This window comes from Lotus japonicus, chromosome 6 (genome assembly GCF_012489685.1).
Source record: "Lotus japonicus ecotype B-129 chromosome 6, LjGifu_v1.2".
Classification (NCBI taxonomy): Eukaryota; Viridiplantae; Streptophyta; class Magnoliopsida; order Fabales; family Fabaceae; genus Lotus; species Lotus japonicus.
This window is the reverse complement of record NC_080046.1, coordinates 19871391-20013951: the sequence shown is the minus strand read 5'-3', so window position 1 is coordinate 20013951 and position 142561 is coordinate 19871391. Positions and strand designations below refer to the sequence as shown.

Sequence of the window (142561 nt, the reverse complement as noted above, 5' to 3'; positions counted from 1 at the left end):
GTTCTCATGGTAACAGAAGCAGCGCCACCAGATTGGATGGATCGAATTAAAGTGTGTTTAGAAGCAGATGGGGCTGACTTAGCGTTGTTTCCCAAGGATCAAATTCGTGAAGCCAGTCACTACACGCTGTTAGGAGATCAACTTTACAGGAGGGGCGTAGGAGTTCCTTTATTGAAATGTGTCACAAGAGATGAGGCTGACAGAATTATGTTTGAGGTTCATGAGGGCGTTTGTGCTAGTCATGTTGGTGGAAGATCTTTAGCTGCAAAAGTGCTTAGAGCAGGATTCTACTGGCCAACTCTGAAAGAGGATTGCATGGAATATGTAAAAAAATGTTAGAAGTGTCAGATTTATGCTGATTTGCACAGGGCACCTCCAGAAGTGTTAAATTCTATGAGTTCTTTGTGGCCATTTACTATGTGGGGCGTCGATATTCTGGGACCTTTGACCCCTGCAGGGGCTCAAGTCAGGTTTGTTTTGGTGGCTGTTGATTATTTCACGAAATGGATTGAAGCAGAATCTATGGCAAAAATCACAGCTGAGAAGGTCAAGAAATTTTACAAGAGAAAGATAATTTGCAGGTTTGGCGTACCAGCGACAGTTGTGTCTGATAATGGAACACAATTTACAAGCAGAGTAGTTAGAGATTTTTGTGATGAAATGGGAATTGAGATGAGGTTTGCTTCTGTTGAGCACCCACAATCTAATGGTCAGGTTGAAGCGGCGAACAAAGTCATTCTGAATGGTATCAAGAAGAGACTGGGTGAAACAAAAGGTTTGTGGGATGATGAATTGCTAACAGTGGTATGGGCTTACAATACAACACCCCAGTCCACTACAGGAGAAACACCTTTCAAGCTTGCTTATGGAGTGGATGCAATGATTTCAGTGGAAATACAAGATGTAACTTTCAGGGTTGCAACACATGACGAGGATCAAAATCATGAGAATAGGCTAATAGATTAGAATTTGGCTGAGGAATCAAAGGCAGAAGCTAGGCTGAGGCAGGCTGTTGTGAAACAAAGATCTGAAAGGCGTTACAATACTCGAATAGTTCCCAGACACATGCAAGTAGGTGATCTGGTTCTGCGTAGAAAGGCTAAGGGTTCTGATGATTCAAAATTATCGCCATACTGGGAAGGTCCTTACAGAATTTTGCGTGATTTGGGACAAGGGGCTAATCATTTGGAAGAACTATCTGGGCGAAGGATTCCGAGGGCTTGGAATGCACAGCACCTGCGTTACTACTATAGTTGATTCGCCCAACATGTGGAGCTTTGTTGTTTTAGTTTGTTTATTGTGCTAAAGACTATGTGGTGTGTTTTCTTTATGGCTTGTGTGTTTGTGTCGTAAAAACTACGTTTGTTGGTTTGTTTGTCAAGACTCAGTGTAACATGCTCTTTTTTCTCTACCCTGAAGGGAGAGTTTTTTTAACGAGGCGTTGCATATTATTATAATGAATAACAGGTATGCATTCTTTTCTCTACCCAAGGCGGGAAAGTTTTTAACGAGGCATAACCTTTAAAAATATTTTCCTTGATCAGCATAATATTTTATTTTATCACTTACAACTTAGGTCTATCAATTGGGCGATGCCAGACAATTGAGAAAGAGTAAGTGTCTTAAAACTAGAGCATTTGGCCACGAATTCATGAGCACAGCCTTAATTTGGTTTAAGCTTACCCAAATTGAGCACAAGTCTCCAAGAGAGCAAATATTTTATGTTCAGAATAATTAGTACTTCTGATAAATCATTTATTTGATTGTTAGTTGGTAAAGCGACAAGCCTTATGAATTCAAAGAATAGTTAGTTGGTAAAGCGACATCAAATTTATTTGATTGTTGCATGACAAAGTTAAGTTATCACTTTGGCCTCAAAAAATAGTTGATAAAGTCACATCAGTTATCTCTTAATGGTGGCATGATCGATGTTGAAAAATGAAGGTGAAAGGTACTCAAGCAGCGAATAATTTCATTTATCATTATAAAACTTTGGTTATATGTTTCATTTTGTTATGAAATTATGCAAGGGCTAAGGTTCTCGACCCTTGGTATATTTACAATTCTGAATAAGAGTTAGCAAACTTTTTAGGCTTAGCATTTGCATAATGAGATCTTACTATACAATTTGTGGCTTAAGGGTTTTTAACTTAGAGTCCTATGCTTATAGCATAAGTTATTCCTTGTTAGAATTAAGTTAAGGACGAAGGTTACAAATAAGTTGTTGATTTTAGGATTCTACAGCACAAGTTTTTCCCTCTTTGATAAGTTAAGTTAAGAGGGAAAATTGCAGGTAAGGATAAGAGACATGAATAACAAGTGTGATTGGAAAACATAGACATACTTGATATTACTGAGAAAGAAAGAAGACATTACAAGGGGGGAGAAACAGAAAGGGAAATGCGGAAGTATAAAAGAGACAGAAACTGAAATTGTTCAAGGGAGTTACAAACATCATTGTTCAAATTCTTCAATCTTTCTTCAGAGGCGAAGGGTCACTGGCTTTCTCCTTCGCCCTCCATAGTGTTGTTGTTGTTGCCATTGTTGTCGTTGACGTTGTTCTCATCATCTTTCTCTACTTCTTCTTCTTCACCCTCATCTTCCTCATCAAAGCTTGGAATCACAAGTTTCCCATCAACAACACTTGCATATGCATTGCTACCCTCAAAGGAAATTTGCAAGGTTGGATTCAGAAACTGGATTTGCTCTTTGGCTTTGGCAAAGCCTTTCTCAAATTGATCACAGAGGGAAGATTTTAGGGTGATGGTTTCAGCGACATAAGCAGTGTTCGATTTCTTTAGTTCTTCATTCTTGGAGGCCAAAACTTGGGCCTCCGCCTTCATCTTTGTCATTTCTCCTTTTTTCTTCTTAAGGAGGGATTTACCCTCCTCAAGGGCTTTCTTCAAATTCTAGCTCTCCTTGAGAGCCTTCTTCAAATTTTCCACCTCCAAGGCTAGATCAGCACCCTTCTTCTCACTTACTTTGTTAGATTTCTCTAATAGTTCCACATTAGACTTTAGGTTAGTATTCTCCTTCTCTTTTCCTTCAAATTTTTTGGCAACAGAAATCCCATCAAAGCCATTGGATTCTATTTCAATCATCCTGGAGATTGAAGAAATCTCTAAGCCCTTCGTCATTATAGCTTGACATGCCCCTTGAAGCCCAATCATCTTTATTTTTTCTTGGTCCGTCTTAAACACTAAATTAGTCTCCACCAAAGAGTTGAAGTTTACCTTGGAATCCCAAAGTGAAGTAACCTCCTCGGAAGTTAATTCCTCAAATTCCTTCAAGGTGTTCTTCCATGAAGGGGGCGGAGCACTTGAGGATCCATACTGGTTTCCGCTGCCAGGACCTCTTTTGACAATAAATTTCATCATAGTCGATTGTACAGGGATTTTCTCAGCAGGAGTCTCAGTGGCCTTCTTTTGTCTTTTCCTTTTCAGGGGCCCCTTGGATTTAGTGCCCGAGTGACTGGGTTCGGGCTCTGTCAACAACTTTGTGGGCGTTGGGTTTTTCTTCAAAGCCTCATGTTCAAGGCGGAAGCGAATGAGATCGGATTCGGATATGCGAGCCATTTCAGCTACAAGATAAACAGGGATAAGCGTGGGTTAGAAAATCATCAATAGGCATCAAAAGAAAAGCGAACTCTTCCTTCCTTAAGCAGTGTTATGCTTCATCCTCAAGGTCAACGGGGAACCTTGGTCGATCAGTCGTTCAATCCTTTCCTCTTGATCAAATGCATTTCTAAAGATTCTCACAAACATGAGTACAAGAAAGATCCTTACCAACAAATTCACCCAGTTTTCTTTCATTGTATGCAAAATAGAAATCTGTCAAGTTTAACCGGATCGTTGATAGAAAATCAACATCCAATTTTTCAGAGGTTGTTAGGGCTTAATCAGGGAGTTTGTGAATCATTTCAGGTTTATTAGTCCAATAGAAAGGGAATCTAGGGCTTTGGTCATCAAAGTAGAAAATGTCCTTACACCTTTCCGTCTCTTTCACTTTGAAGAATTTTCCTTTCCAGTGCTTATAATTGCTCCTAAAGAGGGAAAACAGATAACTTCCTCTAGCAGTTAACAGACAAATATGTTCACCCCTCACCTTCATGCCAGCAGTCTCAAAGAAGTAAAAGAACTTGTTGCAAGTGGGTTCAATGCCTAACCATACACATAAAAGTTTAAAGGCTCTAAGGTAAGCCCAACCATTAGCGGCAAGTTGGGTGGGGGCGATGTTCATCAAAGTTAGGGCGGAACAAGTAAAATCAGGTAAAGGGAGTTTGTATCCTAAATCGACGAAGATAGTCTCGAAGAAATAGGTGTGGTTTTTTCCTTTAGAATCAGGCCCTCCATAACAACATGGCTCATCGGGGGCGCAAGGGACTAAATCTAAGTATTTGTCATCGCCATCAGCCTTAAAGTTATTTTCATTTAGTAGCTCTTACACTTTCATAGGGGTGCAAAATTTAGAGAATTTTGTGGTGATTTTGGAAGAAACATATATAGGGTCAGCAAGGTTAGGATTTCTACGGGCTCTAGGTGCCCTACGGGTGCTTTGGACAACCATTTTGGGGAGAATATCTTTGTGCCTGAAAGCGAAATACAAGGTGGATTATTTAGTGCTAGAGTTCTTTATTTTGTAAAATGTTCTTAGCAGGCAAACGGGGGTAAAATAAGAAGGATATAAGGAGAAGGATTTTAATCATAACATTTTCGTCAAAGTAAAAGATAAGAAAATAGAGAAGAAATTTGATATTAGCATAATTCTAGATTCTTTTAATGGTTTCTTTTAAGATTGTGGAAAATGTCCATGCGAAGATAAAGAAGAAAACAGAAGGAAAATGGAGAGGATGAAAGATAAAAAGAACTCACCGGAGTTGATGAGAAAGAAAGATAGGGACCGGAGAGTGAATTGGCCGAGAGCGTTTCGCAATTTGGTAAAGTTGCAGAGAGTTTTAGTTTGGGTGTCTTAGTGAAGAAAATGAGAAGTGGTTGCAATAGAAGACAAAGTGTTACTTATATAGGAAGGTGGCAAGTGAAGCGGGACAAACACAAAGAGGGACTAACGCGTGACTCCACACATTAAGGCATTAAGTTCAAATTGCTTCATTTCAAAGATAGACGCGTCTTTTCAATCGAAGCGTTTAATGGGGGAAATTGGTCAGTTTTTAGGTAGGTTTGAATTTTGATTTTTGTGCGTCGAAAGCATGCACCGGTTCATAGTCTTAGTGGGTTTTAATGACAGACGCAACGTATGGCTTTGGTTCGCCACACATTGGAATTAATCTTATTTTACGTTTTTACAAGTTTCAAAATACTTTCATATCTGGTTTATGTGACAGCAACACAGGTAATGATGGCCTTGAGCAATGAGCCAAATCTCAGAAATGACAGGCGAAGATCTTGACAAAGATTCCACAAATTAAGACAAGCTGAACAGCTTCAGCCCGGGCGCACATATAGAGTAATAAAGACATGGGCGCCATCATTTCACATTAATATTTTTGCACTTTTGCCAGAGCCTGCGAGCTCATTGTAACCTTTGTAACTTATAGGGCGTTTATATTACCTTGTGGGCTTTACTATAAGACACACCGCATCTTAAAGCGTACTTTAAGATTAGGTGTCTTGTGGGCTTGTGTACTGATATGGGCTGAACAGTTTCATGTCTTAGTGGGCTTAGGCATTTCTGTAATCATTGGGTCAGGCGACCCATGACCCGAACGGGTCAAAACCCAACCGTATATATAAAGGACACCGCCCAAGCGGTGGGGGATCCAACACATTTTTTACCAATTACTTTGTCTTGTCTTATTTTCGCTCTCGAATTTCTTAGCCTTGATCTGGTGGTTCAATACCGGAACAGGGTCGTATAGGAAAAAGGTTTTTTTTTTTTTTAATTCAGCCCGGCAAAAAACACAAGACATTCATTTTTTTGTTAAGTCTGACCATCCCTCAACTAGAAACAAAAAACGTGGCCAATCTTTCTCTTCTCTCTCACTTTCTTACATACATCCATCCCTCCTCTCTCATGACCGCAGCCCCGCACTCTAACTTTAGCCGACGTCGTTTGGACTCCGCAGCCTTCTTCGCCATCGTTCTCACGTCAATTTTTCTTAAGGTAAGCTTCTTATTGACCCATACCATTCTCCATCCCTATTTTCTCTCTCACTTTCTCAGTCACCTCCCTCCATCCTCCTCTCTCACTCTATCTCTTGACCATCTGATCTGATTCTATTCATTTTGCAAAAAAGAGGGAGGTGAGGGTGAGAATTGAAGAGGTGAGTGTTTGTGATACCTTGAGGTTGAGAATGTTGAACAATGGTGAAAGTGTGAACTTTGAGGTTGAAAGGTTGAATTGAGTTGCTGCAATGTTTTGTTCTATTTATATAATGCTCCAGAGTCCTTTCCACCGTGTTGAAAAATGCTTGTTCCCATTGTTACATCTGTTATGCTCTTGAGTTCCCAATTTCCTTGCTTCTTTAGTCGCAAGGGCGGATTTATGGCCCGACCTTCTAGAGCACTTGCCTTGTCTCCGTGGCAAAAAAATATTGATTTGGGCACTAGAGGAAGACGAAGGTTGTTGTTTGTTCAGCCTGGGCAAAATATACAAGACATTCATTTTTCTGTTAAGCCTGGTTCATCCCTCAACAAAACTAACGTGGCCCATAACCTCTATTCTCCTTCACTTTCTCACTAACCTCCCTCCCTCCCCTCTCACGGTTGCAACCCCGCACTCTGACTCTGACCCACACCGTTTGGATGTCGCAGCCTCCTTCGTCGCCGTTGTCACATCATTTTCCCGCTAGGTAAGCTTCTGATTGACAAATTTCATTCTCCATCCCTCTCTTCTCTCTGAATTTTTCGCTCACCTCCTTGCCTCCTCAGCCGCACGCCCGCAGGCTGCACCATACCTCCATCCTCTCTCACTCTGTCTCCTGATGACCTGACCCACCAGGTCACCATTGATTTTCCTTGCTTCTATGGTTGTCGCAGCCTCCTTCGTCACTGTTTCTTCGCCATCATGCCTTGATTCCGAATTTAAAAGCTTTGATTCCATTGATTGCATTGAAAAATTTCCGATTTATGATTTCATTCATTTTGCAAAAAAACGTAGAAAGGTGGAGATGAAAGGAAGGGCGAGATTTGAAGAGGTGAGTGTTTGTGAAACCTTGAGGTAGAGAAGGGTGAACAATGATGAAAGTGTGAAACCTTGAGGTTGAAAGGTTGAATTTGTGTTGCTGAAATGTTTTGTTCCATTTACAGAATGCTCCTGAGTCCTTTCCACCGTGTTAAAAAATGTTTGATCCCATTGTTATGTCTGTTATGCTCTTGAGTTCCCAATGTTTTGAATTTTTAATTGTTCGAATATTTTTGTCTGATACAAAAATGTTGCTACAGTGTTTTAAATTTTGAAATGTTTTGTCATTTTTCTACTTTCTTTCCATGAGTTTTCTCTATCTAATTCCATTGGATTTTGTTCCAAATTTCTATTGTAATTTTCACACCTATAAACTGTTTGCTGAAATGCCAAGCTGAATTTTCTCTTTCTCTTCATGTCTCTGTTGAATTTAAGATGGATATGGAGAAGCTTCTGGTGTTTGAAGAACACTTTGAAACTGGAATCGAGATGACACTCCAGATGCATGTAGAGTGGATCAAGGGAGGATGCCTCTTCCTGGGCACATGCCCAAACTCCGTGCAAAAAATAAACATTTCATTTGGGCCGCAGAGGCAAAATAAGGTCTTTTTTAGTTCAGCCTGGACAAAAAACACAACTCTTTCATTTTTTTGTTAAGCCTGGTCCATCCCTCAAACAAAAACAAAAAAAGGTGGCCCATCCCTCTCTTCTCTCTCACTTTCTCACTAACCTCCCTCCCTCCTCTCTCACAACTGCAGCCCCACACAGTGAGTCTGACCCACCCTTTTTGGTCGCGTGCAGCCTACTTCATCGCCGATGTCACGCAGCTTTGCAGCCAGATAAGCTTTTAATTGATTGATTTCATTCTCCATCCCTCTCTTCTCTCTCACTTTTTTAACTAAACTCCCTCCTTCCTCAGTTGCACGCCCCACATGCCGCACCTTAACTCCATCCTCTCTCACTCTGTCTCTTAACGATCTGACCCATGACACCACCGATTCTCCTTGCTTCTTTGGTTGCATGGGCGGATTTTTGGCCCAGATTTCTTGGGGACTTGCCCAGGCAACGTGAAAAAAAAAATTGAATTGGACCACAGAGGAAAACAAAGGTATTCTTTTAGATCAGCCTGAGAAAAAAACATAAGACATTCATTTTTTTGTTTAGCTTGGTTTATCCCTGAACCAAAAACAAAAAAGTGTGACCCATCCCTCTCTTCTATCTAACTTTCTCACTAACCTCCATCCGTCCTCTCTGACAACCGCATCCCCACACTCAGACTCTGACCCACGCAATTTGGTCACTGCAGTCTCCTTCGTTGCGTTATCACGTCGTTTTGCCGCCAGATAAACTTCTGAATGACTTATTCCTTTCCTAATCTCTTTCTTATCTCTCACTTTATCACTCACCTCCCTCCCTCATGCCGGACCATACCTTCAGGCTCTCTCACTCTGCCTCCTGACGACCTGATGACCCACCACGACCCTAATGATTTTCCTTGCTTCTTTGGACGCATGGGCAGATTTATGGCTCGACGTTCCTGGGCAATTTCTTAGGCTCCGTGGCAAAAAAAAAAATTTGATCTTAGAGGAAAACAAAGGTATTTTTAGTTCAGCCTGGGCAAAGCGCACAAGACATTCAATTTTTTTGTTAAGTCTGGTCTATCCCTCAACTTAAAACCAACAGAGTGTGGCCCATCCCTCTTTTCTCTCAAACTTTCTCACTAACCTCCCCCCTCCTCTCTCACGACCACATCCCCACACTCTAACTCTATCTCACGCAGTTTGATCACCTCAGTCTTGTTGGTAAATCCGCAAGTGTACGAATCCACCCGGTTTTAAATATCGAACCACAAGGATTGTGAGTGAAAAGATTCGGTTCAAGCTTTGAGTTTGAAGGTTTGTTTTATTGAGGCAAACATATGACGAAGTAGTAATAAGGAAAAAGAAAATATAAATTCAGAAATGAAACAGAGAATGAAAAGAAAGAGTGATTTACTTTGGGTTCTTGCTCAACTAATCAATTCAAGCACATCATTCTAAGCACATGTTCTCATGAATCTCTCCTTGATGTTATAGCCTAAGCAACTACCTATCGATGCCTCGCATAGATAATTCTTTCAAACCAAAAGATAAGTTCAATTCCTTGCGTACTTAAACATTTGTTTGAAGCATAAAGATTATAAAGTTCAGGCCAACAAACCCCAACCCTTCCTCTATTCCTAGTAGCAAGTATAGAAGAGGTAATCCCATAACAAGTCCCTAATCTATAACAAACTTCCGTTCTATTATAGAAAAGCATAAAGCTAGCACATGTTCTAACTTGAAACATAAAGCATGGATATGGGATTCAAGGGAAGAAGAAGAACATGTGGGAAAGAACTTAAGATTATAACTCAAATACAAAAAGTCTTACAAAGAAATCCAAAGCAAAAGAAGAGAGATTAGCCAAGCAGAGCCATGCTTGGCTAAGAACCTGAATTACAAGCTTGGAAGCCTTCTCTCACTCTCCTAGATGTTCCTCTCCTTCTAAACTTATGTAAAAATGGAATATATATCAAAGATTACAAAAGAAAATGACTAAAATCCTATTTATAGGCAAAAATCACGAGTTTGGGCTGTTCTGGGCGCTCAGGCGCCAATTCAGAGTGCCTGAGCGCCAATTCCATGCTGAAAATATGGCCCCTAGAGGTAATTGGCGCCTAGGCGCCAATTCAGAGCGCCGAGGCGCTCAGACTCGCTGGAAAGTCCCTTGATCTTCATTTTAACTCCTCTTTATGCCTCTTTAAGCCTCCCTTCAATTCACCAAGCTTCTTGACCTTCCTTCTTCTTCAGTTTCAGACCTGATTACTCTCATCAAAGCTCAAGGAAAAATATCAAGAATACCAACCATTTAATTGCACAAGGGACTCAAAACTAATGACAATTAACAAAAGACTCAAACTATACTAAAATGCAACTAAAGCCCTTATAAAACTACAAAATTACTAAACTAATGCAAATGCACAAATAAAAGTTAAAATGCATGAGAATGCATGAAACACTACATGAGACATAAGAAAAAGACTCAAAACTAACAAAGAAAAACCCTAAAAACATCATATAAACCCGGGTCATCAAGTCTCCTTCATCGCGTTGTCACGCCGTTTTGCCGCTAGATAAACTTCTGCATGATTGATTCATTTCTTAATCTGTCTCCTCTCTCTCACTTTCTCATTCACCATCCTTCCTTCCTCAGTTGCACGCCCGCAGGCTAGACCATACTTACATCCTCTCACACTCTGGACCAGACTCCAAAACGGTACTACTAATTTCATTTCTTCTTTAGCCGCAAAGGTGGATTTATGGCCCGGCCTTCTAGAGCACTTGCCTTGACTCCGTGGAAAAAAAAATTTATTTGGGCACTAGAGGAAGACGAAGGTTGTTGTTAGTTCAGCATGGGCAAAAAATACAAGACATTCATTTTTTTGTTAAGCCCGGTTCATCCCTTAACAAAACTAACGTGGCCCATCCCTCTATTATCCTTCACTTTCTCACTAACCTCCCTCCCTCCCCTCTCACTACTGCAACCCCGCACTCTGACTCTGACTCTGACCCACACTGTTTGGTTGTCGCAGCCTCCTTCGTCGCCGCTGTCACGTCGTTTTCCTGCTAAGACTGCTAAGTAAGCTTCTGATTGACTGATTTCATTCTCTATCCCTCTCTTCTATCAGACTTTCTCACTCACCTCCCTGCCTCCTCAGTCGCACGCCCGCAAGCCGCACCATACCTCCATCCTCTCTCACTCTATCTCCCGACGACCTGACCTACTAGGGCACCATTGACTTTCCTTTGCTTCTATGGTTGTCGCAGCATCCTTCGTCATCGTTTTTCCGCCATCACGCCTTGATTTCCAATTTAAAAGCTTTGATTCCATTGATTGCACTGAAAATACTTCTGATTTATGATTCCATTCATTTTGCAAAAAAAGGTAGAAAGGTGGAGATGAAAGGAAAGGCGAGATTTGAAGAGGTGAGTGTTTGTGAAACCATGAGGTTGAGAAGGGTGAACAATGATGAAAGTGTGAAACCTTGAGGTTGAGAAGGGTGCACAATGATGAAAGTGTGAAACCTTGAGGTTGAAAGGTTGAATTGTGTTACTGAAATGTTTTGTTCCATTTATAGAATGCTCCTGAGTCCTTTCCACCGTGTCAAAAAATGCTTGTTTCCATTATTATGTCAGTTATGCTCTTGAGTTCCCAATGTTTTGAATTTTTATTTGTTTAAATTGTTTTGTCTGTTACAAAAATGTTGATACACTGTTTTAAATTTTGAAATGTTTTGTCATATTTCTACTTTCGTTCCATGAGTTTTCTCTATCTAATTCCATTGCATTTTGTTCCAAATTTCTATTGTAATTTTCACACCTACAAACTGTTTGATGAAATGCCAAGCTAAATTTTCTCTTTCTCTTCATGTCTCTGTTGAATTTAAGATGGATATGGAGAAGCTTCTGGTGTTTGAAGAACACTTTGAAACTGGAATCGAGATGACACTCCAGATTCATGTAGAGTGGATCAAGGGAGGATGCCTCTTCCTGGGCACATGCCCAAACTCCGTGCAAAAAATAAACATTTCATTTGGGCCACAAAGGCAAAATAAGGTGTTTTTTAGTTCAGCCTGGGCAAAAAACACAACTCTTTCATTTTTTTGTTAAGCCTGGTCCATCCCTCAAACAAAAACAAAAAAAGGTGGCCCATCCCTCTCTTCTCTCTCACTTTCTCACTAACCTCCCTCCCTCCTCTCTCACAACCGCAACCCCGCACTCTAACTCTAACCCACAACATTTGGTCTCCGTAGTCTTCTTTGTGGCATTGTCACATCGTTTTTCCGCTAGGTAAACTTCTGACTGACTGATTCCTTTCTCTATCACTTTCTCACTCACCTCCCTCCCTCCTTGACCACACGCCTGCTGGCCGTACCATACCTCCATCTTCTCTCACTCTGTCTCCTAACAACTGACCCACCACGACACCACCGATTTCCTTGCTTCTTTGGTCGCAAGCGTGAATTTATTGCCCGGCCTGCCTGGGCACTTGCCTTGGCTCCATGAATTTTTTTTATTTGGACCGTAGAGGAAAATGAAGGTTTTTTTAGTTCTGCCTGGGTCAAAAATACAAGACATTCATTTTTTTTGGTAAGGGTGGTCCATCCCTCACCAAAAAACAACGTGGCCCATCCCTCTCTTCTCTTTCACTTTCTCACTAACCTCCCTCCCTCCTCTCCCATGACCGCAGCCCTGCACTCTGACTCTGACCCACGTCGTTTGGTCACTACAGCCTCCTTCATAAGCTTCTGATTGACTCTGACCCTGACCCCGTAAGCTTCTGATTGACTGATTTCATTTTCATCCCTCTCTTTTCTCGTACTTTCTCACTCACCTCCCTCCCTCCTCAGCCGCACGCTCGCAGGCCGCACCATACATCCATCCTCTCTCACTTTGTCTCCTAACGACCTGACCCACCACGACACCACCGATTTTCCTTGCTTTTATGGTCGCTGCAGCCTCCTTCGTCTCTGTTTTGCCGCCATCACGCCATAAGTTGTTTATTGGGTTGTAGAATTAGAAGGAAAAGGTGAGGAACTTGAGATTCTTCAAATCGGGTATGAACGACGGTGAATCGCAGTAAACACCGGAGAAATTGCAAGGATCGGTGGTGAAATCCCAAGAGCCTCACGAACGCTCAAAGTGCAACCACCATTGTGTTCTTTGTTGGAGAAAACTGAAAGAATAACAGACTAACAGAATCAGAGAGTAAAAAAGAGCACACTGGAATTGCACTGAAATTTTTTTGTATTGATATATTGTTCAAATCACTATCTGTTATTAGAGGCTTCTAGCCTTTTATACACAGTGCTTAAAACGCACTCAACAAACTAATCAAATGTAAACCACTAGTAAGCTGACACATCAGCAATTCTTATTTAACAAAACTAACTCTTGAATTATCATTTAACATTCCCTCCTAATTCAAGAGTCCTAAAGCTTTACAATACTCAGATAGTTTCTCAGATTCTTATATCTTTCACCCTTCAATGCCTTGGTCATGATGTCAGCTACTTGAACTTCAGTGCTGCAGTGAACAAGTTTGATCTTTTCTTTATTGACTTGATCACGCAGAAAGTGAAACTTGGTCTCAATGTGTTTGCTGCGCCCATGTGACACTGGATTTCTGGCTAAATCAATTGCAGCTTTATTATCAATCAACAAGGTTACTGCTTCATCTTTAAGAACTTCCAGTTCAGCCAGCAAAGACAAAATCCAAAGTGCTTGGCAAGCAGCACTACATGCTGAAATATATTCAGCTTCACAGGTAGATAGAGCAACTACACTTTGCTTTTTAGAACACCAGGATACTGGGGCACCACAGAGTAGAAACACATAACCCATGGTACTTCTTCTTTCAACTTGATCACCACACCAATCAGAGTCGGTATAGGCTACAAGGTGTGGCCTACTTTTCTCTTTTTGATGTGGAAACAAGATGCCAAGATCAGATGTCCCCTTCAAGAACCTTAGAATTCTTTTTGCAGCAGTGAGATGAGATTGTCTCGGATCAGCCATGAACCTGCTTATGAGACCAACACCAAAACTTATCTCTGGTCTGCTGTGACAGAGAAATCTCAAACATCCAGTGAGTTGCCTATAGAGAGTAGCATCTACCTTGGGCTCTAACTCACAATTACCAAGCTTGAGGTTTGCTTCAACTGGGATATCTGCAGAGTTGCAGTTCATCATGTTAAATCTTTTAAGCACCTCCAGAATATACTTTCTCTGGTGCATTAGAATTCCCTCCTTTGTTTCAGCAAACTCAATCCCCAAGAAGTAGGTGAGATGACCTAAATCAGTCATCTCAAACTCAACCTTCAGCATACTTTTTACCTTTTCAATCTCCTCTGAACTACTCCCAGTTATGAGGAGATCATCAACATACAAGCACAAGAGTAAAATGTTGCCAGAATTCCCTGTTTTAACATAAACTCCATGCTCAACACTGCATTTCTGAAAACCTGAACTAGTCAAGAAGGAATCAATTCTTCTGTTCCAGGCTCTTGGAGCCTGTTTCAGTCCATATAATGCTTTCTTTAGCCTGAGAACTTTGCTTTCACTTCCTTTGACTTCAAAACCAGGAGGTTGATCAATGTACACTTCTTCATCTAAAGGGCCATTTAAGAAGGCAAATTTGACATCTAGCTGCCAAAGACTCCAATTCCTCCAGCTAGCTATGGCCACAATCATTCGTATTGTTTCAAATCTGGCTACAGGAGCAAAAACCTCAGAATAATCAACTCCGGCTCTTTGCATAAACCTTTTAGATGAAGAAGTGTACATTGATCAACCTCCTGGTTTTGAAGTCAAAGGAAGTGAAAGCAAAGTTCTCAGGCTAAAGAAAGCATTATATGGACTGAAACAGGCTCCAAGAGCCTGGAACAGAAGAATTGATTCCTTCTTGACTAAAAGAGAGTAAAAGAGAGCACACTGGAATTGTACTGAAAATTTTTTGTATTGATATATTGTTCAAATCACTATCTGTTATTAGAGGCTTCTAGACTTTTATACACAGTGCTTAAAACGCACTCAACAAACTAATCAAATGTAAACCACTAGTAAGCTGACACATCAACAATTCTTATTTAACAAAACTAACTCTTGAATTATCATTTAACATTCTTCCTCGCCCCTCACGAACGCTTGAAGTGCGACTACCACCTTCCTCTTCTTCGTCCCAAACCCTGTTGTTCGGTGTGGGTATTTCTCTTCCTCTCCACTGCTCTCATTTTATCTATGATATGATGTGTTCTACTATTTTTTCCCTATTTTTATTATCATTTTCATGATTGTTTCTGCTTGTTTGGAGCTTCATGGGTATTTCTCTTCATGATTATTTCCCTTTACTGAGGTGTACATGCGAATTGAAGGAGTGTCTGTTGATATTGGGAAGATATTTTTGCATAAAGGTATCTACTTTGTCATTGGTTGCAGTGGCGGATCTAAGGCCTGGCTAGCTTGGGCACTTCCCCGGGCCCAAATTTTGTTTTAACTTGGGCCGCAAGGTCCTTTTTGGACCTATCATGCCTGGAAAGAAAAAAACTGCTCCTTTCTCTCTCTTCCTCTCTCGTTCTCTCAGTCTCTCGTTGCTCTTTCTCTCTCGGTGCCAATCAGTCCGCCCCTCAACACCGCTCCTCCTGCTTTCATGGCAGAAATCAGGCAGCTTGGTCTTCTCTCCAAGGATGTTTTCTTGAAGCAACCCAACCTCTTGGATCTTGAAGCACCAATTAAGATCCGTGGTATGTTTTCCTCAACCCTATGATTGTATTTCTTAGTCAATTTGATTATATTTCTTGATCATGTTAGTTTTGTGATGAACTAGAGATAAAGTTTGCAACTTGGGAAGCTTTGGTTTGTTTTCTTTTTGTTGTCGGTATGATTGTGTATATCTAACTCTCTACCCTCCAGAATTTGTGTTTGTTCAATTTAGAATTTTTAGTTTCTGAGATAGGCTTTAGAAGTATGAGATTTTGATTAGATTTGTTAAAATTCATTGTATTATCATGTCAAAGTAAAAGAAGCCCTTCCCCTTGAAAGAGAAGAACTCCTGTTAAATTTATTTTTGTGAGTGTTAAATTGTCTCTTCTTATATTATCCTACATTTGTTTTTGTCATAAAAGCATGGTTCATTCATTCAACTTGAGGTTTCCTCAACTTTATCTTAGTCTGGGCTCTAGATTATTTACAGCATGAGTAAGACAAATTTTAGAAACTTATTCTGAAATCTGAATGGACTTTCATGACACAAAATGAAGTATAACATTGTGGAAGTGAAATTTTCTCTGTCATCACATATTTTAACTTGTAATGGCACATGAATTTCTTCACTCAGCAATTCAAGTTCCTTAATTTACTATGATTGACAAGCCACTTCCGTTGGTATATGCTTTATGATACTACGATTTACCCATTCCACAATTTTCTATTGTCCTGAATGTTTTCATGCAGCTTCAACTGAAAACCTAGTGTGGTATACCTGATTTATGTGTGTGTCGTTACTTGTATTTTAAACTTAATTTTTATCTCAATTGCTGCTGGTTATATTCATAGAAATCTAAATTATGGGACTAGCAAGTTCATGATAAGACATTTAAGTTGTAAACAAGGCTGAATCTCTATTTTATCAATATATTACAATGAATTACACTTATTATATGACTGTTTGCAAGGTTCTTAAAAAAAAAAACTATTGCAGGGCATAAGTGCCCTTCTTGTGATTTGAGTCATTCTTGCTCTGCTTCCCATTTTCATTTTTGTTAGCTCTTTGGTATAATATGGCGAAGTTTGTTTGTATTTTTAATGATAACTCTTCCAACTTTTCATATGTTGGTAGGGTTTGCATTGATAAATTGTAATAAAGTTGGTGGATCCTAGAATGTTCTTTATTGCCATGATCCCCTTCCCTATGCTTGGGGAAATCAAAGAATTAATGTTTCCATGTCTTTTATAACTGTCGGAAGGATGAGATTTCCGTGCTTTATATGTTCAGTAAAGGTTTAAAATGATCAATGACTTGGAAGTCTAATTGCTTGAAATAGTGATTCTTTCCTTTTGGGGTTTAATGCCTAAACAAAGGTAAATCATTGTCGTTTTTTGCTAGGTTTATTGTTTCTGTATGTTAAAAAACTTACCTAGTTTAAATGGCTGTTAAATTACTGAAAGAAAATCTGGAAGCTGATAAAGTTGTTGTAACAATTCAATGAAATAGTATGCTTTTATAGCTTTTGTGAATGAAACTTCTTTTATCATTTTTCTGACATTGTTTGCTAGATTTTCTATATATTCCATGCTTCATTCCTGCTTCAAATTTCTATTGTTATATTTCTGGTTGAATTAAGTTTGAGTGTGTGTGAGGTCTCATTCTTGCGGTTCTCAAATTTGGTGCCATTATACATGATGTGTATCCGAATACCCGATTATGGTTTTCAAATTAGACACTTAGCTTAGCCTTGCCCAGGCTCCACAAAAATCCTAGCTCCGCCACTGGTTGATTGGGTGTAAGAGACGAAAAATATCACTATGAGATTTCTATTTTTGTGTACAAAAAAGTAAATGAAACGGGTATTCTCAGTTGACACCATTGCTCACTGAGGTATGTGAGTGAGTGAGTGAGTGTGTGTGTGTGAACAGTGATAATTTCTTGCTTCTTCTGTTCATTCATGTGCTAGTTTAGCCTCTCTTGAGCTTCTACTTGCATATATGGAAGATGGGGTAATTCTGCATTTTAATAATTCTTGCTGTTTAAATCGACATCTATTCCTCCAATTCTCAGTGTTACTACTAGGTTTTCCCTCTTTCTGGTATGTCATGTTATTAATAACTCTATTACTAGATTCAGAAGTCTAGGATTTTCTCAAATTATTGCTGTAGGTGTCTGTTTTGGTTGAGTGTGAGATTCTTTGGAATATAACTTGACAATGGCCAAAGTATTGGAATATTGCATCATGTTTTCTCATTCTGTTAAGTAATTTGATTTGATAGAGAGCTCAAAATAATCTCAGTTGTCTTTCCATTCAGCAAATTTTCAATGGTTTTTTTTTTTTTGAATTCTGTCTCACATTGATTTTTTCAGCATTTGCTTTGTAGTAGTTCTCGATTATTTTGAACCTTTAAGCTGTACTGAAATAGCGTATATTGTTGATTCTAATAATGGTGCTTGTAGTGAAGAAATTCTTTGTGATTTGTACAGGATGCCAGGGATACCGCACCCAGTACCAAACTATGCCGCCGCCTGTTTGATAAAATGCTTCAGTAACACCCACACCACACCAGTTAACAAACTATGTCTGAGTTATTCTTGCTGCTTTTGCGCCGGACCTGGAACAAACTCACTTCTCATTCTCCTCGTAACATCTTCTTCAATACCTCTACAACTGCGACGAGGGGTTTTAGCAGCAGCAAATACAAGCCCCTAGATTTGGATTTCACTCAACTTCCAATTTCTCGCCTCCCCACCATCATCATTATCGGCCGACCTAACGTTGGCAAGTCCGCCTTGTTCAACCGCCTTATTCAGAGGAGGGAAGCTCTCGTCTATAACACGCCAGAAGATCATGTCACCCGTGACATTCGTGAAGGTGTTGCCAAGTTGGGTAACTTGCGATTCAGAGTGCTGGACTCTGCTGGCTTGGAAACCGAATCTACCTCAGCCTCTTCCATCCTTCACCAAACCGCTTCCATCACTGCTAATCTCTTGCCAACCTCACACGTCGCTCTCTTCCTCACTGATGTAAGGCAAGTAGCACTGAAGCACGCAACCAACCAACCAACCTTATATATTCTCAATTCAAACTAGTAATGTCATGTGATTTCGTTTGTTCCTTTGCAGAGCTGGACTTCATCCTCTGGATCAGGAGGTTGGAAAATGGCTGCGGAAGAACACACCTCAGCTCAAACCTATTGTTGCCATGAATAAATCCGAGTCACTCTTCAATGCCGATGCTTCTCTGGCCGCGGCTGGTAATGAAATGTGCCGGTTAGGATTTGGGGATCCTATTGCTATTTCTGCTAAGACTGGACTGGGCATGCATGACTTGTATCTCTCTCTCAAGCCCCTCCTTGAGGACTACATGCTTCGCATATTAAATGTTAATGGTAACTGAACTCAACCCCCAATTGTTATTTGATGAGGTAATTAAAGACTAACAGGAACTATAGATGAATAAAGAGACAGAAACGAAGTTTGTATTGATGAAGAAAAGGAAAATACAGATTAGGATAGTAGTGTATTGCTAGAAAACTCTAACAACCCAAAGAGAAGCTCGAATGGCTTTCTCTCCCTAAAGAGATTCCTCTTTCTCTCTCTATAATAGAAATGCAATCCTCCATGCCCCTGTCAACCACACCTCATCATTCCTTATACTCACTCCCTAACTAACTCATTCTTCTCTCCTGGCCTTTGGACAGCTCAGCAGCTTTCCCTTTCTTTCTCGTGTAGACTTTCCATATTGTGGGCTTACCAAGGCCCAAGTTCCCTTGAATATTTGAGTTTCTATCAACTCCTGCCTCCTTAGGAACAGCCTTGTCCTCAAGGCAGAATTCAGGAAACTGTCCTGCAAGAACCTCATCATCTTCCCAGGTTACATCATCTAAGGACTTGTGCTTCCACTTGAATAAACTTTGATGGACCTCTCTGTCTCCTTGCCTAATAGTCCTGGAGCCCAGTATTGACTCAGGATACACATCAGCAACTTCATCAATGCCTAAATCTCTAGGCAATTCTCCTTGCACCTGATAGTTTCCCACTGCTCGTTTCAGGAGGGACACATGGAAAACAGGGTGGATTCTGGAGTCTTCTAGTAATTTGAGTTTGTAAGCCACAGCCCCTATTTGAGCTTCAATCTGAAATGGGCCATAGAACCTAGCAGCCAGCTTCTGGTTAATTCTCTTAACTACTGAATGTTGCCTGTGGGGTCTGAGCTTAAGAAACACCCATTCCCCTACTCCAAAACTTAAGTCCCTTCTCTTCTTGTTAGCATAACTGGCCATTTGTTCCTGAGCTTTCTTCAAGTGTGCCCTGAGTTTCCTTAGAGCTTCATCTCTTTCACTTAGTTCTAAAGCAACAGCTGCCACTTTAGTTTCATTTGAGAGAAACCTTACCAAGGGGGGAGCTTTCCTTCCATAGACCACTTCAAATGGAGTCAAACCCATAGAGCTATGGAAGGTAGAATTGTACCAAAATTCAGCGCAAGGGACCCAATAGGACCATGACTTAGGATGATCTGAAGCAAAGCACCTGAGGTAACTCTCCAAACATCTATTGATGACCTCAGTCTGACCATCAGTCTCAGGATGATAGGCTGAGCTCATTTTCAATTTGGTCCCTTGCAGTTTGAATAGCTCTGCCCAGAAGTGACTAACAAAAATGGGATCTCTATCACTGATGACAGTGCTTGGCACCCCATGTAGCCTTACAATCTCTCTGGTAAACACCTCAGCAATAGATTTGGCAGTGTAAGGATGCTTGAGTAAGATGAAGTGACTGTATTTGGATAATCTATCCACCACTACCAGAATTGCTTTATAACCCTTTGATTTAGGAAGCCCTGTAATGAAGTCTAGTGAGAGATCCTCCCATACTGCATTAGGAATCGGAAGAGGTTGTAGTAGACCCCCAGGAGATGTGGAACTGTATTTTTGCCTTTGGCAGACATCACAAGATCTCACAAAGTCTCTAACTGTCTTCTGCATGCCTACCCAATAGAGTGAATCTGCCAGTCGTCTATAGGTTCTAAAAAACCCTGAATGCCCCCCAGAAGGAGAACTATGGTATTCTTGCAACAGCCAAGGAATTGAGGGAGATGTGGGGGAGAGTACCAATCTGCCATGATACAAGAGAACCCCTTGCTGAACAAAAACCCAGGTTTGGACTGAGGGTTACTCTGAACTTCTTGAAGGAACTTCTGAATGTAAGGATCATGGGCTATCTCCTCCAAAAGTTTCTTCCTATCATCCCACACAGGAAAAGACAACAGAGTTTTGAGCTCCTCCTCATCAAAGCACCTTGAAAGAGCATCAGCTGCCTTGTTTTCTTGCCCTGGCTTGTATTTTACCTCAAACTGGTAACCCAGAAGCTTTGCCAACCAACACTGCTGATCTGGAGAAGTTATCTTCTGCTGCAAAAAGTGTTTCAAACTCCTGTGATCAGTATACACCACAAAAGCCTTCCCCAACAAGTAGTGCCTCCAGTGTTGGATGCACAAAACCAGTGCCATCAGCTCCTTTTCATACTCAGATTTTGCCAAATTCCCCATAGACAGGGCCTTACTGAAAAAAGCTATGGGCTGTCTTTTTTGCATTAACACAACTCCAATGCCCCTCCCTGCTGCATCACATTCCACCTCAAAAGGCTCATCAAAGTTGGGCAAAGCTAGCACAGGAGAGCTTGTCATGACCACTTTCAATTGTTGGAAAGCCTTCTGTGCCTCAAGTCCCCAAGAAAAATTGTCTTTCTTGGTCAGCTCAGTGAGTGGTCTTGCCATTTTGCCATAGTCTTTGATAAACTTCCTATAGTAGCCAGTTAAGCCCAAGAACCCTCTCACTCCTTTGACATTTTTGGGTGTTGGCCAATCCACAATACACTGGATCTTCTCTGGATCCACTGCAACTCCAGCTCCTGAAATGATGTGGCCCAAGTAGTCTATTTGTGCACATCCAAATTTACACTTAGTCTGGTTTGCTACAAAACAATTATCCAGTAACACTGTCAAAACAGTTCTAAGGTGATCTTGATGCTCTAACATAGTCTTACTATAGATTAGAATATCATCAAAGAAGACCAAGACAAATTTTCTCAAGTAGGGCCTAAAAATGTCATTCATTATAGCTTGAAAAGTTGCTGGTGCATTCATCAACCCAAATGGCATTACCAAGTATTCATAATGACCATTATGAGTCTTAAAAGCAGTTTTAGGAATGTCCTCTTCATGGACTCTAATTTGATGGTAACCAGACTTTAAGTCAATTTTGGAAAAAATAGCAGCACCATTTAATTCATCTAAAAGCTCATCTACAATGGGAATAGGATACTTATCTGGGATTGTAGCTTTGTTCAAAGCTCGATAATCCACACACATTCTCCAGCTTTTGTCTTTCTTCTTCACTAGGATTACAGGACTTGAATAGGCACTCATACTTGGCCTAATGATTCCAGCTTCCATCAGTTCTGCCACTTGTCTCTCAATTTCCTCCTTTTGATGGTGTGGGTATCTATAGGGCCTAACATTGATAGTTCCATGACCTGGAATCAAATTGATTTGGTGCACCTTGGTTCTGACAGGAGGCAATTGAATTTTCTTGGAGAAAACTGCTTGGAATTCCTCCAGCACATTCTTGATCATCAAAGGTACTTCGAGTACTGCTTTGGCCATCTCTGAGGTTTGCAGTTGAGGTCCCCAATACTCTAATTGTATTCTGCCCTGAGTGTTGCTGAGAAATGCGTGAAGGTTGCTTTGCTTGCTATCCTTGATCCTCATACCCTGCAATTTCACCACTTCATTCCCATACACAAACTGCATAGTCAAGAACTTTGTCAAATAACCACTTAATCCCAAAAGCTTAAGCTGTTGGGTAAGGGCAACTTTAATGGTTTTATATTATATTCTAACACGCCCCCTCACGCAAGAGCCCTTTGGGCTTGAAGCGTGGACAAATGCACAGGCCCACCTACCAAGTGCTTAATTAAATTCCACTTTTTAATTAGAAAGTGAGGGGAGCGAGGATCGAACTCTAGACCTCTCGGTCATAAAGGCTCTGATACCATGTCAAATAACCACTTAATCCCAAAAGCTTAAGCTGTTGGGTAAGGACAACTTTAATGGTTTTATATTATATTCTAACAAACTTCCAATCCATTATCACCTCTCCCAAAGTGCTAAGCCAAGCCACACCTAGCACCATGTCCAGTCCCCCAGCTCCAAAACCAGTGCATCAATAACAATCTCAATCTTTCCCAGTCGTGCTTTGATTCCCTTGCAGATCCCTATTGACATCACCCTATGCCCATCTCCGAGCTTGATGCTCTTTGACAAAGGAGTGATTATCAAACCCAGTGCAGCGACGACCTTGGGTGAAATGAAATTGTGGCTTGCTCCACTATCCACTAAGATCAGCAATTCCACACTACCTACTTGACCTAATATTTTCATGGTTTGATGCTCACCCAAACACCCCAATACTCCCATGAGTTTACACTCCACAGTTTCCTCTTCTTCGCACACTTCAGGTTCACCCTCCTCAAGCATTACGATTTCACCATCTTCATCAATGGTTTCTCCCTCACCAAGAATCAAGACTCGCAGGGATCGTTCTGGGCATTTATGCAAGGTGGGGTGATATTTCCCTCCACACTTGAAGCACAACCCCTTGGCTCGCCTCTCGGCGATTTCGTCCACCTGGAAACTTCTGACCCCCTTCCATCGCTCCGACGACCCTGAGCGGTGGTCGCCGTCGCTCTTGCGCGCTGTCAAGCCCGGCAGCGAGGAAACACTCGCGTTGGACCCAGCGGAACTGAAAGATCGGTCTGGTTTGACCCACCGGGTTTAGAGAAGCGGGCCACATCTTTACTTCCCAGCCCACTCTTGTTAGCAAACGACCCGGCCCAATTTCCCTGACCCGAACGCTCGTACCCAAGTCGTTTTACAACCCGTTTACCTTCATCCTCATCTCCTTCCTTGAGTTCATCCTCTACGTCCTTTGCGATGCGCATCATCTCCATGCGAGTGCTTGGATTTAGAGTTCGCACGCGTCGACGAATCGTCGGTTTCAACCCGCTCATGAAGTAACCCAGGTATTGGTCCTCCGGTAACCTTCCCACCTGAGATGAGAGAAGCTCGAATGCCTCCACGAACTCCTCCACGCTTCCGCGTTGTCGAAGCGTCGACAGCTCCTCAAATGGGTTTTCCAATCGACGTCCTCCGTAACGAGCGATCAATGCTCGTTTGAGCTTTTCCCAAGATAACTCATCTTCTGTTTCCATCAACAAATTGAACCAATGGATCGTCGATCCTTCCATGCTCAAACGTGCCAGCTTCACTCGTAACTCATCTGGTGTGCCCTGCACATCAAAATAGATCTCCGCTCGCGTAATCCAGGCCACTGGGTCATCTCCTTCGAACATGGGTAGCTTCACCTTCTTCCCGGCAAGGCGCGACTCACCCAGATTGGAGTCCCCTGTCGAGGCTTCCCTTTCGTAGACCACCTTTTTCCCCACTTGCTTACTGAGCTCAGTAAGCACTAGACTCTGCTGCTGCATCTGGAGTGCAAGTTCCTGCTGCGTCGCAGTCACTGTACCCATCTGACTTTCCAGAGCTTCCATTCGATCAGTCATTTTGGGTGGCATCTACCAACACTGGTTCCAGAGATGGTGTTGATTGATCCGGCAGGTCGGAGCAATTGATGAGGTAATTAAAGACTAACAGGAACTATAGATGAATAAAGAGACTGAAACGAAGTTTGTATTGATGAAGAAAAGGAAAATACAGATTAGGATAGTAGTGTATTGCTAGAAAACTCTAACAACCCAAAGAGAAGCTCGAATGGCTTTCTCTACCTAAAGAGATTCCTCTTTCTCTCTCTATAACAGAAATGCAATCCTCCATGCCCCTGTCAACCACACCTCATCATTCCTTATACTCACTCCCTAACTAACTCATTCTTCTCTCCTGGCCTTTGGACAGCTCAGCAGCTTTCTCTTTCTTTCTCGTGTAGACTTTCCATATTGTGGGCTTACCAAGGCCCAAGTTCCCTTAGCTCTTATTTGGGCTCTTATACACTATTCCGCACTATTTATGTGTCACATCAGATTTAAGAGTCTGCTAAGAGCCTGAAGTAGATTTTGTTCCAATGTATGGGCTCTTAAATTACTATTACAAGGGTCTCACCCGTGTCCCACCATACAGCATTAAATTATAATATATATTTTCACCCAATTTAGATTTAAAATTTAATACTAAATCAATACTATAATTAAATTTAATTATTTCCTTTTAATTTCCTTAATACTATAATTAAATATTAATGTTTGGGTTGAAAGTAAAAAAAAAAAATATTGGGCTGATCAAGGAGTCCAAAGATGATTTAAAAAAAATAGTCCAAAGATAAAAAACTGTCCAGGCCGGTCAAACCAGCCTAAACGGGCAAAAAACCGGCTCTAGCCGGTCAAAACCGGTCTGGAACCGGTCCACAACGGCTGGATGACCTGCTCAGCAGGTCACCCCCTATATAATGTTTTTTTCCTCTCTTCCTCACCCAAAACCCTAGCCGCTCCTACTCTCTCCTTCTCTCTGAAAACACGTCTTCTTCCTCCTCTCTTCATTTCTTCTTCTCTCTTCCTCTAAACCTCTCCCTTTCTTCCTCCTTTCTTCTCCCCTCTTCTTCACCGCTACCAAAACCTACCAAATCGAGTGACCACCACCAAACACCCACCACTGCAACCTAACCGCCACCAAACACCCACCACCGCAACCAAAAACCCACCTCACCGCCACTGACCCACCACAAAACAACCCTCACCGCCACCAATTTTTCGCACATGCAAAGCAATAGCAGTCCAGATCAATGTTTCAAGCTCTAGATCGGTAGTTCCAGTAGCAGATCGGTGACATGCAAGAACAGATCTCAGATCGGAGCTATATTGTTTTTTTTTTTCATTGTAAAAATTTAATCTTTGAGAAATTTTCTTCCTTTATCTAATGAAAATGAAATGTTGATTTTTTGTTGTTAATTGATGAATTTCTGGTAAAACTTGTGTCTATGTTCATCTTCTTTTCTCATTCTGTTATTGTTCCCTCGTTTTCTTGTTGATGGATGTGAGAGAAGATAATAATTTTTTAATGTAAGAGCCCATAAAGCAAGAGCTCTTGCAGAAGAGCCTTTGCACTGTAGCTAAGAGCTTGAAGGCTCTCTCCAACGCACAGAAAAAATAAGAGCCGGCTCTTAAGCCCTCCAGTCGGGCTAAGAGGCCAGCGTTGGAGATGCTCTTAGAGTATGTTAAATGCTTACAGTAATTTTATTATTTATCAGTTCACAAGCTTGATTCTAGATTCTTGAACTGTGTGAAGTCATGATTAGCTGCTCAGTAACCATTGTTGCCTTGTCATCTAGAGAGGTAACCGGTCACCAGACCCCCACAGAGATTAGAGAAGAATGACACTCCAATCCATAGACCCATGTATAAGGGCTGCCACCCCACGTTTTTTATCAAACGAAAAAGATGAGATAGTAATGTGACTTACACTGCGCAGGTCCAGTCAAATCGATGTTAACCACCACCTAATTAGTTCAACAATATTAAGAACTATAGTTAAAAAAAAACAAAACTCAAAAGGTGTTGAGATCTGCTAGATGTTGAGGTATCGATAGATATAAATGCTGACAACTCTTTGTCATATAAATGATAAGGAAATATAATTCTGTTAAGTAAACATAAAGTGACAAACCTATCAGATTTTACACATGCGAGAAAGGGGTTTAAAAACCAATAAGGAATAGGAAGTTAACAATTACATTGGTATGGTCCGTCTAATAGACTTCCCCCCAACTTTAGAAATAGAGCTAGCTGCTTGAATAATTAGTAGAAGCTTTTTTTTGTGGTACAAATAATTTGTAGAAGCTGATCCAGATACTTCAAATTAGTTTTTATTTATTTAAAAAAATCTATACCTTTGATTAGATAAAAAAATTGGTGAATTTTTTTTTATTATAGGTTACAGGTTCGAACCCCCGCTAACCCTCTGAGATGATGCTCTTTAAGCTGGATAACTTTCCCTGCCTTGGACTAGAGCACCGTCCCCTCACCATATCTTTTTTACAGCCACATAATAAATTTGTTTGGTCTATACCTTTGTTTAGATATTTAGTGTTTAAAGTTTTCGCTCTCTAATTGTTTGGATTGTTTTCCTTGTGTACTCAAAAAAGGGCTAGCTCTTAGTTTATTTTCTGGTCTCTAGCCCATTGTTCACAAAAAACTCAAATTTTATTATGATATTTAGTTGAAATCATTATTTGACCAGAAACCATTATTTGACCAGAAACAAGTTGAGATCATCAATTTTAAACTTACCAATCAAAAACCAAACCTTTTTTTACATTATTTAAATTCCCCTTACACAAATTAATCCCTAGACCTACTCTTTCCATCCTTAGCTCTTATCACTTAATCTATCATTCGATGACATTTTGATTACCATTGTCTTTAGATCTAATACAAAAAATACTTCTTTTGTGCTTTGAAAAGTTAACAACAAAACAAACCAAAAGAAAACAAACTAGGAAACGACTATAGAGTCTTTCAAGAGTAGTAACTCTAGGGGGGGGGGGGGATTATCCACAATCCTAACACCTCAAGGGGTAAAAAGGGCATCCCATCTGGTAAGTAAATCAAGCGAAGAATTTCCATCATGATGGATTCAGGACAAACTAATTCTCCAATTTCTAATAAGGAGCTTGCTAATTTCTCTGGCACCTAAGCATGCACATGGAATCTAACTCTTCCCGGATCCACAAGAACCGCGACGGGGCATGTACTAGTTCGGGTTCGACTCCTCTAAAATGAGTTCATTAACTTTAGAGGCAAAGTAAGTCATCTAACCATTGATTAAGTTGTTTTTATTGACTTTTCATATTAACGTGTCACTATTAATGGTATGTGTTGGCGTCAAAAAATCTATAACCGCTACTAGGGAAGCTGAAGAGACTCTCCAGCGGATGAATCAAACTAGCTGTTGGAATGACTAGCCCCAGGTCTAGGTTTAGCTGATACCACACTGAGGTGAAACAACTAAGTAATAGAATGGTGAAACTATGACTATGTTTGGCATGTCATTTAAGCTAGCTTATAGCTTATTTGACTAGCTTAAAAGCTCTATAAAAGTGTTTGGTGAAGGAGCTTATTTCAGTAGCTTAAAGTTTTAAGCTATAAGCTATCTCAGGTAGCTTAAAGCTTATAGCTTATAGCTTATTAAATATATTCTCATTTTTATCCTTATTATTTTATTGGAATTCCACTTTTAGTCTTCTATATTTTTTACTAAACCTATTTATTTATCAGTTATCACACTTGTCTCATATGCACACTGTTTCCGCACACAAATAATTACTACTTTTGAATAAAACAAATGATTTTATATTACAAATTTCAAATTATTTGTTTTATTCTATTTAATTCAATAAAAATATAGAAAATTAAATAAGTAAAGATTAATATTATATTTTTTAAGATGATAAATAACTTGTGTGAAATTAAAATATTTAGCTAACATGGGTTGGCACAACTGGCTTCAGGTTCCAGGTTTAGCTCTCACCTCCCAAAGGTCGAGGGTTCGAGTCCCCCTAGGATCAGTTAAATCTCAATTGGTGGGCAACCCTCCTCGGGGAGATCCCCCAGCGCTCCTTCTAGGAGTTAGCTTCTGCTTGCCTCCCCAGCATGCTACTAGCGCCCTGCCCGGTAGTCTGGAGGTGCTTTCTCTCCGTTCTACCATTTTTTGTAACAAACAAAAATTAAAATATTCATAATAATTTTAATAGTAATATCATATAGGTATTAATGTGAAAATAAGGTAATGTAAAATATAAAAAGAATTATACTAGTATGTTCTTTTATGTCATTTTACAATTTCAGCTTGTTCAACAGCTAGTTTTACCAAACACTTTTATTTCAATTACGTAGCTTTTCAGCTTTCAGCTAGCTTATCAGCTAGGCGTGCCAAACATAGCTTATATATATGATATAACAAATAAGCTATCCTTAGTACACCAGACGTTTTCATATTTCATCTATCGTTTTTCTTCTTTTAAGTACGTATATCACCTATTTAAGTTTTTTTTTCCTAATCCTAGTTACATTCTAATTCTCCTTTTTTTTTCGAATTTGTTATGCTTGGAATCAAACCATTCTAATCTTCCAGATGTATGTACTTAAATTTCCTAATACATTCCCAGCCTAGATCGTGAGACATACTCATCGAGACTGCTTCTTTCATTGCTTCCATATCCGCCAATCCACTTTGTCCCCATGATCGACGATGTTGTTGCCTGAATTCGGGCGAAAAAAGTGTCAAATAACCAACTACACCAAAAGCTTAAGTTGTTGGGTAAGAGTCACATGAATAATTTTATATTATATTATAACAGAAAGAATCAACCAATATGTCTTGAACCACCTACACCGTTGAAGTCTCAAGCCATCATTACCCACTCATTACTAAACCGATAGGCCACGGTCCTTACGAAGCGGTTGACCTTTTCTTTATTTAATTGTTTTTGCAATTTTAAATTGGATAAAAATATTATGAGCGGCAAAACTCTTTCTAGTTTCTACTATATCAATTAGTCTTTATTTTTATTTCTTAAAAAATCTTATTAGCATCTATCTTTATTGGCTGGAAGGAGCATTAACAAAGACAAGAAAAGGAGGTTCAAGTGAAACTTTAGCACAAAATTAAGACACCCATAAAGTAAGATTTCAGGTCTGTAACAAACTCTGTACAAAGTTTATCAAACTCCCATGTACACAATCAATATTGCTGACGCCAGTAACCCATATGTGAAACCCAAGCATTCCCATTGTTGACCATTCAGACACAATATCAGCAATAAGCCAATAATTTACATAAAAAAAACCAAAAACAAAAAGAAGAGGGGCAATTTCCATTTTACAACTCAAAATTAGGATTCTGATTTCTAAGGGTTGAAGAAGTGGCCACCACAATGGCATTTCCAACTCAACGGCTTGTAATTGGAGTACCTGTTGTTAGCTTGAAGAAATAGACCTTCCATGGAAGCGATTCGGGGCACACCCGGCCCGACAACCCGGTCATGGCTAGGCAAGTTTGGAACTTGCACTGCCATGCATGGATGACACTGGTTGCATTTGTTGTGGCATGTAGGAGGCATTGAACCTAGCCTGTTTTTCTCATCCAAAAATTGGTCCTGCATATACAGTACTTCGGATCAGCTACTCTTTACTCAGAATCAATTCTATAAACCCAGAAGCCACTCAGCTTCCCTCAAAATTGATTCTTGCTTTTAAATCAAAGTAGAAGGATTTTGAAACATGCACATTCTACTCATACCCAACTGAATTAATCCTTTTCAAACCAACACAACAACTCACACAGATAAATCAGATGCATGTGGAAAAAAAGAGAAGGAAAAAAATAACCATATATATAATATATGGCTTAAATAAAAGCCTACCCTTGGAGGAATTGCAGGTTGAGGTTGATTTATACAAGAAACTGGACAGAGCAGATGGTGCAGCAGGAAGACCATGACAAGCAAAATGGTGATGATGGTGTTGGTGGAGTTCTGATATGAATTAAGTGAAGCCATGAATGCCTATCATGTCACTTCTTGAAAATCATTCCCCATCTAACTAACCAAGAGACAACTAAGTTGCAAAATTAAATGATGAGTTAACTTGAGATAGATAGATAGATATATCCCCTAATGCCAGTTGTACCCTCTAGAGAAACTACTATCTCAAGTTTGTGGTTTGAAACAAACTTAATTTTCAGAGAGAAAGAAAAATAAAATGGCTTAATTTTCAGTTTTGTGTCATAAATTAGAAGTGTGTTTTTGGAAGGGTGCAAGTATATAGAGAGATAGTGGAGGGTGAGGGAGGGTGGCAGAGAGTGGCAGAAAAAGTGAAAGGAACAGTTCAATAGAGGTATGCAAATTGGGAGAATCCACATCAGTATCAAGGACACATTGCCCAGTATTCTATTAATAGTTGGAGACTCGTTAAAGGTAGCTGGGTCGAAAGCGAAAGGAATTTTTTTATCTCTTGAGTGGGTAAAAGTAAAAAAACACACACACTCCAAACAGGTACTAGTTAAATTTGACATTTATCATGCAACTCATTATCATGCTATCTAACTTTCGTCTTACTGGGAGATTCATGGGTTTGACTGAAATAATTTACCTTTTACAATTATGGCTGCTGGTGCCAGTGACGGACGCAGGCTAAACGTTAGTGAGGCAGATGCCTCCACAAAATTTGTAAACATGAGATAACATAAACTATGTATTGTAAATTTGTAATATTGCCCCCTCACCAAAATTGCTAGTGCCCCACATCCCACACTTTGAGAGATCATGTATGTGGGTTGCTATCTACTTTTTTGTTTTACTAAGCTCTAATTGCAATATATATTGGATCATCCTACTTTTTTTGTGTAACGGTGACGATAGGCTTACCAAACACTTGGAGCATTTTGTAGTACTTTATATGGGTGGTTTTAATGTGCACCACCTAATTAGGTGGTGTACGCGTACTCCATCTAAGTGACCTGGTGCAGGTTTTATATGGGTTTTTAATATTTGCAAGGGTAGGTCCGGTAAGTAATTGTTTTTGGGTACCTGGTATAATTTATAATTTGATTATGGTACCTGTATCGAGAACTTGATTTAGGTTTTAAAAGGGGCTTTTTACTTTTTGGGTAAAGTTCTCGTACACATAGAGAAAGAGTGTTGTTGGAGTGTGTTTGAGCAAGCGAAAATCGTAGCCGATCTTCGTGTTGTATCAGTGCGAGGCGGCTGTACATCATGATGTGTGGGTCATTACGTCGCGTTGTGGAGTTCATTACCTACGATGTCTGATTTAAATGTTGGAGTACTACATTAACTCTACATCTGTTCCACCAAGCTTGCAGAAGAACTTCTTCAACCAAATTGAGGGGGGAAGAAATGGTGGTAGATTGTGGGAAGTGATGGTGAGAAAGAAAGTATGGGGAATTGATGGTAGAGAGTGAGTGAGGAAAACTGGTGAGCAATAACTATGAAGGGAGAGAGGGGATATCAGGTAAAAAAACATGTTATGTGCTTGCTCATTCCCAAAATTCGATTAACAAACTCTTGCGATTTAAGGTTAATACTTAATACTAACTCCCAAATAAGGGTGCCCCCAAATAAGCTGTCATTCCCATACGGTGTATTTCAAACATACTCTTGTTCCTCTGTTACAGTTCAAATTGCTTGTTAAGTAACCTGGTTGTAAATACAGAAACCTTATCATCTTTGTATATCAGATGGATTCTTTACACGAGACAAATTAACAATGCTTCATTCATCACCAAGTTAGCATGTCCGGTTATAATATCTTACACTGCTAGGTACCATACCGTGAACAAATGGAATTGACTAACGTGTCAACAAAGTGTATAAATGAAATATTATAATTTGGACGGACTTGGTAGCAATTTTTAATAAACCTTCACTCACCGGTTTTCTCTGTACAGTAACCAGCTGCATCTCCTGCGTCCAATATAATATTGTTATATCCAATGATTATTTCAGGTGGAGTACGCGTACACCACCTAATTAGGTGGTGCACATTAAACGCACCTACTTTATATGCCTTTTTTGAAACAATCTCTGGTTTTATTTCATTTTAGAGAGTTATGATATATACACACCTTTTCACTTCTTTTCCATCTTCATTTTCTATTATTTCTCTTATCGCTATCAATCAAATCACATATCACATCTTTACTTTATCTCTCATTTCTTCCTATCTCAAACTTCCTCCATCTCTCCACACCTAAAAAATGAGGTGTGAAGATATAATTATTCTTTCATTTTGTATGTTTTCTCACACCTCACTTTCTCTTCCACTTCTTTTCCACTCATTTTTCTTTCTATCTCTCTCTGCATTTCATGTCACATCATATCACTTATTTCTCTCACTTCTCTTCACATTTTAAAGAGGTTGAGGTGGAAATGGATGGGGAACTAAACATTATTCTAAATAGTGTTATAGAAATAGTAAAGAGAGTGAAAATGAAATGTGAACATATCATAACTCAATTTTTACCTTGAAAAATTACATGAACTAGCTCAACTTCCTCCCTTTTTCTAAAGTTCCCTCATTGGCTTGTTTATCTCTGCTTATTTCATAAAGTAATCTCATATTTTTTGAAAAAATCACTTGGTATTTTTTGAAAATTTTTGTATATGCTTTTGATAAACAAATCTGATTATTCCTTTAAATTATTTATAGTAGTTTTTGAAATAATTAATTGTCTCAAGTACACAAACTCACCCTCTACATTTTGATCAAGCCAAGAGTCATAAGGTTTTACGGTCCCTACAAACACTCATTATAGTTCAAAGCTTTCGGACTCTCACTATTCATCCCATAATTCAACTCCTCATCATCCTTTCCAACTTCTTCACTCTGAATTGGGCGTTAGAGTCTCTTCGCAGGTAACCCCCGACACTGCTCATGACAGAATCCTACCCAACCATCATCGGGAGATTCTCATCTTGATGGAAACTTTCCGTTCTTCCCTCAATAAACACTTTTTTGAGTGATTTGACCTAGTTTGAACGATCAAATTAGTTCATGGATTTTTTTACATAGTTTTGGTCCCTAAAAAATTCTATTTATTTGGAATAAGGGCGCATGACCACATAATAGACATATGGCTTGTTTTTTCTCAATCATCAGCCCACGCGGTAGTCCTAGCTAGTTGCAACTTTCCCACATAGACTTTTTGCATCAGTTTTGGTCTTTGCATAAATTTTTGAATCATTTTTTGTCTTTCTCTTTCTCTTCCTCTTCCTCAAACACTACCACCACATTCGGCAGCAATGTCGACCATGGCTCAACTATTTTCCGGTAGAATCTTTGTAACACCCTGATTTCCGGGTGTCACTTTAGTAACCAAAAATAAACTTTACGCGGAAAACAGGTAATTTTTTTTCGTTTGATTCCTTTGAATTAAAGCAGTAGAAAATAAAGACATAACCCAACCACTAAACTAACCAATATACAAATATATACACATGTACAACCTCAGCTGCACTCCCACGTCACACGCACTCGCAGTGACTCCAAAGTAGTGTGCCCGTAGGCAAATATGTACAGTCATCCAATAAGAAAGTCGGCCCCAAAATGGCCTCAACACAAGACACCTATAGTCCGACAGACTCTCTGTGATCCTCAGCAAGAGAACCACACAAAAAGCCATGCATCGGGAACCTACTCTGTCCCAAAAGTAAGACGAATCAGAGCTCTACACAAAATATGACGCTTGCCTAAACCTACCCTCCCATTACTGCTCACATAACCGAGTCCACAGCGAACTGAAGACGGCAAGTTGAAGCTCAGCTCCATGCGTCGTAAAACTCCTTTCGTTAGACGTCCACGCTCGTCAGTCCGGTCCTCCAACTCAAACCTGATCCCCCCCGAGAGAGAGACCATCGAAACCCAATCCACCGTCGACATCTGGCAGCAGGCCGACCGCCCAAACACAAACATGAAACCAAAGCCAAGGCGCTAGGGTCAACTCACGGAATAAAGTAGATATACACTCAACATGTGATATGGGGTATAGATATATATGTTGTTATATAAACATATAGATAATCCTAGCATGTTATGGCTCTAACAATGCTTCAATAAATCAAACAGCACACAATCCCAGTCAGAATGAATGTATGCGTGAAATGCAATCAATATGATCCGGATTGTGACGCGTCCCGTTCACCACAAGTGAAGCATTCCCGTTCTTCACTATGGATGAACCATTCCCGTTATTCATCCTTGGTGAACCATTCCCGTTATTCACCGTATGATGAACCATTCCCGTTATTCATCATTAATGCATTGGTGAACCATTCCCGTTATTCACCAAAAGATGCACAGGTGAACCATTCCCGTTATTCACCCGATTGATGCAATATGGTTAGCCAAACATCGAATCGTCTTCACCACACAAGCGTTTAGCTCAAACCCAATCTCAAAACAAACCCAAGAGTTAGTGTCGGTCAATACAACACAACTCAGAGTTTAGTGTCGGTCAATACAACACAACTCCAACAACAAGAGAACCCAAGGGTTTAGTGTCGGTCAATACAACACAACCCCAACAATAAGAGTACTAAAGTACTCGGTGACTTTCAATCATCACCATAGCTCACCTTGGTGACTTTCCCAAATTCCCAGTAACTTCAAGACTTGACGACTTTTCCCCGTCTTTCGCAATTATTTTCCCCCTTTAGTTCCCATATGATTATTCGTTAATAAAAATTATTTCGAATTGAATTAGTCAAGTTATGAGTTTATTTCTCAAAGTCTAGGTTTCCCAAAGTCTCTAGTTTTCAAAATTTTATTCATTCTAGGTTTTCCAAAAACCCTCCAAAAGAAGTTTCCCGGGGAAAGTCTAAGCATTCCAACGAATACCAACGAATGGCTAAGTCTCAAAACTCAAGTTTGAACTTGCCTAGGGTTGTTCATCCAACCCGAAATATCAAAGATCACCAGATCAATGAATCCCCACTCCAAAGTCGCGTCAGAACGCACCATTCAACAACATCTCAACATCATAAGTTATAGACAACATCATAACATCAGTTCATCATCATAATCAATATCAACACAAAGCATAAGTCGAATTTCTCGACGCCTATCATGCAGTCATAGCTAATAAGTAAGTTGCCCTAACCTCGAGCTGCTCCAGCCTCGTGGTTTAAATCTCCTTCACACAAATGCTCTACAAAACCCAAAGTTCCTTCAACTGAACCTCGGAGAAAACAAAGCAGAATCCAAACAAAATCGATTAGTTCGATCACATTACAACTCATAAACGATAGACAAAGCATTAAAGCTTCAGAATACATCAATCGGATACGAAAAGACAAGTTTTCGAAAACGAAAAACTTCCCCCCTCACTACATAGCTCTCGGCCATAAAGGAAAAAGGGCTCCGGCTCTTTTTCTTCGATCAAATCAGTTCACAAGGTAGTTTTAGGGTAAAACTAAGGCAAAGAAACTGTCGGAAAAATTTTCGGACAATCGGATCGAAATACGGCTGTTCAGGGGCGTTTTGGTCCAAAACAAAAGCTCAAAACCTCAAAGTTATCACTTCGGAAAACAAATTTGACAGCAATGATCCTAACGACATTCGTAACAACAAATCCTAAAGGCACGAAGTCAATTACGACCTTTCGACAATAAAGTTTCGAAATGTGCGCAAAAAGGGTTTTGAATCAGTTTTTCAGATCCTTGACAACTCGATCCATATCGGCGAATACCGACGAAGGTTCTAGCCTCTTGGGCACGTAGAGAACATACCCCAACAGAGAAATCAGGAAAAACTGACAGTTTTACAAAAAGCTCGAAACTTTGAGCACAGAAATGACTACAGAAAAGCAGTAGAAACGATGATCAGAGGTAAGAATCAAGCTAGTTACCTCGGTACCTTGAAGTAGGAACGAACTGCGCGAAGATCGGTCAAGTTTCGGCGAAAAATTCTTCTCCCTTTCCTCCCCTAAACTCGCGGCCCCAAGATGGAAGAAATGAAGATATTTTGAATTTTTGAGCTATTTATAGGCGGGTGAAATCGCGGAAAAATGAAAATTTCGCGATTCCGATTTTTGCAGCACGTTCACCGATGAATTCTAAGAGAAATTCTGGCGTCAGAATTCCATAACTCAAAACAAACCTCTGACATTTGGGAAAAACGATATCTAAAATCCCAAAAGCGGTGTAAATTCACCTGTCCCGAAAAACTACTTTTTGCTGTGATTGTCGGACGACAAAACTTTGTTCTGGAGAAAGGTTGGAAATGTCGAAACAAATCTGGCAACGTGGACGGAAACTTCGTTAGAAGTCCCGAATAGGAAAAAGTCTTCATCCAGCGCTTGAATCTAGGGTTTCGAAGCAAAGAAATTAGCGTCGTCGGACTTCCGAAAAGTGAATACTATCGTGCGTACAGTCCAGGGTTCCGAAATGAAACGCTGGTCGAAGGAAAAATAAAGAGAACCTTTAAATTTCCCAAGGATTTGAAATCTCACTTAAGACGTTGCTTTAAAAGCGAAATTAGCCTATTCTGGACACTCTCGCCATAAGGCAGGTGTGCAGACGACTCGCACTAATTCCTAAAACGACTACGCAACATTCCTCAAGAAATTCCTGAACTTTCTTCTTCATTAATCTTTCTCAAACATCAAACTTCTGTCACGCTTACACTGATTCTACGCGTGAGTCGGAAATTAACTTGCTCTGAAAATCCAGGTCTTACAATCTTCAACCCCTCCCCCCATCCTCCCCTTTCCCCACCTCCTCCCCATCTCCCTCGAACGTCCACCCCTCATGCTAAACTATTGCCCATCGACTCCACATCGTAGCCAAACCAACAAACCATCTAACTTTGTTCCAAACAGTGCGCTTGAACCTCACCACAGCCCTTAACAAAACCCTCATGGCACCACAACTGTTGTGCTACAAAATTTCTAAGTTTAAAATACACACACAAAGAATAAGTGCACTCTGTCACATATTAATGTGGCAATTAAGTGAAACCTCAGCCATCATCTCACTTGAATAGGAGAAATTGTATTATTATTTCTTAATCATAATACAAAGTGTAATTACATTATATAACTAATTATGTACATAATCTCCTAATAAGAGAATAAATCTCCTAATACGGAATATAATCTTCTAATAATAATTCTTATATTAATTCCTTATTTACAACACCCCCCCCCCTCAAGCTGGTGAATGGATATCTATCATTCCCAGCTTGCAAGTAAGCTCTCGAAACCGCTCCAAGGGAAGTCCTTTAGTGAGCACATCAGCCAACTGAAGTCCTGAGGGGACGTACTGTGTAGATATAAGACCACTATCCAATTTCTCTTTGATGAAGTGTCGGTCTATCTCTATGTGCTTTGTTCTGTCGTGTTGGACTGGATTGTGAGCAATACTAATGACAGATTTATTATCACAAAAGAGTCTCATGGGAGCTTCATACTTTATTTTCAAATCATCCAGTATGATCTTCATCCACAACAGTTCACAAACTCCTTGAGCCATGGCTCTGAATTCTGCCTCTGCGCTTGATCTGGCAACTACATTCTGCTTCTTGCTCCTCCATGTAACTAAATTTCCACCCAAGAACATACAATATCCTGTAGTGGATCTCCTGTCAACAATTGACCCTGCATAATCTGCATCAGTATAAACCTCCATAGACAACTGCTCACTCTTCTTGAGCAGCAGACCTCTCCCTGTACTTTCCTACAGATACTGCAAGATTCTTTCCACAGCCTATAAGTGTCTCTCCTGTGGGTCATGCATGAATTGACTGACAACACTAACAAGATAAGCTATGTCAGGCCTAGTGTGAGATAGATAAATGAGCTTCCCCACAAGTCTCTGATATTGAGCCTTATCAACCCTAAGGTCCTCCTCATTACTTCCAATCTTGTGGTTTTGCTCTATAGGCACTTCAATGGGCTTACAACCCAATTTGTCAATCTCTTTGAGAAGATCAAAGACATACTTTCTTTGAGATATGAAAATCCCTTGCTTCGAGTATGCCACCTCAATACCTAAGAAATATTTCAACTTTCCAAGGTCCTTCATTTCAAACTGGGCTGCCAACTCTTTCCTCAGATTCTGCTTCTCAAGTTCATCATTACCTGCAATGATCATATCGTCTACATAGACTAACAGAATAGTGAGTTTACCATTTCGAGTATGTTTGATAAAGAGGGTATGATCACCTTAGCTTTGTTTATAACCCAAGGACACCATAGCATTAGTGAATCTCCCAAACCAAGCTCGGGGTGACTGTTTGAGCCCATATAGGGCCTTCTTCAGTTTGCACACCCTATTTCTTCCTGAAGTAGGGTCATACCCTGGTGGAATCTCCATATACACCTCTTCCTCCAAATCTCCATGCAAGAAAGCATTTTTAACATCAAATTGTTGCAACTCCCAATCAAAGTGAGTTGCTAAGGAAAGAATGATCCTTACAGTGTTCATTTTGCTACCGGAGCAAATGTCTCTTCATAATCAATTCCATAGGTCTGGGTGTATCCCTTTGCAACTAGTCTCGCCTTATACCTGTCAAGTGCGCCATCAGATCGGTACTTCACGGTATATATCCACCTGCAACCTACTGTTCTCTTGTCATTTGGCTTCTCAACAATCTCCCAAGTGCCATTTTTGTCCAATGCATGCATCTCTTCATTCATGGCTTGAATTCAATTCTTATCTTTTAATGCTTCTTGTACTGATGTAGGGACTCTAATAGAGTCAATAGCTGAAATAAAACTCTGATGCTGCACAGAAAGATTTTGAGTAGACACAAACTGGGATATAGGGTACTTGGCACAAGAACGTTTTCCTTTTCGTAAGGCAATAGGTAAGTCATCAAGGTTATGCTCATAGAAATTACTAGGCTCAGGGTTAGGAACACTTACCTCAGGATCAGACGATTGGACTTGTTGTTGGATCAGGACGGGTTTTACTTTCCGCTAGTACTTTATCCTGAACTTGTCAACATTATTCTGATCTGGTACTAGTTCAGGACCATTGTCATCATACTGATCTGGTATTAGTTTAGGACCATTGTCATCATTCTGATTTGGTACTAGTTCAGGACCATTGTCATCATCATCACTGTCCTCAGTGATAGGAATGGAGGAAGGCATGAAGGGCTCATGTAGAAGAGGAATAACAGACAATTCTGGAGACTCAGCTTCCTGAGTATTCCCCCCCTGAAGCTGAGGATTGGGATAAAAAGACTATGATTCTTGAAAAGTAACATCCATGGATATATAGACACGACGACTAGGAGGATGATAACACTTGTATCCCTTTTTATCTGAGGCATATCCTATAAAGATGCACTTTATAGCCCGAGGATCTAACTTACCCCGATGATGACCATGAACATGGACAAAGGCGGAACAGCCAAATACACGACTTTGAATACCTGACTTAATGGGCACAGACGGAAAGAAGCTAGTCATAACCTGCACGGGACTAACATTAGATAAGACCCTAGAAGGTAACCTATTAATTAAATAAGCAGCAGTCAAGACAGCTTCCCCCAATAAAACTTAGAAACATTCATTTGAAAGAGTAAAGCTCGAGTGATTTCAAGAAGATGACGATTTTTCCTTTCAGCAACCCCATTTTGTTGTGGGGTGTCAACACAAGTCAACTCATGAACAACACCATTTTTTGTAAGAAATTCAGAAAAATTCTTGTTAACATACTCTTTCCCATTGTCTGACCTTAACCTCTTAATAGGCTTTCCAAACTGTGTTCTAATCATGTGGAAAAAGTTAACAAATAATTGAAACACCTCAGACTTATCTTTCATAAGAAAAACCCATGTAATCCGAGTACAATCATCAATAAAAGTAACAAACCATTTTGCACCAGAAACATTAGAAATGGACGAAGGTCCCCACACATCAGAGTGAACAAGATCAAAAGGTTGAGCACATTTATTATTACTAGGAAGAAAAGTTGAACGATGATGCTTAGAAAACTGACAAACATCAATGAAAAGATTCGACTGACACTTTTGAAAATAAATGGGGAAACATGGTCCTAAGAATACTAAAAGGAGGATGCCCAAGACGCTTGTGCCGCAACCATATTTGAGAAGTATTCCAGGACTTTGAACTTGTCTGATGACACTTGTTTTCCTCGTGTTGCAGACAATATAACCCGTCCTGTTCCTTAGCAATCCCAATTATCTGTCCCGTGGCAAGATCCTGAAAAACACCATGAGCATGGAAAAAGGTTACTGCACAGTTCAAGTCTCGAGTGAGTTTATGGATGGACAAAAGATTGTTAGAAAGCATTGGGACATGAAGCACACGCTTTAAGGGAAGAGATGGACTAAGGTGAATGTTACCACATCCCGTAATATGGTTTTGGGATCCATTAGCAACAGTGATATAGTGTTTTCCAGGGTAAGTGGAATAAGAAGATAAATGTGAGGGGTGAGGTGTCATATGATCTGTTGCACCAGAGTCAATAATCCAGTCATTTTCAGTACTCAAAGCATTAAGAGATAAGAAGGTAGAACTCTTACCAGTCATTGTGAGAGAACAAGAACCAGAGGACTTACTCAATGAGTCCATAAAAGCTCGCAGACGCTCCAATTCTGCTTTGCTAAGGCTAGGGACATCTTCCGCTGGTGGTACCGGTAGGACTTCACCATCATTCTCCATGTCAGAAGTTGTGTGATTTGCGTGCCTCTGCGGAGCACCTTTGGACCCGCTCATACGTCCAAGGACATTTTCCCTTCCATAAAGTTTGAAACAATACTCTTTGGTGTGATTAGGCCTCTTACAGTAAGTGCAACGATCATCACGGTTGAAGCGATCATCACGGTTGGGGCGATCATCACGGTTAGGGCGTCCGGAAGAGGTGGGTCCTTTTATGGGACCCTTTCCAGAGGCTAAGGCTGAATCATCAACTGATTTGTCTTCCACCATCATTGTCCTCCGAGTTTCTTCACCACGAACTATAGAGAACACTTCTAAGAGAGAAGGGAGTTGCTCTTTACCCAAAATTTGGACCCGAATCGGATCAAATTCAGAGTTAAGCCCAGAGAGAAACTTAAAGACTCGCGTTTTTTCAATAAATTGATTCAATGTTGTGGAGTCAGCATCACACTTCATCTTCAGATTTTGATACTAATCTAATTCAATCCAGAGACCATTCAAGGTCCCATACTAATCTGTGACGGAGAGAGTTCCTTGCTTAGAATTGAAAACTTTATTTTCCAATTCATAACAAGCTGAGAGATCTTGTTTCTTGGAATATGTTTGTGCCAGATTATTCCAAATCTCCTTAGCAGTAGGGAAAAACATATAATTCCGACTAATTTCCGGAATCATGGAGTACCAAAACCAGGTCATAATAAGGGAATTCTCTTCACGCCATGTGTCATATTGTGGATCAGTTTTAGCAGGGGCTTTTTCTTCAATATAACTGATTTTCTTGCAACTTATGAGAGTGTGACGGACGAGCTCGAACCATTGGAGGTAGTTGCGCCCATCCAAGCGAAAGGAACCTTGTAATATCGGGAGATCTTTATGGGTCAAAGGTGAAAGAGATACCACTTTCACTCCTGAAGTAGGTTTCTCCTTAGGTATAGGAATCTCTATCTCGTCTCCAGACATACTGAGAGATGTTACTGTAGAAGGGAAACAAGAGGAAAAAATAACAGAAACAGAGAAGATTGCACTCTCCTTGAATGGAAGAACCAAAGGCTTCTCAAGAAAAAAAAAACACCAACAAAGTGAGGAAACGACCCTCAGAACAGGACCAGAAGGCACGGGGAAGCCTCTCTGTGCAATCGCAGTCACGAACAGAGGTTGGCAGGCCGGTGATGAAGAGCACATGCCTCCAAACCGTATAAGCCAACAGTGGCAAAAACAAGGAACGTTACCAGATAAAAGGGTCGTAATAAGACGGCTAGGGTTTTTTTCGCAGAAGCAGAACTCCCAAGATCGGGAGCTCTGATACCAACTTGAATAGGAGAAATTGTATTGTTATTTCTTAATCAGAATACAAAGGGTAATTACATTATATAGAAGAAGACTAATCCTAAATAAGGAAATAACTAATTATGTACATAATCTCATAATAAGAGAATAAATCTCCTAATACTGAATATAATCTTCTAATAATAATTCTTATATTAATTCCTTATTTACAACAATCTCAAATCTCATTAAACTTGTTAAATAATTAACTAATTAAAAACAAAGGACATTTAATTTTAAGTTATACCAATCTCATCACTACACCTTCCTCAACCACAACCACCACCCACCTCGAAAACTCACTAGGTAAACGTCAGGGCAACCGTTAGAAAAATAGTCAATTTGGAATGAAAATTGAACCACCTTACAAATACAATGATTACAATCTTATTTAGCCCAATAAAATAAAGAGAAAAATGAAAGCTTCGAAAAATGTTAATTTTTTTATTTCTGTAATTTAACATAAAGAAGGAGGAGCATTTAGAACTCTAGCAAAATCTCATATATAAATACAAAATCATGTTATATATTGTATAGGAGATTTACACAAAATAAGGTTAAAGGTAAGTGGGACTATTTTTGTTTTCAGTTTCCTTTTCGAGCTTTCGGGATTCCTCCGCAGCTTACAGTTTGCAAAGCTGCCATTAGATAATTGACACCGCATGCACTGAGAAGCTGAGACTGATTGCGACAGTGAGTGACCAGACATAACATGTACCAAAGTGATGCATATGCCAAAAATGTTAAACATTTCCATTTTGGTGAAGAATAGTGTCTTTCTTCTTAATTCTTACAGCCCCCAAAGAATGCTATTGTTTGTTCATCAAAAAATTTCAGTCAGTAATTCAATTATTTACCATCACCTGACCAAAATGCAGCGAACGACTAGGAGAATCATGCTGCCTCTGCACCTTCCGTATTTTATCTACAAAAGAAAAATATTCACTATATGTTTTTTTGGAAGACATATATATTATGTCACTTTTTAGGTGTGTTTGTTTTTCCTGTTGAAACCATATTCAACAGATATATTTAGCTTTTCAAGACAGTTTTTACAACTGAACAAAATAGTTGGGATGAGAAAAAACATATTCACATTCAATCTAATTGATAAGCAATTTGACTACTAAATTAGGATGGAGTAAGTCAAGACAACTGTTGATTGATAAATAGATAGTTGAGATTTAAAACATAGTGAATTCTGCATTATCCGCATTTTTTGTGTGTGATACCCATATTAGGTGGTTCAATAGATTAATGACATTAGTAATTGAAATTATAATTCTCAAAGATATAATTATGGTGTAATAGGTATTTCGTTCACTAGGCAACTCAACTATCCTTCAGCCACGACCTTGAAGTGGTTACAGCAAATCTCAATCCTAGCATTGGGCTTGAGCAACATGGTTTTGATCAAGGAAAATGTCTAACACCGATCAAATCGACGCAATTAATCGTAGGGTACGTTAGAAAATGCAATTGCTCACTCATGCGGTATATGGATTTTTATTACGTGAACTCATTTTAAGTATCATACATTGACCTGACTTAAGGTACCACAACGAGCACCTTAAAATATGTCCTAGTTCGGTATGGTATATAAATATACTATCACATCTTCAGCTATTATTTCTCAATGAATAATTTTAACAACTCACTTTAGAAAAAATAAATCCCCCAATTTGATATGGCCAATCTTTGAAAACTATTTGAAGTTTACTCAAGCAAATCATGACATGACATACATGATACAACCCGGTTCACAGAGCAAGTTGCGGATTTATGGTTTTGTGCTCTACTTAGACCAATAATGCTCTCTTTCTATCTCACTTATCACACTTGCTACTAGGTCTTAAGTTTTAGCCTGCTCATTTGCTAACAGGAGAAGAACTAGCCTGGTTTTAGCTTGCTTAGTTGCTTCTCGGGAGTGACGATATTTCTCAATATGCAATCTTGAATCTTATTAACAAAGTCACCGCACAGAGAAAAAAATGCCATTAAATAATTTTTTGTTCTGAATTCAACTCGAGATCTTTGAGTCCGATGATCATCTAGGTGGACATGAAGAGGACATTTTTAAGCCACTAGAATTGGTTAGCATGATCATCACGGTAGATGCAGGGACAGAACCAGAAAAAATAAGGGGAGTGAAAATTCACATTAAGCAAAGTTAATTGTCCCGAGTTAGAAGAGAAAATAAAAAATTTGTGGGAGCGGCTAAAACAACATTTAAATACAATTCTAATCAGGAAAAAATTTATCTTGGGAGAAGAAACTGCCCCATTTTAACCCAACCTGGGTCTGGTCCTCCGTGGATGTTTGGTTTTACGATTTGCATAGAATTCAAGGCATGGTCATTCTGAAGTTAAGAGATTTGATGCATGTTTGGATACACGATGAAAAATCATGGTGAGCCAAAATCAAGGTGGATAGAAACAACTTTTTTTAGCTTTTGTGGCTGTCCACCATGATTTTAACTTCATCGTGGTTTTCCGCAGTGTATCAAAACATGTACTTAACTTCTAACCAGAAGTAATTCTAGACTATTCACCATGGAACCAAACAAGTCATCATTGACACGGTTCAGGTCACATTTAGGAAGTATGTGATTTCAACATGGATCTGTATAATTCTTCATCTTGAATCACGGCTGGAATACTCCACGTGCCTAGAGGATTTTCTGATACCCTTCCACCTAAAAAAATTGGTTGCCCATAAATAATGGTGGGGTACAGTTAGGGTCTAGTTATACTACCAGAAATGCATTGACAGATTCCAATAAAATACCTTCTTTGGTGGCTTCTGCACATCTTTTCTGGTAGTTCATAGACAGCTGCGGATCCAGTAATTCCAGCAAACTTTCATACTTATTTTCAGCCTCACTAATGCATTTAGCCTGGAGTATTATACAATAATGAGTGTATTACACCACATTTAAACCCCTTGTAAAATGTGAGTGTGAAGTGAACGGAAATGAGAAATGAGATAGAAAAAAGAGAGGTCCAAAGTCATATATTATAAGGAAATGTGAAAAACACATAAGGAATAAATGTGTTTGTAATTACATTCAAGTTGATGAAAAACACATTTAGTTCAATGATACAAGAGACATGGATGTCAAAGGCAAATTCAAACTAACTTAGAGCATGTTTGTTTAAAAGTTGTCCCACTTTCGCATGCACATTTTGTTTTCACGTTGGAAATAAAGTTAATACAAACACACCCTTAGAATTTGCGCTGACAAAAATACAAATACACCCTAAAACAATCGGATTCCAACATGCAAATAAACAAGTTATAATAACTATATATTGATAGTGCATATAAGTTTACAGACATCAAAGTATATTTCACCATTTTAGAATAATATAAGAATTAAAATTAAAATTGATAAAAAAAAGGTAAAATGAGCAAATATAATTCTAGGTCTATGTAAAACAGTTTACGCTGGATATGGTTTTACGAGAGATGCTATGAACGATTGAGATCTCAGGATGGTCCCGGTAAATAACTAGACCCACCATATTAGTGAAACTAAGACCATGTGATTACATAGATAATAATAAGTGTGTTGAGATAAGAACTAAAGACAATATTATTAGCATTTCTCTTGTTTTACTAAAGGCTTAATTGTATTTTTCGTTGCTCATCTATCGCGATTGTGCGATTCCGGTCCCTGATATTTTTGGTCTCAAAAAATTTTATTTGTGAAAATTGAGTCATTCTGTTAAGTGACGTCCAAACGTATGTCATATGTGTCCAGCTGGATTTTTAAATCAAGTATAATTAGTTACTATATTTATATGATTAGGAAAATGTAATTGCAATGTAATTAGTTGGTCTTCATTGTCCTCTTCACTATAACTGCATTTTTGCTCCTCCATGCCTCAGCCATCGCCTCTATGAACCACCCTCACTTCTTCATCCACAACAGAAACAATAATCAAAGTGTTGATGATTTCTTCAACAACTATAACTAGAAACCACCCACTTCAAATTAAAGCAACATTAAATCAGATAAACATCAACCAAACCAGCCCAGCAACCTCTCCAACGTCCCTTTCCCTCATCAACCACTCAAACCCTCACAATAACCTCCGCCACTGCCCTTTGCCACGGAGCCACCACACCGATCTAGTGACCACCACGACCAGCACTGGCCAAAACCCAAAACCATCATTGCTCCACCGGCAGCAACCCAACCAACACCGCAACCAACAAATAAACAAACCCCCTCCAAAACCCAATCCAAACACTGCAAACCCTTGTGCCACCTTGAGATGCCTTAGCAACCACCGTGGCCTCACCCCCCATAACCCAGCCAAGCTGGATGTTTCCGTTACCTCTGAACCGTGTATAAACCACAGGTCCAACATCCAGCTGCCGCGAGCTCCCTGGTGGCCACCAATCATGTCGATCCACAGACTCCAAGGCCAGCAGGCTCCTTTGTTCCCTATTTCAAAATCTCATCCCTTTCTTTCTCTTGAATCTGATTAAGTTGATGAGGTTGGAAGTCGCAGCTTTAACGCCATGGTCATGGTGGTTCGCGAAGTTGGCTCTGACAGTGGCGTAGTGTGGCAACTCCAACTGTGGGGCTTTGAAAAGTCTCCATTGAGTAGCTGAGAGGGAAGAAGAGTGGAGGTGGGGCGGCTGGGTTCTGGTGGGCAAGCGAAATACTAAGTTTCAGGTGAGAAGAGGGATGGGAGAAGATGAAGTAGAGAAGGGGTGGGGTGATGTGCTTCATGTATTAGGTTTAGATTTGGAAAATTTTAACTTTTAGGGTTATGCTTAGTTTTAAGGCTTAATTGCAACTTTAGCCCCTGACGTTTACCAATTCCATAATGTTAGTCCCCCACTTAATTTAATTACACGGATGGTCTCTGACTTTGCTGCTCGTCTGCAATGTTGGTCCTGTCATTTATTTGTTAACGGAGGAGGCTTACGTGGATGTCCAATTGGAGAGAGAAAGAAGGACTGAAGTGAGAGGGAAGCACGTGAGTTGCACGTGAGACATCTTCTACCCTCTTCCTCCTTAAAAAACAGAGCACCGTGAGGAAGATGTTTCGAAGCTTGAGATTGAGCGAAAAGGGAAGAGATAAAAAACGAATGAGTCCCTAGAGGCGAGGAAGAAGGTTGAATCAGTTGCTGGTCTCTTTCTCTCTCCAATTCAACTTCCACATCAACTAAGTGACCATCCAAGTAAACCTCCTCCATTAACATACAAACGGTAGGACCAACGTTGCAGACTGCCAGCAAAGTCAGGGACCATCTGTGTAATTAAATTAGGTGGGAGACTAAAATCGTAGAATTAGTAAACGTCAGGGGCCAAAGTTGCAATTAAGCCTAGTTAAAATTAAGTTTTTTATTTAAATTTATTATACTTTAAAATAGGAGAAATTATAATATTATTGCTTAATAAGAATACAACAGGTGATTACATTATATAGTGACTAAACCTAAACAAGGAAATAAATAAATTTGTACACAAACAAATCTCCTAATAATAAAACAAATATTCTCATATTAATTCAAATATTACGGCAGTTTTCAAGTGAATCATATGCTGACATGTCATCTACGTAGCACCTAAGTTGGTATCTATGTCAATAGATGAGCGCCACATAAGCAGGCTGCGCTAAATTTTGGATGTCTCTCTAACAGAAGAACCCAATTTTAAAAAATAAAAAAAATCACAGGACCAAAATTTAAAAATCACGGGACCATAATAATTAGCGTAGTTAAATCAACACATTTGAAACAATTACAAGAAAGATATCAGCTGACCAACAAATTTCGAGAGAGCATACTGGCATTCTATGAGCAAATATATAAATTAGAAACACTTTGCAATCAGTTTGACATACTCACCAGCATAGCAGGGGCAGTTGAAGCTCCATATATTCTGATAAACATGCGCAAAATATTGAAATTATTTTCTAAAACATCATCCTGCATGAGGGCTTTTAGTCAAACTAAAATTCAGACAGTATGAATGCTAGTGGTTACAAAATTTGGATTATTGGACTCACCTCGTAGTCATACCTGCAGCAAGACTGCACCATTATTAGGACTGAACAATTATGGTGAATGAAATTATAAAATTGAAACATGTTACGGTAAGACTGAAATCCATACATAATTACATACACATAATTACAGAAAGGAAACATGAACAACGGCAAAGAAGTAACATAAAAACCAATCATGGATGAGGTTGGTCTTATCCAAATTGCTATGAGAAGCAAATTTCAAAATTTTCTGTAAAAATGAAACTTGATATCTGATAAGCTACATATAAAAATTTTGATGCCACCAGATTTTCTTGAATTGGAACTATCTTTTGTGGTACAAGCTGGTTTCATATGATTATAATTGTCAGTTTGGTCAATACTTCAATTAATCTTAGAGTAGAAAGGAAACTTTTATAAAATTGTGAAGCCAACAAATTCTTTTGTATTAGAACTATATTTTGTGGTATAAGTTGGTATCATATTTTTATCATTGTCAGTTTGGTCAATGCTTTTATTACTCTTAGAGTAGAGAGCATACCTTTGAGAGTGAAAGGAATGACAAACAAAAGTAATAGTTATAAACTTAAGATGCAACCACTTTTCTAAATTTTTTGTCAAGGAAAATGTTTTGTAGACACCCCAATTGGGTGTTTACACCCAAATAACAATGACAGAAATGAAGAGAAGAGAACGAAGTGGTATATGAGATAGGAAAAAATGAGATGTATGTGGGGTGTCAACAGTTGGGTGTTTAAAAGTTGGCATTGTATTGGTAACAATAATGCAACCATTTATTTATATCTAAATTCATTGATTTCATTCTCCGAGCAATTAAGTTCAATGAGTAATTGCTGATGAATTTACGGAAGACCTATAAGCTTGGCATCCTTCAAATAGTACACACGACAAAGAAAAGGCACCGTGTTCAAAGTGATCACAAAATTCTGTCAGCATGAAGTCATGAAAAAACAGAACATAGTACTTACAGATCATCAGAAACTTCCACTAAGAATTCTGAAACTGAAAGAAACTCCATATGTAAGTCCTCAACCTTCAAAACCGATTCAGAAGAACAGAATTATCCTGATGACATATACTAACTCAACAAATTTTATATCACTGTATGTAGAAGTTTATGTTGTCAGAGCTTTTAGCTTATCATTGGTACCTTAGCTCCTCGCAGTTCATAGAGAAGAAGATTCAGCACTCGATAATCAAAAGACTTTAAATGAATAGCCTTCATCACATCATCAACAAGAATCTGAATAGAAAATACTTTATCAGATGTCAAACAAGGAATTTTGAGAAGGATTTGGCTCAAAGTATACCCGTTTTCTAAACAGAAAGAAAAGGGTACATGAATTATGTATACCTCCTCCTTGTTTGTCATTGCATGACAGAGCTTTCTTTCAAGAGCCCAATACTCTTCTCCAAGTCTAAGTTCGTCTTTTATCCTTAGCTCATCAAGCAAAAAAAAAGAACCAAATTAAGCTCAATCTTAACAACAGAAAGTATGACATATGTTAAATGAATGAAAGAAACCGAGAGGTATTGGACTGAATCTGTGTGTATCAACTACACAATGGAGTGTATTATATATAATAGGTAACAATAAATAAATACTATCATTGTTTCCTTGCCTATAATGACTAGGCTACCTAATTACAATTAATATAAGATATCCTACCAATTTACAAGATATCTAACAATCTCCGTCAAGCTAGAGCATATATGCCATATGCACTAAGCTTGTTACAAATGTAATTAACTCGAGCTCGAAGACTTGTTAAAATCATCAGTCAGCTGACCATTTGAATTGGCGAACCTAGTGCTAATATCACCATATAAAATCTTCACTCTAATAAAATGGCAATCAATCTCAATATGCTTGGTACTCTCGCACGTTTCCCGGGAAAACTTCCCAAGAGGTCACCCATCATAATATTGCTCCAAGGCTAGCACACTTAACCATGGAGTTCTTATGAGTTGGCTCCCGAAAAAAAGTTGCAACTTATTGTTATGAGTAGTACCAATCAAATCTCTTATGCCCTCCTCAACTGTATAGTCCATCCCTATACAGTCTCGGAATACCTCTTGTTCGGGTGTGAGATCGGTTCATTCATGTGCCCCTCGGCCTAGAAGTCTGGAGCCGCTCCTTGTCCGTGCCTCACTGCACCGGCGATCACTCCCCGCCCTCGTCGGCCCCGGGCGTCACAGGCCCACCAGCTTCCGCTTGGTTCGTCCTCGAACCACACTGTACTGGGAGAGGTCGGCTCTGATACCACAATGTAACGCCCCGATTTCTCGAGTGTCACACAGTAAACCAAACATCACCATTTTCGTAAAGAATTTTCGCCGTTCAATTATTAATCTTGTTTTAATGACAAAAGTTCATTAATTACAAAACTCTTGAAACTTTACGAAATAAATTTGCGGAATAAATAAGAAATGCATTACTGAATAAAATAATTCGTAAGTAAAAGAAACCATAATTCAAGTACATAAATTAAACCCTGGGCTAAAGCCCTACATCAAATGAAATCCCTGAAAATAAAGACTGATAAAAGATAGTTCAACACTACGAAACACTCAACCCCCAGCATGGCAACATCAGTCACTCGTCGAGCCAACCGCACTGTCTCTGGCGCTTCTTCACAGGAGCCCTGACCTCTGGTGCATCAGCTACTGCATCGTACCGTGGAGCAAAGTCCTCCATAGGCTCAGCAGGAACTGAAAGGGACTCTAGAGGCGGAGCTGGAAAGTCGCTAATGCGTGTCCACCGATCTGGTGCCCCGAACGCCCGTGAAGAAACCTCCCCTCCTGCACCCTCTGTGGAGAGTTCGAGCAAGAACCCTCATCTCCTGGATGCAAGAAGCGACATGGTGCGAAGGGCATCTTGACCTTGCCCCACTCCATGATCTGTGTCTCGAAGACGTTCCCGTGCCGGTCACGTCCCGTGATCGTAGCGCTGTCGACATAGAGGCGACGTACCTTGGCAGAGTCGGTCTGTCAAGCGTTGTCCTTATGATGGTCATGCAAATCTATCGTCCACGAGACCACTGCACTCTTGACCTTCACCATCTGGGCCCCCCCAGAATAACACATAAACAAATAACAGGGTCAGATCTCATATTCTCATATAAACATTCACATAATCATGTAACTCTCATAAATAACAAGGTATAATAAGCATAGTTTTTAGGTCATATCTCAGTCAGTCACCTAAGTTCAGTTAGGCTAGCGACCTCACCATTCACACAACCACCTCAACACCGATGGCCATATTCACGATCATCCGCAGATGAACAATTCTGGGAGGGGATACACCGTACAACCCTCATTTATGTGGGGGGACACACCGTCCGCCCACAGAATCACAAGGTGACCGCAGTCGACCAAATCACGTGGGGACACACCGTACAACCCACAAAACAAGAGTGCAGTGGTCTCGTGGACGATAGATTTGCATGACCAGCATAAGGACAACGCCTGACAGACCGACTCTGCCAAGGTACGTCGCCTCTATGTCGGCAGCGCTACGATCACGGGACGTGACCGGCACGGGAACGTCGTCGAGACACAGATCATGGAGTGGGGCAAGGTCAAGATGCCCTTCGCACCATGTCGCTTCTTGCATCCAGGAAATGAGGGTTCTTGCTCGAACTCTCCACAGAGGGTTGCAGGAGGGGAGGTTTCTTCACGGGCATTCGAGGGTGTTTTGTGGGTTGTACGGTGTGTCCCCACGTGATTTGGTCGACTGCGGTCACCTTGTGATTCTGTGGGCGGACGGTGTGTCCCCCCACATGAATGAGGGTTGTACGGTGTGTCCCCTCCGAGAATTGTTCATCTGCGGATGATCGTGAATATGGTCATTGGTGTTGAGGTGGTTGTGTGAATGGTAAGGTCGCTAGCCTAACTGAACTTAGGTGACTGAATGAGATATGACCTAAAAACTATGCTTATTATACCTTGTTATTTATGAGAGTTACATGATTATGTGAATGTTTATATAAGAATATGAGATCTGACCCTGTTATTTGTTTATGTGTTATTCTGGGGGGCCCAGATGGTGAAGGTCAAGAGTGCAGTGGTCTCGTGGACGATAGATTTGCATGACCAGCATAAGGACAACGCCTGACAGACCGACTCTGTCAAGGTACGTCGCCTCTATGTCGGCAGCGCTACGATCACGGGACGTGACCGGCACGGGAACGTCGTCGAGACACAGATCATGGAGTGGGGCAAGGTCAAAATGCTCTTCGCACCATGTCGCTTCTTGCATCCAGGAAATGAGGGTTCTTGCTCGAACTCTCCACAGAGGGTTGCAGGAGGGGAGGTTTCTTCACGGGCGTTCGGGGCACCAGATCGGTGGACACGCATTGGCGACTTTCCAGCTCCGCCTCTAGAGTCCCTTCCAGTTCCTGCTGAGCCTATGGAGGACTTTGCTCCACGGTACGATGCAGTAGCTGATGCACCAGAGGTCAGGGCTCCTGTGAAGAAGCGCCAGAGACAGTGCGGTTGGCTCGACGAGTGACTGATGTTGCTATGCTGGGGGTTGAGTGTTTCGTAGTGTTGAACTATCTTTTATCAGTCTTTATTTTCAGGGATTTCATTTAATGTAGTGCTTTAGCCCAGGGTTTAATTTATGTACTTGAATTATGGTTTCTTTTACTTACGAGTTATTTTATTCAGTAATGCATTTCTTATTTATTCCGCAAATTTATTTCGTAAAGTTTCAAGAGTTTCGTAATTAATGAACTTTTGTCATTAAAACAAGATTAATAATTGAACGGCGAAAATTCTTTACGAAAATGGTGATGTTTGGTTTACTGTGTGACACTCGAGAAATCGGGGCGTTACATCGGTGGTGGTTGTTACCGAAAAAATGATGGTGACGGCTGGAATACTGAGACAGGCTGCCAGAAAGAAAGCCATGACAGAGGTAAGAGCCGGAAACCACAGATGAGACACGGTTTCCGAAAAATGCACTGTATCACAGTGGGTCCACTGTGTAATCACGGACTAGGATTAGGGTTGCCTCTCGTTAGGCTCTAGATACCATGTAAAATGAAAAAAAAAAAAACGAGAGATATTGGACTGAATCTGTGTGGGTGAACTACACAACGGAGTGTAATATATATAATCAATACATAATATCAGTGTTTACCTATTTACAATGATTACGCTACCTAACTACAATTAATACAAAATATCCTACCTATTTACAAAATATCTTACAATATAGAATGCATAATGCGTACCTTCCAGTCAAAAGGCCTTTATGCTCAAAAATAGTCACCAGTGGTCCAACTGGGTCATTTGAGAAGCAAGAGACCAAATCGTGAGTTGCTTTCTACAAGAAAGGTAAAATAAGTTACTACTTAAAACAAGGAGATTCAAATTGCCAATGCATAAATCCCAAATGCCGTCAACCACCTCATCTTCTGTTGCTGGTGTTTGTTGCAACTTCTCATTCATTTTATCCAGCTGCATCATAACAACAACAAATTCTCAGCACAAATTAGGAGCTTTTGCAGGTTTCATACTTACAATTGGAATATATTTCACATTTTCACTGATTCACTAATAGTAATAATAACCAATCTGAACTAATATTCTCAGAACTTATGCTTCCTAGTGGAAAAAATGGTCCACATCTCTTCTATCAAATGCATGCATCAAATCAAGAATCTCATCTCATCAAACTCAAAGACCAAGAAACCCATTCTAAGACAATAAAGCATGTATATAGAAAATTGAGTGTCTTAATGCAAAGACAGCCATTGCCTGTGCAAGGTAGTAATGTCTATGCAATGAAATATATTAGAATTTGAGAGGCCTAACTCAAACAAAAGTTAGCTCAAGAGTTGAGGGCTGCTCTATCCTTTATAAAGGTTATCTATGTATATCTCTAGTCAATGTGAGACTTCTTCTAACACACCCTCACGCCCAAGGCTCATCTGGAGTATGGAATTTGCGGGACTGGACAATTGCCGGGTGGCCCAAATATGGGAGGTTTCCACCAACAAACGGATCTAAGATTGGTTTTGATACCATATTAGAATTTGGGAGACCTAACTAAAACCAAAAGCTAGTTCAAGAATTGAGGGTTGCTCTACCATTTATAAAGATTATCTATGTCATATCTCTAGTCAATGTGAGACTTCTAACAAACTATTTAATTTCTTTTGCTGAAAATCTGAGCGATCACAAGCTCAAAGCTGGTTATTGGAAAGTTGACTTTTCTGATGATATTCTTGACCAAAATAATGTGTGAATAAGGTGGAGGTAGTACTTCCACCGCTGAGGTTAAACATCAAGCCCCAGCAAGCATGCATATGGAAAGTGAAGCATCATGCATACACAACAACTGCTAAGGGATGACGACTGATGCTATTTTGGCTGTTGAATGATGGTCCATGTACAGCCCAGCTCAAGACAACAAAAAATCATCCCTATTTATGCCAGATACATCATTACTTTGCCACTCAAAAGACATGCCTTGATCATTCACGCTATATTAGCACTACATATCCATAATTTCAATGGCCAAAAGGATGCTAGTCCTAAACAGATACCATACTGAGTGTCTCTTTGCCAAGGTCAATTGGTACATACTGCTCTATCTATTTTGTCTTCTAGGCACACATACAGCAGAACCTCTTTTAGGAACCCCATACGTGCAAAAAATAAAGATTTGACTTGAACAAATAAAAGGGTTGCTAAATTTAATAACATAATCTAGTGTGTACCTGATAAATATAACTTTCTGTGAATGAAAGAATGGGTAAATATTTGAATATTGATTGTGGCTTGCTTACATCCAACCCATGAAACATAAAATAAGATCTGCACTGAAAAAACAAGTTCACATTGGCATTGAAATCACAAGGCAAGATTCACATAGCTAGGCTCATTTATTAAATGGCATTAAGCCCCTACCAAACTACTCTTATTGTAAATTGACAACAAAAAGATGAAATGCAAAACTGATACATGGCACTTCATTAATCTATTAATCAATAAGGTAAATAATGGCATATAACCTTGTATTTCTCATAATAATAATTTTAAAGTTTGTTCATGTGTTCAAAGATTTTCAGATTGCTATCTTTTTTTTTTTAACTGGGGATCCCCATAGACAATTAGACATAATTGGCAGAGTAACCTCGGGCTGGGGTGGAGGTGGTTAGTAAAACCCCTCTGTCCAAAGTGGAAACTCTAGAACTTTAACAATGCAAGTAAAGATCATGAGGTTATAGCCCACATCCACTATACCAATAATTGTTGTGTTGTCACATATCCGCCAAAGCATTTATCAGAATTAGTGAGGTCTAACTCAACACAAAAGCAAGCTCAATAGTTGACGATTGATCTACCCTTTATAAACGTTTTTTGGTCATATCTCTAGCCAATGTGGGATTTCTAACAGCATTATAACAGATTACCAAGTCATAACAAAGACATTACTTTTGGAATATATACTTACAAAATCCTCAAGGGTAGAATTTGCCTTTTCCATGGAATCCAGACTCACCATGGCCATGTTTTCATTACAACATGGCAACAAACTACGTTCCTTCTTCTGACTGCAACTTAGCAAAGCATTTCCACCATGATTTTGTTGAAAACCTATGTAAAAAGTGAAAATTCAATTCAAAAAACTTGATTAAATATCATAAAATTAAAACATGCGTGAAAATACATAAAAAAAACAAATCACCAGTATTATGTTGTTCGGTGACAAGGTGTTGTTGCGCATCCTCAAGAAACGAAGATGAGAGCTGCAAAATGGAGAAGTTAAAATTTGGGGTGAATGCAGAGAGAGAGAGAGAGAGAGAGAAGTGGAACTCACTGTAGGCATGAGGTGAGAAACCAAGCGGCACTTGTGGTCCATTCCAAGTTCAGATTCTCCGACGGCGGCGGCGGAGCCACACGGTGGTGGTTCGATTAAGAAGAGCATGAGATTAGCGAGGAAGCGGTTGGAGTGATGATCGGAGGTTGAAACTGATACGCCGCGTGATTCCATGAATTCCACCATTCTCTGTACTTTTTCAAGTTTCCGTAACTCTTCCATTCTCCTCCACACTGACACTACCGTCACTCACGACTACAATGTTTGCCTTAGGCTGATTTTACTTGCGAGCACAAGCCAAATATGAAAAATTAATTAATTTCTTTTTGTTTAAACCAAACCAATTTTAATTAATCAGTTCCGATTTATTTTGTTAATTAAAAGTTCATGTAAAAGTATTTTTTTTCTCCCTACGATAGCTTAAGTGATAAGAGATGGAGATATATGGGTTGGGGACGGAAAGGTCTATGGATCAATTTCTAGAAAGTGTAATTTAGGTTTCTGATGTATAAAAAAATACAATTCCTTTAACATCAAAACATGTGAAATTGTCCCTGAATGATAACTCAAGTGGTAAGAGTTAGGGGACATATAAATTAGGTGGGGGAGGCCTAAGATTCAATCCCTGAAAGATGCAATTTATCTTTCTAAAGTACCCAAAAAATGTGAAATCAATTTGAAATACATCAGTCATAAACATATTATAAATGTTTTGCCGAACCACGAGTCATTTTGACCAGGCAAGGAGTGCCCTTTTGGTGGGAGAATGGTTAAGCCTAGAGTATACTTGTTCTGGTGTCGTTGCCTTGAATCACATTTCGGTGCGTAGAGCGTTATAGGGCTAGCCTTCTTAGATGGTGGTGTTGCTTGTTGGGCCAAGGAGATATCTTGTGTTTGGTTGTTTGACTTTTGAGGTTTGTGGGGTTTAATTGTTGTTTCTGGCCTTTCAGGGTTGTTGTTCTTGCAGGTTTTTGTTTTAAAAGGAGTTAGAGCCTTTAGTGAGGGTGTTGTACAGTGATTGATTGTTAGATTTGTTACTCTTATCCCACTGTTATACTATTTTTTTAGAGGGCGAACAACTCTTTCTCTTTCATTAGGTGGTTGATACGCGTTCTGCAAGTGTACATAATGCCCAAAGTAATATAAAAGATTGTCGAATCATAGAGATTGGGGAAGAATCGATTTACACTAGCAATGGTTGCTTAAATTAGAAGAAAAGTAAAAACAAATAATATTTGATTGATTGGTGGAGAACTTAGAATTTAGAAGTGTAGAAGAAACAATGTTTGGAAGCTAGCATTTGGGTTAGCTTCACCAAAACAAGTTATGCTTTAAGAAAACTGAGCTTATATGGAATGCAAATGGAATTCTTTCCATTGTTGATCTAGCATATTTCTCAAAGCATTGATTCTTCAAGTCAAAAAGAGCTTTCAATAGATTTCACTAATCTGACTCCTCATCACCTACGAGCAACCTAGTTGAAGATTAAGTTCAGGCCATCAACTACTAGTCGTTGCCCTTATTCCTAAAGTGCAAAATGCTCTAATAAAATCATTCTCAGGTCCTCTATTCAAAGTCAAACTTTCATTTGTGCAAAGAAAGTTAAGATAACTTGCATGCATTTCAAGCTAATATTGTAACAGGGACCGTGAACTCATAGAAAGAAACCTTATTCCATATAAAACTCAGAAGTTCAAAATATAAACAAGTAAGGGATCCACATCTCAAATGTTAAAAGAAACCTAGCCAAGCATGGCTAAATTAAACATAGCTTCTAACCTGAATAAGAGCCTTAGAAAAGCTTCAAAACACCTTACACAAGCTTAGACTTAAAGAAAACCAAGATACAAAACTAAAATGACAAAGTTCTATTTATAGGCAAAGTAGCACATGCACACATGGGCGTGCAACATGGTGCACCAACATGTGTGCAACATTGCTGAAAATGTCAAGCTATTGTGCTGGCGCGCATGTGCGTGCCATATGGTGCGCGCACATGCGTGCAAGCTTCGCTGGCAGCATCTTCTTCAGCTCAAAACTCCATCATAAATGTCCTTCAAGTCCTTCAACAACTATTTCTCTTCATTACTTGTTTTTGAAACCTCATTGGCTCTTAATCATCTTAACTCCTTGATATTCCTCTCCAAGAAAGATTTCTAGAAAAACAATTAAACCCTGGCTACACACTAAATGATTCATCAAACATAACTTGTAACCACAAAACATCAAATAATGTGCATAACTCCATAGAAATTCAGCTAAGCATTCAGAACATGTTGGTGATTAAATAATACTTCCTCCGTTCCAGAAAGTTTGTAGTTTAAGGTTGTGGCACAAAGAGTAAGAAATCAATTATTAATAGTATAATTTGACTAGATTGCCCTATTTATTTTACTAGTATGATGTGCAACTATTAAATTATACTTAGATAGAGAAAAATGTAATTAATAGAGAAGAGTTGTGGTTGGTTAATATGAAAGATGATAAGTGAGAGAAAATGTATTAAATGAGGGTATAGGTGGAAAAAAATGGGGAAAAATGCATTGGCATCCGAAAACAACAAACTATTTGGGATATTTAAATCATACCCAAAACTACAAACTTTCTGGAACGGAGGGAGTACTCATTTTGCTCTTAATTCCTCTAACATGCTAGACAAGGGACCCAAATGTAAAAAAACTCAATACTATAGACTAAAATGCAATAAAAGACTCAAAAAGACTATAATGCAAATGATGACTCTGAAATGATAAAAGACATAAATGCAACTAAAGACTCTACTTAATTAACTAAAAAGAAAATAAAAACTGAAGAAAAGACAAGAAAATTAAGGCAAAAAGACCAAATAAATTCATGTCATCACAGCACTATACTCAAGGACAGCTTGTCATCAAGCGTAAAATTTAAGGGAGCTTGTTCTCAAGCACAGAACTAATCACCTCTTCTTCACATATTCAAGCTTTTAACCACACAAATACTTTACTAGAAAGAGAACAAGTCAGTGTACAAAACACAAGGTGAAAGGTTAGCACAAGTGAGAGAAATCACTAAACAAGAGTTCATCGAATTCCTCACATATTAAGCACTCATCTCACATTTTGGGTGCTCTGACATACAAGCACAAAGCTTCAACCCTAATAATCAATCAACTCAAAGTTAGTTGCAAAGTAGTAAGAATCAGAGAGAGAACTCAAAATGGTTGTAACTTTGGCTAAGGCTAAGGTAGGGAAATCAAGAAAAAGATAGCACAAGGGCTCTCAAAATCATTTTGGGAGGAGTGACTTTTTTATTCAATACAATCTGAGCAGAATGTTAAGTCTGAGGGACTCCTTCCTTCTTTTTCAACTTTCTCTTCTTCTTTTTTTCAATTGTCAATGCACTTTCCTTTCTTTTGACAATTCAGCTGCTAGCTTTTTTTTTTTACTTTGTTGGAAGGAAGTCCTTTTTAAATTTTCCCCGCTCAAACAAAACCACAAGTCACTCACCAAAACACAATTCACCAGTAGGCCCCGTTTGGGGTGGTTTTTGGTTTTATGTTTTGAAATTTTTAAAAACTAAAATTATTTTTCAGTTTTACAAATATTGTTTTTGTTTTTTGTGATTTTGAGTTTTAAAATACTTGGTGTTAACTTTGTAAATCCACAATAGTCACAACAATTACCAAATTAGTGAATTCACGACAATGGGTGGTCGTGGCGACACGATAATAGAGGTGTCGGATAGCAGCGGTGGTAGAGTTTCGATGTTATCTAATGACGGTGACAGTGGCGGTTATGGTGGTGGAGGGTGGTGGTGGCAGAAGCGACAGTGGTGGTAGAAGGTGGAGGTAGTGGTCGTGTTAGGGGTGGTGATGCTAGTGGAAGTAGTAGTGCCGGTGGTGGTGCCAACACCGAAGGTGGTGGTGCCAACACCGAAGGTGGTGGTGGTGATGGGGGAGGTGATTGTAGTGGCAATGAAGGTGTGGTGGTGGAGGGGGTGTTATCTGGTGCTCGTGATGATGATGGTGGTGGCAGCGACCCTCACTGAACACTGTCTATATCTGTCTACTATTAATTCTGGTACAAAAAGAAAAGAAAAAGAGCTTATTCTCAAACTTCCCCTTCTTCCTCAAAGCACGATGTGGTGGTTGTGGCGGTGGCGATCGTGGAGGTGGTGGTGGTTGCAGTGGAGTCGGCGGCGGTGGTGGTGGTGGTGGTGGTGGTGTTGGAGGGTGGTGGTGGTGGCAACGGTGGGGGTGGTGGTGGCGCACGTGACAATGTGAAGGTCGTGGTGGCAGCAGTGGCACAGGTGGAGATTGCATGTGGAGATGGTGGCGGTGGAGATTGGTGGTGGTGGTGGAGGCGGCGGCGGTGGCGGAGATGGTGGCGACGGCGGTGGTGATGATCATGGTGGTGGTGGCGGTGGTGACATGGGTGGAGGATGCATGTGGTGGCGGAGATGGTGGCGGTGGTGGTGGCGACTGCGGTGGTGGTGGTGAAGGTGGTTGTGGTGGTGATGGTGGTGGTGGTGGTGATGCGGTGGGTGGTGGTGGTGATAAAGTTACATGTTTTTGAAACTAAAAACCATAATCACAAAACCATATTTTGTGGTTTTGAAAAATAGGCTAAAATGGTTTTGAAAATCAATAAAAACTCACTTCAGCTCCATTTTTGCCGAACACGTTTTGTTTTCAAAATTGCATTTGGAAACCAAAAACTGAAAACTCGCAAACACCCTAAACGGGCCCTTAGAGACCAAGAAAAATTATTCAATTTTAAGGCTCAACTTAGAGAACTAGGGGAAGGAGTGTAATTCAACTAAAATCTGAGGCCAGAAAGAATTCCTACCAAGTTTCTTCAAGAGTTCAAACACTAAGTAATAACCAATATGCATTTCAAAACAAAGCTAAGTATGTGCAAGCACGTTAGGCATTGAGACACTCAACACTGAACAAAAATGTTAGGGTGTTGTAGTGGAACACCCTTTTTCAAGAACTCAAGTAAAGATCATTCACTCACTTTTCCTCCCAAACACATTGGCATGCACAAGACCACAATAAAAGAGCATGTGAAAGTATCATCAACAAAAGATTCATGAGCAGCCAAATAAAAGTGAAACCGCTTGAGCAAGTTGAGCATAAAGACATGATAACAAGAATCTAAAAACTGACTCAATCCTAAAGTTAAAAATCATGCAAAAGACTACATGCAAAAACTACCTAAAAATGAAAATTCAAACCTGTCATTGGGTTGTCTCCCAAGAAGCTCAATGTTATAGTCTTTGATAGACTACCCCCGGACTCAAAATTATATCCGGGGTTTATTGCAATTTGCATTACATCCTTTAGATCATGCCAATTTTGACACAGCTGCACCGTCACATTGTCTGCACTTCCAGATTTCATGGTGACATTAAGAGTAGAGGGTTTAAGAAAATTCTCACTAATTTGCTTCCTTGGTGTGTTCATAAAATTTCATCCTCGTGTTTGTTCATTGCCATGCTTTCCATTGATTCGCAGGTCCTCAAGATTGATGCTAAGACTTGAAGTTTTCTCCTCATCTTTCTGCATTTTGTTTCCAAAGATAAAATCCTCTTCTTCAAGAAATGGATACTTAAGATTTGAAAGTGATGATTTCAGCTCCCCCTTTTCTTGTTTAGGAACTTCTTCATCTCACCTTAATTCTTCAAACTGATTAATTAGGAGAGATTCAGAAGCTTCTATTTGGTGTGCCGCTTCAAAGACTTCCTTCTCATCTTGTTCCAACTTTTTCAAATCCAATCCCTCCATGGTTATTCTTTCTAGAGGGTCTTTTCCTGCAAACCTGGAAAACTCTTCATTCACACATTCATCAAAAAATTTACACCTAAATACATCCTTAGAGTTCAGATGTTCTCTAGAGTTGAACACCAAAAACTTTTCTTTTTCATCACCCACTTTAGGGAAAGCAAACCTTTTGCAACATTAACTTTAGCATTTCCAGTTGCCAAGAAAAGTCTTACCAAAATGAGTGGAACTCGTGCATCCTCTTCCATACCCATAATTACAAAGTCTACTGGAAAAATAAACTTATCAACTCTTACTAAGACATCTTTAGCAATCCCATAAGGATGCTTAATGGACTTGTCCACCAACTGCAAAGACATCATGGTGGGGATGACTTCTCCCATGTCCAGCTTTTTAAACATAGAGAGCGGCATCAAATTGATGATGGCCCCTAAATCACATAAAGCTCTAACAACAGGCAAGTTTTTCATGTTAACAGGTATAGTAAGACTTCCAGGATCTTTCAACTTTTGAGAATTTTTTTCTGCACTATAGCACTCACCTCCTCTATTAACATGACAGTTTCATTAATTTCACAAAGTTTTCTTCCTTTGGACAAAACATATTTCATAAATTTAGAAAAAGAAGGCATTTGTTTCGGAGCTTCAACAAAAGGAAGGCTAATTCCCAATTTTCTAAAGACATCAAGAAATCTTAGGAATTTCTTTTCCAAAATTTCCTTAACTAAAGCTTGAGGAAAAAGAGATTTTGTCAAAAGAAGAAAACTTTTCCTCAATAGACTCCTCTTTATCATGTTTCACACCCTGTTTTCCAACTCCTTTTTTCAACAAAGGTTCATCACTCTTAAGAGTGACAGCGGAGCAATTTTCAGAGTTTGAATCCTTAGGATTCGTGGGAGTGGTTGAAGAGGACATCCTTGGGCTTGTTTGAGTCATGGCCTTGGCCAGCTAGCCTACCTGAACTTCCAGGTTTTTTATGGAGGCGTCATGGTTCTTCACAATGGTTTGCATTTCACCTATGAAAGTAGTGGTAAGTGCGGTGGGATCATCAACTTTTTCCTGTCAAGCTCTTCTCAGGAGGCCTTTGAGCTTGTTGATTGGGTGTTTGGCTTATCCCTCCAAGAGAAATTGGGATGATTCCTCCAACCTGGATTGTAAGTGTTGGAGTAAGGATTATTGTAATTACCTAAGACTTTTACCTCCTCATCGAACTCAGCTTCATCTGCACTCTTCAAACTTCCTTCAAGCTTCATGATTATGGCATCAACCTTCTAGGACAACTTTTGATTTGAAGCTAGTAAAGCTTCATAGGAGTCAAGTTGAAGGACTCATTTCTTTTTAATTCGATCATTGATGGAATGGGCGGCACGAGCTGCAAGTTTGTTGATGATATCCAAAGTTGGTTGAGTAGCTAAGGCATCAAAGGCTCCTTTCGCAGTAGTGTCAAGCTTATCCCTGGTGTAGTCATAGAGTGCAGTATACAACTTCTCCACTTGATCAGCTAGGGAGATGTTGTGTCCAGAACATTTTCTGAACAATCCCTTGAACCTCTCCCAAGTTTCATGGAGGTTCTCGGAATCCATCTGGACAAAAGAGTTGATCTCCTGTTTCAATTTTCGGACTCGGCTGTAATTGGTCATTTTTTGGATTATTTTGGACATTCTAGGGTATATTTATTTTCCAGCACATTTTACATTTTAATAAACTATTTCATGTTTTGGTGGCGAATATACACTCGCCTGACTAAACTATTTCATGTTTTGCTCGAGTGTTTAAAGCGGTCTATTTCCACAGTGGAACAATTTGGGGGGGCGAAGAAAGGATACGGTCCAAGCTATGCTTGGTCTAGTATCTTAAAGATGAGATGGATTTTTGAACGTGGAGGATTGGAGATGGGGCCCGAGTGAACGTGTGGTCTGATAAATGGCTCCCGAATGGGACTCCTATTATTTATCATCATGATATAGTTGAGGAGATGTGAATTACAAAGGTTGAGGCCTTAATGGATAGACAACGTATGTGCTGGAGAAGAGATCTTATCAAAGCGATCTTTTGTCCAGGCACAACAGTGAAGATCCTCGCTTTGCCCTTGAGGAGGTCCGAGAAAGAGGATATGTTGTATTGGCCTGAAACAGAGTATTGGGATTATACGTGTAAGTCTGACTACAGATTTGTGAGAGCACAGTTAGAGCAGAATGAAACTTCGTCTTCTTATGCGGTTGCGCTGTCTTCCTCCTTGTGGAAGAAATTATGGATATCTCCAGCCTTTCCGAGGTGTAAAGAGGTAGCTTGGAGATCTATTATGGGCCTTTTACCGGTTAGACTGCTGCATCACCGACACTTAGACATTGACTCGAATTGTGGTGCGTGTGATGCTGACATGGAGTCCTTTGAGCATTTTTTGCTTCGCTGCCCGGCATCTGTAGCTGTTTGGTATGCATGCCCGTTGTCTTTGAGGGTGAGTTTATTTCGGTCTGTGACGAATTTTTGGGTAGTTGTGCTGAATGAGGAAGATCGCGACATTGTAACCCAGGTCCAGACGTTGGTGTACTGTTTGTGTGAGGCTTGAAACTTACTCATCTTCCAATTGAGGGGTTTCAGTATTGACCAAGTGGTGCGTAGGGCCTTCATGTTGCAGGTTCCGGCGGGGGAGGATACATAAGCGGGTGACAATTCAATACTTGAAATCAACAAATGACTAATTAGATGTAGTGTAAGAATTTTGAGGGGCAATGTAGCATTAGAATACTATTCTATTACCGAAGGATGTTCACATTGCTACAAAGAACATGACAAAAAAGGAAAGAAAAGCAACAAAATCGTAAACAATTTTCATGGCTGAAGCAAAAGCCTTAATTTCTGTAAATGCTTGTGTAAGAACTAAGAAGACATGACTATAAAGGAAAAGAGCCCATGACAAAAGATTAAAACGTAGTTTAACTACTCAACGTAGAAATGAGTGATTAATCTCTATTGAAGAGTTTAAACTATTCAATTTTATCACCAAGCAGCTTCCACATCTTCGTGTTTTGCATTCGACTGCTGTTCTTCATCTCCCACATTATGAGAGGGTTGGTCCTCATGCATGAGGAGTCCTATTCTGTTAGTGTTTGCACGAATTAAAAGCCTTTCAAGCAGTTCTTGGCACTCTATTGCAGTGACCATCACGGTCAAACTTGCCATCCCCTTCCAACAGCCAATGCCTATTGTTGACTCATCCACTTGGAGGGGCTCTGGAGCAGCTATGTTCCCTGCAGAAAGGAGGTTACCACGTAAACCGTCAAAACAAATGAGCATTAAGAGTGTGTTTGGCTTTCCAGATATATATATATATATATATATATATATATATATATATATATGGCTTACCAAGATAGTCTTTCCAACCGATCAAAGTTGTTGGATTGAGAAAAAACACATTCACGTCCAATCCAATGGATAAACAAACACACTCTTACTCTCAACTCTCAAGGTGGTAGTGATACATACCTTCACCTAGAACTACCAAACAACAGCCTGGCATTAGGTTTGCAACCCTTTCACCAAACTTGGCATTAACAAAATCTGCAAATTTTACAGTCTTATACTGCAGAAGATGCTCGAAATCTATAGGAGATGCACGCAGAATCTGTTTGGTGACGTGAGGGAGGATAAGGGGCAATCCTTCAGAAGTGATCCGGAAAGGACATGGTGCAGAGGCACCTTCACGTGATGTGTGTCTTTCCTGAATGATAAGGACATAGTACACATTACGTGGTTATTCACAAAAACAACTAATCAAAGAACTTATTTCTCACTGTCAGTCAAGGGCAGATCAATACTTTCTTTTATTGCGAAGTAATTAGGTTTATTTTTTTACAAAAAAAACCTAAACAAACTATTTTGACATTACATGATATAGTTCCTCTAAAATGAGAAATGCATTATAGAGAATAAGGTGCAAAATTATTATCCCGTTGGTATAAAAATCAATAAGTTAAGATTTAAAAAACTTAATTTATTATATATATATAATCATAATCTTAACTGTTTTTCTTTCAGTAAGCGGTTATCCTTGTATTCTAAAAAATGCACCTCTTAGAAGCCAAATCTGACAACATATTACAGTAAATATTCTATAGTCTATACTCTACCAATAATCATGTCAAAATGAAATCATGCAGCATAGCTGATTCTGTTTTTCATATCCGATAAAAGTCAAAATGTATTTCAAATTAAGTCGAGGAAAGCAGAAATAGAAACAACTAACTAACAGAGTCATGGGTACTGATAGCCTATAATTCATGTATATAGGCAACGAGGGAAACAGGGCCCCAAGGCAATCATATTTAAGTGGTTAATGAGAGGAATGTGGGGAATGATGAGGATAGTTGAAATGGGTGGAATGGGAATGCTGTTAGCACAGAGAGAGAGAGAGAGAGAGAGAGAGAGAGAGAGAGAGAGAGCACAACTGAATGTGACAGGAGGCATTCAGATCAGGATAACAAAAAAGAGGGCAAAGAGCGAGGTGGATTATGCAAAAATTGGTGTTAGGGTGATCTTCAAGCGAGCATTTCTGGGTCAATTTCAAATCTCTGTCACAGAACACCATATGAAGTTCTGATGAGTTTGAGTCTTGGGGGCTCATCTTTGACATGGTAACAAGAGGTGCTCAAGATGTTAAGGTTATCCGATGAAATACCAGCAGAAGTCCAACTACATAGTTCGGGAGACATAGGAACGTTGATGAAACTGGTGCAGGAAGTGGAAGATCGAAATTGGGTATTGGGCGAGTCGGAGATTGGACATCAAAACCGTTGGTGAAGAGTGGTGAATTTTGAGTGGAAGGTTTTAAAACAAAACGGAAGTTTGAGTTGTAATTGGACATCAAAAGGATTCATGTCTTTTAATGGTGAATTTTGAGTGGAAAGACTTAAACTAGTATAATCTATTTAATTTGTGAAGATTTTCAGTAGAAATTGAGTTATGGAAAAGGATAGTGCTATATATAAGGGATTACATTTGCTCAACTGAAAGTACAATTGAGCCTAATTTTTAACCTCTTGAAGTAAATTTTTATTTATGGAATTTACTTCATAAATATGAAGAATTAGTTTGAGTTTCTTCACCATAAAAACTCTAATTCTCTGGCTGATTGGGATTTGGGTAATTGTGTGTCATTGAGTATTAAATTTTATTCTTAAAAATTTGCACTTGAGTAATAAAATAGTTTGTTGAGATCGTGAATTTAAGTAAGGCGTGTCAAAAAATGTTAAATTATCATAGTAACAAAAACAACAATTCTGAATTCAGAGTAAAGTAGACTTACAAAAATCTTTAGGCCAACGGAAGCTATTTTAAATTGCTGCCCAACAGAGAAGTTCAACTCAAGAACATTCTTGACTGACTTGGAGACATAGTAGATCCTTTTGACACGGCTAGTATCACCATTTCTTGCTACAAGGTGACCATCGAATGGGAACTGCTCGTCAATCCCGTAAAATGCCTTAATGCTGTTAATAACTACTTCATCTTTGAAGAAGACAACAGGGTCAATGCCTCTCCATCTGTCTTGCATCTGCAGCTTTCTTTTTCCTGGAGTGATCTTTGCTATATTTTCTACATTGAGGGGCTCTTGGGCTTCGTTGGAATCCCCATCTTCACATATAACAGGAGTAACTTTCAAATCTGCTGAATCGGGTTCATTGTCATTTGTATTAGTCTCTGAAACATTTTCATGTGTACTTTCTGATGGATTGATCTGCAATACTTGTGCATCCTCATTTCCCTGGTCTGCTGAATCTACATGTCGATTATCAGCGTCTTTTCTAGTTTTTACCTGAATCACTGCAAAGAGGAAATAATCACAAGCCAATAGTGGCAAGCAAAGGCATGTCTCACAACATACATAAATAATGTAGATAGTTTAAAAATGGCATCTTGAAGGAGTTATTCCCAGTGTTTATCAAATTCCTTAATTCTCTTTATTAGGATTTCGGAGAGAGAGAAAAAACAACACAAATCATATGAGAAATTACCTGGCAGAGGAGAAACCTTTTGCAATACAGCAATAAAAAATGCTCCAGTGTTCTGATCATGAGGCACTAACCTCACACATCGGTCTAGTGGCAAAGCAGAAACCTCAGTGATATCGTGCATCACGGGATTCTCCGCTTCTTGAACACCATCATCAGAATTTCCATTAACATCATCAGCAATTTCATCTCCAATGCTGATATTACAGTTACTGTTACTTTTAACAACATCTTGGTAGCTTCCACCATTCGGAAACATGCTGGGAAGAACTATACTTCTACGAAACTTGGGAACATCTTTGCAAGAGACATATGACATGCCCTTGTCAAATACCTGCATCTCCAAAATCATACATTCAGATGTACAGCTGCATAACAAACATTTTACCTGTTCTAGTATTCTAGATTTGAAGACAAGAGCTTGATTACATACATAATCCAACTACTTTTGGTGGAAGTAAACATTCAAGCTCAATAAACATAAGAATTTTCTGTTCTGAAAGGTTAAAATTCAATGTATTCCCAATTTCCCATGCACATGGAAATAACTTGATGGAAATCCAAATGGTCCAATTAGAAAGAATCAACAAGCAAGACACAGTTAAGAACAATAAGCCAATCAGAAAACTAACAGTCCTAGTCCATCAATTGGAAACGAATAATACTTTTTAATGAAGAAACAAACACATCAACCAAGCAATGAAGTGTTGTAAGAGATATAACTGGTGAGCTGAGCTGAACTAGTTTTACAGCCTACAGCTACTGTATGGGAATATATTGAATTTAAACCTTTCAGAGGGAGAATGCTGAAAAATAGACACCCTAACTCACAACTTTCCTTTAAAACCCTTCCAGTTGACACGTGTATGAAAATTGAAAGAATTCATTTACGAGTAATGAGTGCATCCCCCCCCCCCCAATATTCCCGAAAGATGACAAACATGCTAAACTTTGCCATGTGTAAGCCAACCTAGATATCTGTTTCTTGACATTACATGTATTATCTTCAAAACTCTGCAACTCAAGACACATGGTCACAAGAAACATAAACCTTCCATCTCTTAAGACCTGGTCGACGAACAAGTTGTGGAAGTTCACTAGAGACATCAACAAGTTCCAGAGACCCTCTACACCTCCGCAAAACCTGCAATTGATTAGAAAAGTAAGGTAGGGGGAATGAATTAAGCCAGCTCCTCTCCTTATAAATTACTAAAAAAATAAACATAAACTTGAAAGCATCTTTTTAATTTATGGAAGAAAACTCATTGTATGCTTTATACTAATTATAAAGCAGTAATATCTTGTGGAATTTGGCCTTTGTAATCTCATGTTCACACCACCACAGAAAACTTGGGACAAAGTCAAGGAAAACCTCTGAAATTCTTTCAATATTGGACCTTGGACATATCATAGTTCCGAATCGAATCTCTTTAGAAAGAAGATCTTATTATAGGCAACGTAAAATGACGAATGGAAAATTATATTAATAACAGAAGTAGGAAGTCAAATGTAGGATAAGATTGTCCAAGTAATGAATTTGATCATTGATAATTTGCTCCAGAACTGTTATCCATCAATTAGTGCCAGTAATGAATTGAACTATCGATAAGTTACTAGTCCAAAACCATATTATTCCATTAATTATCTTCTATTAAAATATAATTTGATGTCAAATACTTTCTTCAAATCAAAGCCCATGTTTCATAAAAAAATGTTACCAGCCAGATATCTAACATAGGCAATTGAGATCTGATATTTCAAAATATAGAATTTGGAGGGTGAGGGACTTCATCAACGGAGGCAACAAATTCATATGACAATACATGAGTTATTTACTTGATTTTAAGAAAGCAAAACTCTTCATTTACAAAGCCTACAACGGAAAGACTACTTAGGATGGCTAGGAACCATATACTGTAGAGCATTCAAGGCTGATTACCTCTGCAACGACAGCTTCATTCTCAATAGGATTCATTGAGCAGGTTGAGTAAACCATTCTTCCACCAACTTTAAGTAAGGATACACCTGAGAAAATTAAAAAAAGGCAGCTGAATTTGCTAAAATAATGCTACCAGTCAAGTCACAGTCACACTAACCCTAGTTCATATATATTAAGATGATAAATAGCAGGACTTTGATCTTAGTAGGCCAGTACCATCTTTATAAATTTTAGAATCAAATCACAAGAGGCAGCCAATTTACACTAAAAAAATACAATATGATGAGCAGACATCATGATAAAAGGTCCCCGTCTCAAAAGAGATGCAGAATTAGTTATTCGTAGAAGCAGTATATTATTAAATTTTATACAGGATGTAATCCTATGCCACATAATGGATGTCGGTCGCCCAAAAATAGGCGTGTGTAAAACTAAAAATAAACATTAAAAAGATCTTAAGAGAAATGAACAATTCAAGGGTTTGATCAATATATCACTATGGTTCGATTCCTTGGTGCTAAGAATGCTTTTCATCATCAATATGACTTCCCTCTCCAATAAACTGAAGTCTATTTTCATTATCATAATTAAAAAATAACTGAATTTTCGTTTAACCAAATGACAGCATTCTTAACAGCATGATACAACTTCCTTACCAAATAAACTAAAAACTAAGATTCAGTCAACTCATTGTCTTGCATTAATAACATATTAAAAGAGAAATCAAATCAAGCCTAAAAAAGTCAGTCCCCAATCCCCATTCCCCAAGAGCAGGTAGGCAACAATCGAAACGTACCTCGCATGGCAATAATGATTTGTAGGTTATGAAGCCCATTTCCTGTCCCTGTGTTCCTGCATAAAAGCAATATTAGGCTTAGGTTCTGAATAGAATAGATTAAAAGTGAAAAAGGAAAGGAATGTGGTGATGGAAGGAATACCATTTATTCAAGAGCTTAGGTGCCTTACGAAATGTACCGTCTCCACTGCATGGTACATCACACAGAATACGATCAAATAACAGTTGGGTGATATGTTCATCAGCCTCCATTGTACCATCATGCATGTTTAAATGACATCCTGGGAAATGCTGAGCTTCATGATTAGTGACGATTAGGTTGGCTGTGCACATTCTTTTTGTTTGGTATATGAGAAGATTACATCTCTGGACATCTAGATCATTAGCTATAACCTAATTATCAAACAAAGACTAGTCAATAAATTTTGCAAATGAAGCCTGATGAGGACAGGTCATAATCAGAAAAATATTTAGTCTGGAAAATAACATTACATAATGATAGAGACACAAACCATTCCATCAGGAAGTGATCCAGCTTTAGATGATTGGTGTAAAATCTCAAGCAATTGAAATGTTTTTGAACCTGGTGCCGCACACACTGAATAGAAGCAATGTAAAAGCAAAGTAGTTAGAACACTGAAATCAGCATTCCTAATAACCAAAATAGGAAAAGATCAATCGATAATGAGAAAAAGTATTTTGGTGCAGCGTAAGTTGCTTACTATCAAGAACAAAATGATTTGAATGTACATCCAAGAACATAGGAGGCACCTGTATTGCAAACAAACATTTGTCTGCACCAATTAATTTCTTGAAAGAGTGTAAACTAATCTACATGCACTAAACCGTACACATTTCCAAAACAAAAGCAAATGATCCTGTATGATCATGACGAGTGTCAGACAGTATGTAAACTCGCCCACCATGCTGACAGCTTCCTGTCTCGTAATATTCCCAAGTTCATTTTCTAGCTTTAAGAATTCATGAAACCTGAGAGATTAACATAATAAGAAGCAGGAATTGAAACATTAGTTAGAAGAACTAACTTATATAGATAATCAATTTCAATTAGTAGTAGGAAAGAATCATGCATTCTGAAATAATTAAATGCACCTACCAATCCTACTACAGTCATAAGCAAAGACCATCAAAGTAAGAAAACGGTAATGACCAAAAGTAAAATCATAATGCATCTATATAAACTGTTTGGACTGATAGAAACTTACAACTACATATCCAATGCGAAACTCCATAGGTACAATTCATGCTATGAATTCAGACACACCCGTATATCATAACGTATTTACCTTCGAAGTGTTCGATTCTTCCTGAGCTGCATACGGGAAAAATTTGAATGCCAAGCAAGATTATCAGGATACCATGGCAACGGTTTAAGTGCCTCTGTATGACTATCCTCTTCAACAACCTATATATAACAATTCAGCACCTAAAAAATGCAGCAGCATGATTAATTTACCAGCATTGCTATTAGTGACTTACCTTGGCCTGAAGAGACTGTACAAAGTCATTCTCCAGTTGAGACCGGACATCTGCGGAAGACCGGCTGCTGGAATCATCAAACAAACAAAAAAAATCAACAATGAATCAATGCATATTGGATGAATGAATGTGGATTAATTGAAGTTGAATAGTATTACTATCCATATTTGAATTTACACTGGCTCAGTTTGTTTTCAAGTGCTACAAGGTTGTGACAAGAAACATTGATATCTAAAATTATTGTTTAATTTTCTAATATGTACTTTATTTCATTAGTAAGTTAGTGTTATTTCTACACAATTGTATTAACTAGGTGAGGAATCGATAGAGTGAAGAAATAAAAACAAACCAGGAATTGATTCTAAATGCTGCGGGCAATGGAGTAGTGAGAACTTGCATGAATGAATCCCATTCTTCTGGGGACACGATGTTCTGTTCCTGGTGAAAAGAAAATGACTCTGAAATGAGCAAAGAGAAATGATATTTATTGGATAAGAAATAGACGTTGTTATTCAATCTTGCCTTGTAATAGTGATCGAAAGCAGGGTTTTGAATAGCCAAAGTGGAGCAGGTAGGGTCTTTTCCTTTTCCTCCACCCATGGTGGCGTTCCAGTTTCAGAGCGCAATTGCCGCACGCACTTCACTGCACTGGACTGGTTCGGTGCTAAAATGAGTCGCACTTCACTTCACTGCACTTGTTTCACAACTTTGCTTACCCATTTCAGCCTCATTTTTTTTAATTTCAAGCCCCTATTTGTTAATTATATTATTATCTAATTTGGATCCAGGTAGAATTATAGTTTTTTTAGACAAGTTCGAGTCGGAAACATCCGCATCATGATGGGGCTAACTCTCCCAACGGAGTTTTTTTCTATCCACAAGACTCGAGATTTTGTTTTTTGAAAATCAAGCATGTAACACCTCAACCAACCACTCGTTGGTAGGTAGAATTATAGTTTGTGTACATATTAATTCCACATTCATTTAAACAAATGAAGAGAAGAGAAGTAAATGAGTGAAATGATAAGTGATGTGATAGAAATGTAAAGAAAGATAAAAAAAAAAAATATGTAAAAGAAAGAAGAGTGTGAGTGATGTGAGTGTATCATTACTCATCAGTTAAGGTGATTTGCGCATGATCAGCAAAATCAATAGCTCAAAAAAATGTAAATTAGTGAATTAACATCATAGTAATATGTCTGTCTTTTTTAGCTATAATGGTAAATTTGTATTTTTCAGTTATGTGTCACCTTATCATTATTGCACTGATATTATCTCTATTTTACAAAATACAATGACATTCTTTATTTTATAGTTCATATATCAGAATTTTTTTTCAAATATTGTAAAAAAAATAAATATTTACCAAAATATTGTATTTTGATAAATATTTACCAATCTATGGTAGTTTTGGCCATGTAAAATGCTTAGGTAGTCACTTTTTGCAAAAACTCCTCATATGGGGAGTTTTCTTTATGACAAAGTCGTCTAGAAGTTTTCACAGTCAATAATTACATCATCATTATGTCACATAAAGACTCCTCAAGTGAGGAGTCATGCTGTCACGTCAGACTCTTGGAACGAAGCACCACTATTTTGAGAAAAACTCCTCATTTGAGGAGTTCTCCTATCAAATCAGTCTTCTCATACGAGGAGTCTCTTTTCCAAATACGTGAAACGAGATCAACTACCATCTGAATTAAATTTGACGAATTGATCAAACAAAGGTGATCAGCCGAAGAGAGAATGTGCCAAGCATATTCAAACTACCACGGTTGACGACCCAAAACATACTCTTAGGCAACCTTAAACACTCTATAAAGCAGACACAAAAATCACTACATTCCTCCCATTTATATGTGAAATGATCCAATCATATTCAATGTGTTATTTTTAATAAAACATGTAAAATTAAATAGATGAAAAAAAAATACAATCAAAAAGTGACAACTAATATTATTATCTTGGTTATCAAAAAATATTATTATCTTGAATTTTTAAAACAACAAATAAATTAGAATAAATTTTTAAAACGGTTTCAGATAAATTGCTACGAGTATATTATTACCATGGAAGTTTTTCCAATAGAAACTATCTATGTATTTGATACCCTAAAGTATCAATAGTAATGATTTTTATGTTGTAATTTGGAACATGTTTTAATGGAAAAACAACTATGATTACATGTTTTCAACTGGATTTGTGTGTGGATTTACTTTTAGTCTTATGGGCCGTGAAAAGTAGTTAACTCGTGCCACACGATTGAAAATTTATGAGAAGACTGATTTGATAAGAGAACTCCTGAAGTGAGGAGGTTTTATGAAAATAATGGTGCCTCATTCTAAGAGTCTGAAGTGACAGCAAAACTCCTCACTTGAGGAGTCTTTAGGCGAGATAATGATGATGTAATTATTGACTGTGAAAATTCTTACTTTTAGACGTCTTTGTCATAAAGAAAACTCCTCGTACAAGGAGTTTTTGCAAAAAGTGATTACCTAAGAATCCTACATGGCCAAAACTACTATAGATTGATAAATATTTATCAAAATACAATATTTTAGTAAATATTTTTTTTTTTACAATATTTAAAAAAAAATTCCATATATCATTTGAAAAGACAAATGAGTGCTAGTGTTATATTGATAATTCTTATGGGAAGTCAGTGCAATAGTATAAACCCCAAGTTAGTTCAATGTTCTTAATAAAATAATAGAGGGGTTAGTGTAATAATGATTTTTCTTTTGTTCCGTAATAATGATAAACCTCAAGTTAACGTTTGATGACGAGACAAAACAAAACGGACGAGACAGAATAGTATGGAACGCTCTCTAAAGTATATTTTCTGCTTTCGACATTTTGTAAAATATTGATTTTTTGACAAGTTGAAACAAAAAAAAAAATGAAAAAGCGATTTTCTTAATTTTTTTTTGAAACAAACGCACTTTAAAGTAGCTTTTTCAAATAATATACTTTCAGTATTTTTTTTTTTGAATAATGATTTTCTAAAAAGCTGAAACAAACATAAAAAATGAAAAAAGTGATTTTTAATAAGAAACTGTAACAAACGCACTCTAAAGTAACTTTTTCAAATAATTTGCTTTCAGTTTTCTTTAAAGGCTTAAAATAAATCTTTTGGTCATTGAAATTGTAAAGGGAATCAAATTGAGTTCCTAAAATTTTTTTTCATCAAATTGGACCCCTAGAATTATTTTGTATTTAAATTAAGAATTTTTACTCAATTTTAACAAGTCAACGGTCTTGTAGCAAGCCTTGTCAACTAAGGATGACAACGTAGACTTTTTTACATCAATTTTAGTCTCTTGAAAAATAGGTTTAAATACTCCAGAGGGCCCTGAAATTGTCTGCCGTACGAAAATAAGTCCCTGAAATTTTTTTTTTCGATTCTGAATCCCTGAAATTTTTTTTTAATCAAAATAAGTCCCTACTCGTGTTTCCAGTCTATGTGGCTCAATTTTTGCTGAGTCATTTATTCCACGTGGCTTTTCTATTTTTTTTTAAATACACATGGATTAAAAAAATAAAACTAAACATTTAAATTTAAAATTAAAATCTTATTAACCTAATTAACCATAAATCTAATTAACGCTAAATCCCTAAAAAGATTTTAATTTTAATTTTTAATTTTTAAATTTAAAACTAAAATTTTATTAACCTAATTAACCCTAAATCCCTAAAAAGATTTAAATTTTAAATTTAAATGTATAAATTTAAAATTAAAATCTTATTAAGCTAATTAACCCTAAATCCCTAAAAAGATTTTAATTTTAAATTTAAATGTTTAATTCTTTTTAATCCATGTGTATTTAAAAAAATATATAATAGCCACGTGGAATAAATGACTCAGCAAAAATTGTGCCACATAGGCTGGAAACACGAGTAGGGACTTATTCTGATTAAAAAACATTTTCCAGGGATTCGGAATCGGAATTAAAAAATTCAGGGACTTATTTTCATACGACAGACAATTTTAGGGACCTACAGAGTATTTAAGCCTGAAAAATATTTTAATCAAGTTTTAATACATATTCTTCCTTCTTCATCTTCTTCCTCTTCCACCTTCTTTCTCTTCCTCCATAACTCAAATCCTTAAACCCAAAATTCAAAACCCTAAAAAAGTTATAAGTTCATCATATTCACCTTGTTCTTCTAAAACTTAGAAAATCAGAGGTAACAAAAAAAATTCATTTTCCAGTGTTAGGGGATTGTAGAAAACCCCTTTTTTCTCCATCAACAAGAAAAAAATCGTGTATGTACTTCAGTACAAGGACCACTCTTTTTATTTCGTGTTCTCTATAAGTAATTTTAAACTGTTTGATATAAAAGATTTCAAATATAAACATGGGCATTTTTTTACCATGTCAAGCTTTTAAGAGGGTATTTCGTTTCATTCCCTTATGTTCCATCATTTTTCCACGGAATCAAAGTGTCTCGTTTTAAGAGCTTTTTATTATGTTCTGTTCCATCCGAAAAACATGACAAGTGAAGTGCAGAATAGAACTCATATGTCATGTTCTGTTCGATTTCCACCCGTCTACCAAATGCTACCTTAAGCTTAAGATACAATTTTTGAAAAAGTAACTTCATACATACTAAGAAATAGTGTACTAAGAATTAAGTATTAAGAGAAAATGAGTGAATACCTTTGTGGTCAGGGACATCACTATCGTATCCTGAGTCAGATTAGTCACATGTGGCTCTTTCCCCGTGGAGACGGGTGATCAAAAAAAAAATTGTTAGTTGTTACTAATGTTAGCAAATTAGTCTCTTCTTAGGTTTCATACCCTCGATTCTTCACCTTTCATCTCACCTAACTCATATCACTTGAGCTAACTTGGATAACGTATCATATTAATTTTTTTAGTATTTATACTCAATAAATTGATCAATCCAATGGCTAGAAATCACAGCATTCATTACCTCCACTAGTATTTCCTGACAAGCTATTTGTTCTGCCAAATAGTGTTACCAAATACCAACAGGCAACAGATCAACGTGTGTTGTAAGTTTTACCCTCACCAAGTCTTTTCATTTCAACTTGAAAGCCCGGTTAGGTTACAATTCCTTTTTGTTCATAAAAACCTATCCATCATCATTTAACAAATTTTACCAATCAACTTAATTTGCAGGATGGCAGAAGAAGAAAGGCCTGCGAAGAAACCCCAAGGCTCTAGTGATCGCACAGAGCCAAACAAACTTGGTGAAATGCTTCAACTGATTCCTCGAGAACTCGCTTCAAAGATTCTCAACAAGCTTGGTGCCTTTGAAATTTTCCCCACTGCAAGCTTAGTGTGTCATTTTTGGTGGAAATTATGTATCGACCCTCTCATGTGGCGCACCATTGATCTCACCAGCCACCCTCGTGTTGGACATGCCAAATTGGAGAAGTTTTGTCTCCGTGCCATTCAACAAAGTTCTGGTCATTTACAAGACATTAGTATTAAAGATATTGCCACTGACGATATTCTCAAATCAATTGCTGATAGGTAATTATTCTCATCATTTTTCTTTTTATTTGCTTAATTTAGTTCTGTCGAACAACCAATTATCCTAAAAGCTTAAGCGGGTGGTAAGGGTCACATGAATAATTATTTTATAGAGGCTCTGGTACCATGTTAAATAACTAATTATTCCAAAAGCTTAAGCTATTAGGTAAGGTCGTAAAGGTCACATGAATAATTTTATATTATTATTTCTTACAAATTCCATGTTTTATGATTACTGATTTTCGCTCATTTAGTAAAATTTGAGTTAGGACTCAACATTGGGTAGTGCTGAAAGTTTCATAATTTTGTTTAAAGCATGTTTCTTTGTATGTTTTTACAGCGGAAGTCACTTACGGCGGTTGCGTCTTTTGAGATGCTGGGAAATTTCGGATGAACAATTGGATGAGGTTGTGAAGAAGCTTCCGCGGTTGGAGGAGTTTGAAATTTCGGTCAATATCATATCTAAGGATACTTTGGAACTCATGGGAAAATGTTGCCCGCATTTGAAAGTGCTGAAATTTAACATGAAGGAAATTAAAGGCGAGGAGTGTGATGATGAGGCATTTGCTATTGCGAAAACCATGCCTCAGCTACGTCATCTCCAACTTCTGGGAAACAGGCTCACTAATAAAGGCTTGATTGCCATTCTTGATGGATGCCCTCGTCTTGAATCTCTTGATCTGCGTGTTTGTTCTAATGTCAATTTGAGTGGAAGTTTGAGGGAAAGGTGTTGTAAGCAGATAAAGAATTTGCGTTTTCCAGATGACTTGAGCAGTGAAATTTCCATCTACGTTGAAGGTGGTGCTGTTGGTTATTATGAATTGGACTGTGGATGTGACATTGACCAGGCCAATTATGAGGCCGAGTTAGAGGCGTATCAAGATGCAGTCTGGGCTCAATTCGATAATGATAGGGACGATGAATATGAAGAATTCCTTGACGCTCACTACCTTGAGCTATTATGATTAATGTTTTAGTTAAGTGATCCTATGTTCTTTTTGGATATGTTGATCACCTGCAGGTACAGGTACAGGTACTGTTCTATATGACATTTATGTTTGGATTTAAGTGGCTCAATGGTTGTTCTAAATGCCATGGTTCTTTTACTTTTGTAGTGTCCTAGGATTCTGATGACTGGTTCACATACTTTGTTAACATGGCTTAAGTAGTATTTTGTTTTTGTTGTCAAATCTCTTTGGTTTCCAAAGTACTTTTGTGAATCAGTTGTGACAAAATGACTTATGAGCTTTGAGCTGTTAGCCTGTTACTGATATTCATACCTATATTGGATACTTTAGCAATTAGATATTAGTGTTGTGTATCCTTTTAGTGAGCTGTTAGCCTATTATAGGTATTCGTTACCTATATGGGATTGCTTACCTAAATTCTTGATGTGTTAGAATTTATCAGTTTTGATGCGTCAAATGGATGAGGTGCTGTTTTGATTTCCATTTCTTGTTTTAATACTTTAAGCTTCTAATTTATATACACATGTATTATCCTTTTGCACTGCTAGCCTTACTGTGGAAATTAATTTGGTTTTTCCCTTGATTTTGTTTCTAGTTTGTTCAGGTTAATCATAGAAGCAGTTTAATATTTTTTTGTTTTTGACTAACTGAAGCTGTTATATAAGCCCCTTTATGTTTGACTTAATATATTAATGTAGTGCTGCAAGATAGGATTGAATTAAAACAATTTAAGAATCACTCATTTGTATTCTATGACACCTTGTTGTTCTAGATAGCAGTACGTGGAAAGAATGAATCAATAGAATTTAGGAATCATTTATCATTCGAGAACATTGCAAACTATTAAATATAGGAATTAAGTAACTATGTCAATCAGAATAGTAGTATTTAAATTACAATTGCTGATCATTGCCTTTGAATTGACTTATTTCATTCTTATATTGTTAACACCTATGTGATTAGCACACTACATTACATGATTAGATTAATAAATTTAGGAACTAATCTTTGTTATCTAATATGACAGAATTGAATTAAAGATACTCTTTTTATTTATGTAATCTAATATGTGGTGATAGTGTGATACACGACAGAATAGTAACCAAGTGCTACTTTAATTTTAATTTCTTTATACCTATTTGGTGTGCTTGAGTTGTCGTAAATTGGATACACCCTTCTTGCTTGCTGGAGGTTTCGTGCCTACATAATAAACGTTACCTTCTTGCTAATTTCTCCATAGTAATCGTAACATTGATTCGTGTAATCTGTTGTGTAATAAGATTAACCTTGATTCATGTGATTGATGCATAGTTAGCTTTGCCTTGCCTTGTGTTTAATTGCTGCACAATAAGCTCAGTTTTGCTTGCATTGCTCTGCTGCATAATTTACCAAATTCTTGGTAAGGTGATACTTTGTTCATGACACTAATGCGTGTTTGAAATATTTTTTGTAGAGCATTCTTTTCGATTAAGCCCTTAAGCTCATATACATTAAAGGACTTGATTATGACATTAATTAGGATTGTCATGAGTTACCAATCTAACTCCTATTCCTTCTTGTGAGTTGTGATGACTGAAGAGTATAAGAGGGAAGAGAAAACTCAAAAGTTTTCTACTCATTTTCCATACTCAATTGAAGCCAGGGGATGTGCATATCAAATGAACTGTTAGTTTTCATTATTGACAGCAAGTTAGTCTTAGTTACCTTCGACTGAATCTGATTGAAAGAAATATTGATATGAAAGTTTCTCTTTGGCACAAAAATTGAATGAATGCACTATTTACTTCCATTGTGCCTATGAATTGTAAATATTTTGAAATTGTTTTATTCATGGAAAGCCTATGTACGTTTGAGGGACTACCTTCCAATATTTAGTTACATTTCGCAGAAGAATTAGATTTTTTCTCATGTAAAATGATCATGTATAACAACATAAAGACAATGGTTTGAAGGATTATGAGTTGGTTTGAGTCACTTTAATAATCTATGTGCTTTAATTTCATTGTAGAACTCATTTTTGCATGTTGTCATGTTGTCGAATATTCTATGTTGTGCCATACATTACTTAAGCTAGACGTATCGTAATTGGGTTCTATTTGTTATGTTAGGAAGCTAATACACTAAGATTTAAAATGGTGTTGATCTCAGATTCAGTCACCTTACCAATTAATCCCAGTTTTAAATCTGAATCTGGTTTTTATTCTCCACTATAGCATGTTAATTGTTTGGCAGCATTAGTAGCTTCATGCATAAATTGGGGTAGAAACATGAGAATTGTGTGATGTTTTCTTTGTTGGACCTGACATGCATATTTTTCAACCCACAAAGTTTCAGATTTTTTCTACTTCTCATGCAATACCAGATTTTACTCAAAGTCAGTATGACTATGCATGCTCAAAATTTTGACAGCATTCATTTAAGCACAAGTTGACTTGTATTAATCCTTTTGATGCAAGACCTATCCCTCCCACTAGAATGATTACATAGACTTACCCTAGAGACAGTTCAGTATGGTACAAGGGTTTTGCATATCACGGTTCTAAAGACATACATGAATTGATGTCAATCTTGTTAAGGTAGTGAGTGAGCTGACACTCTTATGTTTGCATAAGGATCTGTCCCGGATCTATATATATAATTTTATTTCTTTATTTTGTATGATAAAATGACTTTAATCTTGATAAAAAAAATTATTGCTAGTCATTTGAGAACAAAATTCAGTATTTTAATCATGGGATCAGAACTGGTGTTGGTTTCTCAAATGTCACTGACTACCTAAAAATGTTTTGTTTTTGCTATGCTGGAATTTGCTCATTGTTACTTGATTATTGTAAGTAATGTGACTCTGTAGTATCTTCATATCTCCCTCATTTGATATTTTGATTTAGAGCAAATCTTGATAGACGATGAAGCCTGTATTGATGAACGTTGGAGCTTATACATTCTGAATAGACGTTATTGTGGCTTTGCATCTTCGTATGTTTGTTTATTTTCCTTGAGCTTTCTTCTTTCCGTTGCTTGATCTTGTAGATGATTCTTCAAATGATGTGATTTTTGTAGATCTTGATTTTGCTTTTTTTGATTTCTTTATTTGATGTTTTGTATACTATTGAATAGACTTGTAGCTTCGTTGTGCAGCACAGTGCTATCGTCCAGATCTGATGCTTGTTCAGTGCTTATATGCGATACTGATGGATCACTTATATTATTTAAAATAGTCTCATCCAATTCATATTTATCGTACTTTGTTATCTTGTTATAAGATCCCAAAAGATTGATAAAAGACAAAATTAAAAAGGGGAGGATAATAGTATCAAAGCAGAATTATTTATGAATATAAGACAAGGGGAAATTCAATATTATGCACAGCAAGCAAAAAAGCAGTGACATCCCCATTTTAGACTGAGATTAAGACAAGCAACTTCCCCTCTTCCAATAAGTGAAAATTCAATATCCATGAACAGCCTCTCTTAACTCTTTTATTACTTTTTTCAAGAGACAATTGGTCAACTAGGCAAAGTGCAACTTGGTGTTTGTTTTTCTATTTGCATCCACTCAAATGTAATTTCGTAGATCCTAAGGCACTTGTGAAGAAACAGGTTTTATAATGTTGATTTCAATGGGATCAAAGTTAAGTTCAACTATACCCAAATGCATACTAAAATTATGTTTGAATATCCATTAATACAAGTGCAAACGAATGTTAACACTCATCTTGAGTCAAAAAGTGAGCAAAACTCTTTTTATTGATTAGAGCGGAAGTTCATTCATCGTGCCCTAATTGGTATTCAAATGTGCGTAAGCAATATGCGCAATTGAGTTTAACTTGGCGTGTGTGTTTGTTTTTCCATTTACATCAATCCAAACCTGATTTCACATATATTAATGCAGCAATCTAAAAATAGAAATATTGTCAGAAAACTCAAACACACTCTTAGGCCTTAGTAGTACTCACAATTCACAAACAAAATCAAAATCACCACTTGTTTCTACATAATCATAATCAATATCAGTGAATGCATCCATCTCATCAGGATCCATGCTGCCTCCAACAAATTGCCCATCATCAACTTTTGGACCCTGGCCTTGCTTCCCTGCTTCTTGAATTATGGACTGTATTTCCTCAATGGTCTGAGATGAATCATCCACCACACCATTCACCTCATTCCTCAACATATCACCCCCTTCATTCATTGATTCCACTGGCAAGTTATTAAGAAACCATGGGTGCATTTTGATTTCTGGGATTGTGATTCTCTGCATAAACAATGTAACAGATATGTGTTATTCAACAAAAAAATATTCATACAAGAATGGGCTAATGATTATATTCTACCTTCTCCGGGTTGGCTACAAATATTCGAGACAGAAGGTGTCTACAATCATTAGAGACGCGAACATAATCTGGAATGCAATATTGAACCTCAAGAATTCGCTGCCAAAAATATTGGTGAAATTTTCGATTAATTATCTTTATATTATAAATATATGGGACTTGGAAATTAAGGCATCCATAACATATTTGGCAGTCCAAATAACCTGGAGTGTGATTCTAAAGTTTCGTGGTTCATCTGGATCTTCAAAAGGATAACCTCCAACTAGCATCACATATAAGGTAACCCCACAGGACCAAACATCAGCAACCTATTCATTCTCCAACATAAGAAAATTGAGTGGTCAATGTCAGCTACAAATTCGAAAAACCCCACTAATTACATAATTAATATTTAGAAGTTTTTTTATTTTTATTTGGCTTGGTCGCATGTATCATTCACGACAGACAATCTTATTCGGATCTAGTGGTGATGGGGTTAGCTCTTCCGGCAGAAATTCACATACAGAGTGGTCATACCTAGGACCTTATAGATCAAACACATACCACTTGAGTCAACTGATTAGTAAGTAAAAGTTAGCAGTAAAATTACCTTCCCATCATATTCTCTTCTTGACAAGACCTCTGGTGCAATATATGCTGGGGTTCCCACAGTAGATTTAGGCTGAGAGTGCAGAACAGATGACTGAAGAAAAAACAAAGAAAATTGGTAACAGAATTTTTAACTAGAATTTGAAACAAGTTATATGTAATTGAGTGACAAGCTTTTGCCTTAGAGTAACCAAAGTCGCATATTTTGAGTTGTGGAGCTGTGCTTCCATCTAAAAGCGTGTTTTCCAGCTTAAGATCTCTATGGCAAATTTCCTACAAGAAAATCAGATTTTAAGTTCAGCTAAAATAGTAGGATGCAGAACTGAAAATTTTGCATAAAATGAAACAATTTAGATTCTGATTGGACAAGAACAGTACCATTGAATGGCAGTAGCTGACTCCAGAAATCAATTGCCGGAAGAAATATCTTGCCTGTGCATGCAAAAGAAGAATTTACGATGCAGTAGTGCATGTTTGGAACTTCGGATAGGATATATGGAGGAGAATCACAAAAGTTAAGAATAATCGCTTCAGCCTATCATGATTTTTGACTCCCTGTGGTTTTTCACCGTCTCTAAAATAACATGCAGTTACACATTTACAAATTTCTTCAATGTGAAAGCCTCTTTAATATATTTCTCAAAATTAAATCATTGTACATGAAGTTAAAATTTGGATTTTAATTCATTTGCATCACATTTTCTCTTTCATTTCATTTACATTAATTTTCTCTCAATATCCCTCTCTTTTCTTTTTCTATCTCATAATATCTTTTATTTCTCTCACTCTTATTCTAGATTTCTCTAGGTGTAAGTATAAATGGAGTGTGAAGAAAATATTTACCCAAACTAAAAAAAAAAGGTTCTTAACCACCAATCAAGAAAATTTGTTATTAGAATATGATAATTACAGAACTTAACATCACAGGGCATGTTGGAACCAAAAGTCTAACAACTTACCATTCAAAAATTCAACACTAAACAGCACTCATACTTTTTTTAATGCCATATGTAATTAATGTGTGTGCACTAGTTATTCTTTAGCATTATGGTGGAATTAGTTAAGAAATTACATAAATAATGGATTCTTGGACAGAAGCACTATCATGATAAATTAGTCAATGGAGCTTTCTATTTTATACAATAAAAATCGATCTAAATCTACCTCATCCTCACAGAATCTACCAGCATTGCATATTCTTCCAAATAGTTCTCCTCCTGCTGCATATTCCATGACTATGGCAAGATGAGTTGGAGTACACAGCACCTGCGATAAATAGCCATTTTCATCGTAATTAATCGTGTTAAATTTTACAGTTTAATATGAAATCAAGAGCTAACAAGTGCATGAGCAGGGACATTTAAACATTAAACTATCAAATTCCATCTAAACATAGCAAAAAAGAGATAAATAAAAAATTCTAAAGACTTCATCTTAATCTCTAACATATGCATTATTTATCAATTTAGTCCTTGAAAAATAAATTTCGTGCTAACTTGGACTAAAATAAGGCCTTACTCATTAAAAAAAGGTAACATGAGTGGTTTGATTTCTCAATGTTGTGATATCTTACTTTATGTTCTAAGTTGATTCTCTCACTTTAGAAGGGTGAAGTCTAAAGAGTGATGAAAAAAGGTTCTTCACATGAAAGTGAGGGACTAGAATGATGGCTCCTATTCTATTTTATTATGCCATCAGACATGAATTAATGTTTGCTCTGTTTTGGGACAAAACTGAATTTTTTTGAAATCCTATGGCCCTGCACACTGTGATGATGGTAAAAGCCAAAAAAAAATTGAAAAAGTAGAGCTTATGGATATATAAAGCATTCACACATTACCATTCCAAACAAAAGAAATGGCTGTTACCTCCTTAAATTTAATGATATTGGGATGCCTTAAGGACCTGTGATTTATAATCTCCCTTTGCACATGCTCATCAATCTGCAACACCCAATACAATTCAAAGTGCATATGAGATAAAAATCAATAATGCTTTGTGTACCACTATTTTTGGTGTAGACCGTAGACATCTAAAGATATGAACATAAGAAAGAAAAGTAATAGATGTGATGTCATAGGAAGAAATTAAAGTGATAGGGAGAATGAAATGGAGCAAAATGCACAGAAAATGGAGATGGAGTTTTAAGAAGAATACAACCTTGAGGCCTCTCTCAATGACTTTAACAGCGTAGAGCACACCACTCAGTTTCTCCCTTATTAGCTTTGCTACTCCAAAGTTTCCAGACCCAATAACTTTAATAATCTCATACCGTTCTTCCATTGAAATCTTCAAGCTCGAGCTAACAACAGCCAAACAGAAGAAGAGTGTTTTAATTTGTATTGAAGAATATATGAGGTAGAAAATTCAACAATCTACTCTCTCTATATGTGGAGCATCTCCATCATTCATTAATTAATCATTATGACCTCCAAAATTCCAATAGGAAAAGATGTTTGGCTGCAATCTATAGAGCTGAGTTGTGGTTTTTAAACAGTTATATTTTTCCACGTAGGAAAATGGGTGGTGGACTCCTTAAGGGGAAAAAAGTAATAGTATTTTTTTTAAAGGAGAAAATATGATTAATAAATATGGCCTGGAAACAAGCTAATATATCAGAAATATCATAGAAATATGGCCAAGAAATGCATCCATCAAGATGACATCAAGGGAGATCTTAGAATAGACAAAGGGAACCCACTATCAAAATTAAAATCTATAACAAATTTCCTTTCTCTAGTCTAAAGATGAGACTACGCATAAGGGATACAAAAACAACACCCATAGAGTTATTATTGAAGACAATTCCTCTAATACCCAACCGATTAATACTTGAAGAAAACACCGACTAAACCTGCAAATGATCAACTACCACTCTGCTAATAATTTACAGATGAGCAATTTAAGGAAAAAGTGACTCATCTATTATCCTAGACATAGTAGATGCATCATTCGCCTCATCATATTCTACCACTCCACTAGAATAACCAATTTAAGGAAAAGCAAATCATCCCTCCCCCCATCAGCGAAGGCCGAGCCACCTTGCAGAACTGATCCAAATGCCTCAGGGAAAAGGACTTTATCACGAATCCTCAACCCCATCTCGCAAAAAATTCCAACCATGTAACAGGAACGACACCCCTATCAAAAGTAAGGGCTACCACCACCTCCGCAACGGGAGAGAACGACACATGTGAATCCTTCTTTACCCCCAAAAAAATATCCCTCCAAGAAGGACCACCAAGACCAGAAATCGAATTCCTAGAGGCAGAGTGATGAGCGGAACCATTTGTACCGAAATCCATCACAACCTTATTGGGAGGCTTAGACAAAGACACAAAGAGAATAACTTTACCCATCATAAACTCATCCAGACGTTCAATCGTCGTAGAAACCGCCTTCAGCGACGAGAAACAGACAAAAGCGAAACAAAAGCGTCTACCAAGCCTCCAAAAGCATCGGACAAAAACTTTCACCAAGCAACTGAATAACCTTCTGATCAGATGATAGGAAATCAAGTCTGAGACGCCATCCATAAAGAGAGACACACGAGCCTTAGCAAACCCACCTCGACCCAAAACAACATTTGACCCAAAGCCACCATCTGCATTGTCATTCCCATCTTCATCCCTGTCACCGCACTAGAAGCCTTCCCAAGAACCAAAGCCTATTGCCAAAAACAGAATAGGGTCGTGACAGAGAAGAGGGTAGGCGCAAAGATTTAGGGGAGAAGGAGGCGAAACCGGACAGGAATCCATGTTGTGGAGACTTCTGGTTCAAGTTTTGAGAGGAGTCGCGTGTTTTCCATCATCGAAGCTTTACATGGTGGAGATCAGTGATGACGACGCTGGGCGAGGGTAGTAGGAAGCGGCAGGGATGAAAACACAGCTTCAGGGAAGATGATGATGGAGTCGCGTGATCTCAGGCCTGAAAGAGAAGATGAAGTGAGTGGTGACGACGGTTTTAGATCGGAGATGAGATGGTATCGGTTCCACCTTCCATGGGAAGTATGTGACAATGGTGGCGTAGTTTAGATAGGAGGTGACGTTGTTAGTGCAGTTTCAGGGAGGAAGTGATGGTGGTGGCGCGATTTGGAATGGAGAGGTACCCAAGCTGCCCTGAGTCAAGTTTCCTAAAAGGCTCCAAGGCAAGGACACACAATCATTCCTAGCTTTTCTTCATTTATTCATTCATCTATGTATACTCAGAGGGATGTTTGGATACCAGCTTATTAGAGTTCATTGGAGGTTATCTACTAAGAAAAGAACTAAATAAGCTTCAATAAATGCTTTTTTGTTTCCATTCAAACGGGCCACTGTACAAAATAATGTATGTATTCTTTCTACTTCTATTTCTGTTTCTTCGTCTACTTTTTCCTAAAAAAAACTATAATCTCAAAGCTACAAGCTGTGGGACTACCTTGACCAAGACAAAAGAAAAAGGTAATGGACTAATTAGTATTATTTCTTCTTCAAAGCCAGTATGAACAATCATAATAAATGAGAACTTAAGATGAAATTAAGCCAAGCTAGTGAAAATACTTTCTCTCTATCTCTGTCCATTGTCATCAGATTCGTTCATACTCTCCGAGTAGCGCTTACAATTCGTACAACCAGCTCACGGTACATTTGTGTTTTGGTACACTCCAATTCGGTGATATTAACGTTCTGAAGACAAAGTGTTCAGGTTGTTGTACTACGCTTCTGCTTTCTGATTTGGAATAAGAAGGTAGATTACTGATGACATTTAGGCTATAGAGATTCAGTTAAAGTAGGGCCATTTTTTACTATAGGCCAAATGTCCAATAACTGTTTTTGTACATCCTCTTTTTTTGTACAAGCCAGATTTATAGCTAAACCAATTGGGCCTACTATTTTTGTTTTACATAACCAATTAAATTTTGACCAAACACAAAAAAACCTATTTAAATAAAGACAAAAACCCTTTAAAAATAAAAATGGTATATGAATTTCACAGAATTGAAAATATTTTTCATAAATATTTTCAAGCATTTTGATGTATCTATTGAAATAATTTTCAACACACTGTTAGCGAACCGACTATATATATCGCCTCCTACCGTATACTTTATATATGACATACTCATTTCCGCGTCATGTACGAGAGTGTATAACAACCAGGTAACTATGCTCCTGTACATTCTTTACTTTGCTTACTCATTTCATTTTTCATTACAAATTCATAATATTTTTTTCATTTTACTTGTATATTTAAACTCTGCAAGTTTACTTGCTGCTTTAATTACATTATCACAAGGTGAGATTATAATTAACAGCCAAAACACACATTATCTAAATTCACATTCTGTTACATAATTGTGATTCTCTAATCTCTTTATGGAGTTTTCTATAATTCATAGCCTGGAAACCTAGAGTTGTTGGGTTCAAGCAGATCAAACCAGAGACATGCTGTCCCAGCAAGTCCATGGAAGAGAGAGTAGCCATTGCCACCACCAGGTTCTTGCCCCTCATCAGCAGCTCCCTGCAGAGCTGTCACATTATCATACAAGAAGCTGGAGAATGATCTTGCTCTCTCTTCATATATACTCTCTTTAGTTAGTCTGTAAAGAGAAAGGAAGGCGTAGGCATTTCCAGAGACACCATCTGCAAGTCCCACCTTCTTCACTAATCCACTCTTCCACACAACTTCCCCTGCTTCTATTGCTGCATCTCGTAGTTCTCTGTCACTTGGAAAAACCTGCCAACACACACAATTGTTTGTAAATTGCCATTTGTTAACCATTTACATGACATCTAGGGGTTTAGGTGCAAAGATTATTACCATCTTGTTTTTCTATATTTGTTATTTTTGTTTAATTATGACGTGACAAAATGATGAAACTTAAATGTATACAAAACCACTATCAGTACATAGTTGTTAAACTCACATCATTTTAGTGTTTAAGTTTAACAAAATAGTTAATCAAATCATACAAAATAGTTGTATCAATACTGTAACATCTGTAGTATCAAAATTCTCCATTACAATTTTTCAACATCTATCTATTTGCATTAAAAAATTCTTAATTTCTGGCCCCTATAATTTTGAAAATGATTATAGTTTCAACTTTCAATTACTCAAATTAAAATTTGTAATTTTGAAATTGAATAAATTTGGTCCAAAATACTAATTTATCATCCAATAATTAGTGAAAAAAATGAACATATATTTACACTTTAAGTAAAATAAATCATCTCAACATGCCATTCCGGTAAAGAATTGTGATCCATATCAATTTTTTTTTGTTAATATTTGGAGCAATTGAAACTATAAGAACTAAAATTGCCTATTTGTAAAACTATAGACACCAAATTGCATTTAAACCTTAAAATGCAAATAGAAAGTATAACTTTAGGGTTTAGGGAAAGCATTGGAAAAATGGAAAGTAATTAATACCTGTGCTGCTTTGCACAATGTGATGGCCATGCCAGTTGCGCCATGACTCCACTGCACCAACTTATCCCTCGGATTCCCTTCACTTGAAGGGTAGTTCCCACTGTGAGGGAAGCGTTTACTCATCAGGTACCTCAAAGTTCCTTTAACATCTTCCGCATCCTCACCATGAAGCTGAAAATGAAGCAGCACGTGCAGGATACCAACAACGCCGTTCGCAGCACCTAAGTACCTTGTTCCGTGCCACCTATACATCAATGGACAGTCTTTGATGTCAGATGTTCCAGCTCTGCCTCCTGCCAACACCGCGTCAATGATTGGTGTTAGAATGTCTTCGGGTACGACATGTTCTCCAAGGTTGTTGTTTAAGAATAATGCGGCCCATAAGAACCCGGCTCGCCCGTATAGAAGATCGTATGACATTCCAAAACCGCCTTCTTCCGGTCCGACGGGGAGGGCTCCCTCCTTCGCTACCTGCGTGTGTGCCCATTCATTCCATGATTAATACAACAACAATAAAAGTCTTATCCCACAAGAAGATTTCATGATTAATATGTTAATAAGTTATAAATGTTGTGATATTTTCTTAGCATGATGCAACACTAGTGAAAACTCATTAAGTTTGAAGAATCCCATTGGAGGCCCTACTGGATCATGAACTAATGATTCCAACTAGGCATGGCGATATATAAAAAAATTAACACTTAAAAATTAAATTATATTTTTCTATCCTAACCAATGCATCCCCACATTTAATAGCTTTGAGAAAATGTGTGCTCAAACCGTAGAGGTAGAGGCTGATTCCATTCACAATAGGTGAGAGTCGAATCTCCAACCACTTGTTTAGGAGACTAGTGCTGAACCACTATGTTAATTTACTCAATTCAAAGTATATGAATTTAATTTGATTATTTAATTAGAATTATATTTAATTATTTGTTTTGTTGAAGAAAGTTGTTTCATTGTTCCTGGCCCAACGGCCTAAAGAGATATTGGGCCAAAGTGAGTTCCTTAAATTGGGCCAAAGTGTGTTTTGCATCAAAATCATGTTGGGAGTCGGATGACCCGTGAATTTGAGTTTGATTGACAAAAAGTCTAAATCTATTGACCAAAATAAAAGCATGTGTGATTCCAACACGCAAAAGGACAAAGGGAGACACTCTTTTTTCACATAAATATTTGAGAAGGACAGAAAGTCACATAAGAAGTAGGCCCATCATGTCGATCATCTAGATATTTTGTTCCCAAGACCGAAGCTGAAGATAATTACTTGCATATTAGGCATGGTAGATGAAGAACTAATGTGTTAATTATCAACAATTAAAAAAAGAAGAACTAATGTGTTATGTGACCAAGTGCCAGTAGTTTTTGGACTGAAATCACATGTCCCTTCGATAAAAATATAAAAATAGCATACTAAAAACTTCCCTTTTTCTCAAAACAAAATTTCTCTCTAGTTAAAATTTTCAGCTCTTGTATTGGGTTGAAATACCTCTTATACTTCACTTCAATATAATTCTTATTGCTCACCGAAAAAAAACTAAGAATATAGAGAAGAGACAGAAAAAGACAAGGGATATTTCGAGAGTTTCTTTAGTGTTGATCTTACCTCAACGAACAGACCCAAAAACTGGTCACGCTTTCGAAGATCCCCCATGTAATTAGCAACCACGGCACCAAGTGCATATACGCCACCTCTACCGCACAAGAAAGTCACGTGCCTGCAACAAGTATCAGCTCTTCTGGTTAGAGTTTGAAGAAGGAAATAACTTATGAAGACCAAACTTGCCAACTCAGATTAATATCAAAATGGACAGCACGCTAAACGGTGAATTAATTGCACAGGTTAGGAAAACTTAAGGGATTAAAATCAAGCAATTGAAAATAGAGGGATTAAAAGTGTCACATGACTACTTATAACTTATAAGCAACAAAGGTAGATTTCACATGAAGCAAGAAGTAGATGTTCTTATTTTAATTTTTATTAAGTCTCAAAATACCTCATATACTTATATAATATACTTATATAAGTAGTTGATAAATGAGAGATAAAATATAATTATTTATTTTAAGAATTCACTAAATCACATTTCTTGCCGAAACAATTAAGCTTTATTTTTAATAATTAAGAACTCCAATACAACTAGACTTTATTCTTAATAACTAAAAACTCCAATTCAGTCTTCTCTAATTTTCTCTAATTGGGAAAAATATAAAAACGTTTAAGAACTCCATTGGAAATTTTGATGATAAAAACTCCAATTCAGCCCGGGAAAAATATAAATATGTTTAATTTAAGAACCCCATTGGAAATTTTGATAACAAGAACTCCAATTCAGCCTTGCCTTCTCCAATCGGGAAAAATATAAAAACGATTAAGAACCCCCATTGAAATTTTGATGAGTGCATTTAAGCCTAACATTTATCTATACTTAAAAATATATATGTAAATGAATTGATTAAAAAGAATGAAAGATGTTGTTAGTATAACTTAAATAATATTTCCACTTGGATCAGAAACCGGACAATCACCCTTAAATGGCGTATAGTTCTACCAAACTGAAAACAACAGCTCCCAATTCCCATATTATATTATAATCTTCATCCCACGAGTTTCAGATTGCCTGAAGAAACTAACCCCATCGTTGCCACTTGCCCCACCCACAGAACACAGTCCCTCCCGTGCTATGCAGAATTATAAACTACCATCGACCCAACACGTACACATGTTATTCTATTATTTAATTATTTAATTTAATTACAGATACCAATAAAGTCCTTTCTTAAAAAAAATTTGGTATCGTACACGTTAAATTTTCCATGTAACGTATGTGTTTCAATTAAGATAAAATTAAAATTATTAAAACTCACAAGAAATAAAAAAAATTAACTAGATAGAAAAATAACTTACTAAAAAAATATAATCCCAGAAAAGAAAACGTCAAAACAAAAATTCCCATTATAGGAAATACCTCAAGGAGGCACGTGCAGCAGCGGCACACGTGTCAATGATCTCAGAGCACAAGAGTAAATCCTTCCGGCAACCGGTGACCTGGTACGACCTCAAGCAAGTGAAAGCCGTCCCCAGCAAACCCGTATACACCGTCGGATCAACAACTTCTCTCCGGTTCCAACTCATCTCCACCACCTGCACCCACAATTTCACGTTCATGTTCAAAACCCCAAAAACAACAACTCCAAGATCTATAATATATTCCCATTCACATAAACACACACCAAAACAAAGAAATCAAAACAATCAAATTACTCATCACATACCTTGTCCTTGAGTGAAATTGCAGCCTTCAAGAACGTTTCACTGGGTAGTGAAAGGTTCAAATTCATGATCAAATCGGACGAGGACAGAGATGAGTCTAGGTCTAGCAGAGACGAAGACTCGTGTCTGCCCTCGTCCGATCCACCCTCGACTACTGAAGATATCATAATCAAAGAAATAAAAGAGCAACTTAAAACTTAAAAGGTTCTGGGCCGCTCAATCAAAGAAATAAAAGAGCACTAACAGAGATTGGTTTTGGCAGTTCAATTGGTAACAAATGTGTGGGAACAACACAAGTTTTAGATAAGGCAGAGAACTGAACTGACCCAATCCAATTGTATTAAATTAAATGATGTTGAATATCGGTTACTTGCTTTGTCCATAACGCTGCAATGCAACGATCTATATTATAGACTATAGTACTGTACTGTGTGCTTCAGCTTCAGGGAAAAAGAGGAAACGTGTCGAGCTGTGGTTCTATGTGATGGCAGTGTATGGAGAGAAGGTACGGCCTAAGGCCACGTAAGCATCTTTTGTCATGATTCACTTTCATCATGCGAATCACATGGTGTTCTGGATAACATATAAGATATTTTTTCGCCCCCCTGATATGGCAAACAGAAACCCGTGTTCCAAGATTTAATTTGTAATAATAATTAGTGGTAATTGCTATGAAAACTAACGGGAGGTAATAGAGATTTGTTGGTTTTTTTCCTTGGGAGCACCTGGTTTATTTAATTCTTTTTACACGTCCCTTTCCATTTTTGGTTGACATTATTTCAACGTGACTAATGTTAATGTGTTGTGTGAGGACAAACCAATGCCACAAGTTAATTGATATCTTGAACGTTTTGGATACACGGTGTCCAAACATATATGGATTCACACTGCACACACTGATTGAGTATAAAATGTTGGCCACGTTTTCTTTTCTTGAGAAGGTATCTCACGATCAGCAGCTATAAACTAATTTTTAAGATTTTGAGATCACATTAAATAAATAGCCCTCTCCCGATAAATATTTCTTCATACGTAATGCCTAAAAATCAAACCCTTGAGGCATTGACTAAATGCTTAAGAAAATCAATTATCTATATATGGTGTTACACCATGTTGGTTGGACATGTTTTCTATCACAGAAGATTTTGACAGATGATCTTGTTTTAGTGATATATTCGGCAACCTTGTGGCTTTTAAGGCTTAAATATGTTTTAAGTCCCTGATTTATATACAAAAATTAAATTGAGTCTAATTATCTTATGTCGATTTGATCTGTCAACAGTCCACGTTGCGAGCTTAGTTAATTAAGTAGTGATCACGTGGATTTTTCACATCAGTTGTAGTTCCTCAAAATATATTTTAATCACCTCTAGTCTCTCATCTCTTCTTTTTAAGCTGAAGAGTGTTCTCTATTATGGTCCACCAGAAAAGTGAGTGAAGGGAGGGGAAGGATGAGGAAATAGCAAGAGCAAGAAGGGCGAAGGAAGAGGTGTGGCGTGATTGTGGTGGTTGGCAAGAATTTATGGTGTGGTGGATACGAAGGAAGAGGAAGAATGAGGAAAATTAAGTAGGAGATGAGGGACTGGATGTGATTATAAAAAAAATTTAAGGACTAAAACTGATACGAAAAATTCATGATTTAATGTGAGATCACTTTAGAGTATAAATTAAGCAATCACAACTGCTATTTATATTTAAACAAAGCAATTTACATCTAAATATTAAGTAATTCTACTATGCCCTCTATCATTTTGAACAAGTTCCTTTCCATGTGACCTGTTTATGTATCAAAGATCTGGACATCAATATGTTAATGACTCTCAAAAGAAGAGTTTAAAACTAGGAGAAAAGCCTAATAAATGATTTCCCAGGCTTAGTCATTGCAGATAAATGAGCCTTTCTACAAAACCTCCAATATCTTCCTAGATCATAGTAAAACTCATCCTGGGTAGATGAGCCTTACATCGGGGCCCGTGGGAGTATCCATAGACTTGCATTCAAGCAGACATGTTCTTTCAAAAATATTAAGCTCATATGTACTTTAAAAATAGAAATGTCAGTCTTCGATGAAACTACCTCAATGTCAAGAAAGTAACGCATAGATTTAAGGTCCTTAGTATAAAAAATCTGAAACAAGTGATGCTTATGAGCATGGATCCCTTCTTGACCGTCACCTATAATATTTTAAAGTGATAAAATATTTACGTAATCCAAAATTAACAATTATAATACGCCATTCTTCACACATTAGAAGAAACAAGAAAGAAAATCAAAGCAGCACGGGAAAAAATAGGGGTATGTAATATTTGAGATTATCTAAACAAATGCACAACAAAATAATATGAACACAGTAGTCTAATGTATGAGTACTTAACTATAGAATTTGTGTTACGTTTGTAAATTTTCCTCATTGGACGGTTCTTTCTGGTGATAATGATAACCTTTTCTCCTTATAAGATCTCCAAATCTTCTCAACAAAGCTCTTCTTTTCCTATTGTTCCTGTCACTTTCTGGGGCATCATCAAGATGATCAAAATATTCAGCCATTTCATCATGACGCGATTCTGAATCAGATGAGTCCACTTCATCAAATATTGAACCCCTTAGCGTGTCATCGTCTTTCGTTTCCTTGTTGTTTGCCTCTTCACTCCCGCCAACCTTGTGTTGCTGCTTATTATGGGGCGTTATCATGTCCTTCAGATTAAAACTAAAAGTCTTGTTTAGATTCTTAGAGTCTTTCTCTGTTGAGCTATGTGAATGTTGTGCCTTTGTTTTTTTCCCGGATTCCTTATCCAACAATCTGTCTATATCATCATTCTTGAATTCTTTTATTGATGACTCTGAGAGCATTCGCTTCAATTCTTTGATGTTCTCAAATGATGCAGCTTCATGAATCTTTAACATCTCATTCTCTTGAACAAGCAGGGTGAGGCTATCTTGCAATCTAGCGTTCTCAGCCTTTGCAATTTCTGCAACTTCTTTTGCCACATTGGCTTCATTCAAAGCTTGTTTGAGTATATCACGCAGCTTTTGATTTTCTTCCTTTGAAACCTTATTTTTGTTCTCTACTTCATTGAGTAGATCAACTATTCTATTGCTTTCTTTTTGTGCGAGCAATCTTTCCTCTTCAGCTCTTCTAATGCAATTTACGAACTCCGTTTCTTTCCCATTCCACGCCAAAAGCGACTCTTCAGCTTCCAATCTCAATCTCTCAGCAGTGTTTTTGAACCGGTCAGCTTCTTTTCTCGTTACATCTAGAAGCTCCTTGTACTTTTCCTCTGTGGTTTCTAACATCGCTCTCCAACGCTCCACATCTCCTTTTGTGTGCTCTAGTTCCACTTGGCTTAAGGTTAGCTTTGCCTTCACCTGGAAAATGTTGGGTTGACATGCCCAAAGTTAGAAAGGAAAAGAACACAGAGAACTAATAGATGTGACATGAAAAGAAGTGAGACATATAGAGAAAAATAAAGTGTGTATGTGATGCTTGTATTGATTGGTGTTTATGTATCATAAACGTTCTTCACCTGGTTAGCTTCTGTCGCTACTTCTTTCAATGCTAATGCCAAATCATCCATGGCTTTCTTGCTATTCTCCTCAGCCTGTGTTGCTAGCTTCAATTCACTTTTAAGTGAGTTCAACTCTCCAAGAAGATTTTGTGCCTTCTTGGAGTGTCCCTCGCCTTCGTTGTTGCTGAGAAGTCCCATATTGACTAGGTCCTTTTTTGGTAGCTCTATTTCAGATCTCACACACGCTAGTGTGGAATCCCTTATGTCAAATTCAGATTCAAGAGGAATTTTCATGATTTGGATTTCACCTCCTTCAATTGCCTTGATTTTTTCCTCGAGTGAAGCAATCTCAAGCTTTGACTCTTCAAGCAAAATCTTGTTCTGCTCTAGTTGTTTCGTTTGCATCACCAATGTGTCAAACAAATTCGCTTCTGATTCTCTTCTCTTGTCCAATTCAGCCTCCAATTCCTGAACTTTCCTCTTGTAATCAAAAGATATGGCCATTGAGTTTTCCTCTGAGGATCGAAGAACATCCATCTCTTTCCTCAGTTTTCCCAATTCACCATCTTTGTCTAAAAATTGGAGGTCCAATTCCATCCCTTTTTCAATTTTTTCTGATGCTGCAATAATGTTATTGTTGTTATGTTCTATTGTATTTTTTAGGTCTGAAATCCTTTTAGTGGCCAATACTTCATCAACCATGACATTAGTATGCTCAGCCACCTTTTTCATTTCCATGAGGTCATTAAAGGCTTGACCTTTCTCTTCCTCAACTTTCCTCATCTGCTCTTTCATTTGATTCATCTTCTCATCATATTGCTCCAAATGATGGTGTTGTTGCATCTTGCCAATTTAACAATCATTAGCTACTCTTTTCAATAATAGCCAACACCATGCCAGAAAACAAAAATCAAAATAACTATTATCATTGTTAGAAGAAACAACAATAACATGTTTCAACAATTATCATCGTTGCCATGATTAGAATTAAAAAAAAAAAAAACGTTGGAGACTCACAGGGATTTGGTGGTGGAGTTGTTGTTCCAAAATGAATTTGAGAGAATTAGGGGCAAAAAAATAAAGGTTTGAGGTTGGAGAACAAGACACGAAGATTAGGAAATATGGTGTAAGAGGAGTCAACGGGAAAAGGGCATGCATGGTATTTTAGTTGAAATGTTAGATCATGGATAAACTATGCAATTAGGGAGCTATTATTATTAGAATGTAAGAAAAATAAGACGGGAAAACCGCAAGATCAGAGCAGAAAGAGGGGTTTTAGTTTTAGAAATATCCGAGGTTGACGGGGTTTTCCATATGAACCGGAAGTTGAAACTGCAATGTTGGATATGAATTACTTGTTTCAAAAAGAGTTTTAACAGTTTTATTTGGATAAAATTGATTGGGACAAAAAATGTGTTGAAATTAAAATGATTTAACATTTGGATAAATTAATGATATTTATGTATCATAGAAATCTCATGATAGATTGTCATTCATTGCAAAAGTTTAACATATAATGTATCCAAATATTTTTCATGTTAAAATTAAAATATAAAATAAATTTTAGTATTATGCATTCTATTCTTTTTTCATAAATGTAAATATATATATATATATAATTATGAAAATATGTGTTGAGATTATAAAGTATTAATAAATATATAATTTATATTAATTTATTTTTAAATTACAATGTTGAAAGCTCTAATAGCTAGTGACAAACATAAACACTTTAACATAAAAAAATTATTAGAAAAATAAATTTTATTAAAATGCCACTACTTTACAATATTATTTTATGTTAAAACAGTAAAGTTTACTTTCCATTCCATACAAATTACAAGGTAAAAAACTCTTATTATGATGAACATTATATCCGAAAATGCTTTCATGTTAAAAATAATAGAAAAATAATTTTTCATATAATTTAAGTACATTTGTCAAAACTTTTTATAATTTTAAGAGTAAATATGTATAAAATTATAGAACTTTAACAATGAAATTAAGTTGTATGGCGATAAGAAAACATGAATGTGTATATAAATGAGATCATTAATTACTATCCGTTGGATCTAAATTCAAAATAAATGGTTCATATATGATCTCTCTATTAAATATGCATTGACTTGCTTTTTCGTGGGTTCCTTTTTTTCTTTATCAGGTTTTCATCTTCTTCATTATTCTCCCCCTCTAACGGACCCATCTCATTTTTCACTACACCACAAAAAGGATTAGGTAGCGGCCTAAAGGTAGCAGTTTTAAAAGAACCACTACCTTATCACGTTTTTTTTTATATTAATTAGTGTGGAGGGAGCTAAAGTAGTGGTTAAAAAAACAACCGCAACCTTTAAGCAAACATAGGTACTGGACTAAGTAACAAAATAGGGAAGGTGGGCTTTGGTACCGGGTAAAAATGAACTGCTACCTTAAAGTTTGCTACTTTATCATTTTTTTAAAAAAAAAAAAAGAGCTGCAGGGTTTCTCCACTAATAGATCGTGCGCGCCCTACTCCACACCAGTTACCATAGATTTTTGGCGGCCTACTCCACAACTTGCTGCTACCGTCTTTGCTTCCCATTCTGCACGCATCTTTTCGCCATATATCTCGTGCCCTAACAGCCACCAGAAATTGTTGCCGCCACCGTTGCTTCGAGGTTTGTGGTTGTCTTCCTCGTCTTGTTGCCGCCACGGTTGCTGCGAGGTTTGTGGGTGTTGCCGTCTCTTTGTGATTATTGGCGTCGTACTCCGTCTTGTTGTCAAACTCATCTCGTGGTTGTTGCTGTCATCTCTATTTTGCCGGTAATCTACAGTTTTTGATTTTTAAGTTTGTATTATATATGGTCAATTGCTGTGTCTGGCTTATCTGTGGGTGAGGATAAGTTTTGCCGTCAAGAAAAACAAATGGCAAGAATTGGGGGTGATGAGTTTGATAGATTGGTTGCAATGTTTTTAGGGTAGATTAGAGAAAGAAATTAGCAGCAGTTTTATGTATTGGGTGATAGGTAGTTCTTTTCCTTGTTAATCTGCAATGTAACAACTTATTGCTTTGTGTATCAATGAATGTTTTAAGTTCATTTTTGAACTCAGAGATTCTCTTTTAAACTTCTGAATTTTACAAATTACTGTATTCCATAGCTATGTCTGTGCTGTCTGAACTTTGTTTCACATTAGATTTGTGGTTTATGTAATTAACTCTTGAACCAAAAAAAAGATTGATTCGTGGGGCTCCTTGTCTGATGGCACACAAAAGAATTAATGTGGTGTTATTTTTTGTGCTTTTCGTTAAACTTTATGTTGCCTTAAGAAAATATTAGAGGGGGATAGTTGTTTTATATTATATCATCTTCTATATGTTGTAGCATTGCTTATTGCACAGCAATTTAAAGCCTTCAAAACCAGCTTTATGAGATGACAGCACCCTATTGTTTTGTCTCTGGACTTACTTTGAAAGGCTTGCTGAGCTGTAGGTGACTTCTGTTTTTTCACTCCTTTTCTTTGATCTTTGTTGTGCCTAGAGGATTGTACATACTGCAGTTGACAGATTTGAGGAAGGTACCATGTTGATTATGCTGATTGGAGTTAATTGATCTTGACTATTGGAGGCTTTTATTTGTTTTGTCCTGTCTCTGATGGCTATCTGTTTCAAGCAATCTACCACGGTTTGATGGCAATGTGGATTTGTTTTGGTGGGCTTGAGGAGATTTTATAGTCATTTGTGGCTTTTTAGTGTTCTCTTAAGATGTTTGAGATGGAGGGATGGATTAGTTTCTTGTCTTAGGTCTGTTATACTTTTTCGTGTTCTTTTCCTTTCCCTTGTTCTCTTCTTCATTGTATTGGGTTGAAGTACCTCTTGTACTTCTATTTTAATACATTCTTTTGCCTATTAAAAAGAAAAAATCGGCCCTTTATTTTCGCTGTACACACAGCAAAATAGATCAGAATTTTATCCCCTATTTCACCACTGCGCAAAAAACCTTAGAGCAACAGAACCAGCCGTATCCATATAAGATAAATGAAACCATCTTCACTTCAATGGCTACTCTCCAATAGGCCTAGGCGCTCCAACAACATCCAGCAGAAATTGCACTAAGTAAAAGTCCCCTGCAGCTTCTTCAACAGCTTCATTAGCTCAGCCCAAAAATCTCAAGCATTAGCAAACCAGTAAAGACGAAACCGATTAGATCCTCACCATTGCTGCAAACAGATAGATAAGAAAACCAGAAATCCTTGCTGTTTTTGAAGATCACAGCAACATATATCAGAACCAGAAATTCTTTATCAACTATATTATAAGCATCTGCAGTAAACTAAAACTGCAGCCTGCTTGGTTCTTTATGAATTATATAATAAGCTTATGTTGTAAACTTCATAGCTGTTATCAACATTTGAACTTGGGACCTGACGATTGTGTTCCACCACAACTACTAGTACCATCCAGCTGGCCACAAACGCTAATCTTCTGCTGTTAACTTGAATGCAGCATGTTTGAGTACTCTTAATCATTTGCATTTCATTCGCTGTCTTGTAATAACTTCTCTTTGTTGTTACACATTTGATCTGAAATCCCTGGTTGTTAGGTTTGTGGAAAAAGTTTAGATTAAAGTGAGGAGTGCACTAAACTGTGGAGTAGTAACTATTGATTAAACAATTAACAAATGAGATTGTGATGAAAGATATGTTCAATGCACATGTTAAACAAACTATGCTATTAGTTTTTAAACTGTGTAATTCCATACTATTCCTTGAAAAGTACACCTTTTACTTTAAGCTCTCTAATCTCATAAAAATAGCTGAATTTCTAGTACGTATCTGATGATTTGCAGCTTCAGAGTGGTATTGCGAGGCCATGAGCACAAAGGTGATTGTGATAGAGAGAAACAATACAGGTAATGACATTTATTTATCTTTATTTTGTGTGTTTTTCTTTGTTTGGACTTTATTGCTTGTATTTTATCAATTATAAATTTATCGATTGCTGTTTTAAATTTAATCCATAGTTTAGTTATTATATTTAATCCATGTTCTAATAACCTTCAAACTTCAATTGAGCTTTTGCAAAAATAATGGTACAACCAAGTGTTGGGTTCATTGTTAAAATCTTACTTTTGCTAGAGTACCTAAAATAGAAGATGTGAGGACCTTAATTTAATTGTGTCGGTTGATTTTAGAGGTTCATGGCTTAGCGGTGTGAATGTCATAGCCCTCTTTGCTCGTGCTTTGATAATGTTGTAATTGTATTATCACATGTTGACTTGTTTGGATTTTTGTTTTATTGATGCAGGTTTATGGAGATAGTGAAGTCTTTTGGATTTTGATGAGCAAGCTATTGGGGAATTTAGCTGTCATCTTTTTGTATCGTACCTACTCTTTCATTATTATATGTGTAGGTTATACACTTATATGTATGTTTATTTTAGCCTATTTTGTTTGGAAACCTTAAAAGATGAACTTTGTCATGTTTTAATTGTATTTCCTTCTAGTCAATATTATTACATAATCAAGATACTTGGGAACTATGTAAATTTTGGTTTGGAAATTCTTTTAGCATGTTTCTTTAGTAAGGAAGGCCAGTTGCCTACGTTTCATACAGTACATTTAAAAAATAAATAAAACTTTACACAGCGGTTTGGAATTGCTGCCTTTGTTGTTAATATTTAAACAAAGACAGCAGTTATAACCGCTACGTTTGAAGTTTGCTGGTGGTATCATTTCTGCAGTATTGGTAGCGGTTCCTTAAAAAACAACCGCTGCCTTTAGTGTTTAAAGGTAGCGGTTATGAACCGCTACTGCTGCACATGCTCAATGGCTACGCCTTGCTTTTCTGCGGTTATAACCACTACCATTGCTATATTTTAACCGCTACCTTATCTATTTTTTGTACTAGTGTTTCCTGAGTCCCGCCTTCCCCATTCCTATACTAATTCCCCTTCTAACATTTTCCTCATCAAAATCACCAATGACGAGATCTGGCACAGCATCATCGTCGCGTATTTTATATGTGTGGATTTTTCTTCAATGGCCTCATACTTCCAGCGCACTAGACATATGTGTACCACATCTTCATTTTACTATACTTCTCTAGACAATGAGTACTTCAAGTTGAGCTTAGCATGATAAGTTGTATGTACTATTTTTCAACAAGATCCTTCAGCTTTATGTAGATGATTTGACTCTAAAGACATTTGCTTCTTGATCTCAACAGTAAATGATTTGACTCTGTAGCATTGACAAGCTTATAGAGCTTTCAAAATTTGAATATACGTTTGAGATTTATACTTTCGCCTAGCTACTTGTTTTTATCTTATTTGCATTAAGCTTTTAGCTTTCTTATATTTGTTGCTTTAGCATGTGGACTTTTCTTCAAATGATATGAAATTATAGATTTTGATCTTGCTACTTTAATTTCTTCATTTTATGCTTTGTGTGATACTGAATATACATTTAAGCTTGTAAATCCTTTTGTCATTGAGTTTTTCTTTCTAACATATGATTTCTTGTACCTGTATCTACATATGACTTAAAATGGCATAAAATCAATAGCTTTTATAACTTTTCCTTTTGTCATCTTGAAAACTAAGACAGCTAAAACTAGGGAATTAGAAAGAGACTTCTTGACCTAACACATAATTAATCCCTCTTGCTAGGAGTCAATTAATTAGTAAAGATATAGTTAGCTTGACCATAGAGATTTAAGCATACAAAAGAGAAACACACTCATATAAACTGAGTATAAGAAATGTAACATATATAATAAACGGGGTTCAAATCATACCCTACATCGCAGCCTCAAGAAAGAGAGGATTTAGCCAATAATCATACTCATGAAGCACAAAGTAATCATAATCATGACAATAGAACAAATAAAAGAGAGGAAAATATAAACCAATAAACGGTCTCTCCCAACCTTCAATATGTCTCTAGGGTGTTCCTTCTCGTTCCTTAGTCTCCACAACACTATAGAATGGTCTTGCATGAGTTGGTATTCTCTCTCATAGTCTGGCGTGAAGTATGGAGGCCTAGAAACCTTATATAGGATCTAAAACGCATTTAGGGATGATCTGAACATTACTTTACAAGTTTTGACTGTGGCATGGTCGTGGTCCTAAGTAGCATGGTTGTGCTTAATTATTTAGTCAGCATCGAGGACCCTTGTAGGTCCAGCACAGCCATGTTGCTCCTCGTTTTGGTCCATTCTCTCTTGAGAGATATTATTTTGACAATCCTACTGGTAAAATTGAAGATATAGAAGTGTAAAATAACATATCTAAATTTGGAAGCCCTTCCTTCACTCCGGGCACGCTGTTTAGATCTATTTCGATCGGTTGCCAATGAAATGGAATATGGGGATTGCTTGTTGAACCCTGTGAATTTCCTGAAAGTATGATACTCCAAATTCGTGAGTTCAAGAGTTTTATTAAACTTTCTTGATGGAAAAAGTGTAACTGACTCATGCGCTAGAGAACTCGAACAATTTCCAAAGAGAGAGGGCATTGGGATTAAAATAACCCGGATTTCAAACTAACTTAGATATGCTATTTTATATACTTACTTACCACAAGAGTATACTTATTTCTGCAACACAATTTCATTGCTTTGGATGCGGCTCCTTTAACTACTACTCCCTCTATTCTTAATTATAAGACCTAATACAAAAAATTGCGTTTATTAATAAAGTATTAAATGTGTCTAATTAATGTGTTGGTTTTTTAAAAATGCATACATTCTTTCATATTTACCCATTGTCATTTTCTCTCCCTAATTAATGGTAGGTGGTAATTAAAACTTTGGATTTGAAAACACACAATTAATGTGAGAGGTATATATATAAGAATAGAATACTCTTTGATAGATTATTGTAAAAGGTCTTTGGACTGGGCGAGCCCCAAGAGGGCCTACGCACAGGGGTTACCTACCAAGCGGCGGTTGCCCAGCCTGGGAATTGGGCCTGCTCAAGTGAGGCCCAACCGACCCAACAGAGGTAGTTACACTTATCAGGCCCAGCTTTCACCCGATAAATAGGGAGCAGTTACTATTTGTAAAGGACTCTTGACTCATTTGCTAAGTAACACATGAAATTCAGGTATACCCTATCTTTAATGTTCATACCAAGAACATTTGGTGCCGCCTGTGGGTAGCGATAAATTTTCTACTCCTGGATCACGTGGATTGGTTGCACAGTTGAAAGAGGCTTCGATCGCTATCGAATTCTTTGATTTGTGAAGAATTTCTTGATTCTCAGTGTTCTTTAGGTGATTTTGTAAGATCAAGTTTTGATCTTGTAGTACAACTCTATGTTTTGATGATTACAAGTTAACCTTTTGATATGAACAATTGTGGTACTCTAACGTGTTTTTCTGAGTGTGCTATTTACAGGCTCTGACCTCTATTCAATCTCACACAAATCAGAAGCACTGTGCTAAAAGAGTGTCCCAAGCATCGCTTTCGCATTCACCATGTTTAGTTGAACAGTGGAAAAACTTCAGAAGCTCTGAAGTTACACAAACTCTGATGTGGACTCAGTCACTAGAAGTTCTGAAGATCCAGAAGTTCCGACAACCAAGAAACACTGAAGGTTCAGATGTTCTGATGGTGTAGAAGACTCTGAAGATCCAGAAGCTGAATAGTGGAAACTCTGATGTCCAGAAGCAAGAAACTCTGATGACCATGTACTTCCCTCTGAGTTCAGAATCAGAAGATACAACGGTCAGAGGATCTGTGCTTTCCCTCTGACTCTGATCAACCGGCTTCACAAGTTCCAACATGAAGCATTCCCCTGATCAAAAGTCTTCTAGGTTTAAAGGTCAAGTCACTTTCAAAGTACAAAAGCAACAGTACTATCCTGACGACCTACCTAACAGTCTCAGACACAGCAGAAGCTGGAATTTCCAGAACTGCCCTCCAACGGTAGCATTCCATGCAGCGTTCAAACCCTAATGCTTGGAGTATAAATAGAGACTGAAGATTGAAAGATGTGGTTGGAAGAATTCACACAAGCATAAGCCATATTCAAAAACCTTCAAGCATTCTTTCATCTGAAATTCATTGTGTTTACTATTAGCTTTTCAGAAGCAAATCTCTTGTAAACATTCTTTGTTAAACAGTTTGTTTAGTTCCTTTAGGAGATCAAGGTTGATCGGATCCTAGAGAAGACTAAGAGAGTGAATCTTAGTGTGAGCTAAGTCAGTGTAATTGTTAGTCACTTGTAGGTTTCAAGTGCAGTTGTAACTCTTACCTGATTAGTGGATTGCCTTCATTCTAAGAAGGAAGAAATCACCTTAACGGGTGGACTGGATTAGCTTGAGTGATTTATCAAGTGAACCAGGATAAAATCCTTGTGTGCTTTTCTATCTCTTATCTTTAGCACTTAAGGTCTCGAAAGATTTGTCAAAATCTTTAAGGTGGAAGCTTTATTTTGAAAACGTTATTCAAACCCCCCCCTTTCTACCGTTTTTCATACCTTCAATTGGTATCAGAGCGCAAGTTCTGATTACCACACCTAACAGTGTTCAGTGATCCGGGCCGGTGTGAAAAACAATGGCTGCCACCACCAGTGAAACTCAAAGAGATGGTTACAATGCAAAGCCTCCCATGTTCGACGGTCAAAGGTTCGAATATTGGAAAGATAGACTGGAAAGTTTCTTTCTGGGTTTCGATGCAGATCTCTGGGATATTATTGTGGATGGCTATGAGCGTCCAGTTGATGCAGATGGCAAGAAGATCCCAAGGTCAGAGATGACTGCAGATCAAAAGAAGCTGTACTCGCAACATCACAAAGCAAGAGAAATTCTTCTAAGTGATATTTCTTATGAGGAGTACCAGAAGATTACAGATCGTGAGTTTGCAAAAGGCATTTTTGAATCTCTGAAGATGTCTCATGAAGGAAACAAGAAAGTCAAAGAATCAAAGGCATTGTCTTTGATCCAAAAATATGAATCCTTCATCATGGAGCCAAATGAGTCCATTGAAGAAATGTTCTCCAGATTTCAGTTGCTTGTAGCTGGCATAAGACCTCTCAACAAGAGCTACACAACAAAAGATCATGTCATAAGGGTTCTCAGGAGTCTTCCTGAAAGCTGGATGCCTTTAGTGACTTCAATAGAGCTCACGAGAGATGTCGAGAATATGAGTTTAGAAGAACTCATCAGCATTTTGAAATGCCATGAGCTGAAGCGCTCTGAGATGCAAGATCTGAGGAAAAAGTCCATAGCCTTGAAATCCAAATCTGAGAAGGCTAAGGCTGAAAAGTCAAAGGCTCTCCAAGCTGAAGCAGAAGAATCTGAAGAAGCATCAGAAGATTCTGATGAAGATGAGCTGACTCTGATCTCCAAGAGACTCAACCGCATCTGGAAGCACAGGCAGAGCAAGTACAAAGGCTCTGGAAAGGCAAAAGGAAAGTCTGAATCCTCAGGCCAGAAGAAGTCCTCACTTAAGGAAGTCACATGCTTTGAGTGCAAAGAATCAGGGCACTACAAAAGTGATTGTCCAAAGTTGAAGAAGGACAAGAAGCCAAAGAAGCACTTCAAGACAAAGAAGAGTCTGATGGTGACATTTGATGAATCAGAGTCAGAGGATGTTGACTCTGATGGTGAAGTTCAAGGACTCATGGCCATTGTCAAAGACAAAGGAGCAGAGTCAAAGGAAGCTGTTGACTCTGACTCAGAATCAGAAGGAGATTCCAAATCAGACGATGAAAATGAGGTATTCGCTTCCTTCTCAACCTCTGAACTGAAACATGCTTTGTCTGACATCATGGATAAGTACAACTCTTTATTATCTAAGCATAAGAAGCTGAAAAAGAACTTATCTGCTGTTTCTAAAACCCCTTTTGAACATGAGAAAATTATTTCTGATTTGAAAAATGATAATCATGCTTTGATCAATTCTAACTCTGTGCTTAAGAGCGTAGATAGAAGCTTAATGGCTTCAATGATCTATGGCGTAAGCAGAAATGGAATGCATGGCATTGGCTATTCTAAACCTATTAGAAATGAGCCCTCTGTGTCTAAAGCTAAATCCTTGTATGAATGCTTTGTTCCCTCTGGTACCATATTGCCTGATCCTTTACCTGCTAAAGTTGTTAGAACCCCTCTTAAAAAGGGATCTTTCTCCATGTCTAAATATCATGCAAAAATTCATTTACATTATCATGTTGAGAAACCCAAGGTGATCAGAACCTCTGGGGTAACTAACAAGAGAGGACCCAGAAAGTGGGTACCTAAGGACAAGATTATCTATGTTGCAGATATCCTTGATAGCTCCACTGAAACACCAATCATGGTATCTGGACAGTGGATGCTCGCGTCACATGACGGGAGAAAGGCGTATGTTCCAAGAGCTAAAACTTAAGCCTGGAGGCGAAGTTGGCTTTGGAGGAAATGAAAAGGGTAAAATTGTTGGTACTGGTACTATTAGTGTAGATAGTAGTCCATGCATTGATAATGTGTTATTGGTAGACGGCTTAACACATAACTTATTGTCTATAAGTCAATTAGCTGACAAGGGTTATGATGTTATATTCAATCAAAAGTCCTGCCGGGCTGTAAGTCAGATCGATGGCTCTGTTCTGTTTAACAGCAAGAGGAAGAACAACATTTATAAGATCAGATTATCTGAGTTGGAGGCTCAGAATGTGAAGTGCCTTCTGTCTGTTAATGAAGAGCAGTGGGTATGGCATAGACGGTTAGGGCATGCCATTATGAGAAAGATTTCTCAGCTGAGCAAGCTAAACCTTGTCAGGGGCTTACCCAATCTGAAGTTCGCTTCAGACGCTCTTTGTGAAGCATGTCAGAAAGGCAAATTCACAAAAGTCCCTTTCAAGGCAAAGAATGTTGTCTCAACCTCAAGGCCGTTGGAACTTCTGCATATCGACCTTTTTGGACCAGTGAAAACTGAGTCTATAGGTGGCAAGAGATATGGGATGGTTATCGTTGATGACTATAGTCGCTGGACATGGGTAAAGTTTCTAACCCGCAAGGATGAGTCTCATGCTGTGTTCTCTACCTTCATAGCCCAAGTGCAAAACGAGAAGGCTTGTAGGATTGTGCGTGTCAGAACTGACCATGGTGGAGAGTTTGAGAATGACAAGTTTGAGAGTCTGTTTGATTCCTATGGAATTGCACATGATTTCTCTTGTCCCAGAACTCCTCAACAAAATGGTGTTGTTGAGAGGAAGAACAGAACTCTTCAGGAGATGGTTAGAACCATGCTCCAAGAAACTGGCATGGCTAAGCACTTTTGGGCAGAGGCAGTAAATACAGCATGTTACATTCAGAACAGAATCTCTGTGAGACCAATTCTGGATAAGACTCCCTATGAATTGTGGAAGAACGTAAAACCCAACATTTCTTACTTTCATCCTTTTGGTTGTGTTTGTTATGTTCTTAATACTAAGGATAGATTGCATAAATTTGATGCTAAGTCTTCTAAATGTCTATTACTTGGTTACTCTGAGAGATCTAAAGGTTTTAGATTTTATAATACTGATGCTAAGACTATTGAAGAGTCTATTCATGTTAGATTTGATGATAAGCTTGACTCTGACCAGTCAAAGCTAGTTGAGAAATTTGCAGATTTAAGTATATATGTTTCTGACAAAGGCAAGGCTCCAGAGGAAGCTGAACTAGAGGAAGATGATCCAGAAGAAGAAGCTGGTCCCTCTGATTCACAAACTCTGAAGAAGAGCAGAATCACTGCAGCTCATCCTAAGGAATTGATTATGGGCAACAAAGACGAACCAGTCAAAACCAGATCAGCCTTCAGACCCTCTGAAGAGACCCTGCTCAGTCTGAAAGGATTGGTGTCCTTAATTGAACCCAAGTCCATAGATGAAGCTCTTCAGGACAAGGATTGGATTCTGGCCATGGAAGAAGAATTGAATCAATTCTCCAAAAACGATGTTTGGAGCTTAGTGAAGAAGCCTGAGAGTGTCCATGTAATTGGAACAAAATGGGTGTTCAGAAACTAGTTGAATGAGAAAGGAGATGTAGTCAGAAACAAGGCAAGGCTAGTTGCTCAAGGCTACAGCCAGCAGGAAGGAATAGACTACACAGAAACATTTGCTCCAATAGCTAGACTAGAAGCAATCAGACTGTTGATCTCTTTCTCAGTGAATCACAACATAGTTCTTCATCAGATGGATGTGAAAAGTGCCTTCCTAAATGGTTATATCTCAGAGGAAGTCTATGTTCATCAACCCCCAGGTTTTGAAGATGAGAAGAATCCAGACCATGTGTTCAAACTGAAGAAATCACTCTATGGTCTGAAGCAAGCTCCCAGAGCATGGTATGAGAGACTCAGCTCATTCCTTCTGGATAATGAGTTTGTAAGGGGTAAAGTAGATACAACTCTCTTTTGCAAAACTTATAAAGATGATATCTTAATTGTGCAAATCTATGTTGATGATATTATATTTGGTTCTGCTAATCAATCTCTATGCAAAAAATTTTCTGAGATGATGCAGGCTGAATTTGAGATGAGTATGATGGGAGAACTAAAGTACTTTCTGGGAATACAAGTTGATCAAACACCAGAAGGAACATATATCCATCAGAGCAAGTACACTAAAGAACTTCTGAAGAAGTTCAATATGCTGGAATCTACAGTGGCCAAGACTCCAATGCATCCTACATGCATTCTGGAGAAAGAAGATGAGAGTGGTAAAGTATGTCAGAAACTCTATCGTGGTATGATAGGTTCACTCCTTTACTTAACTGCATCTAGGCCAGATATATTGTTTAGTGTTCATTTATGTGCTCGTTTCCAATCAGATCCAAGGGAAACCCACTTAACTGCTGTTAAGAGGATCCTAAGGTATCTGAAAGGCACCACTAACCTTGGCTTGATGTATAAGAAAACATCAGAGTATAAGCTTTCAGGTTATTGTGATGCTGATTATGCCGGAGATAGAACAGAGAGAAAAAGCACTTCTGGAAATTGTCAATTTCTGGGAAGCAATTTAGTCTCATGGGCAAGCAAGATGCAATCAACCATTGCACTATCCACTGCAGAGGCAGAATATATCTCAGCAGCAATATGCAGCACTCAGATGCTCTGGATGAAACATCAGCTGGAGGACTATCAGATCCTTGAGAGCAATATCCCAATCTATTGTGATAACACTGCTGCAATTTCATTGAGTAAGAATCCTATCCTACATTCAAGGGCAAAGCACATTGAGGTAAAGTATCATTTTATTAGAGATTATGTATAGAAGGGCGTACTTCTTCTAAAGTTTGTTGATACTGACCATCAATGGGCAGATATATTTACAAAGCCCTTAGCAGAGGATATATTTAATTTTATTCTGAAAAATCTGAATATGGACTTTTGTCCAGAGTGAAGATGGATCAGAACCTCTGACTATGATACTTCTTAATCAGAAGATGTCTAGTCCAGAAGGTAACTCAATCAGAGTTTATGTACCCATTGGTGCTGACTCTGAAGCTGAGACAGTAAACGTGTGTCAGTTTCTCTGATGCATAGTTCCTCGTACCCGTGTGACAGTCTGTCATAATATGTGTAGATGTGCTTCTCTCCTGCGTGTGATATGTGTATTTACTGTTACTATGATGTCTTTAATTTTTAACCGTTGATTTTAACCTGCTTCTTGATCAACAACGGTTACTTTTAAAAACCCACTATGCACACACGTTCTCTTACACTTAAGGTTTTACATTCTCTCTCTTCAGTTTTTCAAAACCTCTCACCCACGATATATCTCTCTCTCTCTCTATATTCATCATCTTCATCTTCTACCCAAAACCTTCAACCGCTCAAAATGGTGAGACAAACCAGAAATGAAGCCGCTGAAGCCACAAGTTTTCCTCACATGGTAGTAGGTCAAGCTACAGGCCAATTGGGTCCTGAAGCTCCTGATCAAGGTCAAACTCAAGAGCAGATGATTCCTATCGCAGAACGGGGCTGTGCCGTTCACTGTGTGTACGCTCCTGAAGAACTTCAAGTACTGGCAGAATGGAGATTCGACCTCGATAATCTTGCTACTAATGGGTATGATCTTCGTCCTGAAGTCCGTGTTCAAGGCTGGGAAAATTACTTCAACAGGCTTCGAGGACCGGTGTATGACAAATTGGTCAAGGAATTTTGGAAGCACGCCGACTGCGATGATACTCAGGTGGTTTCCTACATCGCTGGAAGAAGGATAATAATCACGGAGAAGTCATTCGTGAATCTGCTGGGTGCAGAAACTGCAAATGGGTATCGATTTCAACTGACAGAATCGAAGCTGAAACCCAACACCAAGGATACAATCAACAAAGCCCTGTACACCACATACAAACCGGGCAAAACTGATTACAAGGTGGTGGATCTTCATCCCAAGCTCAGAATCTGGCACAAGATTTTGCTGCACTGTATCAACTAGAGGCCAAAGGGCAGTTCCCCAGATTACATCAACTTCTGCCAGAAGGCAATGTTATTCTTCATCCAAGACAAGAAGAAGATCTGCCTCCCCTACTTCCTGTTCTCTTACTTGAAGGAGTGTATCAAGAAGTCCAGAACGACTGCCTCCATCAAGTCCGCCATCAAGTATATTCCCTTTGGGAGAATGCTATCAGATCTCTTCATTGAGAGCAACCTTGTGCAAGATATGGTCAATGCTGGATGCATAGAGGATCTGACCACCATAGTCAGTGATGTCTTCACTGCTAACTCTCTAAAGAAGATGGGTTTGGTCAAGACGAAGATTGCCCCAGCTCATGAAGATACATCTTCTGAAATCAGAAAGAGAAGGGTGCCTCTGAACGACTACCCTTTGTGGACCCAGGCAGACAATCCAGAAGCCATTCGGTGCTATGTAGAAGATCTTAAGGCACTAGGCTTTGAGATTGATGTAGATGAATTCTTCAGAAGACTGCCGCCAGCTCAAGAGTTTCCCTCTCCTACCAAGAGGAAAGTTCAGAGGAAGATGGTCTTAGCAGAATCCTCTAACGAATCTGATGGCTCTCAGAAGAAGAAGAAGAAGGCTGACCAGCCAAAGAGGAAATATGATGAAACCATCAAGCCTAATGCGGGTGGTGATGGTAATGTTGGTCCTTCTCCTCCCAAGAAGAAGAAGAAACAAGTAAGACTTGTGGTGAAGCCTACAAGTGTGGAACCTGCTGCTCAAGTGATCAGAATGATTGAGACTCCTGTCAGAGTGACTCGGTCTTCATCACGATCATCAAGTAAGTCTGCTATTGCTTCTGATGATGATTTAGATACATTTGATGCACTCCCTATCTCTGCCATGCTCAAACGATCTTCCAACCCACTCACTCCTATCCCAAAGTCCCAACCAGCCACACAAACCACTTCACCACCCAATTCCCCACGGTCCTCATTCTTCCAACCTTCACCAAATGAAGCACCTCTTTGGAATATGCTTCAAAACCAACCTACCAAACCCTCTGATCAAACCTCACCCATCACCATTCAATATAACCCATTACTTTATGAACCCATCATTCCTGAACAACCAGAGCCCAACCAAACAGAACCTGAACCCAGAACTTCTGATCACTCTGTCCCCAGAGCATCAGAACGTCTGGCTGCCAGAACCACTGATACAGATTCTTCCACAGCCTTTACTCCTGTATCATTCCCAATCAATGTTGCTGATTCCTCACCTTCCAACAACTCTGAATCCGTTCGTAAATTTATGGAAGTTAGGAAAGAAAAGGTGTCTACCTTAGAAGAATATTATCTCACTTGTCCAAGCCCTAGGAGATATCCTGGCCCTAGACCTGAACGTCTAGTTGACCCAGATGAACCTATCTTGGCCAATCCCTTACATGAGGCAGATCCTTTGGCTCAACAGGCTCAACCTGACCCTGTGCAACAAGAACCAGTTCAACCAGAACCAGAACAATCTGTGTCTAACCACTCCTCGGTTAGGTCACCACATCCTCTGGTTGAAACCTCTGAACCTCAACTTGGAACCTCTGAACCAAATGCTCAACTGTTTAACATTGGTTCTCCTCAAGGTGTCTCTGAGGCAAACAGCAGCAACCATCCATCCTCTCCTGAAACCAACCTATCCATTATTCCCTACACTCACCTAAGACCAACCTCCCTGTCTGAGTGCATCAATGTGTTTAATCAAGGTCACACTGACCTGAGTGCAACGTGCAAGGTCACACTGACCTGAGTGAGAATCCTGACTCTGTTGCTGAGGAATGGGATAATCTGAGTACTTGGTTAGTTGCTCAGGTTCCTGCTATGATGAGTCTTCTCATTGCTGAAAGGGATCAGAGGATCCAGGCTGCAAAGCAAAGGTTTGTACGAAGAGTGGCTCTTCATGAACAAGAACAAAGACACAAGCTTCTTGCAGCTATTGAAGAGGCCAGCAGAAAGAAAGAACAAGCAGAAGAAGCTGCACGTCAAGCGGCAGCTCAAGCTGAACAAGCTAGATTAGAGGCAGAACGACTTGAAGCTGAGGCTGAAGCCCTTAGATGCCAAGCACTTGCACCAGTAGTGTTTACTCCTGCTGCTTCTGCTTCCATTCCAGCTCATCAAGCCGCTCAGAATGTTCCTTCCAGCTCTACTCAGTCAAGCTCGTCCAGACTCGACATCATGGAACAGCGTCTTGACACTCATGAGTCTATGCTTATAGACATGTAGCAAATGATGATGGAACTTCTGCGTCGATCTGATAAACCCTAGTTTAGGATTTCTTCGCTTTTCCTTGTTTTTAACTTTATTTTATTTGGTTAACTTCTGTTTCGTTTTCTTTACTTATTTTGCTCTGTTAGTTACTGTTTAACCTTGCATATATATATATATACTCTGTCACTTTATGTTTGCAATTTTTTTTTATTATTCATAATCATTATGTTTACATCATACATTTTTTTTCCTAAGAGTCTAGAATGGAGGATCCTTCCTCATTCTCTTGCACTCCTGGCGCTGCTCTGACCTCTCCTTCTCCAGACGATCTAGTGCATACTGGATGTTATTGAGAATGCCATTTAGCTCTTCCCTCTCCAGAACCTCTTATGAAGTCTTGAGCTTTCCTTCTATGATTTCTTTCTCTTCCAGCAGCTTCAGTTCAAGCTGGCTGAGTTCTTATACTTCCTCTACGAAGGCAAGGAATTCTTCTAAGTCATTCCTCAACTCTGGACGCAGGTCCTCTTCTAGCAGTGTCCCCGTCAGCTCCGATATGGTTCTTGTACCCTCTGGATGCCTTATATTAAGGAACAAGTCCTCCTCAAAGGCCTTCCTTCTGAGCTCTTCTAGTGCCACCATGTATGAAGCCATTTCTGTTTCTGAATTTGATCGAGTTGTGAAGCTTACCCTATTCTTCATCGCTTTATATAGGCTTCACTTTCTCTCTGAAAGTTAATGCTCCTACAGTTTCTCGAGGTTAAGTTCTTGGTAACTGACCCTTCTCTTTACTCCCTTGGTCGGTGGTAAACGTTCTTCTTTTGCATTAACTCTTCTCTTTAATTCGCCTAACTCTGATTCATGCATCGTTTTAATTTTCTTCAGACTTAGACCTTCTCTAAGGGGGAGTACCTTGTACTTCAAGCTAAGTTTTTCACACCCCAGGCTTTTTGCTTATGACAAAAAGGGGGAGTACAACCCAGTTTTTGATGTGTAAAATGTGTTAGTGTGATTTATTTTTCTTTTGGTGAAATTAAGAGTTCCACCTTTATGACCATAGATATGTCACTGGGCAAATACAAGGAATACATTTCACTTCTTCTGAAGTGATTTTAGTTTGACTCTGATACCCAAGACTCTGTTACCTTGTCCGTTGACTCTGATTACTTATGCGCTCTGATTATTCTATTTCATCTATGTCATAAGTTTTTCACTCTGAACTCTTAAATTATTTAGCTTAGAATCTAGACTTTTCTAACGTTTTCATCAAGTATTAGATTCAGGGGGAGCTAAGCTCAGAATCAAGCAGTGACTTGAATTCAAAATGAGCAAGATAAACTATTCACATCAGGATAAGTCTCCTTCTATATCCCTAAACTCTGAGTGAATTCAGTTTATTGTTTAAGAATTGTTCATCAAAAATCTTAGTTTTGTCATCATCAAAAAGGGGGAGATTGTAAGATCAAGTTTTGATCTTGTAGTACAACTCTATGTTTTGATGATTACAAGTTAACCTTTTGATATGAACAATTGTGGTACTCTAACGTGTTTTTCTGAGTGTGCTATTTACATGCTCTGACCTCTATTCAATCTCACACAAATCAGAAGCACTGTGCTAAAAGAGTGTCCCAAGCATCGCTTTCGCATTCACCATGTTCAGTTGAACAGTGGAAAAACTTCAGAAGTTCTGAAGTTACACAAACTCTGATGTGGACTCAGTCACTAGAAGTTCTGAAGATCCAGAAGTTCTGACAACCAAGAAACACTGAAGGTTCAGATGTTCTGATGGTGTAGAAGACTCTGAAGATCCAGAAGCTGAATAGTGGAAACTCTGATGTCCAGAAGCAAGAAACTCTGATGACCATGTACTTCCCTCTGAGTTCAGAATCAGAAGATACAACGGTCAGAGGATCTGTGCTTTCCCTCAGACTCTGATCAACCGGCTTCACAAGTTCCAACATTAAGCATTCCCCTGATCAGAAGTCTTATAGGTTTAAAGGTCAAGTCACTTTCAAAGTACAAAAGCAACAGTACTATCCTGACGACCTACCTAACAGTCTCAGACACAGCAGAAGCTGGAATTTCCAGAACTGCCCTCCAACGGTAGCATTCCATGCAGCGTTCAAACCCTAATCCTTGGAGTATAAATAGAGACTGAAGATTGAAAGATGCGGTTGGAGGAATTCACACAAGCATAAGCCATATTCAAAAACCTTCAAGCATTCTTTCATCTGAAATTCATTGTGTTTACTATTAGCTTTTCAGAAGCAAGTCTCTTGTAAACATTCTTTGTTAAACAGTTTGTTTAGTTCCTTTAGGAGATCAAGGTTGATCGGATCCTAGAGAAGACTAAGAGAGTGAATCTTAGTGTGAGCTAAGTCAGTGTAATTGTTAGTCACTTGTAGGTTTCAAGTGCAGTTGTAACTCTTACCTGATTAGTGGATTGCCTTCATTCTAAGAAGGAAGAAATCACCTTAACGGGTGGACTGGATTAGCTTGAGTGATTTATCAAGTGAACCAGGATAAAATCCTTGTGTGCTTTTCTATCTCTTATCTTTAGTACTTAAGGTCTCGAAAGATTTGTCAAAATCTTTAAGGTGGAAGCTTTATTTTGAAAACGTTATTCAAACCCCCCCTTTCTACCGTTTTTCATACCTTCAGATTTCTGATGGAGACTCGTCGCCGACGACGTCATGATTCACCAGAGCGGAGGTGCATCTCGCCTCCATGCCGCGTCAGGGTGCAGAAACGAGTGGTGCGAGCATGCCGGGAGGAGGCTTAACTCGAGCAATCAGCTCCGTCGCCTCCTCAATCTCCTCCTCCTTCTCCGACACCTCCGCTACCAACTCCACCGTCTCCACCTTCGCAGCTAGGATCTCCAGTACATTCACCTGCTCCGTCAGTAAACAGGTCACCGTCGCCGCAACTGACAGTTATGCACAAGGACTGGCGACGCATTATGTGGAACGTCGACAACATCCGACAGCGGAATGATTATCTTCAAGAACAACTCAATTTCTTTCGCCACGACTAACAGGATGAAGGAGTTCACGAGGCGGAAGCGGTTGCCGAGTTTGAGCCTTTCTCAGTGGAGGTGCGAGAAGTTTCCATTCCATACTGTGAATAATCTTGTCTTGGAGTCTTACACCGGGGGAACTGATCCGCAGGATCACTTTCTCTACTTCAATACAAAAATGGTGATCAGCGCGGCATCGGACGCAGTCAAGTGTAGGATGTTCCCCTCGACGTTCAAGAGTACGGCGATGACGTGGTTTATGACTCTACCTCGCGGTTCCATCACCAATTTTCGTGACTTTTCATCGAAATTCCCGATTCAATTCTCCGCGAGTAAGATCAGGCAAGTAACAATTGATTATCTGTACAACCTTCACCAGTTTGAGGGACAAACTCTGAAGTAGTATATGGCGCGCTACAGTGCCACGTCTATTAAGGTTGAGGATTCCGAGCCGCGTGCTTGTGCTTCGGCATACAAGAATGGGATGATGCCTGGTTCACTGAACAACAAGCTAAGCAGGAAACCAGCTCGATCCAAGGTAGAGATACGCGTGCAGGCAAACACATATATACTGGACAAAGAGGATGATAAGTTCAAACGCAAGCGTGCGAAAAAAGAGGATGATGGCGCTCGTGGGAGACAATCGGGAAAGGAAAGGCATGGTGAAGAGAAGAGTGAGTGAGTAGGCGCAAGGAAAAGAAAGGTAAGTCAGCAGGAAAATTGTCCAAAGAGAAGTTGTATCCGCAGCGAGAAAGTTTTGAACGTCGTCGCCCGTGGCAGCAGCCAGGCTCCCATCGACGAGAAGGGGAGGACATGGCGCTCAGCATGCATTTGGCGGATATCCTCCGCGAGGTAAAGGCTACACACATGGTTGGGGAACCTGAGCAAGCGGTGCGCCCGTCGCGTAGCGGAATTGACACAACCAAGTGGTGTGAGTACCACCGCTCGGTGGGTCACGACACCGACGATTGTTACACCCTGAAAAGGGAGATTGAGAAGCTGATAAAGGTAGGGCGTCTGAAGCAATATGACCGTGGGAGCCGCCAGCATGTGAAGCAATATGACCGTGCTAAATGTAAGGCGAGCACTTCAGGTGTGAAGAATGTGAAGCTTGGGACTTGTTGTAGCTGGGAGCATGGGGTGGCGATACTAGGATTCGGCGAGCTGGAGACTTTGAGGAATGAGGACAAAAATAAAGACGCACTTTTTTTCTCCATCTCAGGAGTTTTTTAACCAGGCGTCCAAAAATGAAAAAATACAAAAACTTGTATTTGCAAATCATATATAAGACAGGGTGTTCTCAGAAATATTCCTACGATTGACTTTACCAAACGAAAAAGCTGAATTATGGCGATTGCTAGGTGGGAATAATTCTCAGAAGGTGGCGATTCCATTACGAACTTGATGTCTGGGAATCACTCCGGAAAGTCCGACGCGATCGCCGTTATCCGTTGGCGATGTGTAGGATAAGCTTCTTATCCAAATAAGCCTCCCCGGAATTAGGGCTAGCACTTCTAACTAGGCGAAGCCTTGGGCACCCCAAATGGCCATTGGGACCCGAGCACCTTAGCCCTTGACCAAACACGCTTGGGGAGGCCGCACTAGTCGAAAGTCGTTAGACCCTCACAAATTTAAATTCGTTAAACGTAATTCAGTCGAAAATATGATGCGTGAAATAATAGCGTAAGAAATAAGATCAACAAGTACACTACTAGTTGAGATAACTGGAAAATGCACTAAGGATAAAAGCCCAGCAGGCGAGTCAACTACAATTAAGAAGAACCTCGGGGGGCGAACAAACCAAAATTTCAAAGTAACGAGGTAAAAAAATTAAAACTACTGATTATCGTTGTTAACATTTTCCTCTTCTTCATCACTAGTAGCCCAAAGGTTCAGACCAAACCGTGGCGGGTCATCCGGTCCGACCAACCGAGCGTCTGTGATCTCCTTCAGCATTCCCATTGAGCTGAAGTCGTTGTCGGGAAACAAATACTGGGCTTGGTCCTTGGCGAGGTAGAATCCTTAATCCTTCTCTGCGCTCTCATAAGCGTCATCCACGACAGCCTCCCTCGACTAAGCAACCTTCTCTTTCTCTTCGGCGAGCTCTTTCTCTTTCGCCTCAAGTCTCTCCTTCAGGGAGCCAAGTTCTTTATTCTTGGCGGCAAGGGCAGCATCCTTGGCGGCGAGATCCTGCGCCGCTTGCTTTTCCTTCTCCTTCAAAATCGCCTCGAGCTCGGTGATCTGCTCACCTCGATCGGCCAATTTAACCTTGACGTTGCTGATCTCGATGCCCATCCGATTCAGCTTCTTATCGAGGTCAAACTCCTCCTTTGCCATAGCCGTCACGAGCTTGTCAAGCCTCCCATCGCACCTGGAGTGGGCAGCACGAAGTTCAACATTCTCGGCGCGGAGCTTCTTGATTTCAGCACCTGAGTTCCCGTATTGCTTGAAGGTGTGGGAGAAGACGCACCAGGCGTGCAAGAATGACGCCACACACTCTTGAGTTGCGTCGTCGATGCCCTTACTAAATACCTCATCCTCGAGATATTCACGGCTGATGCCGGATAGCAGGAAATCAATAGGATTAATGGAGTCACGAAGGGTGTTCGGGCGGTCTGGAGAACCTTCTTTTTCACCTGCAACAGGAGAGACTTGTTTTTGGGAACGAGACCCTTGATGTGGAGGATTGGGGTTGGTGGTTGACTTCGGCCACTGTGACCGGTCTTGGAGGATCGGTGGAGTCGTTGAAGTCTGGAGAGTCGGCGGCAGAGATGGCTGGCGGGGAGGAGACTTTGGTGCAGAGTTCCCTCCCCCTGGTGGGAGATAGCGTTAGGACCAGGCTGGGAAGATTCATTCATTTTCTTCTTCTAGGGCGACTGTTTCCCTTTACTTTCGCCCTCACGCTGTTGATGCTTCCTTTTCGTGTTCGCAGTTTTGAAGGTTGGGGGGAACCGAGCGGCTCTCCTCTCGGCGGCGGTGGAGAACTTCATTTCTTCTGCACAAAAATCAATTAAGCATTAGTAACTCAAAAGGAAAAAGAAAGGACAAGAAAAAGCAAGATATGGGCGAGGTGCATGATTTGGCGTGTGGCGACCTAGGTACTTGGGGGTTCTTGAGTGCCTGGCACCCTCAATAACCTTGGAGCAATCAATAATAGGGAGCTGGGAAAAGAAGTTGATGATAGTTTGGTCTTCGACGGTCAGGGAGTCTTCTGGGGGGTCAATGATGTTGTTGGGTTTTTCCGTCCAATAGAAGGGAAAGCGGGCGGTTCCATCCCTTAAAGTGAAAAGCTCTGGGTAAGCATGGTGGACCGCCACCATGAAGTACTTACGAGCGAAGCCGGTTTTGGCGTTACTCTTGTAGGGGTTAAGACATTTGTGGTCGTGGCGAGCCTTTAGAGAAACCCATCCTTTGTGATTTGAATGGCATCGCACATAATCTCGAAGCACCGCAGGAACGCCCAGGCGTTAGGGTGAAGTTGGCATGGAGCCACGTTGATGTCGGTCAGAACGGAGCAAAAGAAGGGCTCGAGAGAGGGAATCTAATTCCCAACTCGGTGAATAGGTATTCGTAGGAAAAAAAGAAGTGGTAGCGAGCTATGTCGTCGTCGACCTTTTTACACCAGGGGAGGTCGTCTTCTTTGCAAGACGATGCGCAGAGTTTGTTGTTAAGGGCTTGCTCATAGCACAGCCCGTCAATCGCTTCAATGAAATCAATCACCGCGTCGCGGGTGTTGTACTCCGAGGGTTGGTCAATTATCGACTAAGGAGGAGCCACTTTGATAGTAGTGGGGAGAGTAGCGAAGGTTCTTAATCGGAAGGCTGCGACCTCTGAAAGTTCTAGGCGAACCCCACCGGTGGCGGAGGAATCTGGTGAATCCTCTGGTGTGGGTTCGCGCCTGAGGGAGTTTTGAGGGGTGGACATGGCCCGACGTTTGGGAGACATGGTAGGGGAGAAGGGGGGAATTCAAATTAAGTAACTCAATAATGCAGAGGAAGAGGAAGAGAACTCACCAGGGGGAGGTGAACAAGGGATAAAGGAAAGGTTAGAAAGCGACGGTGCTAGAGTAGAGGTTCGTCAGAAGCTTCTGGAGGAAATTAGGGAGGAAAAGAGGGGTTTCGAAAGTGGAAAATGATGGAGAAGCAGGGTTTTTATAGGCGCAAGGTGACGGTTGGCATGGCGCATGTGGCAGTCGCATGGAGTTAGTGTGGGGGAACGCAACTCATGATTACAGGTGAATGATTACCTTGGGAAGAGCACGCGGCGCATTGAAGGGAGATAACTACACGTGGTTGGCCTGAAGCCTTTTCAGTTCAGCTTTAAATGCGCGTGTTTGGCCTGAAGCCTTTTCAGTTCAGCTTTAAATGGGATATAATGTGGCGTTTGAGTGGGAGCAGCTGAAATTTGAAGGGGCACGCTGACTCATCTATCTTTTGCGACGTGTCATCGTTCCAAGCGAGCGAGCTCACCGCGACCGCCAACCCAAAATGGCAGATCGTCCTACCATGATCAAGGCCTGTGGACCTGTGGACTTGTGGATTGGGGCTTTTATGGGCGATCGCCTTACGCACTTAAACGCCATGTTGCGACTTATATACTTCATATAGTAGCGTTAGTTGTTTTTGATCTTTAAGACACACTTAGCCCTCATGCTTGGTGCTCGGTGTCTTGCGGACTGGGCGTGCCCCTAGAGGGCCTACGCCCATGGGTTTCCCGCCAAGCGGCGGCCGCCCAGCCTGAGAATTGGGCCTCCTCCAGCGAGGCCCAACCGGCCCAACAGAGGTAGTTACACTTATCAGGCCCAGCTCCTACCCTATAAGTAGGGAGCAATTACATTTGTAAAGGACTCTTGACTCATTTGCTAAATAACACATGGAATTCAGTTATACCCTCTCTTAATGTTCATGGCAAGAACAGTCTTGTATATAGGAACATGAAAAATAAAAAACTAGGTCTTGTAATTAGGAACGGAGGGAGTAATCTTTTTTAGTATCAGATCCCAAACATAGCAAGTATTTTCTATGAGGAAAGGTCTTTCTCAAAGATTCTATAGAAGTGAATATATCATATATAATAGAATATCATATATAAAAGTATATGATGTATGAAATTGAGATAGTTACCTTTTGGAAAATTATAACGAGAGTGTTAATATCGTTGGCATTATTCTTCTGAAGGTGGGAGAAAAGATAAAACCTTGAATAAAAGATAAATTTTTTTAATAAAAATTCAAGGCTGAGACTTATTAAGCTCAAACCAACCGTTGATGAAGCCGCACAGTCCAATTTACGACGAGCATTCGGAGTAGACAGCATGTTGAATTCAAGACTTTTGCCTTTTTTTACTTGTTTTTCTTGTATGTTCCACTTTGTCCTTATTTTGACGTATTTATACAAAATATATATATATATATATATATATATATATGAGTTCTTATAATTATTATGCACTATCATGGTATAAAACATATCGAAAATAATGTATAAAACATGCATTTTAGACACACATCAACCAAAAATCCAACCCACATGTCTAGGTTGAATGGGAAGATCCCAATTCCCTCATCATTGATTCTTATTTGTTAAGATATAGTTTAGGCAAGTCTAAATAAGTTAAAGATATATCTTTAAAATTATGAGACTAGAGCAGATTGTGGGAGATTTGATTCTTCCACTAATTGAATGAGATATGCTCTTTATATATAAAGGGAATGAACAAATAGGTAAAACCGTAAAAGCGGACTTGGACCCCTCATGTGTTAATTTTACATGACTATGTCATGTGATAGATCTGCACCTTTAATTACTTTTTAATGAAATTTAATGCTCAATATTATTTCCGGCACAGTTTTAATTTTCTCTCTCTAAATATTAATCAAGGCTCAGATTTTATTAAAGTATAATTAAAAGCTCAGATCTTCACATAACATCATGTCATGTGTAGGGGAGAGTTACCATATGTGGGGATCCAAATAATCACTTTCACTTTTGTTTTATACAGTTAAGTTTGAATCGTTTTGATCATTACTTGGTCTTTTAGAGTTCAATACATGATCAAATATCATCGTGTTTTCTTTCTTCAAAGAAAAAGTGAACAAAGGTAACAAGCTTCATGAGTCTCCCGCAACTAATTGAGAAAATGAAGATGGTTTTAGAATACATCAATTACTAATATGAAAACCGATGTATGAGTGTAAGAGTTGGACGTTAAAAAAATAGTATAAGAGTTGGAGCAAAGCAACCTATAGTCGTTGTGAGTCGTGTGATGTACTTATTTTATATGTAACGAATGGGATGATATGTGAAACCTGAACGTCCAATTACTAATGAGTAATGACAATGGTAGACATAAATGAAATCAAGTTTTTTCAATTTTTTATTAAAAAAAAAAGTAAACATAAGAATTCTGTTCTAGAAAAAAAAAGTAAGCATGAGATTTTTTAATCAAAAAATATTATTGATAAAAAAATGTACACGAGATGAGAACAATCCTCTTTGATGAAACCCTTCTTTGATGACCAAACTAAAATCCATAGCATGACGACACCCCTTCTTTGATGACCAAACTTGAGAAATGTGCCTCATTAAAATCTTCTTAGGGAACTCAGTGGGAAAATCCCTATAGAAGGAAAAAGAGTACACACTCTTCAAATATGCAATTATACAATGCAACACCACAACTATCACACCATGACCCCAAACAACAGCACATACACACTGATACATTAAGCTCAAAAACCAATTCTAACTACATTAGCCCATAACCAAAAACATATACTCCTAACTTTATACATGAGGTTTTTTTCCACATCGGAAAGCATTTAAATTCTTATTCTAAAGATTGATTTATGGACCTTCCTCTCTCCAAATCATATGTCCCAAGCTCTTACCATTTAAACTATCATTCCGGGACCTAAACATGAGTATGAAATTTGAAGAGATGATAAACAGGAATTAAATTCTATATATGTATAGAAAAGTAAAAATATTAATATAAATATGTAGAATAATAAATAATTAAAAAATTATCGAATGAGTATAATAAATTCTTTAATTTATATGCATTAGTACTAAAATAAAAACCAAAACAACAAACAAAGAAAAAATGAACTCCTATTAATTGCAAGCAAAGACAACAAACTTTGAGGAGATAGATACCACTAAATTAAACTACATTTCCTGTACAATCTCAAAGCAGCTAAACAATCAATAGAAATATTTGTCTCTTGTTGAATGTGCTTAGGGGTTCCAAGGGTGAATAACAATAGAAATGTTCTCTTCCATAACATCAAACAAGGGTGAAGACAATTGAATGTTTGTCTAAAATTGTTTTATTACATTAGTACATATAGTTCTTAGGTGAAGGCCAAGGTGGACCACTTTTTTGGGTCTACAGGTACACCAAGGGTATATTTGACTTTGCACCAAGTATTTCTTCCTCTTTTGCTTTCACCTTCTCATCTTCCTCTTATGCTATGAATGGGATTGTCGTGCGCCACCATCGTTGGCCATAACCATGCCACTATTGTCGCTGTTTGGCGAAGCTTTGATTCCCCCAGACATTTTTCTTCCTGGCCAGCCACTACAGATCTGCCACCATCAAAAATTAAAACCAAAGGCATGCACAAATCAAAAGCTCTCACAAATTTGTCTGTCTTACTTCTGCTTCTTTTTCTTCTTTCATCTTCTTTGTTCTAGGCTCTAAATCTTCCCTTCATCATCCGGTTGAAATAGAGAGCAAGCGCCTCTCAGTTCTGTTCACATTTAAGCTTAGAGAACGACATGCTCAATTTGTATGGACAGGGGAAAACAACTCTGTCTACAACATGTCGTTCCATGACTCTTCAACCTGGATGTGTTCAAAGGAGGGAGTATTGTAAGGAGAGTTGAAACAAAGGGCGTTATGACAGCTTCTAGTTCTATCAGAGACTGAAGCTATGGTGAGGATAAATGGTGGTGGTGGTGGTGGGTAAATCAAAGAGGGAAAGGGTTTGCACCGAAAGGAGAAAATGGGGAATTGGTGGTGGTCGTGATTCCACCTTCCCCTTAGAGCCCAAGCGCCAAACCACCATGGTCAAACACTCTGTGTTCATCTCATAACCAACATTGAACCTCCTCCCTTCATCAACAACCCAAAAGGGTAGTTGTAGGTAAGGAGGAATAATTTGTACTTATTTACTAACAACTAACATTTACCTATAAAAAAGACAACCCAAAAACCAAAATGGACTGGGCGAGACCCCAGGGTCCCTCGCCCAGGAGCGCCAGCTTAGGGCGACGAGTGGATCAGGGACTTGGGCCTCCTCTTAGAGGCCCAACAAGCCCATTAGGTGGGGTTAGAGGCGCCAAGCCCAACTTCACATCTATAAATAGGGGATGGACACCAATTGTAAAGGACTCTTAGCTCATTTGAGAAATAACAAGATTGAAATTCAGTTACTTTCTCTCTCTAAAGAGGTTACGCTCTCATTCTCTCTAGGAATCTCACATCACGTCCCTTACACTCTAGGTACTATACCTCATCTCAATGTTCTTGGATAGAACACAAAATATGACCTGGAATCATGAACCACCATCGTTTCAAGCCCATATCCAACTAGAAACCACGACTTTCACTGCTTCTTCCAGAAACTCATTTGTTGTCGTGCTCTTCGGCCAAGTTTGTCATGGCAACCAACGTTTCCTCTCTTCGCCACAAGCTCCACCTCGTCTCCATTGGTCTTATCGTTGTCATTGTTGAGGTCAGCAATCCTTCCGAGCTCACCTTTGAAGCTACAAGATGGGGCAGAAGGGGATAGGGTAGGGGCACAATGGTGAGAGAGGGGATATTACATCTATACCCTTTCAACTCTATCACTCAATTCAAACCACTAATTTAAAAAATATTTTTAGATTCCTAGATCCAACGGTTCTAATTGAACTAAAAAAAGAGGTTTACCCTAATCTCCCCCTAAATTTTAAACTCAAATAAACAATGCATTTCACTTCAATGCCTATTTGGAATTATTACAATGATATGCATTGCTCCAGTACCCTTTAAAAATGTGAGGATTTAAAACCCTTCAACCTATTATTCAGAATATAAATGACTATATTGAAAATAATAAAATCTTATTATAAAAAGAACCTTGATAAATTAAGGCAAAATGTATGAAACTACTCTACTTTTAGATGGTACCATAAAAATTATATTATATACAATTAAAACCCATCCCAGCAAAAATAAAACACGAACTAAGATATTTTTGCCTATTCACAAAAAAAAACTTAGTTCATGGAGGCATTACAGTTCATTGCTCCTAAGGAGACTAACTCTTTAGCTGATTGGTTATAGCTTTCCTTTTGGTTCTCATGTGTTTAGCTCTCCTAAACTAGCTCTTTAGCTGATCATTTAGGCTATATTGGCTATAGTTTTCCTTTCGATGCTCAAGTATTTAGCTCTCCTATTTGGATTATGCATCAAATGTTGTGCAAAGGCCGCATCTTCCCCTACCTTTAAGGGCCTACTGAGCTTTTTCATGTCCTGGCCTAGCCCCTCAATTTCACAAAAAAGAAAAACCCTTCATTTCACAAAGAAAAAAAAAATACATGGACATGCGGTTATATTTTACTCTCTTTATCCCATTATAAGTCATTTTTACCAAATTATTTATGATTCAGAAAACTAGTTAAAATTTGTGCTTTTTATTTTTTTATAAGGCAAGTCATTGCATTCAAATCAAGCACAAGGGGTGCTAACCTGAATACAATAAGAGTACAAACTGAGAAGCTAGTAAGCTATACACAGATATCAAAATTTCAGAGAAAAAAAAAACCAAGAAAGAGGAGATGGGAAATAACAGAGCAACAACTTCTTCCTTGAGGAAATTAAAAGAAACAATCCCACTAGATCCTTCCTACCAGAAGCAATGGAAATTAGTTTGTAGTAATGAATTTGTAGTTCTTTTTAATAATTTTCCTAAATTACCCTCATTGAAAGTTATCTCTCCTTATTAATATTTCACTATCTCTAAATGATAATGGTCTTAGAAATAAAGCAAAATTTTAGATAGTGGAAAAACTTAAGTATTAGCATAAAGGTAGACATAAAAAATTATCAATGCTTCTTATATATTGTAAATTGATTTATATTTCGGGAAAAATAAAACTCATAAAAGTGACTTATAATAAGAGACAAAGAGAGTATAACTGTAATAAATATGGAAAAACTCAAAAACATGTGGAAGAAAGTCACAGCTACTAGTACACCATATTTTTATGTGTTGGGACGATGTCAAGATATTGTATTTATGATAACTAGAAATAAATATCTTGTTCGTTGCTAGAACTCAATATGTGCAAACTTGTTCGTTTATGAAAACTTCTCATTTCTCTTCATCACAATTCCCAAAATATTATAACTAAACATTAAATAGTGCAAATGTCACAGCACTTTGTTGAGTGATCTCGTTGTAACAGGACCCCAGCATGCCTTCTTCAGCATATAGAATTTCATGTAGCATCCTTCAACAAAATTTTATCAAATTCGAGAGCGCCATAAAGGCTACATTTTCAAATGAGGCTGAAGGGCCAAGCTAAGCAATAAGCTGATTGAGGGCATTAATGGTGCAAAATACACGGTTTATTGGTCAATCATTTTTGCTACATAACTACACTTTATGGAAAATATAAAGCTTAATCAATTCATAAAAGGATAATGGAAGGGAGTTTTCATGAAAAGGTTGACCACAATTTGAAGGAATGTGTTAGCTAGTTCTATTATGCAGTCTTTTGTTTGAAAGACTTTCGTATTCCCAAAACATGAACAAACAAGCATCATAATAAACTAGGTCCACTATCTTAGATGGTAACAAAAGATTGTCAAGTACAATTACCAAATGGCTGCATGTCTAGAAATTACGATAGCAATTCACAGAGCCAGCGAACCAAACTCCACAACTACTAATAATTCGAGCTTCACAAAATATGGCAGTATTTTCCTACCACAGTTGATGAGACTGCCAGTAAACAACTATACCACTAATAAGCTTCAACAAAAAGAAATCTAAATAACAAAACACTTCCACAGCCACCCCATATGACCAGCACCAAACGTACAACATCAAATATGCTCACCACGAATCCTCCTTGCTAACTGGATATCCTTAGGCATGATAGTAACACGCTTAGCATGGATGGCGCACAAGTTGGTGTCCTCAAAGAGTGCAACGAGGTATGCCTCAGCAGCTTCTTGCAATGCAAGGACAGCATGACTCTGGAAACGCAGGTCAGTCTGCAACCACAAGAAATAATACATAACTTTAGTCACAATGATTAAGAAAAAAAAACACATAAGACCTTAATCTCACATCAGTAATTACACATTACCTTGAAGTCCTGCGCAATTTCACGAACCAACCTCTGGAAAGGGAGTTTCCTGATCAGCATATCAGTACTCTTCTAGTACTTCCTAATCTCACTGTTCCATCAACAACAATTCAATTATTAGAAAACATAACAAAATCAAGAAAATGAAAACCCTAGTAAAACAATCAAATATAAAGGATTCCAAAAAAGAGTCACTGACCGAAGAGCAACGGTTCCAGGACGGTAACGATGCGGCTTCTTGATCCCACCGGTGGTTGGTGCAGACTTACGAGCAGCCTAAAGTAGAAAAAACAAAATCATGAAACCGTTGGCCAAATTCTCAAGCACCCACTACAAATTAAGAGAATAAGGATTGAGGTGATGATTCCAGAAGAAACCTTGGTTGCAAGCTGCTTCCTGGGAACTTTTCCACCGGTTGACTTACGAGCAGTTTGCTTGGTACGAGCCTTCTGTATATGTCCACGACCGAAAAAAAATTCAGAAAAACAAAAAGAAAGTAAAACAACAAACACAACTAGATAACAACATTTAAAGATCATGGACATTCTCGTCCCCTCAATAAAAACAATCATGACTACCGGTGAAACATAATTGTAACCTAATTCTTATATGAATCAAAAGTGTGAATAAAAATGATGAATATGGCAAATAAAATTATCATCGACCCCAAGATAAAGGCACAGAGAACCCTAAAATTGGAAAAGAAGAATCAAATAATTCAATCGTTACGCAATCCGAAAAGCATCTAATCATTCAAATTCAAATAGATAACAATAATATAAAGCAAATCCTCACAACTGAAGAATCAGTAAACACTAATTCCCTAAATCTAGAAAAGACAGAACCCTAAAAGTGGAACAAATTGAAATATACCAAATTAGATTGCAGAATCAAACAATACAATTGTTACGAAATTTGAAACACATCAAATCTTCATATAGAGAACAGTTATGTAAAACAAATTACGATAACGAACAATCAGTAAACCCTAATTTCCAAAATCCTGAAAGGAAAGAAAAAACTAACCTCGAAAGACTTTGATTCGTTCTTCTTCGAATTGAATTGAGGGGGGAAAAGGATCTAAAGTTTTGTGAGGTTTGGTGATGAGGGCCTTTATATAGTGGAGGCGTGGGTCAAAGTTCGAATGCGTACAATTCACTCTCTGTATGTTTTCTTTGTTTAGGATCGGACAGTGAGTGAAGTGTTGAGTTGTGCTTTATCGAATTTAATAAACGACTGCGATGTCATTCAGGATACAAGAAACAGATTGTGAAGTCTAGTTGGAGCATTCCCATTGGTTCCTTTAATTAACAAATTGAAGCTTTTTTTTGGTTACCTTTGGAAGCTTGGAGTCTTTTTTAAGGTTTAGGGTTATTAGTTTATTTTTTTTCCAATTAAAAAAAATTAGAAGTTAGTTGATACAAGTCAGAAAATTCAGGAAAATGAAATCTATTGGTACATTTTTTTTAAGTATCTATTGCTACATCCTTGTACACTTTTTGTAAATAAAGATTCAGTCGCACTATTTTTTCTCATATATCATTTCTATTTTTTTTCTTTATCTCTATATGCATTTCCTATCATATCACTTAGATATCAATCATTTATTCATCTTCTCTTCACATTTTATCAAAGTGGAAGTAAAATTTATTCGTAAACAAACTATAATTTTTTTTCACAAAAAAAAACTTGTGTTTTTAAGAAATCCAAAATACCCCTAATATTAAAACACCCCACCAGCCCATCACTTCCACAACTTACTATCTCCTTCACACACCCCTCTTCATTTCTCTCTCTTCTCTTTCACTTCCAATTCTTTCTCTTCTCAACTATTTCCCAACCCAAAATCATTACCTTTAATATTAAGCATTTCTTCAACCTCAACTTCATCTTGAGTAAATATCAATCTTATTCTCTGCTCCATTTTGGTGTTTCATTTTTGACTTCTCCACCATTACTGTGTACTGATTTCGCGTTTTATTCTCTTCTACATAAAGCCACTCTTATACATTTAAATGATGAATTATTTAATAGGATTGTGACGTATAAGTCACTGGAAAACATTTTAATTCACCACTGTCACCATCACCCCCTTCACCACCATCGCCACTGTCATTACCCTTCACTACTGGCACCGCAACTTCTAGGACCCCCCCCTCTACCACCAGAACCACTGCCACAACACCCTCTACCATCGCCCTACAACACTATGGTCGCCACCACCGCAACTATACACTCCACTACCACCACCAGAAATAAAAGTAATGCATTTTGAATTAAAGAGAATTGTTGTTAAAACATTGATTTTTATGGTATTTATCATTCATTCAGTGCTTCACCAAACATATGATTGTATTAATTTAAATGATATAATAAATTATACAGTGTATGACAAAACACTGAACATTACTCCCTCCGTTCCGCAAAGATTGTTGTTTAAGGTTGTGGATTTGTGGCACAAAGATTAAGATGGCAATTATTGATAGTATAATGTTACTAAGTTCCCTTATTTAATTTTACTAGTACCATGTACAACTATTAATTATACTTAGATAGAGAAGAATGGAGTTAATGGAGAAGAGTTTTGGTTGGTTAATATGAAAAGTGACAAGTGAGAGAAAATGTATTAAATGAGGGCAAAGGCGATCGTGTGTACTCCTTTGGGTATCGGAGCACTACCGCCCTGTATTCTAGTAGGTTTTCCTGCCGCTATCAGTTTTCCCACCTCACGCTACAACGTGCGGCATTCCTCTGTGACGTGGTCCATGGCCTGGTGATAAACGCACCACTCACCTCGCAGCTCGCCGCTTATTCCCGTCGCTAACGGTTCTCGGAGGATTTCCGATTTAGACGATTTGTCCAGGCACGCCAGCTTTTCTTTTGGAGATGAGTTTATCCATTCCCTCGAGGATTCCCAATAGCTTTCCCTTTGCAATGTTTGAGGCTCCGCCGTTGTATTTGCTCCCCGGGCCTCCGTGTCCTGCTGCTCCAAACCACTACTTATGTCGCGAATCAGCCACCTCCAATCTCTGAGAGTGTCCAACAACTGAGGTGACAGCGGTTTTTCTTCTGAGGGTTTCAACAAGGAGACTGAAGATTCCGCCTCCTTCTCGCGTCACCTTCTATACGCGTGACGCGGACCACGTGTGTGTTTCATCCTTTGTTCGCTTCGTCGACGTTGCGCTTCCATCAAGTGCCACCAACAAATCAAGAATTTGACTAAGAAATCAAAAACCAAAGAGAATTGCACGAAAAATTGAACTTCACTCAGCTAAACCACGATCCACGTAGTCCGGGAATCGAAATCTACCGTTCCCCACAGACGGCGCCAAATGTTCCATCATGAACATTGAGATGAGGTATAGTACCTAAGGTGTAAGGAACGTGATGTGAGATTCTTAGGGAGAAGGAGAGCGTAACCGCTTTGGAGAGAGAATAACTAAATTTCAATCTTGTTATTTCACAAATGAGCCAAGAGTTCTTTACATTTGGTATCCCTCCCCTATTTATAGTTGGGGGAGTTGGGCTTAACGCCTCCAAGTCATCCTAATGGGCCAGTTGGGCCTCCGGGAGGAAGGCCCAAGTCCCCGGTCTGCTCATCGCCCCAGGCCAGCGCTCCTGGGCGAGGGACCCTGGGGTCTCGCCCTGTCCATTAAATAATTTGAAGTTAATAGTATAAGTCCATATTAAATTATCACTATAAACCATGGTTTCTTCAGAGATGATCGATTACATGAAAATGATGTCAACTACATTAAATTGTACAAAACTATATTTTGCTGTAGGAGTAGTGTCACTTGTAACCTCTTCAGTTTTTGAGATGCTCATTCAAGTAATCTTTTATTTGTGCTTTGTGACTATATTTTCTAGCATATGCTTGAACCATAAAATGTTGAATCTCATAAACTTGCCATACACATAGCGTGTCACTAAACTGTAGCATTTGGAAAACTACAATTTTAAAAATTCACTTTGTTATAGTAACAATAAATAGTTTGAATTAGGTCCCATGAAAGTGGGAAAAACAAAGAAATTCAATACCTTTTCAACGATTAAGAGCAGTTCAATACTATTAACAATTTGAGATTTTTTGAAATCTCTCTTTTCCCACATATGGAGTACACAAACTGTTTGGGTCATCCTACATAACAAAAAGTTGAGAAAATCAAAGAGAAAATAATATTTTAGGTGTTTCAATTTGACATTATGAAATCGAGTTGAAGATCATCATGAAATAAAAAGCATAATAGAACACACGTAAACATTCTAGGCTAGTACATCAATAGTTAGTCGTTGGATATATGTACCTAGAAAAATGTCTTGAAGCTGGAGTCTTTAAAAATACAAAAGAAAATAGCTCAACAAAGTTTATGTGAAGTGCATATGTTGAATCAGTATTGACACTTATTAATTTATATAGTTGTAGAGAAAAGAGTTAGTGATAGTCTTTTTTTCTTTTGGTAAGATCTTATTTAGTATTAAGCATACATTTTTGAATTTAATAACTCATATGAAATAAATAATAATAATTTATTTAAATTAAAGTAATTTTCAATTAATAGTAGAAATTCTTTTCTAAAAAAATTAATAGTAGAAGTCTATAGAATGACATTGATGAAGAAAGTTCAACGGGAAGGGATAGGGGAGTTTTTTTTTTATTGAGTGGCCTTTAATTCTTAATATTTATTATTAATATTAATTATTAATTAATTAATACTTCAACAAATTTAAACTAATAATATCTGTCTTATGAAATTCAGAACTAATACCAAATTGAATATTAATTTTGACCTATGATATTCCTTAACTCATATAAATTAAATAATAATAAATTCATTTAAAATAATTTTGAGTATAATAGTAGAAAGTTATATACTAACATTGATGGAGGAAATTTAAGGGGAATATCGAATGACTGAGATTAAAAGTCTGCTGAATATCGAACGGTTCAAAAAAATCACATATATATGAAATAATACGTATATTGTTCTATCCATGAACATTGAGATGAGGTATAGTACCTAGAGTGTAAGGAACGTGATGTGAGATTCCTAGAGAGAATGAGAGCGTAACCGCTTTAGAGAGAGAAAGTAACTGAATTTCAATCTTGTTATTTCTCAAATGAGCCAAGAGTCCCTTACAATTGGTATTCATCCCCTATTTATAGATGTGGAGTTGGGCTTGGTGCCTCTAACCCATCCTAATGGGCCGGTTGGGCCTCTGGGAGGAGGCCCAAGTCCCTGGTCCGCTCGTCGCCCTAAGCTAGTGCTCTTGGGCGAGGGACCCTGGGGTCTCGCCCAGTCCACAAGACACCGAGCTCGAAGCATGAGAGCTAAGTGTGTCTTTAAGTAGAAAAACTAAGGTGACGACCATGAGAAGCTAATTAATGCTAAAACTTAGGGTCTAATAACGAAGAACAATGACCAACATGGCTTGGTAATTAAAGCTTTAAAATTAACATTTTGAACTTCTTGCTATGTTCCCCTGGCGGCTCGAGTCCACAAGTGGGCTTGTGGCGATGGCGCTTGGCTTGCTTGCCTTGTCACAGTTACACACGTGCCTTGAATCGTGATATTTTGACATGTGTTGAGCATGCGCCACGCGTAGCGCCCCTGAGTGGTACAAAGGTCAGCGAATCCACTTAATCTCAACTGCTATCTTTGAAACGTCTCTTCAAATCATAGTAAAACCTGCCAATTTGAATTCGAACCAATAAACTTCAGCCGTTGTAACTTTTCATTTAATGCGTTGCCCCTGTTTCCCGAAATCTGCGCCACACTCCCTTGAGTAATCATTCCACCTTTGCCATGACGGGGCACGATTTTCAAACTGTTGCTCGTCCCAACTTTAAATTCTCCCTCACCCCCTCATTCACCACTTCTGGAATCCTTACAATCTGCTAAAGTTGACAACCTTGCGCCCTTTCCCTTTTTCATCCTTATTCCCCCTTTTAGCAGAAATGACTTCCCAACGCCGCACCAAAGGATCCTCCCGATCCCGCAGCATTGCTCCCGCATCTCCTCCTTTGGTTAACCCTCCTCCCTCCGGAGGATTTCCCCTTATTAAGAATGAAATCAACGCCTTCTGACACTGGGTTTTCCCCACTCTGCCCCAGTCCACGAATAAAACCCCCACTCAAGGAGCCATCTGTCAACCCTCTGAGCAGTCCTCTGACGAGTCCGTCACTGAGACAGCCCGCCAGGCAGGTGGGCTTTGCCACGAGAAGTCTGTCGAAGATGTTCTCGTCACCGGGCGATGCATAAGCATCCGCCGGCCCTGGCAACATCTCACGGTTGAACAAGGCGTGGAAAAACCCCACTTCTTCTACGTCTACGAGTACTTTTTCCTCGACCTGGGGATCAAACTACCCTTCTCCTCGTTCCTTCGCCAAGTTATGAGGGAGATTAACGTGGCCCCAAGCCAGCTCCATCAGAACGCCTGGGCCTTCATTCAGTGTTTCGAGATTCTTTGCAACACCGTCGGTCTTGAAGCGAAGACCGCCCACTTCTTCTATTTCTACGCCGTAGAGCCAAAATCTTTGAAGACCCCGACCCCAAGGTGGATCTCTTTGAAGTCTCGTATGGGCCGGCAGCGCCTCTTCCCCTATAAGAGCAACGTCAAGAAGGGACCCGGGCGCCGATACTTTCGCATAATCGTGCATCCCACTTACCCTGAAGCTTTAACCCTTCGGGACGGGACTGCTCTGTTCCCTTTCTACTGGACCAAGAGCCCTCACGACGTTTCGTTTCCGTCAGATGCGTCGCTGAGTGATGAAGATAAAATCATTCTTGGCTTTTTCGCTAGGCTGCCCATCCTCGAGTGCTCACAGTTGCTTGAAGCCGCTCGCAAAAACACCCTCCACTCAATCCTATGAGGAATGAACTTCACTAAGGCCGCACTGAAGCGCGCCCTTGCTGCTAAAGCGTTTGAGTTCCCTCCTATTTTTAACACTAACGGGATCAAGAGGAAACACGCTGCCGCAGATGCTGATGTCGAGACCGTCGTTTCCCCTTCAAAGAAGCGGACCAGAGGATCTACCTCGGTTGATCCTACGCTTGGATCTTCGATTGATGCTGTTCCTTCTGAAACTGTTGGGACAGCCCCAAATGTCGCTGCTCCTGGGTCTGGTGAGTCAGTACCAGACACCTTCCTTCCGCTGGAGATTGACGAGTTGGCACCGAGGCCTACCGATGACGCGGCTCAACCTTTCCCCACAAGAAAATCCCAAAAATCCAAAGGGGGCGACCCTGGTACAGATGGAAGGTCTGGGGTCGTGATTCCTTCGCCCCAAAAGTTGAAAAAGAAAAAGAAGAAAGTCAAGAGAGCCAAGGTCGATGAAACATCTGCTCCCCGCCAAGACCTGGTGGGCGAGGATGAACCAAACCCCAAGGGCGAGGCGGGATCCTCGCACTTCCCTGAGGAAGTCATCGCTGGTCAACACGCTCCTGAAGGCGCTTCCTCCGATGTTCCCCAAACAATCCTTTCTCCTGACTATTCATGCCATCATACTGAGATAAGCTCACCCAGAGCCTCCCCCGTCCACACAACGGGTCATAATGGTGAGGATCAAACTCCCGTCGTCTCACTTTCTCCTCGCCATTCTTCCCCCGCTGCCAGCCATCCAATTACTGATGGACAGAAGAGTTCTGCTTCAGACCAACAACCTTCCCCTGTCGACTTTATGCTGACTGACCCTTTCCTTGGCAGCATGAGAGGAACCGAGAATCCTGACCTTGATGGTGTGGCACAAGAAGCCATCTCGAGCCTTTTGCGCGCGGGATGTGTCTTCGCCAAGTTATCCCAGGATTCAGCTACAGCCGCTGAAGTTGAAGAGCTCCGCCAGAAGGCTGAGAGTTATCGTCTCGCCACACTTGAGGCGTACAGAGAGCGTGACAAGCTGCTGACTCAGGTGGTGGCCCAAACAACAAAGCTGACCAATTTGGGAATCGAGATGAATGGTCGCGAGACCGACTTATCCGCCTGTGAAGAGAGAATGGAGGACTTAAAGGACGAGCGGGATGATTTGCAGAAGGAGTTGGAGGCGAAGAACGAGGCAATCACCGTGAGTAGGGCCACCTGTATTGTTAAGGACAGGGAAATCGCGTTCCTGCGTAGCGAGTTGGGGTCAACGAACGAGTCTCCCGCCGAGGTGAGGTCTCAACTAGAAACAAAGGCCAAAGCTGTTGTGGATGCGGAAACCTGTGCGGACACCGAGATCAGAACTCTCCGGGCGAGGTTAGTGACCGGGGCTGCTGCTGAGGCTGTAGAAGAGCGTGGCCGTGGTTTTTTCCTCGCCAAAGCCCAAGTCCAGTATCTTTACGAAGGAATCAACCTCGGCGGAATGGGAGCCTTCAAGAAGGTTACCCCCCACGGATTGGTCGGCCTTGATGACCCCTCAGGCTTCAACGCTGAGTATTTTGCGGCTCCTGAAAACGCAAGGGAAGCAGAAAACGTTAATGTAGTTTGAGTATTTTGTATTGATTTTCCCTTACCTTTTATAATTAACATTGCTCTGTGTTATTTAATGAAAGTTTGTCGCGATTTCGTTTGTCCATTTTTCTCCTCGTGTTCGCCCTTGTGCCTTTAAGCTTTGTATTTTGTGCTCGTGTAGCGATTTTGAATATGTGCTAGTGGAAACTAGGACTTTTGCTCAGTCTTGGACTGGGGCTTTCTTCACACCAATATTTCCCGTAAGAGCAGGTGTGGCCTTGCCGGTTTCGTCCCGGCGAGGACCTACAGTTGCTAGGGACCCAATGCCCATATAGGTTTACCCAGACTTATGCCTAGTTTTTATTCTCGCCCATATTTCGGGGAGGTCTCGTTTGCACATATTTCGCGGAGACTTTTGGGATAAGTAGCTTATCCTGGGATAAGTAGCTTATTCGCACACATCGCCAACGAGAGGTCAGCGATTCGCGCCGGACTTTCCGGAGCAATCCCCAGACATCAAGGTCGTGTTTGGATTGCCACCTTTAGGGAATTTTTCCCACCGGGCGAACGTGACATGTTAGTTGAGTTGCTACCTGGGTAGCAGCGGTTTGTGCCGGACTTTTTCGGAGCGATCCCCAGACATCAAGGTCATGTTGGGATCGCCACCTTCAGGGAATTTTTTCCCGCCGGGCGACCGTCATATTATAGTCGAGTTAGGAGTATTGCTTGAGAATTTCCTTTTTTATTTGATTTGTGAAAGATTTTACATCGAGGGATGCCTCGTTAAAAAACTCCCGTGACGGAGAAAAAGAGTGCATCTTTATTTTTGGTCCTTTTGTTGCGTCCTCGCTCCTGCTTCCTACATGGTTCTGCTTCCAGCCCCTCAAGTCAAAGTATCACTCCCATCACCTCATCTTTCGAGCCCGACGTGCTCGCCACCCACTCATTGTCACTGCAGTGTTTGTTTCTTCCCCCGCCCGCTTCATGGTAATGAGGGGGTTCTCCTAACTTGCCTTTCTGCTTGTCGCGCTTGGATGTCCCCGGTTTGAAAGCTACCGAACCCAGCGACTTCCAATATCTTGCCTCACTTTTTCCTTTACCTGGGCAGCGACTCACTAGGCTCCCTCCCCTCGCCTTCTGCTTGTCTTTAGACCGTTCACGCGCCCTGTTACCGCTTTTTTCGTCGCTGCCCTTCTGGATGATTCACTGATCCATTCCTTGAATCGTCACTCCTTTCCTCTTTTGTTCATCTCGTCTTGTATTCGAGAGATTCGGCTTCTTAAACATTGGCAATCCCCAAAGCGCTGGGTCTTTTGAACTCCAGCTAAAGAGGTCAAAATTGTTCTCTACTAGCTTCTCCAAGCGCCTCTCTTGACTGACCGTGAACCTGGGCTCGATCGCCAACACCCCTCTGCTGAATTTATGCGTCTCTAAATATGCGATCACACCTGCCCAACGCTCTTCTGCATGAGCGTTCGTGAACTGTCCATCCTTGCCCGTCCTGCCATCTATCTTCCTGTCGATCATCTGCTTCAATCTCCCCTGTCTGTCTTGATTACCTTGAATGACCTCAACCTCATGACACATGTGTCCCTCGCCAGCTCCTTTTTTTTCCATACAGACTGAGACAATTGTTATAACATTCTCTCGCCCTCCTCTGATCAACCACAATCTTTCCCACTCTTCCGCACATCAGCGGATATTTCACCGCCATGTGAGCTGTCGAAATCACCGCGCAGAGGCGATTGAGCGTGTTCCTTCCAATGATGACGTTGTATGATGCTACGACCTGCAACACAAGATACCTTACGCGGAGAAGCTTGTCGTTCTCGTCGACACCAAAAATTGTGTCCAAATCTATATTTCCGCGTACCCAGACTTGCTCGCCCGAGAAGCCTACCAACGTTCCTGTGTAGGGCATCAAATCTTTGTCCGTCAGTCCTAACTGATCAAACGCATCGTCGTATATAATGTCGGCAGAGCTTCCCTGGTCTAAAAGAACTCGCTGCACATTGAAACTGTTTATCCTTATCATTACAACCACAGGATCATCCTTGTGCGTTTTGATCCCCTCGAAATCTGTTGATGATATCACAATATCTGGATGCTGGAAACCAAATGGGGTCTCATACTGTTGCACTGATGTCACTGCTCTCACGTGCCTTCGCCTCGCCGAAGCCGTGTCACCGCCTCCACCAAAGCCACCCGCGATTGTGTTTATTGTCCCAACTGGCGGCTCAAGATCCTTATTAAAGGTTTCTTCCGCCCCCTTCTTCCTTGTTGCCAGTGTTTCCTTTTTATCAGTGGTTGGCGTACGGCGGCGGTCGTCCCGCCTGCGGTCATCCTGCTGGCGGCCCCCTTTGTACCGATTTCCTTGCTGTCGTACTCCATTCCACCGCTCGCCGCGGTCATTCATCTGCGATCGCCCCGCCCGAATGAGTCTCTCAATTTCGTTTTTAAGTGTAAAGCAATCCCCCGTGTCATGGCCTGCTGAGTGGTGATACTCGCACCACTTCTTTTTATCCAACGCCGCTCGAGGCAGATCGGTCTTTTTCACGCCTTCCTCAACCGCGTGGGTCGCCTTGACCTCTCGAAGTAGCTCCGTCAAATGTGCATTTAGACTCTTCCCTGACTCCTCTCGCCGGCGAGAGTCAGTCTGATGCCACGGTCTGCGGCGCTCGAAATTTTCCCTCTTAGGGTACAATGGCTCCTTCACAGCCTTTTCCCCTGTCCTCACTTTCCTGTCTCGCCTCTTGCTGCCCTCTCCTCTCTCCTTACTCTGTTTTCGGCGACGCGTCTCTCTGTTCGCCATCCTTCTCCTTTTTCGCGCGCCTTCGCTACTCTGCCATGGACCGAGCCGGCTTACGACTCAATTTGCTATTCAGCTTCCCCGGCTGCAACCCGTTCTTGAAGGCACGCGCACAAGCATGCGGCTCTGATTCCTCAATCTTGACGGACGCCGCGCTGAATCGTTTCACGTACTGCTTCAGAGTCTCGCCCTCAAACTGGCGGACATTGTACAGATCCTCAATTGTCACCTGCTTGGTTTTACTGGCCGAAAAATGGACAAGGAACTTTGATGAGAAATCACAAAAATTCGTGATCGATCCTCGGGGTAGAGTTGTGAACCACGCCATGACTGTGCCTTTGAACGTAGCTGGAAACATCCTACACTTTACAGGGTCGGAAGCGGCTCTAATTACCATTTTTGTGTTAAAATATAGCAGGTGCTCCTTGTGATCAGCTTTCCCGCTATACGTCTCGAGGACAATATTATTCATGTTATCCGGGATAGCCACCTCCCTCACTACCGCCGAGAACGGTTCAAATTCAGCCACGACTTCCGCTTCGCGCTCCCCTTCATCCTGTTGCTCGTAACGATAATATTCCAACTGTTCCTGTAAGTAATCGTTTCGCTGCCGTATATCATCGACGCTATGGACTAAGCGCCTCCAATCTTGTCCGGAGATCGGTGCTTGAGGTGTTGGAGTCTCCTCTCCCAAAACTCCGGGTGAATGCACCGGTGACCTCTTCTGCTCCGGTGAAGTTGGCGGAGAAGGTAGTGGAGGCGTTGGAGAAGGAGGAGGTGGAGGTGGTGGCGGAGGAGTTAACTGATCGGTTTCTTCACGGTGAACCTGCTCGTGTCGCGGCCTGCCCCTCACGCGACGCGGAGGCGAACCGCGTCGCCGCGCCTGTTCTTCGTCGTGTCGTCGACGACGTGTCTCCATCGATCTTCGCTAGTGAGGCGAAGAACTCGACCGAAAAATCTAAAAAACCGAAGAAAATCACACAGAAAATCGAACTTCTCTGGACCAAAGAAGTTGCAATCCACGTAGTCCGGGAATCGAAATCTATCGTTCCCCACAGACGGCGCCAAATGTTCTATCCATGAACATTGAGATGAGGTATAGTACCTAGAGTGTAAGGAACGTGATGTGAGATTCCTAGAGAGAATGAGAGCGTAACCGCTTTAGACAGAGAAAGTAACTGAATTTCAATCTTGTTATTTCTCAACTGAGTCAAGAGTCCCTTACAATTGGTATTCATCCCCTATTTATAGATGTGGAGTTGGGCTTGGTGCCTCTAACCCTTCCTAATGGGCCGGTTGGGCCTCTCCCTGGTCCGCTCGTCGCCCTAAGCTGGTGCTCCTGGGTGAGGGACCCTGGGGTCTCGCCCAGTCCATATAGTTACTTAAAAGCTCATAAATAAAAATAAATATATGTAACATTGTTTATTGATAGACTATTTTACTCTCGAGGTTGCTAAACTTTTCTTTATATTATATATTAATATAAGTACCTTTTTAAATTTCATAACTCATATGAAATCTATAATAATAAATTTATTTAAAGTAATTTCCAATTAATAGTAGAAGTCTATAGAATTACATTCATGAAGGAAGGGATAAAGTTTTCTTTTCGACAAAAGAGAATAATATAGCATTAATAGGAATAAAAGTCATTACAACACAGGTAAAGGCCATCTTGTGATAAGCAAAGAGCTAAACTACAAAAGAGAAAGCAAAGAGCTCTATTACTAAAGTGGCAAACACTGCCAAATAGGAAAAATAACTACTACAGCTAGAAATATAACTAGACACAAGCTATGAAAAGAGATATATGATAACTAATAGCTAATAACTAATAAAGCCCAAGAAGCAGCAGCCAGGATTGCTGGGAGGCATCAACAAGGGAATGCACGTGGTAGAGAAGTTGCAGAATATGGAATCAACGTACAGCAACAATTATATAATTTTTTGCCATGTCTGCAATAGATCAAACATGAATAATTGACATGTCTTTGAGGTTTTTAGCCAAACGTGGTAGATTATTCATGTAGCCACTGTCTGCAATAGATCAAACATGATAAAAACTATAACCCAGCGGCTTCACAGACATCACCTCAACGATTTCACAACCAGTACAGCAACAATTTTGCCTTGAAAAAACACCTTAACAGCAGGCAAAACAGCAAGCACAACAGTATAGCAAAACCAGTCCTAGTGCAGTAAAAGCAAAAAATCATCACAACACAGACCAGATTTCCATCGCTCTATTGCAACCTGATTCGGCAAGATAGTCGGCGAGCTGATTTGATTCCCTATAGAAGTGGGAGACCCCTAAGCAGTCCACTTCTTCGCTTCATAAGCCCAAAGATCCCCAGTAGCTTTTGAAAAGAGACCTCTAGTTTGTCTTCTTGAGTCTTTAATTATCCCACCAATGCCACTCTTCCCGGGTGTGCCATGGGAAGAACCATCAACATTAAATTTTAGAGATCCCTCCGGTGGCGGAGCCCAACGATTGCTTCGTTTGATCACCTTTACGGATTTCAGCCTAATGTCCACAAAATTCAGTAGGAAATCACTTCCTATGTGAGGGCACTCCTTCCACCACGCCTTTACCCACCAAGCGATCCGAGAGATATGCAAATCCCAAATCAGTTCAGTGAAAAAGTCCTTGTCCTGAAGCAGGATGAACCTCTGCCCCTTGAGCACTCCGGTTACAGTAAAAGCATTCCTCTTCCAAAGAGTTAAGAGTCCCCCTACTGCCCCCACTGCAAAAACAGCTTCAAACTCCATATCCATTGAACCAACCCAAGCCTGAATTTCTGATGCTCTATCTCCGATGAGCTTGGATTCTTGAATAAAAATAA

General features: G+C 39.0%; 9 protein-coding genes, 1 non-coding gene and 1 pseudogene across 18 annotated transcripts; 4 read left to right on the top strand and 7 right to left on the bottom strand.

The window, feature by feature from the left end:
- Positions 1-14827: 14827 nt before the first annotated feature.
- LOC130726944 (uncharacterized) lies at positions 14828-18915 on the top strand. Of its 3 annotated transcripts, none has more exons than XM_057578263.1 (4): positions 14839-14924; positions 15159-15463; positions 17914-18458; positions 18553-18915. In XM_057578263.1, exons 3-4 carry the CDS (start codon positions 18007-18009, stop codon positions 18824-18826), a joined length of 726 nt encoding a protein of 241 aa, XP_057434246.1. In that variant the 5' UTR covers positions 14839-14924; positions 15159-15463; positions 17914-18006; the 3' UTR covers positions 18827-18915. The 3 variants fall into 3 exon arrangements, with proteins under 3 accessions (XP_057434244.1, XP_057434246.1, XP_057434245.1); XM_057578262.1 differs by having other exon boundaries at positions 14840-14920; XM_057578261.1 differs by having other exon boundaries at positions 14828-15463.
- A 10276-nt stretch (positions 18916-29191) lies between these two features.
- On the bottom strand, positions 29192-30744 carry LOC130724018 (EPIDERMAL PATTERNING FACTOR-like protein 1). Its single transcript, XM_057575176.1, has 2 exons — positions 29919-30744; positions 29192-29651 (listed from the first exon to the last, which is right to left on the bottom strand). The coding sequence occupies exons 1-2, from the start codon at positions 30051-30053 to the stop codon at positions 29403-29405; spliced, it is 384 nt and encodes a 127-aa protein (XP_057431159.1). The 5' UTR covers positions 30054-30744; the 3' UTR covers positions 29192-29402.
- A 13423-nt stretch (positions 30745-44167) lies between these two features.
- LOC130723380 (uncharacterized) lies at positions 44168-56175 on the bottom strand. Of its 4 annotated transcripts, none has more exons than XM_057574400.1 (13): positions 55895-56174; positions 55763-55823; positions 55529-55671; positions 54792-54893; positions 53476-53526; positions 53301-53392; positions 49412-49493; positions 49208-49300; positions 49026-49090; positions 48058-48081; positions 47897-47930; positions 44816-44924; positions 44168-44723 (listed from the first exon to the last, which is right to left on the bottom strand). In XM_057574400.1, exons 1-13 carry the CDS (start codon positions 56114-56116, stop codon positions 44623-44625), a joined length of 1179 nt encoding a protein of 392 aa, XP_057430383.1. In that variant the 5' UTR covers positions 56117-56174; the 3' UTR covers positions 44168-44622. The 4 variants fall into 4 exon arrangements, 2 of the variants coding, with proteins under 2 accessions (XP_057430383.1, XP_057430382.1); XM_057574399.1 differs by having other exon boundaries at positions 47897-47977; positions 48058-48070; positions 55895-56173; XR_009014268.1 differs by having other exon boundaries at positions 44693-44723; positions 48058-48070; positions 55895-56175.
- A 6991-nt stretch (positions 56176-63166) lies between these two features.
- Positions 63167-63273, top strand: LOC130727094 (small nucleolar RNA R71). Its single transcript, XR_009015133.1, has one exon. It is a non-coding gene; the product is annotated as a small nucleolar RNA R71 (small nucleolar RNA).
- Positions 63274-64392: 1119 nt separating this feature from the next.
- Positions 64393-72625, bottom strand: LOC130724305 (uncharacterized). Of its 3 annotated transcripts, none has more exons than XM_057575503.1 (15): positions 72429-72625; positions 72256-72344; positions 71907-71973; positions 71714-71832; positions 71258-71396; positions 71129-71177; positions 70919-71004; positions 70549-70799; positions 70407-70462; positions 69611-69696; positions 68723-68815; positions 67675-68005; positions 66966-67483; positions 65147-65381; positions 64393-64908 (listed from the first exon to the last, which is right to left on the bottom strand). In XM_057575503.1, the coding sequence occupies exons 1-15, from the start codon at positions 72504-72506 to the stop codon at positions 64658-64660; spliced, it is 2448 nt and encodes an 815-aa protein (XP_057431486.1). In that variant the 5' UTR covers positions 72507-72625; the 3' UTR covers positions 64393-64657. The 3 variants fall into 3 exon arrangements, with proteins under 3 accessions (XP_057431486.1, XP_057431488.1, XP_057431487.1); XM_057575505.1 differs by having other exon boundaries at positions 71330-71396; XM_057575504.1 differs by having other exon boundaries at positions 71907-71970.
- A 4289-nt stretch (positions 72626-76914) lies between these two features.
- On the top strand, positions 76915-78721 carry LOC130722551 (F-box protein SKIP19-like). Its single transcript, XM_057573309.1, has 3 exons — positions 76915-76973; positions 77054-77410; positions 77751-78721. The coding sequence occupies exons 2-3, from the start codon at positions 77055-77057 to the stop codon at positions 78373-78375; spliced, it is 981 nt and encodes a 326-aa protein (XP_057429292.1). The 5' UTR covers positions 76915-76973; position 77054; the 3' UTR covers positions 78376-78721.
- Positions 78722-82093: 3372 nt separating this feature from the next.
- On the bottom strand, positions 82094-85774 carry LOC130722550 (serine/threonine-protein kinase SAPK2-like). Its single transcript, XM_057573308.1, has 9 exons — positions 85463-85774; positions 85171-85245; positions 84467-84568; positions 83681-83734; positions 83483-83575; positions 83304-83396; positions 82918-83022; positions 82715-82813; positions 82094-82635 (listed from the first exon to the last, which is right to left on the bottom strand). Exons 1-9 carry the CDS (start codon positions 85583-85585, stop codon positions 82330-82332), a joined length of 1050 nt encoding a protein of 349 aa, XP_057429291.1. The 5' UTR covers positions 85586-85774; the 3' UTR covers positions 82094-82329.
- Positions 85775-88585: 2811 nt separating this feature from the next.
- On the bottom strand, positions 88586-93408 carry LOC130724711 (lanC-like protein GCL1). Its single transcript, XM_057576002.1, has 5 exons — positions 92996-93408; positions 92689-92864; positions 91326-91437; positions 89720-90190; positions 88586-89020 (listed from the first exon to the last, which is right to left on the bottom strand). Exons 1-5 carry the CDS (start codon positions 93158-93160, stop codon positions 88670-88672), a joined length of 1275 nt encoding a protein of 424 aa, XP_057431985.1. The 5' UTR covers positions 93161-93408; the 3' UTR covers positions 88586-88669.
- A 1605-nt stretch (positions 93409-95013) lies between these two features.
- On the bottom strand, positions 95014-97783 carry LOC130723819 (WEB family protein At4g27595, chloroplastic). 2 transcript variants are annotated; one of them, XM_057574953.1, is made up of 3 exons: positions 97517-97783; positions 96518-97342; positions 95014-96359 (listed from the first exon to the last, which is right to left on the bottom strand). In XM_057574953.1, the coding sequence occupies exons 1-3, from the start codon at positions 97655-97657 to the stop codon at positions 95382-95384; spliced, it is 1944 nt and encodes a 647-aa protein (XP_057430936.1). In that variant the 5' UTR covers positions 97658-97783; the 3' UTR covers positions 95014-95381. The 2 variants fall into 2 exon arrangements, with proteins under 2 accessions (XP_057430936.1, XP_057430937.1); XM_057574954.1 differs by having other exon boundaries at positions 95019-96359; positions 96518-97365; positions 97517-97640.
- Positions 97784-98897: 1114 nt separating this feature from the next.
- On the top strand, positions 98898-101955 carry LOC130721924 (uncharacterized). Its single transcript, XM_057572511.1, has 3 exons — positions 98898-99298; positions 101323-101385; positions 101781-101955. The coding sequence occupies exons 1-3, from the start codon at positions 98913-98915 to the stop codon at positions 101812-101814; spliced, it is 483 nt and encodes a 160-aa protein (XP_057428494.1). The 5' UTR covers positions 98898-98912; the 3' UTR covers positions 101815-101955.
- A 26058-nt stretch (positions 101956-128013) lies between these two features.
- On the bottom strand, positions 128014-130595 carry LOC130725764 (histone H3.3-like; annotated as a pseudogene).
- Between the last annotated feature and the right edge of the window lie 11966 nt (positions 130596-142561).

Bases quoted from the DNA above. Each gene is read 5' to 3' on its own strand.
- LOC130723380 (XM_057574399.1), bottom strand. From the start codon at position 56,116: ATGGAAGAGTTACGGAAACTTGAAAAAGTACAGAGAATGGTGGAATTC. The intron at 55,672-55,762 runs GTGATTTGTTTT...CTTTTTACATAG, and splicing joins CACCGAACAACATAATACTG to GTTTTCAACAAAATCATGGT. The intron at 44,724-44,815 runs GTATTTTATTGG...CAATTTTTTTAG, and splicing joins TGCAGAAGCCACCAAAGAAG to GTGGAAGGGTATCAGAAAAT.
- LOC130724018 (XM_057575176.1), bottom strand. From the start codon at position 30,053: ATGGCTTCACTTAATTCATATCAGAACTCCACCAACACCATCATCACC. The intron at 29,652-29,918 runs GTAGGCTTTTAT...CTGTATATGCAG, and splicing joins AACCTGCAATTCCTCCAAGG to GACCAATTTTTGGATGAGAA.
- LOC130723819 (XM_057574953.1), bottom strand. From the start codon at position 97,657: ATGCATGCCCTTTTCCCGTTGACTCCTCTTACACCATATTTCCTAATC. The intron at 97,343-97,516 runs GTGAGTCTCCAA...TAAATTGGCAAG, and splicing joins AACTCCACCACCAAATCCCT to ATGCAACAACACCATCATTT. The intron at 96,360-96,517 runs GTGAAGAACGTT...AACATTTTCCAG, and splicing joins TAGCGACAGAAGCTAACCAG to GTGAAGGCAAAGCTAACCTT.
- LOC130722550 (XM_057573308.1), bottom strand. From the start codon at position 85,585: ATGGAAGAACGGTATGAGATTATTAAAGTTATTGGGTCTGGAAACTTT. The intron at 85,246-85,462 runs GTTGTATTCTTC...TGGGTGTTGCAG, and splicing joins TCATTGAGAGAGGCCTCAAG to ATTGATGAGCATGTGCAAAG. The intron at 83,576-83,680 runs GTACTGTTCTTG...ATTTTCTTGTAG, and splicing joins TCAGCTACTGCCATTCAATG to GAAATTTGCCATAGAGATCT.
- LOC130724711 (XM_057576002.1), bottom strand. From the start codon at position 93,160: ATGATATCTTCAGTAGTCGAGGGTGGATCGGACGAGGGCAGACACGAG. The intron at 92,865-92,995 runs GTATGTGATGAG...TTGTGGGTGCAG, and splicing joins CAATTTCACTCAAGGACAAG to GTGGTGGAGATGAGTTGGAA. The intron at 90,191-91,325 runs GTAAGATCAACA...GCACACACGCAG, and splicing joins TTTTGGGTCTGTTCGTTGAG to GTAGCGAAGGAGGGAGCCCT.
- LOC130722551 (XM_057573309.1), top strand. From the start codon at position 77,055: ATGGCAGAAGAAGAAAGGCCTGCGAAGAAACCCCAAGGCTCTAGTGAT. The intron at 77,411-77,750 runs GTAATTATTCTC...ATGTTTTTACAG, and splicing joins CTCAAATCAATTGCTGATAG to CGGAAGTCACTTACGGCGGT.
- LOC130724305 (XM_057575503.1), bottom strand. From the start codon at position 72,506: ATGGGTGGAGGAAAAGGAAAAGACCCTACCTGCTCCACTTTGGCTATT. The intron at 71,833-71,906 runs GTAAGTCACTAA...TGTTATATATAG, and splicing joins TACAGTCTCTTCAGGCCAAG to GTTGTTGAAGAGGATAGTCA. The intron at 67,484-67,674 runs GTAATTTCTCAT...TCCTCTTTGCAG, and splicing joins AAAGGTTTCTCCTCTGCCAG to TGATTCAGGTAAAAACTAGA.
- LOC130726944 (XM_057578261.1), top strand. From the start codon at position 18,007: ATGTCTGAGTTATTCTTGCTGCTTTTGCGCCGGACCTGGAACAAACTC. The intron at 18,459-18,552 runs GCAAGTAGCACT...GTTCCTTTGCAG, and splicing joins CTCTTCCTCACTGATGTAAG to AGCTGGACTTCATCCTCTGG.
- LOC130721924 (XM_057572511.1), top strand. From the start codon at position 98,913: ATGAACTGCTACCTTAAAGTTTGCTACTTTATCATTTTTTTAAAAAAA. The intron at 99,299-101,322 runs GTAATCTACAGT...GATGATTTGCAG, and splicing joins CTGTCATCTCTATTTTGCCG to CTTCAGAGTGGTATTGCGAG. The intron at 101,386-101,780 runs GTAATGACATTT...TTATTGATGCAG, and splicing joins GATAGAGAGAAACAATACAG to GTTTATGGAGATAGTGAAGT.